Here is a 109,241-nt window from a genome sequence, read left to right on the forward strand (position 1 = left end):
ATATAAGTATAGCAACACCTGCTTTCTTATGTTCATTATTAGCTTGGAGTACCATCTTCCATCCCTTCACTCTGAGTCTGTGTTTGTCTTTGGGTCTGAGGTGTGTTTCCTGAAGGCAACATATTGTTGGGCCTTGTTCCTTAAATCCATGCTGCCACACTGTGTTTTTTGATTGGAGAATTCAATCTATTTACATCTAGAGTGATTATTGAAATGTGGGGGCCTAATATTGCCATTTTATCACTCATTTTCCAGTTCTCCTTCATTTCCTTTGTTTCTTGTCCTGTGATTTTTGGACTACCAATTCAAGTAGGTAGTTTTCTATATTGGCTTTCCTCTTATTTGTAATTTGTGTCTCTATTCTTGTTATTTGTTTAGTGGTTACCATGTTTTCTGTATAAAACATCTCATAGATGAGATAGGCCATTTTCTGATAGCCCATTTCCTTAGATTAAGCTGTTTCAACCCTCTCCTCTTCTCCTTCTAGATTATTATCATCAGATCTTTTTTTCTTCCTTCTTTGTTGTGAGTTTCTGGTTAAAATGACAAGAGTATATTTTTTCTTGGTGTTTCCCTTCCTTTTATCTTTAATGCTATACTTAACATTTGCTAACCTGTTCTGATCTAGACCTGCAATTTTCTGATTTTGTCTTTCTACTTATCTCCTTTGCTCTGGGCTTTGTAACCCATTTCCTTTTTTTTTTTTCAGGTATGAGGGTCTTCCTGAGCATTTTTTGTCGGGGGGGGGGGGACTTGTGGCGAAGAACTCTGTTAACTTTTGTTTATCTGGGAAAGTTTTTATTTCTCCATCATATTTAAAGGATATTTTCGCTGGTTAGAGTATTCTTGGCTGCCAGCTCTTGTCCTTCAGAGTTTTGAATATATCATTCCATTCTCTCCTAGCCTGTGAGGTATCTTCTGAGAAATATGCTGACAGCCTGATGGGGGTTCCTTTGTAGGTTATTTTCTTCTGCCTTACTCCCTTAATATTTTCTCTTTGTCATTGAGTTTTACAAGCTTCACTATGATACACCTCAGGATTGGTAGTTTAACATTGATAAAGTTTGGAGATCTATTAGTTTCTGTTACATGGATTTCCATCTCTCTCCCAGGATTGGGAAATTCTCAGCCATTATTTGTTTGAACAGGCTTTCTGCCCCTGTCTCCTTCTCTTCTCCTTGGATACCTATAATCTTTATGTTGCATTTCCTAATTGAGTCAGATATTTCTCGGAAAGTTTCTTCATTTCTTTTTAGTCTTAGTTCTCTCTCCTCCTCTATATGAAACATTTCTATATTCCTATCCTCCAAATTGCTAATTTTGTCCTCTATATTATCAAACCTACTGTTCAGAGAGTCCAGATTTTTCTTAATCTCCTCCATTGTGTTATTCATCTCCAACATTTCTGATTGGTTCTTCTTTATAGTATCAACTCTTTTGTGATGTAGCTCCTGACCTCATTGAGTTGTGTATCTGTATTCTCTTTTAACTCATTGAGTTTTTTAATGATAGCTATTTTGAATTAGTTGTCATTTAGGTTATAGATTTCAGTATCTTTGGGATTGTTTTCTGAGTACTTGTCATTTTCCTTCTATTCTGGAGATTTAATATATTTTTTTCACACTGCTTAATGGTGTGGATTTGTGCCTTCTCGTAGAGACAGAGTTTGGTTACTGCTTCCACTTGCTTCTACTGGTGGGGAGGGTGCAGCAGCTGTGTAATCTGCACTGACCAGGATCCCTGTAAGCTGTTCCTGACCAAGCCTGGGCCCATCCTCATGATCACCGTGGCCCTATGGGGTCTCCCACCAGCTGTGGGAACAATCACAAGGGGACCTCAGGTTGCTGGTGCCTGCTCTTGCAGACCACCTAGACATGTTCCTTCCTTAGGGTCTGCAGTGGTGTTATGGGCTTTCACAGCAGCTGGGAGCAGGTTCACCTAGACTCACAGCTTTGCCACCATCAGGTCTTGTAGGATCTCTCTTGTCCACTCTGGGCCACAGCAGAGCCATGGCTATCTAATGCAGCCTGCAGTTAGCTCGCTCAGCTGTGTCACTTTTGCCCTGGTGCCTCCCAGCCTTGTGATTGCTGGGAAGAGCCTCTCTGCTAAGGCTGAGTAGAGGCTTTCCCTGCAGCTGCTGTGGGACTGTGGATTTTCCTCTGGACCAAGGAGCAGTCACACTGGGGCTCCGAATTTTCACTGCCCCATCACATTGTCCCACGGGGTCTCCCTTGCCCCCTCAGGGTGGCATCAAGGCTGTGTATGCTAAATGTGGCTGGCAGGTTGCTCAGCCAGCCAAACCCTTTTTGTCCCAGAGCCTCCCAGCCTTGTGATTGCTGAGTGGGGCCTCTCTGCTAAGTCCGAGTAGAGGCTTTCTCTGCAGCTGCTATGGGACCATGGATTTTCCCACTGGACTAAGGTGCAGTCACAGGTGGCTTAGGGCTGTAGTCACCTGTTTCCACAGTCGTGTCACCTATGCACCCGCATGCCCACCCTCAGTACCATGGTGATGCTATGAGCATGTCAGCAGGGAGAGAGTCACTCACAGGTACTAGGTTGTCTGGGGGTTGGGGAGTTTTCAGTTATCTCCACCTCCTCCCAGGGGCAAGTCTGTCCACCTTCTTATGTATAGCAGCACGGGTCTGTCAGGCGTCCTGAAGTGCTGTGTGGATATCTTTTGTTGAACAATGAATGTCCAACTAGTTGTATTTTGAAGGGGGAGAGAGAAAGAAAACTGCTCACTATGCCATGTTTCTCTCCAGGTAGTTTTTGATTTCTCCTTTGATTTCTTCATTAACTCAATCATTGTTCAGTAGCATTTTGTTTACTCCCCACATATTTGTAGCTTTTCTGATTTTCTTCCTGTAGTTGATTTCTAGTTTCATACTATTATGGTTGTGAACGATCCTTGGTACTATTTCAATCTTTTTAAGTTAATTGAGAGTTGTTTTGCAGCCTAATATGTGATCTATCCTGGAGAATGTTCCATGTGCACTTGAAAAGAATGTGTATTCTGTGGTTTGGGGATGGAATGATCCTGTGTATATCTACTAAGTTGAACTAGTTTATTGTGTCATTTAAGGCCAATGTTTCCTAATTGATCTTCTGTTTGGGTGATCTATCCATTGGTGTAAGTAGAATGTTAAAGTCCCCTATTATTATTGTGTTACTGTATATTTTTCCTTTTATGTCTGTTAACAATTGCTTTATATATTTAGGTGCTCCTATGTTGGATGCATAGATATTTACAAGTGTTATTTTCTATTTTTTTATTATTCCCTTTATCATTATGTCGTGCTCTTCTTTGTCTCTTGTTATAGTTTTTGTTTTAAAGTCTATTTTGTCTGATATAAGTGTCACTTACCATAGCCTTCTTTACTTTGCCATTTTTATGTAGTATCTTTTTCCATCTCTGCACTGTCAGTTTGTGCATGTCTTTAGGTCTGAAATTTGTCTCTTTTATGTGGCATGTATATTGGTCTTTTTCAAATCCAATTGGCCACCCTCTGCCTTTTGCTTGGAGCATTTAGTCCATTGACATTTAAAGTAGCTATTGGTAAGGGGCTGGCCCCGTGGCCGAGTGGTTAAGTTCGCGCGCTCCGCTGCAGGTGGCCCAGTGTTTCGTTGGTTCGAATCCTGGGCGCGGACATGGCACTGCTCATCAAACCACGCTGAGGCAGCGTCCCACATGCCACAACTAGAAGGACCCACAACGAAGAATATACAACTATGTACCGGGGGGCTTTGGGGAGAAAAAGGAAAAAATAAATAAATAAAATAAAATCTTAAAAAAAAAAAAAAAGTAGCTATTGGTAAGACAGTATTTATTGTCATTTTGTTATTTTTTTCTGTGTTTTAGTAACTTTTCTCTATTCTTTTCTTCTCTTGCTCTCTTCCCTTGTAGCTTGATGGCTTTCTTTCGTATTATGAATGGATTCCTTTCTCTTAATTTTTTGTGTATTTATCATAGTTTTCTGGTTTGTGATTGCCATAAGGTTCATATATAACAGCCTACTATATAGCAATATATATTAAGTTGATGGTCTCTTTTGTTTTCCCTCTTGCTCAAACCTCTACTCTCCTTCTCTTCTCCCCCCACATTTTATATTTTTGACATCATATCTAACCCCTTTTTTTGTGCATGTGTATCCATTACCCTTTTATCATGAAAACAGATAATTTTAGTACTTTTGTCTTTTGACCTTCATATTAGCTTCATAGGGGGTTGATCTGCTACCTTTACTGTATATTTGCCTTTACCAGGGACTTCATCATTTTTTGTTGTTGTTGTTTTATTGCTCTTATTTGTGTTCTTTTCTTTTCCACTTAAATATTTCCCTTTAGTGTTTCTTGCAAGGCTGGGTTTTGGTGATAAACTTCTTTAATTTTTGTTTGTCTGGGAAACTTTTTCTTTCTCCGTCCATTCTGAATGATAACCTTGCCAGGTAGAGTATTCTTGGCTGCAAGTTGTTTTTCTTTCAGCACTTTAAATATATTGTGCCACTAACTTCTAGCCTGTAAGGTTTTTACTGAGATGTTCTTCATTTCTGATTGCTTCTTTTTTTATATTTTCCAGTTCTTTGTTGAAATTCTCACCGAGTTCATCCATCTGTCTCCCAAGATCAGTGAGCCTCCTTATGACTATTATTTTGTACTCTTTGCCAGGTAGATTGTTTATCTCTGTTTCATCTATTTCTTTTTCTGAGGTTTTGCCCTATTCCCTTACTTGGATTGTATTCATTTGTCTCCTCATTCTGCCTCTTTCTCTGTGTTTACAGCTATGCAGTAGGTAGGTCAGCTACATCTCTCAATCTTGAAGAGGTAGCCTTATGTAAGAGATGTCTTATGATGTCCAGCAGTGTCCTTCCCTCTTGTCATCAGTTACAGATGTTCCAGTAGTGTCCCCTGTGTGGGCTACATGCGTTCTTCAGTTGTAGCAGGGTTACTCTTGCTGCAGATGCCTGGGGGGCCTAGGCTGTCCCTCTGGCTGGCTGGTTGTAATGCTCAGTTGTGTGTGGTTGCTATAGACTCTCAGACACTTTATCATCTGTGAGAAACCCTAGCACAGTTGCCTACAAGTTCCAGTAGCACACTGCTGTTGCAGTTTTTCTGTTAAGTAAGTAGGTCCCCAGCATAGCCAGGCTGGTTGCTAGGCTCACAAACTTACAATTTCTGTAGGCCTCTGGCCTGCAAGTCTGTTGTCTCATCTCTCAGGATTGGCCAGCCTCAGGCATGGGAGCACCCAGTTGTTTTAGGCTTTGTAAGGTGGGGCTAATCCCCTATGTGGCTGTTTGAGAATCAAAAGTCTGCTGCAGCTGACAAGCCCCACCACCCAAAGGGCCACACATCCTCTCAAAAAAGTCCTTCCTGTGCATACATCCTGAGCCACTGAAGTAGACCCAGTTGCCCCACTACAGAGGCCCCACACACTCCACCAATGCAGCCCCACCACTTGCACCTGCCCTTCCCTACAGATGTGGACCCACTTTCCTGGCTGCAGAATTTCCAGGCATGCTGCTGATGTGGGTCAACAAGTTTCCCGAGAGCTTGTTGTTGGGTATGGCCTGTCCCTAGGGTGGGTTGCTTGGCCTGGCTGAACTGTATTAAATTGATGCTTTTCTGGGTGGGGTAGGCCCCTGCACTAACAGGGCAGAGGAAGAGCTCCAATGGTGTCTCATAGCAACTGTGTCAGCACACCTGTACTAGGTCATAATAATGACTGCCACCAATGTCTCAGTCCCTGGGGAGGGGGTTCCAGCCTGAGTAGGTCTCGCCTCTCACTGAGATGTGCTCCAAGACTATCAAGTGAGTCTCCTTTTGCCAAAAGACTGTGCACCTTTATTTCTGGTGATTTTAGGTTGCTTTTCATAAGGAGTGAATTTGTGCATGGGCCCTTTAAGAGCAGGCTTTTTATTCCCTTATGTCCATTAGTTCTTCTGCGGGTATTTGCCATTGTTGTTGATAGCCAGCAAATCCAGATATTATAGCACTTATCTTGGTTGTGCTGAGTCAAAACCTGCTTATTGTGATTACAGTCTACCACTCAGATCCCCCACTCCTTCAGTGAAGGCTTCATACCTTAAGGTTGCTCCTGGCTGGCTGTGAAGTGCTGTAGCTAGAAAGCAGCTTTTCTCTCTCCAGAAAGATATTTCTGTCTCCTCCACCTCAGTCAGCACTGTCCCTTGTTGTGGGGGTTGTTTTTATCCAGTTTTCAGTTCTCTCTCAGGGGTAACTGTTCCAAGAGGTGTTGTAAACTTGTTGTGTAGATGGGAGGAAGTGAGTTCAGAGTCTGCCTTTACCATCATCTTCACATCATCCTCAGGAAATTCTTTAAGGCCCTTAGTTGGCCTTTGACCAAGGAGTAAAACTTGCCTGAAGAGGATTCCCTGTAGTCTCGAGTGGTCATTTTTTAAAAGGCAACTGTTTAATGATCTCTTTAGAGTGGAAAGTCAATTGAGATAAAAGCATTACTGAATGAGTACTGGAATAAAGGAAGATAGAGAGGAGCAGTAGGATTTATATTTGTCTTATAGTCTTTTATTTTAGGTACCACTTGTGTTTTCAATTTTCATTAGCCTTTTACAACAAATATTTCGACAAAAGCATTTTGGAATTTTGAAGCTTTTTGGAGGCTTCTGCCTAATTAAAATGGGTACCACAAACTTTTAAGTGCACTTCCTAATAGATGCTGTTTGACTGGAATATTCCTCATAATGGCCATTTTAATTTCCCTGAGGACTGGCAGCAGTTTAATAGGGCACTTAGCCACAAAGTTCAGCTCACATTTCTGTTCAGTCTTATCTGGCTGCAAATGGGGTTGTACCATATTTTAGGGCTCAACCTGACAGTTACCAAGCCAAGCTCTCAAGACACAAAATTTTAGATTATCTTTAGTAAGATTCTGACTATTTTTATAGATATTTTAGCTACCAGGACCATAGCTCTTAAGCAGGTGTGCCAGAAGGTGGTGTGTTTAACTCTTTTGTTTTTAAGGATTCAATATTTATTACTATTTATTTTTAGTTATCTCCGGGGTCCTGACATTTTAAAGACATGTAAGGTTTATATTTTCAAGGGATAAAGAAAGAATGCAAGTATTCTAGGAGTTTGGTGGTATATTCATCTATTATCATAACTCTAGGCTAATTACAATTTAAATTTTTCCTTTTCCTTCTGAAGTGTAGGACAATTGTACTTCCAATGTCCTGACTTTTTAAATAATATCTATAAAGATCTGAAGGCCAATAGGAGAAGGTCTGAGTGAATTTTGAGTTGCTTTCAGAGTTGATTTTTTTGCTTCTCTAAAGAGTCAAGTTGCCAATCAAGAATTATTTATTTTAATTATTTTTCTCTTTTTGCATTACTACAAGCTATCTTCAAAGACTTGGTTAGCCATATCCATTATGATACTTAGGCAATACTAGTCCACTCAAGCCCACTAATTGAATTTGCCTTTTTATTTATTTATTTATTTATTTATTTGAGGAAGATTAGCTCTGAGTTAACATCTGCTGCCAATCCTCCTCTTTTTCCTGAGGAAGACTGGCCCTGAGCTAGCATTCATGCCCATCTTCCTCTATTTTATAGGTGGGATGCCTGCCACAGCATGGCTTGACAAGCAGTGCATAGGTCTGCACCTGGGTTCCAAACCGGCAAACCCCAGGCTGCCAAAGCGGAACGTGTTAACTTAACCACTGCACCACCAGGCTGGCCCCTATTTTGCCTTTTTATATTGAGGGAAATTTTTCCTGTTAAGGCAGAAATTGAAAGATTTCTATATTCTGGAATTTTAAGGTTTAGTGCAGTATGCTTTTGAAAAGTCTGCATAAAGCAATGAATAAAGGCCTTTGAATGTTCTCCTTCTTTCTGGGTATACAATAGAACCTTGGGCCAATTCACCTTAGGTGGGGACACCATTACTATTGCTTCTATTAGCCACTGAGCACTAGCCTCCAGCTGATCCATTTCCTGATTATTTGTAGGAGAGCTTGGGAGTTTGCTGAGGAGACAGGGCCCTTTTTAAGAAGGGGGATTAATGTTGGATGTGGACTTTAATTTTTGTTCCAAGTCTAATTTCTACTCTTTTATCTTTTTAAACGAGTCACTAAGGCTAGCTGTCACACTCCTTTGTATCCACTTTTAATTTTCTAATTTTTAGCTACTAAGATGACAGTTCTTTAGGATGAGAGGTCTCTAAGATGTTTTTCAATCTATTAGTTTTTCTAATTGAAAGGATTCACTGTCAGCCCATTGATGAGTATGATCTATTAATGTTAATAGTGACTCAAACCAGTAAGTCTTTTTATGGCTTAACCATGGATGCAAGAGGTATCACAAAGGAGACTGCAAAAAATGTAGCCCTCACAAAATCCAGCCAAAGAAGACAAGGACCTTTGTTATCATAATGAGAAAATGAAGATTGAGACAACAAAGTCCCCTGATAGACTGGGACCCATTATGACAAGAGTCCCCCGAGAGCTGGAATGAAGTCATCCAGTCAAATGAAGAGCCCTCACACTGGACCCAGTCCAACCCAAGTTAAAGCCAGTCTGGCTTCAGCTTGGATTCACAGCCTGCTCGGCTGTTTGCCAGATGCATATCAGTACGCACAGCCTGTGGTCAGTGGTGGCCAGAGTAAATATTCTCACTCGTGAAAAAGCCAAGCCGTCAAGACATAGAACAAGAGACAAATGAAAACAGAGGAAAAGGACTAATAGAAAACAAGAGGACTTATACCAAATCTTTACCAGAGTCACTGTACTCAAGAAAGAAGTTACATAAATATTTTCTTCTGGTAATCTATATTTAGAAAAAGAAAAAAGGACTCTCACCACTCTTGCTTCCACCAGACCCTGCAGATAGAGATCTAGGAGACTGATGTAGTGAGAATTCTTACCTTCCGCCAGACCTTGTCAGAAGTTCCAGGATCTCTCAGCTGCAGCAGCCCCAGAGTGAGCAGCATCCTGACAGTGAAGGTCCTATCTGGGTTGCCAAAACTGTAGGGGCAGAAAAATTTTCCCTTCTACCGTTCTAGTTTCTTTGGCTGGTCTAATAATTAAATTGACATAAGACAGATGGACAGGAGAAAAACAAATTTAATTTTGTAATTATGGGAATTCCATTAAAAATATGGGACCTAGGGGCAAGTCAGGCAGTTGATACTTAGATGCTGTCCTGAGCTAAGGAATGAAACAGGGCCCTGGGGCCTCAAAGGAGAGGAGAGTAACTCACAGGACAATACGAAGTGCAGATTTACGGTAATCTGATTTTGCCCTGACATACAGATGGTTCATTCAGATAAAGTTATTACTGGTAATAGCTCTGTCTCTGAGCCAGGCCCCTTATCTAAATTCTTTTAGGTAGTTAAGGGAGAGGTAAATATTTTCTTGAGTCTTCTGCATCTCAATTCCCTTCAGCTCAAAATAATGTCAAAGTGGCATATCTTCCCTCTCTGATGGATTCAAGAAAAGTTGTGATTTTGATTATCCAGTTTTTTTTAAATGGTAAGTATGACAGTGACGCTCTTTCCAGGTTTCTATTACAATCTTAACTTTCCAAAAAATTATTTTCTTCCTTAAATTAGCCTGAGATAATTTATCTTTACTTGTAAACCAAGAAATAACAAAATAAATAGCCCAAACACAATTATCCTGGTGGCACAAAGTACAAACAAATATTTAAGAGCCTTTAAACAGTTATAAACATCATGAAATAGGGAGGTCAGCTTGTCCAGCAGAGACCAGCTTATATAAGACAGGTATGGGACATTTAATCAGGACCAATAAGAAGGGAATTTTGGATAAATGGTTCCAGAATACTCTATTAACTTCCCACAAGTTCTCATTGGTTTCTTATTATAAGTAATAGGATTTACAACAGGATTCTGTGTGTAAACTTCATGTTTATTAGCACGTGCTTTCTTCCTAAATAAAACCCTGTAATGTTCTCATTTCACCAAGGACGGTTACAAGAAATGCTTTCTGATGTCTTAAAAATATTTTATATTCAAGTTCTCCATAATTTTCAATAATAATTACATGCCTGAGACAAATTATTCCATCATTTAAAAATATTCATTGAGCACCTACCTCTTACCAGGCACTCTGTTAGATGTTGGGGATCCAGCACAATAGGAGTATTGGTCCAACACCCCAAGCCAACCACTGAAGTCAAGATTCTGAGTGCATAAACATCAGTTAAGGATCACAACTTTAGAAAATGTTGTTTTAAGCATGCTTTTTTTTTGTTTAGAGAGCCTAAACATTATAAGAAAACTCAGCACACCAAAACTTATTATTCTTGGTTTAATTGTTTTTCTTCCAGAGTAGACTAAAACCTCCTTGAATAAAGTCATCTCATTTTCAACCACTGTATATTCATGGGTGTAGTAAGATGCTTGTATGCAGCAGGTGCTAAGTGACTGTTTGGTGAGTGAACATTTACCAATGAGAGTCAAACAGGGGGTTTTTCTTTATGTGTTTCAATGTTCCTGTGGTCTCTTTGAAGGCAACTGGTTCTTCCCTAAGAATAGCAGAGAATTGGTGGTAACTTACATTGTTACACAGGGCAATCATAGAGATTCTAATGAAGCAACAAATGAGAAGTCAGAGAAGTGAATGAGGTGGGGTGGGGGTGAGATGGGGAAGAGAATATTTGGGGAACATTCAAAAAAGGAAGAGAAGGACAGAGTGACAGAAAAGAGCAGGGGCATGAGAATATTAGATAGGGTGTTGGGAAGCCATTAAGTTTCATGCTTCAGTTGTATGAATGAGAAAAAAAGTCCCCAAGAGGTAAAGTGACTTTTCAATGCCACACAAGACTTGTTCCGTAGCAATTGAGTGAGGGGAAGGTGAAAAGGATGGAAGCTCAAGAGGAGAGTCAGCACTGGAGGGGCAATGAGTCTGAGTAGGCAGTCCAGAGAACTGAAGGGAAATGAGATTCTGAGTCAGTGGCCCAGAGAACTAAAGGGGAGTGAGAGTTGAATAGGTAATTCAGGGTTTAGGGAAAGAGCAGGTTTTTTTCTTTTTGAAGACAATGATTAACAGAAATGTTTTTCTGATAGAAGTAGAAGCAAGTCATAATAGAAATATTGTGAGGTAGGTTTGTTTAGAACAGAAATCAAAGACCAACTTTTCTGAGAGAAAGAAAGAACATCTGCAAATGAAATGCTGTTCCTGCAGCTTCTATTGCTAGCAGTTCTCCTCCCAGGTGGCGACAATAAAGATGGTAAGAACTCTGACAACCGGCCAGTTGGATGCAAGAGGGTCTGTGTGTGTGTGTGTGTGTGTGTGTGTGTGTGTGTGTGTAGGTAGTGGGTTTTCCCCAGCATATATGTACAGAGTGAAAGTGTCAGCCTTGTTCCATTCTGGGTATCTCTGACCAGGTCCTTGTGTTCTTGTGCAGGCTGGATACAAAGCATGGGGCCCTGAAACAGGAAAGTGTCTCTTGATATAACACTATGGCTCTTATTTCCTTCAGATTCTAAGTTTCCCCTCTATTTCACCTTTATTTATCCATTCTCTGTCCTTCCCAATGTCTGTTTTTGTCCTTATTTTATCTGCTCTTTCGCTACAGACTTCCATCAGCCAGTCTCCTTCCAAGTCATCCAGATCTCATCCTTTTACAACCATTCTTGGTTCCAAACTTTGGGCTCAGTCTGGTTGGATGAGTTCCAGATTCATGAGTGGGAGAGCAACTGTGGCAGTATCATTTTCCTGAGGCCCTGGTCCAAGGGCAACTTCAGAAATGAGGATTGGATGGAACTAGGGAAGTTATTCCATATGTTCTCCAGTGGAAATCTTCAGGCATTTCCCAACCATGCCAGTCAATGGCAGCATGAATGTGAATTCTATTCCTTCCACAGGGAGTGGGGATATTGGTGGAAGTGTGTCTATGTCTCAATGAGTTTCTTTTTCTTCTACGAAACAGTCTTCATTCACTTCTGAACCTTACCTCCTCTCATCATAAATCTGCAATTACACACTTTTGGGCAGACTGTAAAATTGAAATCCTGATTCTACAAAAGCTTCGAGTCATCTGTTACTTACAAACTCCTCTCTCATTGACATCAGGCTTGTGCCTTATTATCTTCCATCAGTGGTTTCCAGTGACCACTCCTTTCCCTGGCATCCAACAAGATACTCTCAGCTTCCTCACTCTTTGATTGACTCCTTAAAGAAGGATTTTCTTCCCCATTCCATCTCTTCAGCAATCTGTCAACACATTCACTGTAATCTATTGCATTCCATTCACTCTACATTATTATAATGGCAACTCTCTCACATTCAGTCCTACCTTATTCTCTTGTCCAAAGCATTCATTTTGTGTTATTTCAACAATTTGGCCCCTTCCTCATTTCATCCATCTCTTCCTCCAACTACCACTAATTTCTCTTTTTCAGAACCTCTGTTGAAACCAAACTTTGCCCCATTCCCTCAAATCTCCTAGATTTTCCCTTCTGTTTGTATTGTCTTTTGCTTCCATTCATTTCATTTTATATTTTTTACTCCCTCCTAATTCCCAACCCCTCTTCCCCAGATCCCTTTGAGTTTCAGACAGCAGGAGACTGTGAGCTGCACTTTGGGGCAGCCTCAGTAGGCTTCATGGGGGTTTCTTATCAAGGATCAGATTTCTTGAGCTTCCAAAACAATTCATGTTTGCCATCTCCAGAGGGTGGAATTAGGGCTCAGTATGTTTGCAGACTATACAGTTTGGACCAAGTCACCCTGGAAATAATACACAGGCTCCTTAGTGACACCTGCCTCACTTTCACTTGAACCTTCTTGATGCAGGAAAGGCAGATGTCCAGCGACAAGGTCAGTGCTGCAACCTTACTCAAAGAATTCTCTATTTTAAAATCATACCTTCCCATTAGCTCCTTCCCACCTTTTTAAGAACGAGCCAAGAGGAAAAGATAATCATAGGTGACAGATTCCTAGAGATTGTAAAGATGTGTCTCTCTAAACTGATGTGTAGGTTTGAACCTCTAAGTCTGTGTTAGAGTCCTCATCTGTTTATCTTTCCTATCCTCTGCAGAAAGGCCAGAGGCCTGGCTATCTGTTAGCCACAGTCCTGGTCCTGGCCATCTGATTATGATTTGTTACCTTTCTGGCTTCCACCCAAAGCCTATTTGGGTGATGTGGATGTAGAGTGAGCAGGAGCATCTGAGTACTCAGCAAAGTGACACTCCCAATGTAGATGGGGCATGGTATCTTTGGAAGTTCTTAGATGTGGAAGCCATTGAAGCAACTGACCTGTCTTGCCAAGTGAGACACAGCAGTCTAAGAGGCCAGGACATCATCCCCTACTAGAGTAAGAAAGAACTGGGGCCCAAGCTGGGAATAGGAGTAGGTGATCCTCAAGCAGACCAGGAGATGAAAAATTTGGGATTCTACGGACTACAGACTCAAAAGAAATAAAAGTAAGTTATCAAAGAAATAGAAAACTGGAAAATGAGGGATCTGCAGATGTAGGAGGATGTTGAGGGTTAGATGAAGTCTTCATCTCTAAAAAGGGATGAAAGAAGAAATAGAAAGAAAGGACATATTGGTGGGGCAGACACTCAAATGAATAAAAGAAGACCCGGGAAATGCAGTAAAACAGAGAGTGGATTTGAAATGACACCCTCGTTTGCTCCAAAATCCACAGAACATCACATCTCCATGGGTTTGATCTTGACAGTGATAATGTCCGTGGTGCTTCTGAAAGGTCTTGAATTTTGGCTTAGGAAGTGGTGGTGAGTTCTTTGTATCCATCCTTCCCAATCTTTCCCCACTCCCCACTTTTCTTCCCATCTTTTTTGTTTTCTCTCTCCTCAGTTCTCCTCCCAGTCCCCTTCCTTCTTACTCTTCACTTCTCACCTTCACCTCATGCAGAGTAACTTCCATCTTTGTTCTTGACAGGACGCATTGTGAAATTCCAAGGATTCTTCTCCCTTTGGAATGAGATCCCAGCAGCTAAGAGGCTCAAGACATATCTAAACTTATCCCTGTGTTGATATTCTTTCAACTTTCCTTGTACAACTTTGTGTGTTGTTGTTGATTTTTGCTTAATTGTCAGTTGTCAATACAAGCTAAATATAATTTTGGAGGATTTGTTGTTCTGACCTGGGTTCTGGAACTTAAATCTCAAATTATAACTCTGAATGGATGAGGTCCTAGTAAGCTTCACATATTCAAATATTAATGGGTCATCATGTCCATTTCAGATGTCACTTCCTCCAGAGGGCCTTCCCTAATGCACAAGTGGAAGCAGTCTCTGCCTTGTCTGAGTTCCCAGCACATTTGAATTGTACTTTGCCAAATCTAATCCTCACTTCCTTCCCTTTATTGCAGCTATTTAGATTGCTTTTCCCTTATAATTTTTATGCCATTTGAGAGCAAAATCCATGTCTTTTTATTATTGATATCCTTGGCAAAGTGTCTCACCTGCACGTAATATGATCTCAATAAAAACCTGTGTTGAATTTATGCCATATTTATAATCTATTCTTATTCTTTTTCTTCCTGACACCTTTGTAATACTTGACACATTTCATGATTTCCTTGTTAAGAGTCTTCTCACTTTTCCAAGAGACTCAGACTTTCCTAACTCCTTACTGGCTTCACTAAACCCCTAAGGAAAAACAATGCTGCCTCTGACCATTCTTATATGTAACTAGAGAGACCTACTGGAGTGAACCTAATGCTCCCAGTATTCTAAACAAAAAGAATAAGGCAGGATGTAGGCCCTTGCTACTCAGTGTGGTTCAGGGACACACAGCAGTTATCACCTTGGAGCTTGTTAGAAATGTAGAATCTTGGGCCTCACCTTAGAACTTCTGAATCATAATTTTCATTTATCAAAATCAATAGGGGATTGAAAGGTGCGGAAAAATTTGAGAAGCACTGATACAGGTGATGGATGAGAGTTAGTGCAAGTGTGTCACTGAAGAAAAAGAAGATGGTCAAAGACAGAGAAGAGGAGTGTTGATCCTGGATTGAAGTGAGATCAAGGCAAAGAGAGAACATACAGTACATTCTCACTGTTCATGGCTGTTGTGTTAAAGTCACTGTGAACACTGAGTTTGTGAATATTGAACCATCGCTCCTTTGGGAAATACAGGGTTAGGTTCCTGGGAGCTTCTGGTCACAACATTTGTGTCACCTGATGAATACTTAGCCTTGTTCTATGTGTGTTTCTATTTAAAGACACCTTATTTAATATATATTTATTTCCAAATGATTTATTTATTATATGCAGTATTCTTTTATAGTAAACCAGCCAACAAGTGTTTAACATATTCCCAACCCGGGTGATGTGTTGGTAAGTTTCTCGGGCTTTCATCTACATAGCTGTGCTATCCACTATGTTTTTAAAAACAAAGAAATAAAGAAGCAAACAAACAAAAAGCAGTAATCATCTCAAGATTCCACGAATCTGGCTCCTTTTCCATCTTTCCATAACTTCATCATAGCATTATAGATATTACTTTAGCACTCTCTGGAGTGGCTCCACTTACAGATCAGCAAATTTCCTTTTCCTTTTTCTGGAAGTACTGGATTCTTGATTCATTAACACTGAACTCTTGGCCCACAACCCTATAACTCTTGCCTGAACAAAGCTTATCTACATATGCATCTTCTCCATAAGGCATATCACAGCCTTCTTGTGCTTAGGAACACTGACAGCTCTTCAGGACTATGTTTCAAGGCCATTTTAAATAGCAAGATTGCCAACCAAAATCACAAAAATGCAGAAAATGTGGCACTCAATAGGCTGTGGAAAGGACACATTTACAGTTATGAGAACCAAAATAAGAAGGCAAAGTGTCACCTTGTTCAACCTCAGCTAGAAACATGTGAGGTGAGGTCTCAAATTTTGTGCTACTCTGCACATATCTATGAATGACTGTGACAGTATTGTGAATAATTAGTTGGGGATAACAAACTTTAGGAGCAGCTGAATTAGCCAATACAGGATTCATGAACAATGGAGATCCACTCTTTCTAACTAATGACCATGAATGGCAGTGTGAGTCAACATACCCATGGCTAGACTTCAATTACTTTAGGATTTATTAATTAATTCAATAAATACTTCTTAAGCATTTACTTTGCAGCAGGAACTTATTGAGTATACAGTCACCGGGGAGAGAAAGAATTGCTATCTTCTGAGCTTGAAAATATTGCTGCCTTCATTTGATTCTAGAGTTTACTGTTTTCATTGCTTGTTGTTTCTTTCTTAGTTCCTTAGTACAGCAACCTATTTGGGTTAAACTAGGGGAAAGGGACTTCACTCTAATTTGTTTAGGGGGCTGAGAGAGGAAGCCCAGGGCAAGGAGAACATCCGGAGGGACCCAGTGCAGCTGGTGGCAGCTGCACATGTGGAAATTTGGAGAAAATAAAATTGAGATTTGATAGCGGAGAAAGATGAAAACTATGGGATGTGGAAGAGCAAACATTGGGACCGCTGCAATCTTTCCACCTGGATTAGACTGGTTGCTTCTCTAGGCTCCAATCTACCTTGTCACCCTCACGTGGCAACCATGTGATTTTGGTTGATTGACTCCAGCCTCATTTGTAGTCTTGGACTCTGAGCAGACGAAGGCGATCATGAGAAAATATCCTTGATGATGTGATAGGTTAAAGCATGGACAGGGAACCTATAATTTAAGCTGAATCATGATACAGATCCCACTTATCCTTGCTCAGAGTGATGGCTCAGCAGTAGGCACCTGCTCTAAGGTGACACAGTTTATATGAAGCTTGATTCTTGTGTTTGATGGTAGGGAAAAGAGATGCTGTGTCTTGTCCTGGATGTTATGGTCTGGGGATAAGACTCGAAACAACTAAAGCCATGTTTTTAGCATCAGAAAAGCAAGCTGAAGATAAAATCACAGATGCATGTAGACAGAGAAATTTTGCACTTAAAACTTGCTAAAAGGGTAGATCTTAAATGTCTTTATCACAAAAAAGAAGAAAAACAAAAGAAAATAGTGACCATGTGAGATGATGGATATGTTAATTAGCTTGTTTGTAGGGATTACTTTATAACATATATGTATATCAAAACATCAGATGTATGCAACTTTTATTTGTCAATTATAACTCAGTAATCCAGAAAACAACAGGAACAACAACAATAAAACATTAAAAAAAGACAGACGGCAGACCCATGGAAAAGTCCAGATTAAACTGTAGCTAAAGCCTGAATGACTCTTGATTCTCAGTTATGGCAGTTAATAAATTCCCTTTATTGTTTCAGCCCAAGAAGTTGGCTATTCTCTCGTTTGTGACTGAAAGCATCCTCTGTGGTGTATGTGAACCTCAGGGAAATCTTGGCTAATTTTTAATCTTACTTGCAACATTTCTCTAACTTCCCTCTTCCTTTTCCTCTATTCTTTAAAATTGATTTCTTGACCTTCTGCTTTTTTTCTAATACACATCCTCATCTTGTTAAACTCTTATCTGGTCCTGCTTTTTAAACTATTATTTCATCTCAGGCAGGAGTAAGAGATTAAGAGGAATTTTAACAAAAATAAAGGAAAAAGCAATCTGTATCATGTATCATGAAAATTAGTATTAACAATTTTTGCTTTGAAATTCATTTTCTGTGTGATGTTAGCCTGAGGGCTAGAAACATTAATTGATAAATTTGATAACATGTTAATGGTGTATTAAAGACGTGTAGTACATTGTCTTTTCATCTTTATGCAAACCCTGAGAGTATATATTTTTGCCTCCACCTAACTAAAGAAAATAATGAAGACCAGGGAGCCTTTCCAAAGTCACTCACCTGCCCGGCGCAGAAGCAGCACTTTGATTCCTTGTCAGGGTTTGTTAGAAACTTATGAAGAGTCCAGGAGAGAGACTGGTCCAGATGCCATAGCTAAAAACGACATGGTGAATTTGATAATTGTGTGGTCTATAAGTTTCAGAAATGATTTCTTTATGCCTTGTTCAATTTTCTGCGGTAATTTGTAAATTCAGGAACTCAGCATTTAAAACGGGAAGCAGACATGGACTGTGAACAAAGCACCTTATCTGCACGCATATATTTCTGCTTTCTGCTTTTGTTTAATTTTAATTATTATGAGATTTTTTTAAACACTGGTCACTAGGGATTAGTTTTTGCAATCTTATTACCATGCATTGTTTTTACATAGGTGAGCACATCTTTTCTCTTTCGGGTTCATAAATGATTCTAAAGTGCCATATAGGGGAATTTATAGGTCTAAAAGCATTTATTTGTAAAGAAGACAGAATGAAAACATAGGAGTTAAGATTTTAATCGAAGAATCTAGAAAAAGAACAAAAAATGAATAGGAATTTAGAAGGTAGAAAATTAATTTAAAAGCACTAAAATTTAAAATAAAAAGCAAACCAAAAATTTATAAAAGTGGCATAAAACTAAAGGCTAGTTTTTTTCAGAAAATTAATAAAAACATAAAAACCTCCATCAGAATTGATCAAAAGAGTAATAAATTTTAGAAAAGTAGACATATTACAAATAAGTAACATACAGCTTCAAATTAAAAGATATATAAATAATTTATAACAACACACTTCTTATAGATAAAATTTTATTTAAAAAATCCTAGAAGAGGGAGGAAACCTGAATATATAAGTAATTGTTAAGAAAATGAACAAGTAGCCAAAGTTCTTACTAGTCGCATAAAGTCCTAGGTCCTCACTACATGGAGCAGCAGATAATTATATTGCATATACATTGTTCCAGGTAGAGGAAAATATGGAAAACAATCCTAACCAATTTTATGAAGCAAAATTTTCATGACAGTACAGCCAGCAAGAATTCCTCCAGAAAAAAAAAAAACAAATGTTAAAATAATAACTATTAGGTAATATGATTGATATATATTTACTAAGAAATTATGTATATAGATCCCAATAAAATATATGCAAGCAAAAACCAGCATCAAATGAAGTGGGATTTATCCACAGAATGCAAAGATTGTTTACCATTAAAAATCTCTTAATAGAATCACATCCTTCAAGAGATTAAGGATTAAAACCATGTAATTATCTCCAGAGTTACATAAAAGAATTTGGCGTATTTAAATGTCCACTCTGATAAAAGATTACAACTCAGAATAGAAGGAAATTTCCACCATGTGGTCAAATGTAGCTACAAACAACCTACATGTGATATATCTAATTTTGAAGCTTTAAAGCATCCAGTGAAAATCAAGAACAAGATGTCTGCCTACTATAGTCATTACTTTTCAGTAGAATACTAAAAGTCCTAGATAATCCAGTAAGACTAGAAAAATAAAGAGATATGAAAATACAAATAAATAAAAAAATCATTATTTGCAGATCATATGCTTGCATACAAGAAAATAAAAAAATAGCAAAATATTGGGAATAACAAGAAAGCTTATGTTATAAATTTAACATATAAATAAAACTGGAAGTATTTCAAGGGAATAAGTTTTTTTTTCAGATGATGTGACTTCTATCTAGAAAACTAAGAGAATAAAAAAGTGAACCATTAATGCTATCATGAAAATCTAGACACAAACTTTTAAAAAATCAACAACCCTTTTTTATATAAGCAAGAAACAAAAGAAAATAAGATACTGCATGAGTCTATAACATAACTAAAATTTAGCTAAAGAAAGAATATATAAGAACTCTACAGAGAAATTCTAAAAACTATTAAAGATCATAAGAGTATTTCTGATAATTGGAATTTTATGGAAGAAATTATTATAAAAAATTATAATTCTTTTAAAATTATTGTATAACATTAGTAGATTTCTGACTAACATTCCAACTGGATTTTGGAGGTACTTAATAAACCTATTTTTTATATTATATAGAAGAATAAATGATTACAAATATCTAAATCATTTTGAAGGAGTTAAGCAAAGGTTTGTTCACAATAGAATAAAGTCCTAAACGCAAAAGATAATACTACAAAGTTAGTAGCGTCTGATATAGAGAATATCTTTATGAGGTATTAGTGGGGAATTATTTCTTAAACTAAATTCCGGATTTGCAAACTATAGAGCCTTGGGGAAAAATGGGCCATGGCCAGTCATTCCCCCCACCCACCATACACAGTTTCAGTTAAACAAGGGCCCCTGAGGGTGCTGGTGCCTGTTGCTCCAGACCTTGGCCTCCAAGGACTTGGCTCTTCCTAAGGGCCTCTAACTAAGTCAGTTCCTGCTGGGCGGGGGTCCTGGGTTCTCCATCCCCTGGCGGATAGGAGTGGGCATGTCCAGGTGGGGGTGGGGGGTGGCAGCACAGACTGTTCTACTGTTTTGCATGTTGTTTCTTCTGAACCACAAACTGTATACAATTGACGGGGCTTTTTTCAAAAAAATAATAATTAAATTGAATTAAATTAAAAGTAAAAATTGTTGAATTTACTTTATAAAATTATGACTTTCTCTTCAATAAAATATACACGGAACAAAATTAAAGGGTGAAAAATTGACAGAAGTATTTGGAATTCTAAAAATTAAAATTATATATATTTTATACATATATACACAGAGTAATAACGGAAAGTGTTCAAAAGAGTGCTGAATGAATACATTAATGAATGAAGCACACATATAATATCTTTTGTTGAAATTAAATTCTACTCAAACTCGTTAGTAAGCAGAGAAATGCAAATTAAGACAGGATCGCATTTTACCTCGCCAACTTGGCAAAATCAGAAAGTTGCAGAAGCCCAGTGTTTGCAGGGATGTGGGAGTGGTGGCCATCCTCATGCATTGTTGGCGGTGAAGTAATTCTGGAGAGTTTGCAGCAGTATCTTGTCTAATATGTACATTTTGACCTTGCAGTCTCACTTCTGAATATTCACAATAGAAAATATTTACCCGCCTCCAGAGGGATCATATATAAACATGTTTATCACAGCATTTTTAAAGCGCTGAGGTCTTGGAAGCATGCTAGATGTTCATCCATATGGGAATACGTGGAATAAGTAAAACGTGGTAGATACACACTATGGGATTCTACGCAGCAGGTAGAAGCAGCAGACTAGACATAGAGTAATGGAGGGTCTTAAAAAAGTGCTGAATTAAATACATTAATAAATGAAGCATATAGTACAGTACTTTTTGTGGAAATTAAAATTGTACACATCAAACAACACCATATTTTATAAAACACTCAGAAACAGAAGGGTAACACATTAATATATTAGAATGTGGTGAAGAGAAGCAAATGGGGATAAATAAATAAACCAAACAGTTTATAGATGAGCTCTGCTCAGACCAAATGATATCCATGAGCTTTTAAATGGAGGAGAATGATTCGCTCAACAATCTGCACTTAACATTACAAAGGCAAAACAAAACACAACGAGGCCAAAATTGGAAAATGTTTGATGAAGCTCTACGGAATAGAGACCGAATTGGGATAATGGGGTGTACCAAAGGAGGTATCTTCTCAGGGAAAAAACATGAAAATATACAATATTGTATAAAATACTTATATTTCTGGGCACAGAATCAAAATATCTGCAACACCAAAAACCTCTGCTTGAAAATGTCAAGCTTTTTGTAATCATCAAAAGCTACATATTAGGATAAAGGATATCACTCGGTGATAGTAGAGCTTAAAGCAGAGTTTCAGCATTCCATTTATTACTAAAATATTAGAAGTCCCCGGAATCATCAAGCAGCTTACAAATCCATGCTGAAATTCACAACTTTTTAGGTCTAAAAATAATTGAAAATTACCTACAAAAACAAGCGCATAATATTAAAAATATAGTAATTATAATATAGAATAGAATCCAAGGGAATATACGGCTGGTAAAAAATGATGAAGCCAAGAGTGGAGTAAATTTAAAAAAGTGTCATGATACCCTATACACTGGCTATATGTGGGTTGCAAATTATTAGAGGAATATAAGATGATTAAGACAGGATTAGTTACATATTCACAGTGTCTAGAAGATAAAGACAAATAAGCGGTTCAGGAAAAGTATATCTATTCCTGATCTTGAGGCCACAGAGAAATTTGTCCCATCAGTTCTTATAAAGAAGAAACTATTTGGTTCAGTGAACAATGTTCTTAAGAAAGTTCATTTGGTAAATTTTGCCAGGTTCACAGGCCTGTTTTGTTTTAAGTCACTTAAAGTAAGATGATTATATCAGCCTAAAATAAAACATGGGGAAAATAATTCTGCACAACACAACATGATCTAGTCCAGGTGGGCAGCTCTCTGATGTTCAGACAAACTCAGGCGTAGGCTTTACATTATCTATAGGAATGAGTAGACTGTAAGTCTCTTATACATATTGTTTATGTTGCACTAATATAATTATTTTTGATGAGCAGTGACTTTTAGATTATGTACCGTAACGTATGCCTTATGTACAACAATTTTATATTATTTGTTAAATACAGAGCAGGAACTTTAATAATCAATTGAGCTATGGGTGGAACAGGCAATTGGAAATTTCGAGTGGCTTTTGGAGATGTACTCAAGAACTGCTGCTTGAATCTCAGGTTTGCTCTTGGGAGGCTGATAACACCCATAGAGAGTAACAACATTCTTCTTGAAATATAATTCTGGTTCTGTTCTTAGATATAGGCACTTGTTGGCCCAACTACAAGTCTTTCCGTCCCCAATGCACAATCAATTCTACCTCAGAGAGAACATGACGTTAGACAAGAAAATATTTAAAACAATTGTGAGCCTTAATTTGCATGTAAAGTGTCCTGAGAAAAGCACCTATGGTCTTTAAGCTTTGAACAATTTTATTTCCAGGTTACCTATTTAAGTGAAACTGGTTACGAACTATACACCGACAAACCTAAATGGATAGTGAACTTCCAAATAGTGTTTTACCCCTAGTTGTCTCCCAGAATCTATTTCCCAATTCCTCCAGAATAAATTAACACCCCAATTGTTAGTTGGAAAGAATAAAAGCTGCATCTCTTAGCCACCCTTTTAGTTTGTTGTGGTTATGTGACTGCAGTTGACCGATGAAGTGTACAGTTTCTGGGAAGTGAATCTGAAGCAGTGGAAACCTTCCTCCTTTCTCCTATCTGCCAGCTAAAAGGTGGATTTGAGGGAAGGACATCTGGCAGCCATCTCAGAGTATGGGATGACCTTTGGAATGAGGATCAAGCATGGAAAAACCAAAACAAAAGAAACAAAGCAAAACAAAAAATCCAAAAAACCCCCAAACAAAAGAGGAAACTAAGAACCATGTATGTGACCAGTGTAAAGCCAGAACAACCCTGAATTGCCTACTTCTAGCATTTTCTCAAAACAGAAATATAACCACATCTTTTTAAAGATATTGTTCATCTGAATTTTCTATCATTTGCAGCCAAACTTGATGCTAACGAATCCAGGATGTTGGCTGAAAATCAATTAAAAGTTGACAACTTTCATTCATGAAATGTTTATATGTAGCTCTTTACGAGCTCATTTTACTGAGATAAATCCAAAGTAGAATATGTAACTTCACCTGTATTTAATCTAGGGAAGAGCTGTAACTTAAGACAATAACCAAGGAAGTTATAATCAAAGTTGGAATAGTTTTTAGCATATATTTTCATTAATTTTGATAACATGAAAAATTAATGGATGTAGTTTAGGAGAATAAATTCAGTTAAGCAGACAATTTACAAAGGCACTGCTGGGGCCTTTGTTAGAAGAGAACTGTGGAGAAAAAATATTGTGGAAATGGAGGATAAAGTAATTTGTGAGAATCTTTTGTTGGAGCCAAATAAAATGGTCTTTGGCTTTAGAAATTAGGGCATGACCACACGAGTTTTTATCTTGTTGGTATTCAGTGGCCTATAGGGTTCAATATAACTGGCTTTTAGATGCTGTTCAGCAGCCTCTTTAACTTTGTGGCCTGGACAGATAGTTGTAGGTCTTGGCATCTAGTGTCCTTTTGAGGTTTTTCTGTGGCACATTGTTGCTTCTTAGGATGGCTTTGTCATGTCAAGTGGCTGTTTTTATATAGAGGAGTGTTTTGGGTCTGTTTCTGATGAAACAGACTCAGATGGACCTCAGCAAGTAAAACATTTATTAGGAAGTGCTCTCAGGAACAACACCTGTAAAAGAGAAAAGGAAGCAGGACTAAGCAGGGTGAGAGGTTGAACTGTGATGCAGTTGCAACAGAGGATTTAATCAAACTTACAGAGAGTCTTACAGCTAGGATGGCCCTTCAGAGACTTCCTAGAACTAATGGAGCTGTACCTTTTTATTCCAACATTTGATGTGTGCTTTCCGCAGGGAAGGGACAAGCCTTTGGACAAAGAAACTCTTTCACTGAAGGCAATTCCTAGATAGGGACATATTTGTGAGTAGTCAGTAGCTAATACCTCCCTAAGCTGAATGAAGGAGCATATTTGTCCTGAAGGGAGTATATTGGTGGCTGACCACAGCATCTGCTCGTGCAAGAGTATGTTGCTGTGGAAGTAGGGATTTACTTGGTGGACCTTAAATAAATGCATAAGCCTCACCAACAAAGTCAGTATTGAAAACACACACCACAGTCCAAAATAAACTTAGACAATGTGCATGAGATTCTATAAGCACTGACCTTCAACCAGCCTGCCCCAGCCAGAATGGCTAAGGCAAAGATTTTGTTAAAGGAATCAGAGAGCGCTTAGATATGGATTAGTTTAAAACATTAGACAGAAAAATATAATTTTTCCCTTGGCTTTCAGTCTAGGTGTGCAGCCTAGATGAGATGCCCCAAATGTGCTTCCTCTCCCATGCTATTTTGAATTGGCTTCATGGTCAAAAAGGAGACCTGTGAAGAAGCTAACCCTGAATTCATGAGACTTGTAGCCGGGCTCAGGAGTCACTTCCTGCTATATAGTCTCAATTTGTCTATACTAGCTTTGTTATTGCCTAGATTTCTGACAAAAAAAAATGTAGCTTTACACATGAGGGGATGGTAAGTTTTATAAATAAACAATTAATAAAGAAACGAGAGGTCTTCTGCTTCTGGAAAGGGTAGACTACCTAATTTGGACCAACTCTCCTGTCAAGGACAACCAGAAACAGTAGGACAAATATCAAATAAAATCTGCCCCAAGGCAATGAAGAACCAACAAAGGAGAGATGAATTCCTGGGTCATTATCTGGTAGAAGACAGAAACTCACAGAGGTGCGCTTTGTATTTGGGCTGCTTTTCCCCTAGGGGCATCTGCTGACTCCACAGAGAGGCAGCTAAAGAGACTGAGAAGCTAAGCAAAGCTTTCAGCGGAGTCATAAATCTTCAAAGATATCACTGTGGCCTGAATTTTGAATTGTAACTTTAAAGCGCTGCATCCTAGGGGTAAGTGTGGAGCAGGAGAGTGATCTTTGCAGAGACTGTAACTAAGATCCAAAGTTTCTTAATCTCTGAAATTAATAAGGTGATTTTGTATTGCCAGTGCCCCTAAATGATTCTGGAGGAAGATAACATTATCCTAAGCCTCAAATTATTTCTATATTTTTTAAATCTAAATGATCAACACTCAAAGATGAAAACAAAACAAAGCAAAACACCACACAGAAATATAGAGTGACAGGATAAAATGAATAAAAATTTAAAATAAAGGACAACAGAGAACAGACACAGACTTACCAGGGTCCTGGACAATGGAGTTATATACATAGGCTTAACATGTTAGAGGAGATAAAAACAAGATTGAGAATTTTTGCAGAGAAGTGGAAGCTCTAAAGAAAGAACAAAACAAAATTCTAATATGGAATAATAAATGATAGTAGCAAAATAAACCAACAATGAATGGATAGTTGTAATAGTGGATAAGACCCCACTGAAGAACGAATTTGTGAACTGGAAGATAGATTAGAAGAATGAATCCAGATTGAATTTTGGATGGGCAAAAGTTTGGAAAGTACAAAAAAGACGAAGTATGCAATTGAGGGAATACTATGAAAAGGTCAAACATATGTGTAGCTGGCATCACAAAATGACAAAAGAGAGAATGGAGTAGGTAATGATTGAGATGAAATAATGACTCACCAAAAGAGAAAGTGGGGTTCAAATATTCTAATGAGCCAGAGCAAAGTGAACAAAAAGTAAGTCATTCCATGTACATCATAGTAAAACTACTGAAAACCAGAGACAATGAGAATGTCTTAAAAATAGCCAGAGACTACAGACTAATTTCCTAGAGTTGAGTGGTAATTTGATTATCATCTGGATTCTTAAGTTCTTAAATACAGAAATTAATGTAATGTTTTCAGCAGGCTAAGGCAATATAACTAAAGATCTAGAATTCTATATTTAATGAATATATAATCAAAACTGAAGATAAATACTGTTTTTTAGACAAAGAAAAACCAAAATAATTTGTCATCATGCAAGAAAAAACTGTATTCTTTAGGGAGAAAGCAAAGTATTACAAAGGTGTAGAAAAACTAATTATGATGTTGGAAGTCAGGATAGAGGTTATGTTTAGGGATGAGAGATGGAGTAATTTGGGGAGTGGCATAAGGAGTCTACTGAGGTGCTGGTGATATCCTACTTTTTGACCAGAATTGCAGAACACAGGGGTGTTCTCTTTGTGATAATTCAATGATCTTTATAATTATCTACTGTGTACTTTTTGAATGCTGATTATACTTCAGTAAAAAGTTGAAGAAAAGATAGAAGGTTTTGAAACATTTATTGTACACAAAATTTTTCAAGTGGTGAATAAAACAACTAGGTTCTGGTTGCTTTTTTGAAAACCTCATATGTATTATTATCATTATTATTATTTAATTTATGTTGAAAGTTTTCTAGAGATGAAAAAATCATCTGATGAATGAGAATGAGTAAAAGATGAGCAGAGTTATCATATGTTAATAGTGAAATCTCCTTAATAATACTTGCATACAAAAGAAAAGTATTCAAAAATGAAATGATTAAATTATATAACTACGAATGCTATAGGATTATCTGTGCATGAAAATATTGGCATGCTGTGAATGAACACACAATATAGATGATCAGAGAAAGAAAGAACTATGTAAATATAAATCAATGTGAACACAGACTACGCCAAAGAAGGTTAAAGTTGAAGCAGAGTTAGAGAATATCAAGTTGTTTCAATCCAGTCATTTCACAGTGAAGGAAACTGAGATCTGGAGTGTTAATCAATGCATTCTAGTAAGCGGTCCCTCTAAGAGTGTATTCTTACCCTGAGGATGGGACCCTTTCCGCTGTTGTACATATGAGAGGGAGGAGGACACAGAATAGAGTCAAGGACTGCTGCTGGAAGCCACAAAGGGGACAGAATAACTGGAAGAAGTGCTGAGTGGGAAATAAAAGGTCTAGCAAAAGACACATGGTTGTGGGAAGGAGTGTGGCTTCTCAAATAGGGAAGTGACCGGGGTAAGGTTTCCACTGGCAGAGAGGAGGTTGATGGAATGTGAAATTGTGTGGGGTAGGGACATGACACCAGAGTTCTGAGGAGAGCTCTCTTTCTAGGGGAACAAAAATCATCCACTGAGATGAACTTGGGTGAAAGCCAGTTAAGAACTCAGGAAAAGATGAACATGAGGATGCCCTTGGCCTGAGCACAAATGAGGTGAACAGAGGGAGCCTGTGGAAGGCTGGTGAGAGAGAAAAAGCACTGGGCTCCCCCAAGATATCCAGGACTCTCTACTCAGGCTGGAGTCTAACCATAGAATATCCCACACATCTGATTGTGTGTATCTAGACAGCCTGTATAACCACCTCTTTCTCTCTTCATTGCCTTTTATATAAATTTCAGATTCTTGGATCTATGTTCATAAGTATTCACCAGTCCAAATAGTCTGTCAGTTTCCCTTCTCATGGAACCCACTCCCCTCTACCTCCCCCACCCTTTTTGTTGGAGCTTGAGCTGGATGAGTCTTTGTCTGTTGAACTAACATCCTTAGGAGTTTGGTTTATTTTTTATGAAAGTAATTGAAATATTTTAATCATGAGCTTGACACAGTCAGGTTTACATTTTACGGAGCAACTCTGGAGCAGAGTGCTGAAGAGATCTGGAGAGGGTTTGGATTGTGACGTACAGCTCAGTTATTGTGGTTGTAATCTGGGTCACACATGATGAAAGTAGAACTAAACGTCAGTGGAGTTAGAGAGGAAGAGGCAGATTTTACGAATTATGGAGAGAAATGATATAGTGATGTGGTGACTGTGGGGAGTCAAGGAGAAGTAAGTTTCCAAAGAATGCAGGTTTCTAGGTTTCTGTTTGGATGATTGGATGGCTATTACCATGTCATGGGATGGGGCTATCTGCTCTTCTCATTCCCTCAAAGGAGAATTTTCCCTAAATATTTTTTGTTTCTTTCCTCACTCCTTATTCTTTCCCATGAAAATAGAGTGAATTATCTCATTGGTGAGTCTAGGAGAGAGACTGTGTATGTAATATGTCAACACCTTCTTCCCCCTCTTTACCTCTGAAGCCAAGTTCCCCTCAGAACTGTCAATTCTCGTGTCCTCCTCCATGCCCTGTCTCACACAGGAAGAGACCCTCAGGTGGGGAAGCTTAGGGGTTTTCCAGCTTTGCCTTGACTAAGTGAGAGAATTCGTCTGCTCAGGCTGGCATAACAAGATACCACAGGCTGGGTGGCTTAAACCACAGTTTATTTTCTTACAGTTCTTGAGACTAGAAATCCAAAACAATTTGGTGTCTTGTGAAGGCTCTCTTCACAGCTTACAGATGGCTGCCTTCTTGATATGCCCTCACCTGACCTTTCCTCTGAATGTGGGGAGAGAGAGAGTGAGCAAGAGAGAGAGGAGAGGGCTCACTCTCCAGTCTCTCTTCTTATGAGGCCCCACTCTTAGGATCTCATTTAACGTTAATTACTTTCTTAGAGGCACTACCTCCAACTACAACCATGCTGGGAGTTAGGGCTTCAACATTTGAGTTTGCGGAGGACACAAAGAATGAGTTTGTAACAGTGAGTAAGGCCACGTCATTTAAAGTTCAATACTAGCAAGATTACTTGGATTGCACACTTAAGGGAAATTTTTTAGCAGCTTTATCAGAAGTAAAGTTGACAGGTTGATTCATCTATCTTATGTTCTATATCTTTATCTCATTTGATTCTGAATTCAGGAGGAGGGAAAGGATCCCAATTAACAGTTTCTATAATATTAACCAGTATCATTAGGTTGTGCTGCAGTTATAAATAAACTTGAGAATCTTAGAGGCTAAACACAAGGGAGTTTATTTCTCATGCAGGCAAACTCCGTGTAGATCAGGCAGCCCTTCTCTGTCTTGCAGCTCTGCTGTGTAGAACAGGTGTCCTCCAAGCTGGCACTGTAGGGCAAGATGATCAGCACACTTTGCTGCCCAGAACTCGGTCACATGACCCTAACCCAATGACAGGGGAATAGGAAGATTGGGTTTTTCCTCTAAGCCCATGGGGAAAAATGTAATAAACATAAAGCATTATATCTGCTGATCGTGTCCTAAAACCACAAACTAAGAGTTTGCCATTGACAAGAAGATTTGGGCAAAGATGAGATCTGGTTCTTATGAGTGATTTGGATGGGGCTTAAACTGTTTATTGTTCATAGAGGAGTTTGTACCTCATAGAAATTGCAAAATATCTTTGACTATAATAGAAAGAGCTCACTGAGTGTAACTTCCAGCCTCATTATTAATGTTGATAAATCTGAAAGAAAAATAATGCTACAAATGGGATTTTAAGGGACCCTTCCCCTGCATTCAGAGAATTAATCAAGGTCATTAAAGTGATATTATAGTAATAAACATATGACCTGAGTCTTAAAAAGACTTTGCATTCGCATATTCACACACATTAACCAGTCAGGACCATTGACAAATCACCAACTACTTCTCAAATGGACTACTTAAATAAATTCAAATATGAACAAATGTTACCCTTTTTGACAAATATTTTTTATCACATCACAAAATTTAACTTCAACACAGATTTTTAATGTCTTCCATTGTCTGCACCCTCTTGAAAAGCTGCATTTTCTGACAATTATAATCCAACACTGTTTTACACTGCTGAGAAGTTTAGCCCTCAGGTTGAAAACCATGCTGCTCTTCCAAGACTTCAAATTATGGATGCCCCGGGGTTAAGCAATCAAAATACCTCTCTGGAGGATATTGTTCTGTACAAGATTGTATCTGGGATTCTAGAAACTGAAATGGTAATTATCACAATGCATTTTAATTCTTCGTTTAAATATACTTCTTCTAGTTTAAAGCTCTTCGATAGGAATGAATACATTGTCAATCTCTGTATGTTCCCACACCTACTAAGATACTTGGTACCAAGCATGTGTTGAGTGACTTTTTGGTGAGTGAATATATGAATTAAACTCAATAGGAGGGATTATTCTTTATATTTTTCAGGATCCTATGCACTCTGGGATGGCTGCAACTTTATTTCTAAGGATAATGGAATGCTGGCTATAGTTTATACTGTTGCGTGGGGAAACCATAAGAGATTTGAGAAAGCAAATTCTCCAATTTATAAGTGGGCCAGTGAGAATCAAAAAAATGAGAAAGGTGGAGAAATAAGAGGGGAAATGGAAAAGAGAATGCTTTTAGGATATTAAAGAGGGGAAGAGTACAATGGAATGTCCCGAAGAAGAGACATGATGGAACGTGGAGGCAGAGTTTAGTGAAGAAACTGAAAGACTTATGATCTGTTAAAACAGGCAGAACCCAGGGAAACAATGTAGTTTCTTTTTTTTTATTTTAGAGATGAGCTGCAAGTCCTAGGTAGGTGAAGTGACTTTTCAATGTCACGCACAACTTTGTCCATGGCAGTTGAGGAGAGGAAGTAGACAGGATGAAAGCTAGTATAAGGAAAGCAGCTGGAATCCAGATAGGAAAGAATAATGTTAAGTCAGAGCTGGAGGAGAAGTGAGAGAATCAGGTAGGAGGCCCAAGGTTGAGGGAAGCAGCAGATTCTCTTTGTTACAGTGAGTGGTTGGTGTGAGGATTGTCTGTTGGTGGAAGAAGGAAGTCAGAATACAGATACCGAGGGGTAGATTTGCTGAGAACAGAGAGAAAGAAAAGAACATCTGCAAATGACTTGCTGTTTCTGCAACTTGCATTGCTACCTGTTCTCTCAGGAGATGACAATGCAGATGGTAAGAACATCTGTCAGCTGCCCAGTTGAACAGATCTGGGTAGAGTGTAGTGGACTTTCCCATGATGGAGTTGGACTTTAAGGATACCGGAATGCTTACAATCTGAGCATTCCTGTCTCCATGTCTAGTTTACTCTTTTTAAGGATGATGGTAGAGCATGGGGCCCAGTGTTAGGAAAACATCATCCTTAAGGTAGACATACCATATCTATCTGTCCGGTAACTGGTTCATTTTCTATCTTCTCTCCATCCTGCCTGCTTTTTTTTTTCCCTTAAACTACCTGACTTTCTACCCCTCATAGTGGTCCAAGAAGACATCTTGTTCCGTGTCATCCAGATCTCATCCTTTGCCAACCACTCCTGGGCACAAAATCAGGGCTCGGGTTGGCTGGATGAGTTGCAGACTCATGGCTGGGACAGTGAATCAGACACAATAATTTTCCTGCACACCTGGTCCAAGGGTAACTTCAGCAGTAAGGAGTTGGTAGAGCTGGAGCTGCTGTTCCGTCTCTACTTCATTGGATTAACTCAGAGGATTCAAGACTACGGCAGTCAATTGCAGTTTGAATGTAAGTTCAATCTATTCAATTAAGGGAATCCTTAAGAAACTTCTTCTATATCTGGGAAATATTCTCACACCTTTCTGTACTGTTTAATATTCCCGTAACACCATAAAAATCTTATTGCATAAACATTTGGGGGGTTTTTCCAGACATTGACTTCTCAAGATTTCCTAGACTCTTGCTTCTTCTGGACACTTTTTTTCTTGTGCTCTTTTATCTTTCCTCAGTGGTCTCTCTTCTATGGCTTAAAACCCAGATTCATGCAATTGTCCCACTCTGTGCTTGACTACCTTAAAATATGATCTCTTCCTCCATTCAATTTCTTCAAAGGTTTATGCCCATAGTCCAACAACTATTATGACCCATTTCATGCACCCTGGAATGCTGCAGTCCCACCTCCCTTGCATGGGTTCCTCCCTCACTTCCTTTAACCTATATCATGTGCCTCGTCTATCCTTTCTCCCCAACTTCTCCAAATTAAACTCTTAATTCTTGGCATTTATCCCTCATGCTCCCTTCCCCATCCCAACACTTCTTATCTTCCTTGTTCCTGAACAAACGCATCTTTGACTCATTCTCACACCCATATAAAACCTTCTTGCTCACTTTTCTAAAAGGCCCTAGGGTCTTATATCATTCCTCTCATTTTTTACTGAATCTCTCTTTCTCCTTCCTCCCTTTTCCCAGATCCCTTTGAATTACAGGTGACAGCCAGTTGTGAGCTGCATTCTGGAAAGACCACAAAAAGCTTCCTCCAGGTCGCTTATCAAGGAACAGATTTTCTGAGTTTCCAAAACATGTCATGGGTACCATCTCCAGAGGGTGAGAGTAGGGCCCAGAGGGTCTGTGATGTAATCAATCAGTATGAAGTCATCAAGGAAACAGTATTTAAGCTCATCAGAAACATCTGCCCCCGATTTGTCTTGGGTCTGCTCGATGCAGGGAAGATGGATCTCCAGAGGCAAGGTTAGTCCAGCCCCTTCCTCTAAGATTTTTCCAAGTCTCGACCCTTCTAAACATCCTCTTCAAAGCTAGGACAAGGAAAAGTTCAAGAGGGAGAGGGGTTGTGGGTGAAACATTCCTAGAGGAGGATAATACATGCATAGTAATTTGGATTATGTGTCCCTAAGCTGTGTTACAGTCCTCGTCTGAATAACTTTCATGTCCTCTGCAGTGAAGCCAGAGGCCTGGCTGTCTAGTAGCCCCTTCCATGGGTCTAGCCAGCTGTTGCTGGTTTGTCATGTCTCCGGATTCTACCCAAAGCCTATTTGGGTGATGTGGATGCGGGGTGAACAGGAGCATCCGGGCAGTCAGCAAGGTGATGTGATGCCCAGTGTTGATGGGGCATGGTATCTTCGGGTGATCCTGAATGTAGATGCTCAGGAGGCAGCTGGCCTGTCTTGCCATGTGAGGCACAGCAGTCTAGGAGACCAAGACATCATTCTCTACTGGGGTAAGTAAGATTAAATCTGTAAGTATGAGAAGGTGATTGTTGAGCTTAGAGGGTAGGGCAGAGGAAAGTTTCATGATGCCAGATCTAAATGAGAGAGATATTGAGAAGGAATGAATACAGCTGATTCCAGGAATAGGTTTGGAACATGAGAGACATTCAGATGTAAGAGATTTGGGGGGAGAAGAGAACCCCTTCCCTGAGCAGAGAAGGGAATAGGATGATTGATGGGACTCATACCTAACACACATGTTAAGGCAGGGAAATTAATGGATGAAGCAGCACTGGCAGTGGGTTTAAAGTGCCATGCATGTGTCTCTCCAATATTCAAGGACATAAGCTTTCCATGAACTTGATCCCCTTGGCTGTGATAGTGCCCCTAATACTTCTAGTGGTCCTTGCATTATGGTTGAAGAAGTGCTGGTAAGGTCTTTGTATTTCCTCCTCTCTTCCTAATTTATTATTTCACATTCCATTTTTACCTCCCTTAGCTTTTATCTCTTGACCATCCCCGCTTATTGTCAATCTCTACCTCTAACTTATGCAGAGTTTCTCCCTATTTCTCTTCTTCCACAGCTCATACCAAAACATCCAACAAGATTCCTCACCATGCTTCACTCACTGCAATGAGAACTGTACAGCCCAGGAACATAGGACAACAGAATAAAGTCATCCTTTCTACTCTTCCTTTAAATCTTTGTTTCTCTGTCTGATTTATAACCACATTAATATAAACTAACTTAAATTCTGGAAGTCAGTATGGAATGCCTTCCCCGTAATGTCCATTTGCCCAATAGTACTCAACCTTCAAAGCATATTTCTGATGTCACATCCTCTAAAAATTTTCCCTGATCCGTAAGTGGGAAGCAGTTTCTCCCTTATCTGAGCCCAGATAGCACTTCAAATGTACTCTGCTACATATACAAATCATTTCTTACCCAATGCAGGGTAAGAAAGACTCTTTTCTTTCCTTTTTTCCTTCTTCCTTCCCTCTCTCCCTGTTTCCCCCTCTTCCTCTTTCCTTCTGCTTCCCTCTCTCCTTCTGTATCTCTCTTTCTCTTTTCCTCCCTTCCCCCTTCTTTCTTTCTCTTTCCTGGCTTTCTAGGAGTCACATCTAAATCAGCATAACTTAGTGGTAACCAGTGATTAGTCAGAAGTTGTGCCTTTACACCTTAAACCAGTAAGGCTTCCAGCTTTTCCTGAGAGGATCTGTGAGGTTTTGAGCACAGGTTTACCTTTCAGTTTACAAATATCCCCCGGCTTCTACTTTTTCTTTGTGCAAAGCTTCATGTTTCAACAGAGGTAAAAAGATAACTGTGGCCCTCTTTGGTCTCTCCTTAGTATATGTGCAGCTTTCCAAACCTCTGAGAGTAAGTGGGAGCTTGTCAAAGTCCTTTATGACTGTCTCATTTCCTAGAAGTCTTTGTTAAGTTTTGGCTGGTCTCTTCTTTGCCTCAACTGGCATTGCAACCTCAGGCAGCTATAAAATTGGCCTTTTATTTTGGCCACCAATTGCTATTGTTTTCTACAACCTCCCTGGGCATGTGGCCTCTCTATGGAGTTCCAAATCTAGCATACCCTTCTGGTGACAGCAAGATTGCTAGTCCTCAGCCTATGGCATCACCAAGCCAGAAGAATGGGGAGAGCAACCCCAAGTTAAATTGCCCTCAGTGTTTTTGCTAAGGTGCAGATAGTTCTTCTAGCACTTTTCAATCTGTTGTATGCATTTGGTCATTTTCCAGAATTCTGAAATGGTTTATTTTGAAAATTTTATCCTGTATTATATTTGGAGAAAATATTTGCTGAGCTCCTTAGTCTGCCATTCCGGATGTCCTACTCTATGTAGACATTTTATGACATTATCAATCAAACAAACAAACAAGAGTTTCACTTCTTGAAAATTGAAAGCAAAATGCAACAATGAGGATAAGCACTTACCAAGTTGGTGACACACCACAAGTCAGGGACTATTTCAATCGACTTTAAAGCATAACAATTTGTTTATCCTCAGGGGATATACCTTAGGGTAAGAAAACATATCTTAAATTGTTTTCAATAGCGATATTGGTGATAACAGTGTTTGTCTAGTTATGCTAAGACTCATGTGTGTGCAGTCTAGTGGGATATAGTCTATAGTGGGATGGGTGAATAGTATACGGTGTAGTGTACAGTGGGATTAGGTTAAAACATAACTGTCTTGATTAATTGGGAACCAGGATTTTCTGTGTGGGAGAAGAGAAGTTGATATGAGATAGATGAGTTGAACTCTGTAGTTTTAAACTTGAATTGAAAGTATAAATATGAACTCATCACAATATTTATCCTTTAAAAAAAATCATTTCAACCACTTAAAAAGCCCAGAAACCAAGACTAACTTAGAACTCAGACCATGGTTTTCACATAATATTTTCCCACTAAATGGAACCAGAAGGCCTCAGAGAAATGGCTAATTTCTAGTTTGGGACAGGAAGTTTATATAAGTCTGCAACATCTTTGCCACACCAGAAAGTAATGGAGAGCTCTGTAATGAAGACATGTTGAAAGCATTCAGAAGCTAGAGACTTGAAAAGAATCCCATGTAACAGATGGAAAAAAATTAGCCTTGGTGAAAACAATGGCTAGGATAGATTCAAGTATTTCAAATATGTTGAAATTCATGGGTATGCAATTATGGGGAAAAAAACCCCTCATTGGTCATCTAAGGAACAAATCATTCTCTTTAAAACTGATGAATGGAGAGAATCAAGTACTTATTCTGTCTTTGGTTATCTCAGAGTAATGAGATAGTAATTTAAAAGAATATATCTATTTAGAAATGGTCTAATTAATAAAAAAAAAAAAAGGTGTCATATCTTTATGTATCCTCTAAAGAAATACCACATCTAGGCCAATTGTTCTCAAGGTGTGTTCAGGGGTACCTGGGAGTTCCTGACACATGCTCAGAGGGTCCATGGGTACAAAACTGTTCTTATAACAACGCTAAGATATTACTTTAGTGTACGTTATTTTCAATAGACTATATGGCATGTAATATTGCATCAGATTGTATTCAGAAGCAGATGTGAAAATATAGCTGTCTTCTATTAAACCAAATGTTAAAAAGAATTGCAAAAATATTTTTTAAAATTAAAAAGCTATAAAGCCACTATTGTCATTATATTTTTTGGAAAAAAAATTACTAAAGATATTACTCTTTAAATACACATTCCTTTATTTTTATTTTAAGTTAGTTAATAAATACATATGCAAAAAACTTATTAGGTTTTACGTCTAATATAGTATCTATCTATTTATCTCTATCTAAAATTCCAGCCCTCATACATTGCTTGTGGTGATGCAAAACAGTACAGCTCCTGTGGAAAACAGTTTGACAGTTTCTCAAAATTTAAACATAAAGTTAACCATTTGACCCAGCAATTTCACCTCTAGGTATATCCTCATAACAATTGAAAGTAGATGCACAAACAAATATTTATATACAGAGGTTCATAGAAGCATTATTCACAATTGTGAACAGTGAATAATGAATAGTGACTAGGAAACAACCCAAATGTCCATCAATGAATGAATGAATGGATAAACAAAATGTGGTATTTACATATGATGGAATATTATACAGCCGTAAGGAGAAATGAAAGAAAGTTATATGATATAATGTATGATGCACCTCAAAAACATTATACCAAGTCAAAGGAATCAGAAAAGTATACCTATTGTATGATTCCATTTATAGGACATATCCAGAGTAAGTAAATCCATAGAGACAGAAAGAGAAGATTATTGGTTAACAGCAGCCTGAGGAGAAGGAGGAATGGGGGTGACTGCTCAATGGGTATGGGGTATTCTTTTAGGGTGATAAAAATGTTTTGGTTAGAACTGATGGTTGCACAACATTGTAATGTATTAAATGCCACCAAATTGTACACTTTAAATTTTATGTTATGTTTCACCTCAATAAAAAAATGAGTAAGCAATTATAAGACATTCACACTATAACATGAAACTCCATATGAAACAGTATAATATGAAACAACTCTAAGATGTTCCATTAGAAAAGAATGGAAGAAAAGATGGGAAATCTTTGGAGAGAAAAAGTTCCCTACAAAGTAACAGAATGACAGAAATTTTGTTATCAATAGCAGATGCAAGAAAACAACAAAATAGAATTTGACACTAGAATTTGAAATGAAGGTATAGTCTGCTATTCAGATATAAGAATCATATGGACCTCACTGTATGTACTCTTTAAAGAGACACAACAGCTTGGGGTCAGCCCAGTGGCACAGAGGTTAAGTTCGCACCTTCTGCTTACACAGCCAAGGGTTCGCCAGTTTGGATCCTGGGTGTGAACCTACACATCGCTTGTCACGCCATGCTGTGGCAGGTGTCCCACAAATAAAGTAGAGGAAGATAGGCATGGATGTTAGATCGGGGCAGTCTTCCTCTGTAAAAAGAGGAAGATTGGCAGCAGATGTTAGCTCAGGGCTAGTCTAACTCAAAAAAAAAAAAAAGATACAAAACAGCAAAAAGAAAAGTGAAACTACAGGAACAGTCATGTAAAAAAAAAACCCAAACCCAAAAACATGCAGTTTGAATTGAAGGGGCAATAGGGCAAAAATGCAGTGGCTTTGCCAATCAGTATTTTTTATTTTGGGTAATATGAAAAGTTCAGAGATGGCTATTAAAAGCAAGAAAAATACAAAAATGTTTCCTTGAAAAAGAACTAAAACAGTTTAAAAACTGATTTTCCCCCAAAATCCAATAATTGTGATCTAGGTACCATCAGAGTAAAGGCTTCATATATTCGTTCCTTTGATAAGCATGAATTCATGCAGAACTATATAGCCAAGTGTGTATGCAAGAGAAACATGTATCACACACACAAGAACACACACTCATAGGGCAGACACACAGCTGAGTTTTTGTTGTTCTAGGCACTTCATATCCATGTTCTTAAGTGTGCCACCCTCCTGTCACATTTGACAAACTACTCTCAGATGTTTAAATCCCTCTGTGTCCAAGTAACTGTGGAGGCAGGCAAATTTTCACTGGAAAGATGTCCCTTATAGATAAACTTTGAGGCTCTTAGCAACTCTTAAGAACCTATGGATCCTGAACAAAATTAAGCCAATCAAGGTCCCTGAGCTAAAAAGGAGTTTGTGGACTCACTTCCAAGTGTGGGGTAAGGTGGAATGGGTGATGAGAATTTGAAAAGTGAAGAGGTAGGGCAGAGCTGCTACAGTCACAAACAAGAGGCACTCAATAAATAGCTGTCAAATAAATTAATGAGGGCTTTTGAACTGTCTGACTCTCTGAAATGGGGGCTGGAGTTCTCAGAATCTCTCTCTCACTAGTGCTTTTGATTTTCAGAGCATGTCTCTGGTGAGTGTACACTGAGACACTGTGGGCACTCACCGAGATTGATTTAGCATCCTCTCTGAGGCTAACTATATCTACCTCCCTGTGTGGGAGAATTAATCTACTCATTATGCTTGCACATCTCCAAGTTCTTAATATTTATTCATGCAGGTGAATCTACAGTGCATTGAAAAAACTGAATCTTGGGTGGCCTACCCTAAAGACATACAAAGAAAAAAAAGAGGATGTAATGTCAATGGGGGGTAATGTTAAGTCTCTGCTGTTGTCTCTGGCTATTACCCAAAAAGTAGGTGAGATTATTGTCATGTGTTGGATTCTGGGAATATTGTTCAGATTTATATACTTGGGGATTTGGAGAGTTATTGTAGACTTTCCAATTAGGCAGTGATAATCTTGGATGAAGGCTACTCTTATTAATATGGTGAACCATTTATTTCTAGGAACAGAGAATGTTACTTTACTCATTTTGTAGTTTCTTTTTTTTTTTTTTAAGTTTGGCACTTGCACTAACAACTGTTGCCAATCTTTTCTTTTTCTTCTTTTTCTCCCCAAATCCTCCCAGTAAATAGTTGTATACTTTAGTTGTGGGTCCTTCTAGTTTTGGCATATGGGACGCTACCTCAATGTGACCTGACAAGCTCTTCACTCATCTAGTAATGCTTTATTTGGTGATAGGAAAGGTCAAAATGTAGATCAAGATTGTGAGATATTGTAAAAGGAGGAGGTTCTAATGTTTATAGAATCTTCTACAAAAAGTTATCTTTGACTAGGCTGAAGCTACACACAGCATAACTCCCAAAATTCTGCTTTTCTCAAGAACATACAGTGCTCAAATCACCAAAGGTCAAGAGCTACTAGAAAGAAGGTCGTATACCAGTAGCAGATGCCATTTTTCCGCTCAAAAATTGTTATGGAGAGAGTGACATCAGCATCCCAGCAGAATGAGTTGTTCCTTTTGTCTCTCCCCTCTAAGTCACAATTAAATGGACATCCATCAGCCAATAGAGGATTCCTTACACAACACAGCAGGACACTTGAGAGATATACACAGTTATACATCTGAAGGTTGGTAGACTAGATCTCTGGGAACTGGAGGAACTAAGTGAGCAGACACACCTCCTCTTCAACAGCAGCAATCCAGGTTGCAGATCCTCGTATAACATCCAGCATGACTATGGGTGGAGGCAGGGGCAGTCTGGCCCACAGGTGAACACTTTTAGAGTGCTAGTCTGGCCCAGGAGAGCACCTACCTACTTAGGTGGCCCCATCCATGTGAACGCTCCCCATTGAGCTACAGTAGCTCAATCCACATGAAGGCACCCTTTCCCTGAGCACAGCAGCTTGGCTGGACACTCCTGCCACATAAAACACTCAACCTGTGTGAAGGCATTCCACCTGCCCAGCACAGCAGCTCAGCCAAACCCATCCATTGAATATAACAGCCTGGCCTGCATGAAGGCACCCCACTCATGCAAGCATAACCTGTTTACTGAGCACAGCATCCTACCAAACATGGAGGATCCTCCTACATGAGCAAGACCTAATGAGTGGCTGCAGCCATCCAATGTAAATGCAGAGCTGCTAGACTGGCATGACTACAAGCAGATAGGGTGCAATTAGAAAACATAACCCCTGCCCTACCTCAGCAGTGGCAGGTGGAATCTGTGACCTGAAACTACCACAAGTGTGCTGGCAGAGGATCAATTCATCAAACACTGTGAAGAACTAAATTCACACTGTAGAACAGAAGGAATATGACAGCTCTCCAGAAACCAAACTTGAATTCACAGAAGATTATAACCTAAATGATAAAGAATTCAAAATAGCTGTCATAAAGAAACTTGACAAATTACAAGAAAACACAGAAAGACAGTTCAATGAGCTCAGCAATAAAATGAATGAACAGAAGGAATACTTCACCAAAGATATTGAAGTCCTTAAAAAAAAACTATACAGAGGGCCAGCCCAATGGCACAGTGGTTAAGTTCGCATGTTCCACTTCAGTGGCCTGGGGTTGGCTGGTTTGGATCCCAGGTGAGGACATGTCTTGTCTTGGCAAGCCATGCTGTGGCAGCCATCCCACATACAAAGTAGAGGAAGATGGGCATGGATGATAGCTCAGGGCCAGTCTTTCTCAGCAAAAAGAGGAGGTTTGGCAGCAGATGTTAGCTCAGGGCTAATCTTCCTCAAAAAAAAAAAAAAAACTATATAGAAATTCTGGATATGAAGAACACACTTAATAAGATTAAAAACAGTGTAAAAACCATAACAAATAGAGTAGACATGGTGGAGGACAGAGTCAGTCTCTTAGAAGATAGAAATCTAGAAATGCTGCAGGTGGAGGAGGAGAGAGAACTAAGATTTTCAAAAATGAAGAAATTCTTTGAGAAATATCCAACTCAATTAGGAAAAATAGCATAAGGATAGGTATTCCAGAGGGAGAAACAAGCAGAGAGGTTGTTCAAAGAAATAATAGCTGAGAACTTCCAAAACCTGGGGAAAGAACTGGACTTACAAGTATATGATACCAATAGAACTTGGGATTATATCAAAAAGACCTTCTCCAAGGCATATAACATTAAAACTGTCAAAAGAAAATGCCAAAGAAAAAACATTGAGGGAAGTTAGGCCCTGACCCTAACTCTCCAAAAAGCAAAAGTCTAGTACCAGATGGCTTCTCTGGATAATTCTACCAAAGATTCAAAGAAGACTTAGTGCCTACCCTTCTCAAACTATTACAAAAAATATAAAGAAGATGGAATGCTTCCTAACACATCCTCTGAGGCCAATGTTACCCAGATATCAAAGCAAGACAAGGACAACACACAGAAGGAAAATTACATGCCAACATGACTGATGAACATAGATGCAAAACTCCTCAACAAAATATTAGCAAGTCAAATACAATGATACATTAAAAGAATCATACACCATGACCAAATGGGATTTACACCAGGGACACAGGGATGGTTTAACATCTGCAAATCAACCAATGTGATATACTACATTTAAAAAATGAGGAATAAGAATCACATGATCATCTCAATAGATGTGGAGAAAACATTTCACAAGATCCAACATCTATTTATGATAAAAACTCTCAATAAACTGGGTATAGAAGGAAAGTACCTCAACATAATAAAGGCATATATGACAAACCCAAAGCCAACATCATACTTAACAGCAAAAAGCTGAAAGCCATCCCTCTGAGAACAGGAATAAGACAAGGATGCCCACCTTAACCACTCTTATTCAACATAGTCCTAGAGGTTTTGGCCACAGCAATTAGGCAAGAAAAAGAAATTAAATGTATCTAAATTGGCAAGGAAGAATTAAAACTCTCACTGTTCATGGGTGACATGATTCTATATATGGAAAACCCTAAAGAATCCACTAGAAAACTATTAGAAATAATCAACAACTACAGTAAAGTTTCAGGGTACAAAATTAACATACAAAAATCAGTTGTATTTTACACACCAATAGTGAGCTATCAGAAAGAAACTCAAGAATACAATCCCATTTACAATTACAACAAAAAGAATAAAATATCTAAGAATACATTTACCCATGGAGGTGAAAGACCTATATACTGAAAACTATAAGACATTCCTGCAAGAAATCGAAGAAGACATAAAGAAATGGAAAGATATTCCATGCATGTGGATTGGAAGAATAAACATAGTTAAATGTCGACCTTACTTAAAGCAATCTACAGATTCAATGCAATCTCAATCAGAATCCCAATGACATTCTTCACAGAAATAGAACAAGGAATTCTAAAATTTATATGGGACAACAAAAGATCCCAAATAGCCAAAGCAATTCTGAGAAAAAATAATAAAGCTGGAGATATCACAACCTCTGACTTCAAAATATACTAGAAATTCGTAGCAATCAAAACAGCATGGTACTGGCACAAAAACAAATACACAGATCAATGGAACAGAATTGAGAACCCAGAAATAAAACCACACATCCACGGATAGCTAATCTTTGACAAAGAAGCCAAGAACATACAATGGAGAAAGGAAAGTCTCTTTGATAAATGGTGTTGGGAAAACTGGACAGCCATATGCCAAAAAAAATGAAAGTCGACCATTATCCTACACTGTACACAAAAATTAACCCAAAATGGATTAAGGACCTGAATGTAAGACATGAAACCATAAAAATCCTAGAAGAAAATATAAGCAGTACATCTGGCATCAGTCTTAGCAGTATCTTTTGAAATACTATCTCTACTCAGGCAAGGGAAACAAAAGAAAAATAAATGGGACTATGTGAGACTAAAAGGCTTCTGCAAGGCAAAGGAAACCATGAAAAAAAAGAAAAGACAACCCACCAACTGGTAGAAAATGTTTGTGAATCATATATCCGACAAGGGATTAATTTCCAATATATAAAAAACTCATACGACTGACAACATAAAAGCAAATAACTTTATCCAAAAACGGGCAGAAGATATGAACAGACAGTTTTGCAAAGAAGATATACAGATGTACAACAGGCACATGAAGAGATGTTCAACATCACTAATTGTTAGGGAAATGCAAATCAAAACTACAATGAGATATCTCCTTATGCCTGTCAGAATGGCTGTAATTAACAAGACAAAAAGTAACAAATGATGGAGAGTATGTGAAGAAAAAGGAACCCTCATACACTGCTGGTAGGAATGAAAACTGGTGCAGCCACTATGGAAAACAGTATGGAGATTTCTCAAAATTTAAAAATAAAAATACAATATGGTCCAGCTATCCCACTACTGGGTATTTATCCAAAGAACATGAAATCAACAATACAAAGAGATTTGTGCATCCCTATGTTTCTCTCAGTATTATTCACAATAGCCAAGATGTGGAAGCAACCCAAGTGCCCATCAATGCATCAATGGATGAATGGATAAATAAGATTTATACACACACACACACACACACACAATGGAATACTACTCAGTCATAAAAAAAGACAAAATCGTGTCATTTGCTACAACATGGATAGACTTTGAGGGTATTTGTTAAGAAAAATAAGCCAGACAGAGAAAGACAAACACTGTATGAGTTCAGTCATATGTGGAAGATAAACAAACACATGGATAAAGAGAAAAGATTAGTAGTTACCAGAGGGGGAGGTGGTGGTGGGAGGCCAACAGGAGTAAAGGGGCACATATGTATGGTGATGGATAAAAGCTAGACTATTGCAGATGAGCACAATGCAGTCTATATAGAAATTAATATACAATCATGTACACCTGAAATTACACAATGTTTCAAACCAATATGACCTCAATAAGATAATTTTTAAAAATTGCCATGGTATAAGATAATTTTGCTTGGATTATAAATTGCAGTATTTATCATAGTTGATTCTGGAATTTGGGTCTGAAATATTATAGTCCAGGTGATGTTTTAATGCTTTTCCTTCATGTAAATGATTGTCACCACACACACAGAAACAAGAACGTGGGGTTGGAGAGACTAGACAAGAGGGATGAGACAAGAAAGAAGAGCCATTGAGAACGTTGGGAAGAGGTAATGACAGAGTGCCAGAGAAAAGAGGGCTGGGGGGGGGAAGGTTGAGTTGGGAGGATAAACCAAAAGAATCCTTCTAGATTAAAGCAGGCTGGAAGCTGGACGATTTTTTAACATTACTTTCTTATTTAACAGATATAGAAGTAAAGGATTAGGGGATGTAAAAAGATCTTTAAATATCACACGAAGGCTTTTCCAAGGTAGTAAGTATAAAGGAAGCTGAGGTCAGGGAGAGTAGCTGGAAGACTGGGAGATTAAAAAAAAAAAATTCTAGAAGTCAGGACTGGAAATGAGAGACAGAGTGGGAGGTCCAGAGCTGTGGGAGGCACGGCTTGTTAGGGATGTGCAATGCGAATGAGGAAGAGATTTGTCAGCTGGAAGAGAGAGAGATTGACTATAGAGTATTGAGAAAAAAGTTTGCTGAAATCAGAGATTAAACACCAGCTCTGAGAGTCAGAAGCTCTATCTCCTAGTGAAATGCTGCTTCTGCCACTTCTATTGTCAGCAGTTCTCTTCCCAGGTGGTGACAATGAGCATGGTAAGAGCACCTCCGGCAGCTCCCAGCACAGAAGCAGGGCATGTGGATAAAAGTATGCTGCGCTTACCACTAACAGTCTGGGCCCTCCTGTCTCTAGCACTCTTCTCCTATTCAGGAGGTTTGGGAGGGAGCCTGAGGCGCTGGGGAAGGCAAATGTCTCAGGCTCTATGGTTTCTTCATATTCTGGATTCTTTTTCTTTGGATCTTTTCAATTTTCATTGTTTTTTGTTCCTTTCTCCTTCTTCCTTTCTCCACACTTTTCTCATCCTTCCACTATCCACAGCCTTCCAGGGGCCAACTTCTTTCCATCTCATCCAGATCTCATCCTTCGCCAACAGTACCTGGGCACAAAATCAAGGCTCAGGCTGGTTGGATGATTTGCAGATCCATGGCTGGGACAGTGACTCGGGCACTGCCATTTTCCTGAAGCCCTGGTCCAAGGGAAACCTCAGTGATGAGGAGGTGACTGAGCTGGAGGAGCTATTCCGAGTCTACCTCATAGGATTCATTCGGGAAGTGCAGGACCGCGTCAGTGAATTCCAGATGGAATGTGAGTGTGGTCCTCTGATCTGGGGAGATGCTCAATGACTTTTTTCTCTCTCTTAATTCAGGCTACTGCTCCCTCTGAACTTTCTCCTTTCCATCCCACTTTACCCAACTGCATCTCTAGAGTGGTCTCCTACTCTGACTTCATACCTCCACAAAACATTCCAAAATCTTCCTGCTTCCTACACTTTTGTCTGTTAGATGAAGTTCCCCCTTTGTAACCATTTCCTAGTTTGTTTGTGTATAACTTACTTTTCTCAAACTCCAAGCAAGAGACTCTTCCTTCTCCTACCCTGTGCCTGGGTGGACTAAAGTGTGACTACCTCTTCTGCCAATCCATCTCCTTGAGCATTTTGTTCTTCTCAATGCGATCCTCTCATTCACCCTGGACTGCTATGCTCCTGAGCCCATCACCCTGCTCCTCACACTTTACCCCCCTCCTCCCCATCTCATGTTTCTTCAGTAGCCCTCCTCCACCATTTACGACATGCATATCTCTCCTCAATCCTTTTCTTTTTGAAACACCTCTGAGTACTGTAATTGGTTTTTGGCTCATCATTTCACATTTCAGACCTTTCTCCCCACCAAAACCCAAAACCTTATATCCTTTTCCCATCCCTTTATTTCTCATTTGCTTTTTAATAACGTTGTCTCTATTTTCCTTCTATCCAGACCCCTTTGAGATCCAGGGCATAGCAGGCTGTGAGCTGCATTCTGGGGGGACCACAGTAAGCTTCTTGAGGGGTGCTTTAGGAGGACTGGATTTCCTGAGCATCAAGAATGAATCATGTGCACCTGCCCCAGAGGGTGGCAGCAGGGCGCAGAAGTTTTGTACACTCATCTCTCAGTATCAAGGGATCGCTGATATCATAAGGAAGCTCCTCTTAGAAACCTGCCCTCGATATCTCTTGGGTGTCCTCGATGCAGGGAAGGCAGAATTGCAGAGGCAAGGTAAGTCTTATCCTCTCCCCAAGATTTTCTATTTTACTTCCCACTACCTTCTTTTTTTTTTTTTTTTTTTTGAGGAAGATTAGCGCTGAGCTACCTGCACCAATCCTCCTCTTTTTGCTGAGGAAAACTGGCCCTGAGCTAACATCTGTGCCCATCTTCCTCTACTTTATATGTGGGACGCCTACCACAGCATGGCTTGCCAAGTGGTGCCATGTCTGCACCCGGAATCCAAACCGGTGAACCCTGGGCCACCAAAGCAGAACGTGGGCATTTAACTGCTGCGCCAGCATGCCAGCACCCCCCCCCCAACTACGTTCTTTAAATTGAAGAGTAGGAGGTACTTAAGAAGAGAGGGTCTTAATCAATAAAGTAATTTGGTTCCCAAAGGAGTGGAAGCGGTCACTGTCAAACTTGTGGGCTTCTGAGTCCCTATACTCTAGATTATAGTCATAATCTAACACTCTCTCTGCCCTTTTCTGCCTCAGTGAAGCCCGAGGCCTGGCTGTCCAGTGGCCCCGCTCCTGGGCCTGGCCATCTCCTGCTGGTGCGTCACGTCTCAGGATTCTACCCAAAGCCTGTGTGGGTGATGTGGATGCGGGGTGAGCAGGAACAGCCAGGCACTCAGCAAGGTGATGTCCTGCCCAATGCTGATGGGACGTGGTATCTCCGAGTAACCCTGGATGTGGCAGCCGGGGAAGCAGCTGGCCTGGCTTGCCGAGTGAGGCACAGCAGTCTAGGAGGCCAGGACATCATCCTCTACTGGGGTGAGAAAGAACTGGGGCTCAGATGGAAATTGGAGGAGATGGTTCTCAAGCATAGAGGGAGGGACTGGGGAAGAGGTGGGACTTGACAGATGAGAAAGAGTAAGACACAGAGAGATTTCTGGGACTCCAGTCCCAGTAGGAATAAAAATAGATGATATGGATATGGATAAATTATGTCCAGGAACATGAGAGAAGGAGTTGGAGATGCCCATACGTTGGAAGCAGATGAATGGTAGTGCTGACACTCACGTGAGCAAAGGCAGGTCAAGAGAATTAGAGAATTTTGAGGAATTAGAGGGTTTTACAGTGATATCCTTGTGTTCTCTCCCAATTTCCAGGACGTTCCACCTCCATCGGCTTGATAGTTTTGGCAATAATAGTGCCCTCCTTGATCCTCTTGATATGTTTTGCATTATGGTTTTGGAGGCGCTGGTGAGTTATTATTTTTAATCTTTTCTGTCCACCCTCCTACTCTTGTCTACCATTTTGTCTATTTATATGACTATAGCCTCAATCTTACCACTGGATCCTTTCCTCTTTCTTCCCAACTCCCATCTTATTTATGTAAATATATTTTTTTTAAATTGTGGTAAGATACACATGACATAAAACTTACCATTTTGCCTTTTTAAAAGGTGCAGTTTAGTAATATTCAGTACACTCACATTCTTGTGCAACCAATCTCTAGAACTCTTTTCATCTTGAAAAAACAAAACTCCATACCCATTAAACATCTCCCTAGTCTCTGCTCCCCCAGACCCTGGCAACCACCATTCTATTTTCTGTCTATATAAGTTTGACTACACTAAGTACCTCATACAGATTAAATCATCAGTGTTTGTATTTTTGTGGTTAGCTTATTTCACTTAGCATAACATCCTCATTGTTCATCCATGTTGTAGCATATGTCAGAATTTCCTTCTTTTTTAAGGCTCCATAATATGGCATTATGTATATATAAAAAACACATTTTGCTTATTCATTCATCTGTCAATGGACACAAGTCCACCTTTTGGCTATTGTGAATAACACTACTATGCACATGAGTGTACAGATATCTTTCATGTAGAGCTATTTTTCTCTTGTGTTCTTAACAGGTCATATCTGAATGTCCCATGAGCTCTCATCTCTCCTTTTACGTTTGGAATAAGGACCTAGAAGCCCAGAAACTCAAATTGTCAGCCCAGGAATCAATCTCATCATATTTCCTCAAACAATCATCATATTTGATCAAATAAGAGTTCCCATAGTTTGTAAGGTAAATCATAATTTGTAGGCTAGCAGAAAAATAATTAAAAACTGCAAATTTATTATGAGATAGTATCAGTAGTAGGATCTACCTAGATTTTATACATGCGAAATGTGAGAAAGAATGCATCTGAGAATAAATGAAATATGATGTACAACTTAATGGTGACCTTCCTTTGGCTTCCTGTTTTAAAACTCTTTTTCTTGCTTCTGTTGAAATATCATTTGTCAAAGTAAGCTAACAATAATTATGCTAGGACAATTGTATTTGCAGAGATGATGAGCACTGTAAGGTAATTTTTCTGTCTCTGCCTGAATGACTGTTAACCTTCAAGGCCCAGCTGTGATGCTTCTTCCTCCAGGAAGCCTTCCCCAATGCTGCAATGGGAGTAACCTTCCCTTGTCTGGTGTCATGCAGAGATCCACTTTACTCGGTACCCACGGCATTGCAGTTATTTTTGGTTTTCTTCCCCTTCTACTTGTAAGTTCCTTGAGAGAAGGACTTGCTCTAGGTGAATCTCTGGCAAGATCTCTTGCTTGCATATGTATTTACTGAGTAAAAATGATCTGAGTTGATATAACTGCCCCGTTAATGGTCTTTTTTCAAAGTCATCTCCTTCCTTCATTTTTCCTCTTTAGTTGATATTCTAGATTTCCCTCTTGCTAAAATATTTCCAACATAAGAAAAAATACCATCCTCTCCTTGCTTCTGCCCTGAACTCCTCTGGAGAAAACCACTTGTTTTCATGCTGTAACTATAGTCTACCTACAAAAATTCATCGGAATAAGATCCTGTTCCTCATTTTCTCAGTGTGAATGAGGGAGAGGCAGGATGGGTCAGGGTTAATACACAGCTGGGTTGTTAAATAGTCAAACAAAAGAATCGAGAGAACTTTTTTGTGGATATTTGTGCTGTATCAATTCAGTTATATGTTTGATTTACATTTAACTTCATTCATTTTTTTTGTTTATTCTATAGTATTTTAGAAACCCCATTTTTAAAACTGCAAACTCATTTTGGTTAAAATAGCAAGAGGGTGGAGGAGAATTTGAGTATATTTTTATAGGACTTGGTAAGGGAGGGCAGAGCAAGCAGAAATTTAGGGGAAGCCGGGGATATTGGAAGCAGCTCTCCCACCTGGAAATTTTAGGACAATACAGCCTTTAGGATTTGGGAAGGGTAGTCCTCATGGTCTAGTGGTTAAGATTCAGTACTCTCGCTGCCATACCCCAGGTTTTCTTCTCATTCTAAGCACTACACCAGCCATCTGTCTGTTGTCATACTGTCGCAGCTGCATATTGCTGTGATATTGAAAGCTATGCCATTGGGACTTCAAATACCCATAGGGTCACCCATGGCAAACAGGTTTCAGTGGAGCTTCCAGACCAAGACAGACTAGGAAGCAGGACCTAGCCACACACTTTCCAAAAAATTGGCCATGGAAACCCTATGATTCAACATAATAAAGGCCGTATATGACAAACCCACAGCTAACATCATACTCAACAGTGAAAAATTGAAAGCTATTCCTCTAAGAACAGGAACAAGACAAGGATGCCCACTCTTGCCACTCTTATTCAACATAATATTGGAAGTCCTTGCCAGAGCAACTAGGCAAAAAGAATAAATAAAAGGGATTCAACTGTAAAGGGAGAAGTAAAACTGTCACTATTTGCAGATAAGCTTTTATATAGAAAAAACCCTAAAAGTTCACAAAAAACTGTTAGAAAAAATAAATGAATACAGTAAACTTGCAGGATACAAAATCAACATACAAAAATCAGTTGCATTCTATTTACTAACAGTGAACTAGCATAAAGAGAAATCAGGAATACAATCTCATTTACAATCACAGCAAAAAGAATAAAATACCTAGGAATAAATGTAACCAAAGAGGTGAAAGACCTGTACATTGAAAACCACAAAACATTGTTGAAAGAAATCAAAGAAGACACAAAGAAATAGATATCCAGTGCTCATGGATTGAAAAAATTAATATAGTTAAAATGTCCATACTTCCTAAAGCAATCTACAGATTCAATGCAATCTCTATCAACGTCTCTATCTCATGGAAATAGAACAAATAATTATAAAATTTACATGGAACCAAAAGAGCCCTGAATAGCTAAAGGAATCCTGAGAAATAAGAAAGCTGGAGGTATCACACTCCCTGATTTCAAAAAATACCAAAAACTATAGTAATGAGAACAGCATGGTACTGGCACAGAAACAGACACACAGATCAATGGAACAGATTTGAGATCCCAGAAATAAAACCACACATCTATGGACAGCTAATTTCAACAAGGGAGGCAAGAACATACAATGGGGAAAGGAAAATCTCTTCAATAAAGGGTGTTGGGAAAACTGGACAGCCACATGCCAAAGAATGAAAGTATACCATTATCTTACACCATACACAAAAATTAACTCAAGCTAGATCAAAAACTTGAATGTAAGACCTGAAACCATAAAACTCCTAGAAGAAAACATAAGCAGTATGCTCTTTGACATCATTCTTAGCAGCATATTTTCAAATATCATGTCTGACCAGGCAAGATAAAGAAAAGAAAAAATAAACAGATTGGACTACATCAAACTAAAAAGCTTCTGCACAGCTAAGGAAACCATGAACAAAATGAAAAGACAATGTAACAACTGGGAAAAGATATTCGTAAATCATATATCTGATAAGGGGTAAATACCCAAAATATATAAAGAACTCATGCATCTCAACAACAAAAACAAACAATCCAATTAGAAAATGGGTAAAAGATCTGAACAGATATTTTTCCAAAGAAAATATACAGATGGTCAACAGGCACATGAAAAGATGTGAACATCACTAATTATTAGGGAAATGCAAATCAAAACTACAATGAGATATCACCTTATGCCTATCAGAATGGCTATAATTAACAAAACAAGGAACAGCAAGTGTTGGAGAGGATGTGGAGAAAAAGGAACTCTCATACACTACTGGTGAGAATGCAAACTGGTGTAACTACTGTGGAAAACAGTATGGAGATTTCTCAAAAAATTAAGAATAAATCTACCATACAATCCAGCTATTCCACTACTGTGTAATTATCCAAAGAACCCAAAAACACTAATTTAAAAAGATATATGCACCTCTATGTTCACTGCAGCAATATTCACAACAGCCAAGACTTGGAAACAACATACATGCCCATCAACGGATGAAGGGATAAAGAAGAAGTGGTATATGGAATACTACTCAGCCATAAAAAGATGAAATCTTGCCATTTGCAACAACATGGATGGATCTTGAGGGCATTATGCTATGTGAAATAAGTCAGAAGGAGAAAGTCAAATGTCATATGATCTCACTCATAAATAGAAGATAAAAACAACAACAACAAACAAATACACACATAGCTACATAGATTAGGTTGGTGGTTACCCAAGAAGAAGTGGGGAGGGAGGGGGGCTATAAGGGTTACTGGGAACATGTGTATGGTGATGGATGGTAATCACACTTTTGGTGATGAACATGATGTAGGTTATACAGCAGTCAAAATATGACGACGTACAACTGAAATTTATATAATATTATAAACTAATGTCACCTCAAAAAAAAAAAACCTGTAGGTGGCAACAAAGCATTGTCTGATATAGTGCTAGGAGATGAGAGGATAGCACAAAAAGACTAGGCAGGGTTCCACTCTGCTGTACACAGGATCACTAGGAATTGGAATAGACTCAACGGCACTAACAAAAGAAATGGCCGAAAATATAGCTTTCTCTCCTCTCCATTGGTATAGCTGGTTACTTCTCCAGAATTCATCAAACTTCACCTTATGTTATAGAGGAGGCATGCTGTGGTTTGCTTCACTGTGCCTTCAGCTACAGTCCAAATGCTTGACTGCACCCTCAGCTATAGTCCAGGACCTTGATTACTCTTGTGTTTCTTGGAGTGTGGACCATGAACCAGCAGCTGCAGCAGTACCTGTGAGCTTCTTGGAAAAATAAATTTTCAGGCCCCACTCTAGACCTATTGAAACAGAAAATCTGGGAATGTGAACCAGAAATATGTTTTAACAAGCCTTTTTACTAGACCTTGGAAATTTGTTCTCTTCCTCTTGTATGTCCTTTCTCTCTCTCATCTTGACAAGGGTTTATCAATTCTATAAATTTTTCAAAAACTAACTTTAGTCTTGGTTGGTTCTTTCTTTGGTCGTATTTTCTTTATTATTTCCTTCCTTCTACTTTCTTTGCATTTAATTTGTTGTTATATAAGGATTCTGATCACCCAATTCCAGTGTGTGGGGAGGGAGTTCCCCCATACATCCAACAAGGAATTCTCTGCACACTAAATGGCTGACTTACAATTCAACTCAATTCTGTCACTATCTACCTGGAGATAACATCAGATTCCACAGGTTAAGGATTCAGTCCTACAAGACTGCCCCTCTCCTTCAGATGCCAATCACAAGTTCAGGTTACTAGCTGTGTTCTGACCAACTGGCTATAGGTCAGAGGTTCCCACAACCTCCTCCTTGGGTTCAATTAATTTGGTAGAGTGGCTTACAAAACTCAGAGGAACATTTTACTTATTAGATCATTGGTTTATTATAAAAGGATGTAATTCAGGAACAGCCAGAAGGAAGAGATGCATAAGGAAAGGTACGGGAAAAGGGTGCAGAGCTTCCATGCCTTCTCCAAGCTAACACTCTCCTGAATTTTGACATGTTCACCAACCTGGAAGCTCTCTGAACCCCATCCTTTTGAGTATTTATTGAGGCTTCATTATGTAGGTATGTTTGATTAAATCGTTGGTCATTGGCTATTGATTCAACCTCCAGTCCCTCACCTTTCCTGGGAGGTTAGGGTGGGCAGGGCTGAAAGTACTAACCCTCTAATCAGGTGATTTGCTTCCCTTAACAATCAGCCTCCATCCTTAGGTTATCTAGGGGCTTTCCAAAGGTCACCTCATTAACATAACAAAACACACATTGATTGCTTAGAAAATTTCAAAGATTTTAGGAGCTCTGTGCCAGAAATGAGAACAAAGACCAAATGTATATTTCTTATTACAAACCATATTATCACATTATGTTTCTATTTTTTTGATATAGATGCTTAAACAATTTATATTTAGCCATTATTTTCTCATACGTGCTTTTAATGCTAAAACTTTCCTTTGAGCCTGGCTTTAACTGCATATCAGAAACTTTTATATGCTGCATTGCCTTTGTCAGTTCAAAATATTTTCTAATGATCATTATGACACATTAGTTATTTAGAATTTGCATTTCTGAATGTTAAGACACAGGAGAATTTCTGATTATGTTTTTATCATTGACTTTTAGCTTAACTCTACTTGTTAGAAAAACTTTATGTATGCTTTTAAACTTTTGAAATTTATTCATATTGCTTCATGGAAAAATGTTATTTTTGTTTAGGTTTGTTGAGATATAATTGATTTTGCTTACATTTAAAGTTTACCTCTTGATGAGTTTGGACATATGCCTACATCCATGATACCATTACCACAACCAAGGTACTAAACATAGCCATACATCATCTCCCAAAATTTCCTTGTGTTCTTGTGTGTGTGCATGTGTGTTTGGTAAGAACATGTAATATGAGATCTATCCTCTTAGCATATTTTAAAGTGCACAATACCATATTGTTAATTATAGATAATATGTACAGTAGATCTCTATGTTATTCATCTTGCATAACAGAAACTTTATATCCATTAAAAAATAATTTCCCATTTCCTGTTCTCCCAGCTTCTGGCAACCACCATCCTATTCTCTGCTTCTATGACTTTGACCGTTTTAGAGACTCCATATAAGTTGAATCACGCAGTGTTTGTCCTTCTGTGACTAGCTTATTTCATTTAGCATAATGTCTTCTAGGTTCATCCATGTTGTCACAAATTGCAGGAATTCCTTCTTTTTATAAAGCTGAATAATATTCTGTTGGATGCATCTACCGCATTTTCTTTATCCATTCATTAGAATAAATGTTTCATGTGTAATTGAAAAGATTATATATTTTTCTGTTGGTAAATTTTTAAATTCTAAACTTATAATGGAAGTCTTGCTTATTAATCATGTTGTTCAAATCTTTTACATACTTGCTGATTTGCTTTTCCTATCACTCAGAGATATATACCAAAAAAACTCTACCATTATACATTTTTTAAATATTTCCTTTTTTCATCAGGTTTTGCTTTATAATTCTCAGAATATATTTCTACATGCATAAATGTTTAGAAATGTTATATCTTCTTTGTGATGCATTTCCTTCTTTGCGTCTATCAATGCTTCCTAGCCTATAAGGCTACTTTGCAATAACTTGGTATTGCTATACCAACTTCCTTTTGGCTAGTGTTTTCATAATGTAGCTTTTCATTGTTTTATTTTTAAATTTTCTGTTTACTTACATGTATAGTATTTCTCTTGTGAGCATAATATAGTTGTTTTCTATTCAATTTTATAATTTTTGTCTTTTAATTATATACTCTACTTATCTTCAGCATAATTACTGATATTTTGGCTTTAAATCTACTATCTTACTATAGCTTCCCTCTTTCCTGTCTCTTCAATATTCCTTCCCCTCCCTGACTTTCTGCCTGCTTTCTGGATTAAGTATTTCGAATTATCCCATTTTCCCATTTACTAGCTTATTAGTTTAATCCTCTTTTAGTATTCTTTTATTGGTTATCCTAGAAACTTTTACATTCATCCTAAGCTTATTGAATTCTACTATAAATTAATATTTTACCACTTCATGCTAGTGCAATGATCCTAGAACAATTTAATTCCTCCTATCCTTCTCCTAACTTACATGCTACAGTTGCCATATATTTTAATTATTTTATATAGACAATTTAACATTTTAAATAAACTTCAATTTATTTAACCCAGTAAATATTTATTTTGATGTATTTACCCTTTTCATTGCTCAACTTGGCAGTTAGGGTTGGGGGCTAGCAATGTCAGTTTCCCTTAATCAAATCAAGAATTGCAATTATTCAGATAAGGGTTTCAATCCCTGTGAAGGCTGCTCTATTTTTTTCTATTTCTATTTGACTTTTGCTCTTACAGTATAGGGCTTTAGAATGTAAAGATTTTAGGGTTTCAACCTAAAGCCTGTGGTGTTTACCAGGGCTTCTCTTCTTATGTAGGCCCCAAATTCCAATTTTCGTCTCCTTAGCCCATGCCTCTGTGGGAGGTTCTGCTCAGTCTTTTGGCCTCTAAGGCACCACTTTAACAGATACCTGTAGGTGAAGGAAATGTGGTCCCAAATGCTGGGTTTTACCTCTCAGGACTTCCTTCCTTTCCTGGATCACAGCCATCCAATTGCTCCCTGCCTTGGCAGTTCTCAGATATTTTTGAATAGATGATGTTTTTTAAAATCATTCTTTACTAACAGTTCTCAGCAGGATATTTTTTCTTAAACAATCAAATCCATCATTGCCAAAAGAGAAATTCCTGTGTTACTGTAAATAAAATTGGTTAGGATTACAACTTTAAAAGTTTAAAGATTTAGCAATCAGAGAGGCAGATGGAAACTGATTAATCTATGACATTAGCACATTCAGGCACCATTACAGGGGAGACATTATTGTTTTCTCAAGCTACAGAGATCATCTGGGAAAATGATTGATGATGATGATGGTTGTGGTGGTGGTGGTTCTAATGATATGAGGCGCTTCTAATTTTTAAATGCTTTTTGAGTCCTTTTTTTGCATTCCTCATTTAATCCTCACAATAACCCAGGAGGAAGATAATGTAATTGTTCTCATTTCACAGATGTGGATACCACCACTCAGAGTTGTGCAGTTTGTTCAAGTTATATCCACATAGAGCAAAATGGCTTCAATTCATTTTTTTAAGTGACTCTCAGGGAAAATAAGAACTTCAACCATTTTTCCTATACTATTGGAACAGAGATGGAGATGACCTGAGAACTTGAAGGTGGGACTCAACTTGGAGTGCTGATGTATAAGGAAAAGTTGGGGAAATGGATAGCAGAGACAGAAATGGTCACTGACATGGTTGGGAGAAGAGAGACTAGCAGGTCTTAAAAGACTTAGTAAAACCCAAAATATAAAATAAATATACATGAACCCACATAAATATAATAAATGATGAACACATTTATAAAACTTAGGAAAAGAGATAAATCTTCTCAGAAGAGTTCCTATTATCTATGTAGATACTCCTCTTCCAGGAGGTGGAGCTTGATCCCCTGCCCTTGAATGTGGGCTGGACTTAGTGTCTGACATCCAATGAATAGCGTGTGAAGTGGTAGAATAGTAACTTTACAGTGAAACAACCTGACAGGCACAACTGTGACCAAGGGATCAAGATTCATATCACCAGTCATGAGTCATGTGGGTATCATGTACCCCTAATATGATGTGATGAGAAGGGCATGCCGCTCTGTGGTACTCATCCCTCAAATCCACAACCCCAAATTAAGTGTGAGAAAAACATCAGAAAAACCCAAAGGTTTTTTTCCAAAGGGAAATTCTACAAAATATCTGACCAGTACTCTTCAAAATCATCAAGGTCATGAAAACAGAGAATGACTGAGAAGCTGTCACGGATCAGAGAAGACTAAGGAGACATAACTAAATGCAGTGCGATATGATGGATTGAAACTTTGAAGAGAAAACAGAAATTAGTGGAAAAATTGGTGAAATCTGAATAAATCTGTACTTTTGTTAATGATAATGTGCCGACGTTAGTTTCTCAGTTTTGCCAAGTTTACCACAGTTATGTAAGATGATAATTTTAGGAGAAACTAGGTCAAAGTTATATGGGAACATTCTATACCATCTTTGTACCTTTTAGTTAAACCTACAATTATTCTGAAATAAAACATTTGTCTTTTGAGCCAGCTCTGATGGCCTAGTGGTTAAAGTTCAGTGCTCTCACTGCTTTGGTGGCCTGGGTTAGGTTCCTGGGCACAGAACCACACCACTCATCTGTCAGTAGCCATGCTGTGGCAGCAGCTCACATAGAAGAAATAGAAGGACTCACAACTAGAATATAGAACTATGCACTGGCCCTTTGGGACAAAGAAAAAAAAGAGGAAGATTGGCAACAGATGTTAGCCCAGAGTGGATCTTTTCCAGCAAAAAAACAATTTGTTTTAAAAAAAAGTCCTAGTAAAGTCTAAAAACAAACAAACAAATGACCTACACAAGTATAGGCTACATGAAATAGCACTTTCTCTGAGGGCAATGATACAACTAAATGAGGGCTAAGAACAACTAAAAAAAAATCCTAGAGTGTGAGCTACAGAAAGAAAAAAACAATTAGAAATAGATGGATAACATATTGAATTAACTGGAATGAAAATTATAAAGGCTGAAATTTAGTATTAAATCTGTTATTCAAACATTTGTCACTGGAAGTCTTCATGAACCTATTGAGAAGTTTCAACTCTCCTGGCTGGAGACCATCAGAGAAGCTACACTTAGGGCGATGAGAAACCAGCCTTACACAATGGCCACTCCATCTTTTACTATACTTCACTAACAGTGTAAGGATTAAAGAAACAGTAATCTTTAGCCACAGAACGTAAGGTATCACAGACTAGGTATTGCGGATGGAGAGGGTAGGGTGTTGTGATGATGGATCCTCCAGACTCCCTAAAGGAAGCACTGCAGTCTCTGTGCAAGTGTGTCAGGGGTTCCAGGTTGGGCTGAACAATGTTTGTCTTCAGAATCAGATACAAGGGGAAGGTCTGGCTGATCCATGGACTGGACACATTTGACTCATAGAAAGCCATAAGAATGTGGATAAAAACTAAAAGTCTATCTTCAGTTTAAAGACTAAGTCTATATGTTCCAAATTAAAATTAAATTAAATTAAATATTGTACCAGACAGAACAGAATAGAGCATTTCCATCATGCAGATAGTTCTGTTAGCCAGCACTACTCTAAGATGTGGTTAACATAACTTAAAACTCCTTAAGCTACATAACAAAAATGTAACTAAAGGTGGGGAGAGAAACAGGGATTTCCATTTGAATTTAGCACTGTGAGGGCCTCAGAGCTTACTGTACTGTTTGGAGCACCTGGGCCTAGTTCATGTCAATAGCATGACTATAATGTGCATGACAGGCAGTGACTGAGGGCAGAAGAGACAGGGACATGGAACTTGCACACAGCTTTTCAAAAGGTGGGAGCTAAATGGAGTCACTGGTGAGTTCACAAAAAAATCACAAAGGTGCTCTTAGAAATAACAATTTAAGACTCAGGGGGATCTGAAGATAACCCAATAAGAGCTAAGAGCAATGATCAGAGCACTGTGGATTAATACTGCCAAAGAGACCTGTTTGTATCCTTTTACTAGAGTTATGTGGGAAAACACTGGCTTCATAAATTCACATGAATGAAATTGTTATCTAAAGGGAAATGTCTCTGAAAAAGGAGACTTCAGATAAAAAATGTCACTGAGCTTTAGAATTAGAAGAAGGAAAAGAGCTGGAATATATAAACTTCCTGGAAATTAACCATTGGAGGAGTTGGCTGTGTAGGCAGAGTTGGAAGATTAAACAGTTGCTGAGTAGGTGAATGAGGCTTAGAAAAGGCCCAGCTGTGTGATCATATAGGACAGCCTGAGCACTTACCTTTCCATCTTTTCCTGCTCCTGTGAAGAAAGAGCAACACGTTCAAATGAAAAAATGAGATTTTATTATACAAAACTTTGGTTGGCTATTGAATGGTGGTAGATGTAAGAGAAGTTGATGTTATTTTATAACTTCTGTTAATATTTTATTAAGTTGGCATTGTTCATTCTAATATCATAAAAGTTGTAAATTAGACTTCTTTGAAAGAAACACAGGAAGTCCCCAGATGATTACAGTCCTCAGTAGTAGCAGATGGAACATTTTCTTACGTTTATACAAACGTATTAAAAAATGCTTCTTAAAATCAATTCCTGGTGATCTCCCCACCACCAGTTTTCTTAACTTAAGATTATGTTGTCTAAAGCCACATCTTGTAATACGTTTCCAGTGAATTTTTCAGTTTTGGCAAGAAGGTTAACAAAAAGGGATCTGTGAGTGTGACTATGAGACAGCCCCAGAGAAAAGCATAGGAGGGGGAATTTCTTCTTAAAAGAGACCTGGCCATGGACAGTAAGTATTTTTAGTCAAAAATGGTGGTTAGATACTAATGAAATTGTCTCAGGCAAGGAGGAAACTATTATACCTTATTAGATATCAAAAATTAAAATTAGTGTGATATATATTTTCCTTTGAAACTTATCTTCTGCATGATTTTAATTTAGAAGGAAATCTCATTAAAGATTTGTTAATTATCATTGGGTTGTTGCCAGAAATTTATTTCTGTTTTGCTCAGTTCATTGTAGTGACTTGTAAATTTGGTAAACTCAAAATTGAAAACTGGTGCGTGGTTGTTTTCACCTGTATAATAGTGCGATTTCTTGTGGAACAATGAAATTATTTTCTTCTCTAACTTATTTTTGCTTTATTTTATTTTGTAAAAGATTCTAAAATTCTTCAAATTAGTGAAGTTACTTGTAGCATTAATATTTGGCATACATCATCCCAATCTTTTGACACTATGTTATTTTTTTGTAGGTCAGTATAAATTCTCTTTAATATCTATCATTGTCTACAGTTCATAATGATATTATGAAACCAAGGTAGATTTACAGAGCAATTTATGGCTTTAAGTGTATTTGTAGAAAAGAAGAAATATTGAAAATAAATAATCTAGACATTCATTCAGGAAGCAAGTAAAAGAACAATAAAGTGAATCCTAAAGTGTAGAAGAAAGAAAATCAATAGAAAATCTAATATTAAAACAGAAATTAAAACAAATCATATAATGGAAATTATAAAATGAGCCACAAACTGTTTTTTTAAACATTAGTAAAATATAAAAGTAAACACTAGAAGGATTGATAAAGAAAGATAATTTTCAAATAACAGGATTTAAACAGTAGGCGTTAATAGGTACAGTAAAGAGTAAAAATTAATAAAAGAAGACTATATACAATTTTATTCCAGGTCATTTGAAGTCAAAATGAGATGGAAAATTTTATTGAAAATTATAAGTAACTAAAATAATCCCTAAAGGAAGAAGAAACCCCAAGTGTACCAATTACCATAAAAATTGAAGCTGATGGCAAATTTACAACAAATCCAAAAGGTCCTAGGCTCTTACATGGTGGTCAGTTTCAGGGTTTATAAAGAGATGGAAAACGAGTGAAGTCATTTGATGAGGCTAGAATTTCGCAACACAAAAACTGAGCAACCTGGCAAGAATACTGAAACAAAGCAAACAAATAAAAACAAAGCAAATAGGCAAACCAAACACCCAATAGCCATTATCCAATTTCACTTACAAACTGAAGTAAATTTAAACATACCACTTACCGGGAGTGTAAGAATAATTAGACATTAGAAAATCCATTAAGGTAGTTGTCTATATTATCAGATTAAAGAGGAAAAAATGAACCATCTGATCATCTCACTACATGCTTAATAAAACCCTCAATAAAATTAAATACACATTGATGAAAAAAACATCTTACCAATTTTAGAACAAAAGGGAGCTTTCTTAGTATGGTTTAGTTTAGCTATAACCAGCATATATAAATATACTTAATAACAAAAATTTAGATGGTTTAACCTTAAAATTAAGAACTGGATGGGGGGGCCTGCTATTGTCATTACTTTTCAAAGTAGTACTAAAGTGATACTTTCTAGCCCAGTGAGTGATTAAAAATAAAGAGTGTAAAGAAAGATGAAATTGTCATTATTTACATATGATGAGTTGCTTTTTTTTTTTTTTTTTCCCAGGTACAACAGCAGGTTCTTTTCTGGTTCCTCAAAGCGCAACACAGGGTGGGGGCAGAGACAGAAGAGAATGTAAACATTGGGTTCCACCCCCTGGAGCTCGGGCGCCTTACCCAGAGAAGAGGCTGGAGGGTTGGAAGGGAATAGGTGAAAGGTGAGGACCCTGGTGAGACAAAGCAGGGGAGGCCTGAGAATACAGAGAAAGGTGGGCGAAGAGGAAGGAGAGCAAGGAGGGTGGTGGGTGGGAAGTGAGGGACATTTCCTGTTCCAGTGCATGTCCCGCCTTAAATAAACCAGAGTGCAAGAACACTGCAGGAGAACCAAAGGACAGAAGATAAAATGAGCACCCTGACCCTGGGCCAACCACGTCCTCTGTATATCATTACAACACAGAGATGTCAAGAAATAGAGCGAGGAGAGCCTTAGGCCCCAGCCAGGAAGTGGGGGAGACAGGCGGGGCTGAAGAAGGGAAAAAGGAACCCAGCTCCACTTCATGGGTAAGGGGAGCAAACTGGAGTGTGAGAATCTGAAAACTGCTGACACCCATAGCCAAGAGTCACCCTGTAGTGACAAAAGGCCAGTCAGGACCCCAGAGGGAATTGGGGCAGGAGTGACAGACACCCAAGCTGGGCCTAACTGGAGGTGAGGGGCTCTAGACTTGTTCACGGCTGCCCGGGGGAAATGCAGCTGCCCCATGCACTCCACCTGTCCTGCCTGCGCATATGAGGAGTTTTTTTATAGAACAGATTAAACAAAAGAGAAATTAACATAAAAAGAAAAGAATTCAGCAATTTAGCTGGACAAAAATATCAACATGCTAAATAAGTATAATAATGCTAAAGTAAAAAAATTCCTATTGACCCCAACGTATCCAATATGATATCCAGCAAAAACGAAATAAAATAAACAGAAAAACACTTTATTGGCAGAAACACAAGATGAGTTGTTTATGACATATGTAGGTAGAAAATGAATGTGTGTTACATTTTTGTTAATTTATACTTTTTATTTATTTATTTGTTTTTCAATGCTATTGTGGCTGCATGAAATGTTTCTCCATTGATTTAGGTCTTTAATTTCTCTCGGCAATCTTTGTAGCTTTCAATGTACATGCCTTCTATTTCTTTTATTAAATTTGTTCCTATGTATTTTATTCTCTTTGAGGATTTCGTGAATGAAAGCGCTTTTTTAATTTCATTTTTGGATTATTTATTGTTAATATATACAAATATAATTGATTTTGGTATATTTATCTTGCATTCTGCTAGAAATTTATTATATTTCTCAATTCCAGAGTTTTCATTTAGTTGTTCCCCCCAAAATTTTTCTATTTCTTTACTGATATGCTACATTTGATGTGTCATTGTTGTCATACTTTCCTTAAATTCTTAATCATGATCTTTATTCTTTGAACATAGTTAATATTCATTGTTTTCCAGCTTTGAAGTTTTGCTATGTCTAGCACTTCAGCAACATCAAAGGCAGTTTCTATTGATTTCTTTTTTCTCTGTGTATAGCCATGCTTCCCTCTTTCATTTTAGACTTTCTTTTTGGTTATTGAAAAATAGATATTATAGATGGTATAGTGATTCCTATCTTCCCAAGTTTATTGCTGGTTCTCTTTGTTTCTTTGTATGTTTGTTTACTGACCTATCTGGACTAATTCTATACAGTCTGACTCTCCCACAGCGTGCAGCCGCAGATATCTCTGCTAATTATTTTCTTTAATTCTTATTTTTCTTTTTAAGCTGGTTTCTTAGGGATCACTCTCTGTCAGCATAGCTTAGTAAGTTTGTGCTCAAACACCTTGAGCTGGCAAGTCTTCTACCCTTTGTCAATGGATCTTTGTGTTCGGGAATGCATCCAAAATTCAAGAAGTTTGCAAGTCAGCCCTCACTTTTATTTTCCCCTCCACTTTCTGTGCCTCCTCATAGCATATGCACAAGGCTCATATTCATCCAGGGACCTGCAGAAAGCTGGAGTTGGTTGTTTCTGGTCTCTTATGAGCATGCATGCAGCCTTGCACATGTGTGCATCCTTCCAGACTGCCAGGGATATGTGGGGATTATCAACACCCACTACAGCCGTCTTATTCACAGGATCTCCCTCCAAATTTTCTGGCTAGTCTGCAGGTATGTTGCTTGCTCCATCCAGTGGTACATCCTCGGGCTACCTGGGAAGCTGACCTTTCCCATTTGTTTTCCTTTGAGTTTGCAGTTGTTTTCAACCATGCCCATAGTTTTGGTTTTTTTCCCTACTCCTCTCTAAATCAAGTTAGCTGCCTTAAGCTTCTAATTTTCACTGTTTCCCCTGCCCTGGTAGAACTGCACTGTATGTACTGCAGATATGGAGGACGTGGGAGCAGCCCGGGTTAGAATCATAGCTGTGCTTACCCCAGGTTTAGAAGTTTTTCTAGAATATGCAAGTAAATTTTATTTGTTGTATGCTTTTGATCCATTTCCAGAGGCTCAATGTGGTTGTTTTGAAAATATTGTCCAGTTCTGTCATTGTTTTAAAGGGAGAGGATTAGCCAAGATCCTCACACCACTATTGTGGAAGTTTCCCATGATAGAAAAATTAGACCGTCAGAATTGTTGCAGCACCTCTTTTTCTGCATGGTCTTGTGATACATTGTGAATATTCTCACTTACCTAAGGGATTAGTGTCATGCACAGAACCACAAAACTTCAACAGACATCTAGTTGGATGTTCAAAAGGCCCTGGGTGATATTGGAGCATGAGTGAAGGGCTCAAACTTTAGCTCACATCTGCCTAACATGGTGGAGGGGTAGAGGAGGGAGACCTCTCAGTAGTCCCACAAGACATGGTGGTGGGTTGGTCTAAGTCAGTAGTGGTGGAGCCCGCATGTTACCCAGAGGTTACCTAAAAGGCCGTCGTTCTGAAAGCCTTGGCTGACCAGCAACAGGAACCTCGTACCTCAATGAATTGATAGATCAATGAGCTCTGACACATCTATTTCTGAGCTTGAGATTTTCAGATGCTGCAGGCTACTTTGAGTAGACCTACGTCATTATCAGATGATAGGCCTCCTGACTATGTTACCTGGAATGTAAACATTATACAACTTTTACTAAAGTGCATTATAGAATTCAGGGCACAATACTATCCAAAAATATGTTTTTTTTTTTTCAAAGAAAAGATATACTTAAAACAGAAAAGCAAATTTTAAGGATGTTTGAGAAGTATTGTGTTATGACATACACGTGAATTGTGTCCTTTTTTCAGTTCCTCAAATGAGATTTACTCCCTCTATTTAGTGGGTCTTTGCATGTAGTGTGTTCTCTTTTCCAGGTTAACTCCTAATCTTCCTTCAGAATGCAGGTCTGTCATCATTTTCCGGGAATCCTTGCTTGGCCTTTCTGACTCAGTCCATTCCTCTTATCATTTGTTACCATAGCATTGCGTACTTCTAAGTTCAGCTTGCATGACAGTATTTACCCGTTCGTTTGTATAAATCTTTTCATTCACACTAAACTCCATGAGGACAAGGACTATACACCTCCTTCCCAACTCTTAATTTGCTCTACCATTATATTCTCAGCTCTTAGTAAATGTTTGGCATATGCTAAGTGCTCAATAAATACTTATTTAATGAATGAATAAATGAGAAAACTTTAAGAGACTTGAACATTTTCTAGAACACAGATAATATTTATTAAATTTAACTTAAAAATAAAATTTGAAAGAGAGGGACAGATTTGTAGACGTCTACACTTCTTTCTGTGCCACCACGTGCTTGATAGGTTCTGTGTAGTCCATAACACCCACTTGCAACAAACAATATTCCATGAACCACCGAAAACATGACCCAAATGGAACTGTGTATCTCAATGCCATCCATCCCAAACCTGTGTTGTCTCCCTTTGTGAGTGGTTCCACTTTATCTCCTCCTGGTCACATTTCTTTGTTTGATTAATCCTGATTACTTCCACGCTATCTTTGTTATTTTCACTCCTCCCCTTTCTCACTGCTACTGCCTTTGTTCAGGTCACTAAAGTCATCTGCTGTCTTGGTCTCATCACTCTCTGATACATTCTCCAGTGAATCTCATTGGAATTTAGGAAATTTTTCTAAATGCCATTTTAACCACATTGCTCTCATGTTTAAACTCCTTCACTTGCTTGAAAAACAAACCAAATTCTTCAGTATGGCACACATCATCAGGGCTTAGCAACTTCTCCTGCCTTGTCTCTTTTCTTTTCTTTGGTTCCTAAGCTTCAATACGCATTTGTCTCATACGATAAGTTTCTATACATCTTCCACCTGTTTTAACACTAACTTTCTAATATGTTTTAGTCTGTAGTAAGGCAAATATTTTCTTCATTACTATTTAGCAAAGATATGTAGAATCTTATGCTTTTGTTTTTTCATATAAAATTTTAAATAAATATGTCAAAATCTACCTTAACTTCCTTAGAACTAGGAGGCTGTTACTCATGATACACTCTGACCCCCTCTGCCTTTCTGTGCATGTGATGCAACTGATCCTTCAGTTTCTAGCAAGAACAAAGGAGGTGATGTTGAGGGTATAGTTGCCTTAGTCTCTGATCTGCTTCCCTTGCAAGTACAGTGTCGTTTTCAGGCTGAAATAGCTCCCCAGGCAAACATATCACTCTACTAAGAGAGAAGTTCTTGGGTTATGGTCATGTGGCCAAATGCTCTTGCAGCCTGAAACTCAATAAAACCAGTGTTAATAAATGATTCTCTAATTGATTATCAAGTTTTGTATGTTTTCACTTATATTTATAGTATTTTCAGACATCCTCTTATATTTGTATTATTTTTCTTCTGCTTATGAAATTCCTTCCTAGTCCGACACCACCAAGGGGACATCAGTGCTCCCAGGCCATGTACTGTGAAGGGAAGGTTGCCTGACTGCCCTTCATACCCAGAGAGAAACTTGCTCACTGACAAGTAGACACACTCAATGCATTTCGGGTAGGAGTTGGGATCCAAGGCCCCTGTGTTCCTTCTAGATCCACTCATACAACCTGAGTGAAAATCTGCCTGCCTCCCAGCTCACAAGTTCCAGGTCAAGCTCACTCATAGACCCCTTCAACTGTGACAATTTGTCTAATGGGGAAACTGAGGAAAAGTGTATTTTCTTTAGAATATCTGATAACCTATATGGCCACTGCTGATCTTTTTCCAGTATGGGTATGGAGATTTGCATGTGAATTATACAGCCACACTCAGGATGCCTTGTATTTTCTGATAATGATTTTGAGAAGAGCAGAATGAAGAGACAGAGAGGAGCCTGAGGGGACAGGGAGAGCAGAAGGATTAGTGAGAAGAGTTAAAATACACTCCAGAGGAAAAAATAATGGATAAGTAGAGAAAGACGAGGAAGACCAAGAAGAGGGAGAAAGAGAGACCAGGAAGCAGATGAGAGGAGAAGACCACAGAGAGATAAGGAGTGGGGAGACTGCTGGAAAGGCCACTGGACATCACTGATGACATTCCATCACTTTTTTTCACAAAAGAGGACGTTAATAACCCAAATGTAGACGTGATTTCTCAAGGCCAAAAAGTACTAAATTTTCCAGCCATACCAAAGACCACAGACTTTCTCATAAACCAGGACTCATTTTTATAGAATTGGTGCAATAGGGGAGGTCAGGAGAACACAGACAAGAGCAGGAAGAAAATCTGGAGGCCAGATAGTGGGAGAGGTGGATGGGGAAATGAGAGACCCTGTGGGAAGCCTGTGGCTGAGGGAGGCAGTGGGGTTTCTCTGACAGGAAGTGGGCAGAGGGAGAGGTTTGTCTGTTTGTGTGGCAAGGGAAGTCAGATGAAAATGCGAAAGATTTTGGAGGAGAGCCGACATCTGAGTTCTGAGGGCAACTTGTCCTGCTGAGGCATCTTCACCAAACAGAGCTTCAATGCTGCTCCTGCTGCTCCTGCTCTTCAAGGGACTTCCCTGCCATGGAGCAAGCACAGTGGGTAAGAAGGTCCCAGATGGAAAGATACTGAGGTTGGGCACAGCAGGGTGGAGAAGTTCTGGGGAGGACCTGGGGGAAGAGAAAAATGCTCCTCCAGGATGCCCTTGGAGTCTGCATGCCAGACTACTCCCAGGCAAAGTGTCCTTGTCCCCAGTCTCAGTTTCTTTCTCTGATTTTGGAGAGAGCAAGCTGGTCCGGGGGAAGGGGATATGGGTATACGTATAACCTATGTAACTATCTCCATCCTTCCGCTCCTATGTGGGCTTCTCTTCTCTCATCTTTTCACAATCTCTCTGCTGCTCATTCCTCTCTCTTAGCTCCCCTGCTCCTAGGATTCCGACATCCAGCATCAGAAGAGCCCCTCTCCTTCCGCTTTGTCCAGATCTCCTCCTTTGCCAACCACAGCTGTGCGCACATCCAGGCATCAGGCTGGCTGGGGGATGTGCAGACTCATGTCTTGGACAGTGTCTCAGGCACCATCCGCTTTCTGAGGCCCTGGTCCCAGGGTACCTTCAGTAAGCAAGAATTGAAGAACCTTGAGGCGCTATTGCTGTTGTACCTGCACAGCTTCAATAAGGAAGTGCAGGCCTTCGCGAGCCAGTTTCAGTTTGAATGTGAGTTTCTTGTCCCAAGCTGGGACAGCTGGGAAATGATAATCTTCCAATAGTCCTAGGGTTAAGGGGTGGGGAGCTTGGGAAATGGGTAGGAAAGCTGTGCATGAGAGGATAAAAGTGGGAGACTCCAAGTAAATAAGGGTGCAGAATGATAGCAGTTAAATTTCAAGTATTTACCTGAGGGCTCTGACCATCTGCCAAAGGGGAAGATGATGTATGGGCTCTGACCGTCATCCACCCTTCCTGACCTTATTTCCTGTCCCCTTTGGCTCACACTCTTACCCATCACCACCATTCCCACTCTTCGCCTGACCCTACCACATAAACAGAAAGGCTTACGTGTACCTATTTCTTCATACCCCTGACTGTACCCTCATTTTCTGGTTCCTTGGAATAGTTGTCTCCTTTTGATCTTCTGCTCACCATCCTTGGCTTCAGACACAGACTTTTCAAACCACAACTCTGACCTCCTTTCTACCTGGCCTGAGTGTTCCCATGCCCAGGCCTGGATCTCACCACTCCCTAGTGGGCTTTTCCAGACCCATTTCCTAGCTCCCTAGCATCCTTCCCAACTAGCCCTGTTAATTATTTCAAAATACCTTTATTACCTTCACATTTTCTTCCCCCAAATTTCCTCCCCCTTTCCCACCCTAACTCTAGTCTCCCATGTGATTTCCCAGCAAATTTTCCTTTCCTTGAACCTCTTTACTTTCTAGATTGTTTGCTTTCCCTCCCTGGAAATCTTTGAATATTGATTCTTTCTTCTTTTTCCCCCCCTCAGATCCCTTTGAGCTCCAGGTATTAGCTGGCTGTCAAATGCATGCTGGGAAGGCCTCAGAAAGTTTCTTAAATGGGGCATATCAAGGATCAGATTTCCTCAGTTTCCAAGGAAATTCCTGGAAGCCATCACCAGGAGCAGGGAGTAGGGCTCAGAATGTCTGTAAGGTGCTCAATCACTACCGGATTATTAAAGAAATCGTGCAGAGCCTTCTCAGCGACATTTGCCCTCGATTTCTGGCTGGCCTCCTTGAAGCAGGGAAGTCAGAGCTGGAACAACAAGGTGAGCCCAACCCTCTCTCCTGTCCTATCCCTAGTGCTTTAACTCTTATCTTTGAGTTTTCCACTTTATGATTAGAGGCCAGAGCATAAGATGTGTGTATTTAGGATTGTTTCTTAGACAAGAGAAAGAAGTGATTATTCAATCTGCTAAGGCACCCTGAATCATTGAACTCTGGCCTAGGGTGCCCTCATAAATTCCATTTCTCCTCATCTTCTCATCGCTAGTGAAGCCAGAGGCTTGGGTGTCTAAAGGCCCCAGTCCTGGGCCTGGTCGTCTGCTGCTGGTGTGTCATGTCTCTGGCTTTCATCCAAAACCTGTGTGGGTGATGTGGATGCGAGGTGAGCGGAAGCAGCCAGGCACTCGGCGAGGTGACATTCTACCCAATGCTGATGGGACATGGTATCTCCGAGTTACCCTGGAAGTGGCGTCTGGGGAGGCGGCCGGCCTGACTTGTCGAGTGAAGCACAGTAGTCTAGGAGGCCATGATATAATCATCCACTGGGGTGAGAAGGAACTGGGGTCCAGCTGGGAAATGATAATCTTCCAATAGTCCTAGGGCTAAGGGGTGGGGAGCTTGGGAAATGGGTAGGAAAGCTGTGCATGAGAGGATAAAAGTGGGAGACTCCAAGTAAATAAGGGTGCAGAATGATAGCAGTTAAATTTCAAGACAATGGAAGTAGAGGATTAGAAGTACTAAAGGGAAGATAATGAAGGACCTAGTGATTTGGTGAAAGACAGGGAGGGGGGAGGCCAAGGACATAGACTCAGGAGGAATTGAAATGAGGGCTCTGGAAAATACACAATAACACTCTGGGAAGGCCCCACCCCTGTGAAATGAGAAGGAATAAACTTAGAAAGAGAGTACTGTATAGACTAACATCCTTATTTTATTCCCAACTAGATGGAAACTCCATCTTCCTGATGTTGATCTGTTTGACTATAATAGTTACTCTGGTCTTGTTGGTTGTAGTTGACTCATGGTTTAGAAAGCAGAGGTAAGTAGTCTTTTCTAGTTCTATTTCTTCAACTTATCAACTCATTCTTTCCTCTATCTCCTTTTTTTCCTTCCCCCTTTCTCCTGATTTGCCTTGTTTGAGTTCAAGATTCTCTTCTTCTCCCACAGCTCAAATCAGAACATCCTTTCTCTCCATGTACCCAACCCTGCCTTTTCCACAAGGGTCAACATTCAAGACCCCAGGAATTCAGGACATCAGCTCTGCTTGGCACAAGAATTTTGGATCAAAAACAGATTCTTGAAGAATTGGAAAACAAGCCTAAAGCAACTCTGGTGACATTAGTTTTACCTTAAACATAAAATTCTCTTCTGCTTTTTCTTAAACGTGATTCATATCTATAAACAAAGCATGATTTTGTTAAAACAGCTTATTCTGGCAGAGGTCGTGAACCCTTTGGAAATAGTTTTTTCATCTTCCAGCAATACGTTTCTGCTTTGTCACATGTTCATCACTATTGATCCTTCAAACTCCAATGCAGGCGCCTCTTTCTCATGGATATTTCCCTGAATTGCCCAATTGAAAGCTCTTATGTACTCCCCAAATTGGACTGATCTTCCTAAATACACACATCTTTTCCTACTTGGAACAGTAGTTACTTAGGTTTTTACTCTTGTCTCAACTTGAAAGCAGGATTTAGGGGTTTCTATTGTATCTGTTACCAAAAGCCTTACCTGGATTCAGGGCCAGCTTCATGGGCATGTGACCTGTGCAGTTGTTGCTATATTGAAATTCTTCATGATTTTTGAAGAAGAGATACTGCATTTTCATTTTGTACTGGCCTCACAAATTATCTAGCAGATTTGGCTGAATGATATATTTCTCAATAAATATTGACCAAAATAAACTTATTGTCAAATTAAACAATGTTGTCTCAATCTATTACCTCTTTGACATCTTTGCATCATTTTGGCTATGCTCTTATTAAAATACTTTCTCACTTTCTTTGTCTTTCACCCCAGGTGAAGGAGGTGAGTAAGTGTTCAAACTTCACAGGGATCGAAGTGCTTGTGCATCTTCAGAAATATACAAAGAAAATAATATTGCAAGAGATGTTTCCTGTCAAATTGAGGATGGGGTTGGACTGGCATTCCTACTTCTCTGTGATTGTGTGTGACTATGCATGCATTTATGAATGCACATATTCAGGGGAGAAATTCATACTTGAGTAGATGAGAAGAGGACATGGAGGTCAAGGATAATTTTGATGGGCAGAGCCAAGGCAATGAAGGAAAAGAGTGATTGGGTACCAGCTAAACTATACGTTTAATTTTCTTTATTATTATGGTTTGTTATTGTAATAATAACTATTTATATTTTGATTTCACCTTACTTTTTAAATATGGATTTTAAAATTATCTAATTGTTTTAATTAAGATATATTTGATTAAGCCTCTTGGAGAGCAGGAAGTCGTCAAGGTGCAGAGTTCATACTAATGTCCAACCAACATCTTCCCTTCAATGGGATAATTGAGCAGATTATATAGATTTCTTAGCAGAAATTTATAACTTCATATAGGGCATTTTTAAGTTAACAGATTGGGTTACATGATCACTTATCAAGCTGTACTGTTACCTGTGAACAATGAATTGAGGCCAGCCCTTTCACTGTTGAGAGTCCATTGCCTTCTGTATGACATGTTCAGACAGCCTATCTGGAGGCAGGACACCAGAGTCCAGAGAGGAAGGTAGAATTTTAAGGGGCTATTTGGAGCAATAAATGATGAAAGTCAAGGTTCCGTTACAGGGTAGAAGCCCACAAGGGATGACTTCTATCAAAATGAAGAGATTCAAGTAGCAATCTTTTAGTTTCTAGAATAGATGTGCAGTCCAAATATATTTCTGATATTTCCCATTTGAATGAACTTTTCCCCACTACACCAATTTTTTTTATTACAATAATTCTTGAACTCCTAATCTGGCTCAAGTTAACCTCTCTGGCCCCACGTCTAATCTTTCTCTGCTGTATATATTATGCTTCTCTGACACTAGACTTTTTGTCCCTCAATTATACAAAGCTTCTTCTCAGCTCAAGGCCATTATGTGTACTTTTCCCTCAGCCTGGAGCATCCTTCACCCAGATCTTCCATGGGTTATTTTGGGGTAACTTATAGTTCTCAGATCAAGTGTGACCCTCATACAGAGGACTTTCTTTATCAATCTAGCTAAAGTAGCATATTCTACCTCAGGCATATTCTATTCCAACATTCTTTAATTATTTATGTTGAATAATAGTTTAGTTGAAATGATCTTATTTATTTTATTGTCCTTTTAATCTAAAATATAAGCATCATGACATCATGGATTTTATCTGTCTTGATCACATTCATATTCCAGTGCCTGGATTATAGCCTGACACATAGTAGATGATAAAAAGTATTTTTGTTGAATGAACAAGTGATATAAACTTTGACTTGCCAGAAGAGGTCTTAGAGACACCATACCTACCATCTGATAGGCCACAGATTTTTAGGTACTAATATCTTTCCAAAGTGCTAGTGTCACTGAAAGACGTAGGTGGACCATTGATATTGTACTAAGATGGTAAACTGATCACAATCAGCTCTCTCTTTCCTTCAAGTTGTTGTCTTTGTGAATGTGGCAAGATTTCAATATATGAATATGAACTTATGAAGGAGGGAGGGAATCTCAGAAAATCTTATCAGAGTCCTTTATACAGCAAGTGACAAGCCCAGTTCAACATAAAGTATTACTCTGGGTTTCTCTGCTGTTGCATTTTAGTGGTGTCCAGGGAATCTCTTAGGGAAAGATGACTGCTGGATACAATGATTTTCAGGAAACTCTGGGTTCCTGAACGCAATAATCTAATGTTTTCTAATTCCATTCCTAACAAGGTACTGTAGTTGAGAAGTGGGCATACATTTGGGTGAGGCACGAAATATAGCCCCAGGAGAAGAGGGATCTGGGCTGCCTGCACATATGCATCTCCCCTCTCCATAAAATGGCATAGTTGGGTTCAAAAAGAGCACTCAGGGCATATGATCATGTTGCCAGAAATATCAGTTCAACGAGATTTGAGGCCATTTTAAATATTGGTTCATGAGATTGTCAGAAAAGCTCTGTGTCATGATTCTAGTGTAGACTTTTGGGTTGCGTAATTTAACCAGAGTTCCTGAGTGAGGACCTAGTATGTAAGAACAAAATGTGTCACTAAAACATCCCAGAAGAGAGATATCACCTAATACTGTTAATCACATCATTCTGGCTGGAACCCTGAAACATGGGGCTTATTGCTTAAGAGGGCCAGGGTGTGTTTTTTCAATAGTTAGGGATGATACTTTCCATTCCTGCCAGCTGCAAAACCAGAAGGTAGCCTGCTTTGCTGACAGTACAAACTTGGAGCTTGCTGTATTCTGTTATGCACACAAATACAGTAGAAATTATAGGAGAAGGATTTGGAAAAAGAGATGGAGAGGATATTCTTGGTTGTTGGTAAATTTCTCTAGGAATGGCATTAATTGTTGGAGGGGACTGCAGTAGGACTGATGGAATCAGAATATGCTGGAGCCAAAACTCAGAGAAGCACCGTAGCCATATGCCCTTGACAAACCATGGATTTCGAAAATGTCTATCTGATTTTTTCTGCCTAATAATGAAGTAAGCTGAGGCTGTGAAAGACTTGATTAAGTGGAGTGACATAAACTGAAACAAAGTTCCAGGCCTCCAAGTATATCACCTCAGATGAAGAAAGATATTTCTGCAGCACCCGCTCTGGAGCCTGTGTTCATGGAGAGAGGAGAGGTATTGTTAAAGGTTTCTTCAGGTTACCCACAGAAGGTTCTTATGGGTCCTTGGGACTTGGACTTTACCCTTAAGCAATTAAAACTAGTTTGTAAGTTTTCTTCATTGACCATTTTCCCATTTTTACTTTCTTCTGTAAATAATCCCATAATTTTACTAGTCTCTCAAGATCAAAGCCTTCTTCTCTTTGCTTCATCATTCTCCCTGAATAGCCAGTCATCAAAGCCTCCTTTATAAGGTCTTTTACAGTCCATTCCCTTTCTAATCAGCTTGATTCAAGTGTGAACACCCTGCCCAAAATTGTAATCCAAATTAGTGATCTCATTATCAATAACATAATAATGACCACATATTGAGCATCAGCTCAATTATTACAGCAAATAAGAGAAGTACCTATTTCATGGTTAAAACTGATTGAATAGTAATAAAAAAAAAAAAAAAAACATTTAAATGGAGCCTGCTTTAGGCCAGACACTCTTCTACATACTTTATACATGTTAACTCAGGTAATCCTCACAACAATCCTGAGGCAGATAGCATTATTCTCATTTTATAGATGAGGAGACAAAGGTCACATAACTAGTAAGTATTCTAGGCAGTTTTGCTCAAAAATCTATGCTGTAACTACTATGTTACACACTCAACAAGTAATTATTGGAAGACCACCATGTGACAGATGCTATGACACCTAATGAAATACAGCAGAGACACAGGATAAAATATTCTTACATACAGAACTTACCTGGTAATGCATGGCAGAGAAGACAGACAATAAGTAAATAAAAATATTATGTGTAAGGTGATGGCATATGCTACAATTAAGAAATGAATCAGGGGAAGAGGACCAGAGAGACAAATGGGCTGTTATTTCAAAGATGGTGGACAGAATGGGCCACTCTGAGAAGGTGGCTTTTGAGAAGAGACCTAAAGCAAGAAAAAGAAATAAGCCATGCAGTAACTGGGGGAAGAGCACTGCAAGCAAAGGAACTGCAAATAAAAGCAGCATAATACTAGGTGTGTTCTCCAAATTTAAAGACCCACAGTGTAGCTGGATTGGAGTAAGTGAGGAGGAACATAGTAGGAGATAAGACCAGTGAGTTGGAGTCAGATAAAAAAGGGGTTTTATAGGCCATTGCACAGAGATTGAAAGTCATTGGAGGTATTTGAATAAATGTATAGCAGTTGTTAGGGAAAAGGAAATTGGTTCTTAAAGACAAATATTACCTGGCCTCATCATTTGATCGCTACAAAATGGAGCACAGTTGTATCTATACTCAAATTGCAGTGACCCCGATCTGCTTATCTGCACTGGTACAAACTTAGCCCTACTAAAAGTATTCATCTATGCTCACAAACCAGTCATTCAGCATGGGTTTCCAAGTGGCATCTGACTTGTTTTTTCCTCTCCAGTTCATGCTTCCATTTGCCAACTGGCTGCTGCCCACGAGGTTGCTTGGAGCAGCCTCAAGCTTCCATGGTTGCTAGTACCCAAGATAAGATGATGATATCTTCTCATCTGTTTCTCTCAAAGCTTCTGACCAATCCTCAGGTGCTTTTATGGAAGGATGCTCCATACACAGGCATAGGGTATGGCTTACTCCACAGTTGTTTGTTTCATTTGATATCTAGTTCCGGAAGCTGCTTTATTTGTGTGTAATTGCATGAAGCCTCTTGTGTACCATAACATCAGCTCTCGCTGTTCCCTATCTCTTGGAATTCAGTAAAGAATCCCTTACCTTTTCCTTCAGTTTCAATTGGCTGGCCAAATTAGCTAGAAAAGTCATAGTAGCAAATGAAATCATATAGGTTGCAAGGGATTGACATAAACTCAATTTGAACCCAATACATTAAAAGACCTAGAAAGTATTCTCAATCTCTGTCACCATTAAAAGTATCCCCAAGTAGCAGCACATTTGCTTACCACTAAAATATCATATGTGCCCCAGAATCCAGATTCTACATTTAAAGAAAAACGGGAAATTCCTTTAGGGGAGATGGTTGCTTCCATTTTCTATGTGAAAAATAATCTAACCTATCAATATTTTTCAAATGAAGAACGACAATGATCTTTGAAATATGAAATAAGAGTATCTAGTTATAAAGCAAAAGAGGTTTGAACATTATAGCACATGTTTAATTTTTATTGATTTTAACAAGTATGAGTGTAACATATATATATATATACCTTCTATTAATTATAATTTCATTCATATGCATGACTATTCGTGTAAGCAGGCAAGACTAAACAGAGAAAATAATAAGCCAAGTAATCATAGAAATAGTATATATTGAATCAAATACAGGAAAGATTTTTTACCAGAGATAATCATCTATATAACAACCAGATGGAAAAGGGATCCTACAGTTAATCATCACAGATGGCCACACGCAATAGTAAAACACAAAGAAAGTTCGAAAGTGTGTTCCAACATGATGAATTAGTCAAATATTCTAAGAGGGATAATTAACTATGCAAAGTAAATCTTTATATCCTAAGAGATGTATATTTTAGTTGTCTCTACTAATTATATTAAATACTAGGGACTTTTGTGTAATAACTGTGATGAATACTATGGTAAACAAATTTTACTAATGCTAACAGACTAAGTGAATACATGGCCACAATTGTATAATAGATCAGGGAATTCCACCTCCTCACAAGCTAAAAAATGATAGTTTTGGGGAAAGACATGATGTTTAAAAAATTAAAATCAATATAGAAGATATAGACTTAAAAATTCCATGGTGAAATATTTAGAATTTTATTCTCAAATACACTCAGCTGAATCTTCATTACTTTAGTCTTTATCCTTGCTCATATTTTTATTCTTAGTCACTTCCCACCTCTATTTTCCTTATAGGAGAAAATATAAACAAAAATTAAAATGCTACTAACTTTTTAAAAAGAGAAATACACAAACACACACACATACAATTTATATAAACTCCTAGTTAATTTTCCTCTAGGATTTGCCTTCCTAGTGTTTCACTAATTTTACTAATTTCATATATTTTAGGCTTTCTAATTAGTTGTGTGTTTAATGCACAAGTACATGGAAGGATCCTGATTGTTTAATGTTTGAAGGAATACTGTTTGATATACTCAAGTTATTACTAAACTGGCTTTAAGTTAGTCCAAATTTTAGTGAGTTTTTCCTCACACACACAAAAGCTTTGTTGGACAAAAGAAATATATATCAATAGGTTCAAATTCAAATTCAGTCCAAGGGACTAGGCAAGGAGCAGATGTGCGGCTATCCTCTCCATTGTCATCTTTCCCCTTGCAAATCTCTATTCAAGAAGAGTGGTCAGAAGTGAAATCCTAGAAGAGTGAGCCTCCAGAAAACTTACTGTCTTGGGGGTCACTCTGAACCTTATTCCTTTTCTCTCAAGATGATGGGAACCATTGGGAGGTTTTGATCTGAGAAGAGACATGGTCTGACTTGTTTTTCAAATAGTTATTCAGACCGCTTGATTGAGAATAGACTTGAGGACAGGGTGGAAGTAGCCAAACCAATTTGAAGACAACTGTAGTAATTCAAGAAAATGGTGATAGGAGTAAACCGTAGCACTAGAGGTGGAGGTGGTGAAAAGAGACTTGCAACTGTGTGTTTTCAAAATAGAAGGAATAGGACTTAATGATAGATTCTATCTGTTGTGTTAGAAAAAAAAGGAGTCTGGAATGACTCCAGGTTTTTGTTTGGAGAAGCTAGAATTCCATTAGGAATTACAACCAAGATAGATGAGATTATGGAAAGAAAAGATTGGGAGGCCAAACTGAGTATTTGGTTTTGGATGTTTAGTTTGAAATGCCTGTTATGATTCAGAGTGAAAAAATCAAACCGGCCATTAGGTTTAGGTCTAAAATTGAGAAGTATCCATGATAAAGACACTTATTTGAGAGAAATAATGAAAAGTTTAAGAGCTACTCTACAATGGTGGAGATAGCCATATGAACAAATATTTGGAATACAATGCTATGATTGCTGGTCAGAAGCCAGTATTCTGTGTTAGGGGTTATGTTGAAGGCATTAGAGAAGGAATGGCCAGTACTTCCTGCGGGATTACAGGACAGACCTCAGAAATTCCACTTAAACTGAAAGTCAAAGGATGATCAGTACACCAGGTCCACTCGTGGGGGAACTCCAAACTTAGGAAGTGGAGGCACGGAGATAGACAATGTTTCAGTTTTGAATGTTGTGGGGATTCTGAGTATTTGGAAATACCCGAAGCATAGAATGCCATTCTAAATGTGGTCCAAAGATGAGAATGAGCCTAGGAAATATTTGTTACTCGTTTGTGACAAGTATAGAAACTGAAAGTAAATGTTTAGGAAATTTTATAACAATTCAGCAGAGTAATTTTTTGTCTGTTAATCTAATAGTAAAACAAGAAAAGCTTGAATATATCTTTTTTGTTTTGTTTTTGAAATAATTCATTTTCCTTGTATTTTACAGAGTTGTTGGCACAAAGTAAACTTGGGGGAAAATTGGTCTTTCACCTCAAATTGAGAAGCACAGACATAGAATATGAGGAGGGGAGTAAGGCCATATATGAGACTGGAAATAAGGAGTAAGACATACAGACCTTTGCACATCGTGTTGCATTATTTGGATGTGGGCTCATAGAAACAAAAGGCCATTTGTTTAAAAAATATTTTAAAAATCTTCTTAGAAAAATTTATCTCAAGAATATGTCAAAATTTACTAACGTACTAGCAAGTAAACCAGCAAGGTGATGAAACCATAAAAAAGTGCAAGTTTCAGGTATGTTATGGAATCGGAGGAGTAATAAATTGGGGAAACAGAACACTTATGAAGTAAGAGGGATTATAATATAATTTTACCGTTGTATAAGCCATCATTAAATGCAGAAGCAGTAATGCAAAGAATCAGGAATGCAAATTCTAAGACATTTCCTTTCTTATCTAATTCTTCCCTTTACTTGTCTGTTAAATATCCACCTGGTGAATCATCAGCAGTAGAATACAAATGTCAGAATCTCCACCTACATCTGACATATTCTGAATATGTATGTGTAGGGGCTGAGAGTATGGTACCCTCACCAATCTCTGAAGTTGTCCCCAAATACACTTGCATCAAATTTAATTTGGGCATATGTATCCACTGGTGTAAGAAAAATACACCCTTTCCAAAGTCAAAGAGAAGGTGTAATTTGGAGGAAATGTAGTGACAACAAACTATAATGAATAGAGAGACGAGCCATCTAAAATAGTTTCTACCTTGTGTATTTTATCAGGGCTCTAAAGCCGATTCAATGTTACACTTATCTTCTCCCAGGACAGTCTTCACATTGTTGGGAGCATGCTTTGTTCTCTGCTCAAAAGAGACATATGAAAATCACTGGGCTCAAAGTCTAGATTCTTAACTTTACCACTGCTAGTTTAGTGACATTGGGAAAATCCCTGCACCTTTTGTGTCTAAGTTTCCCCGGCAGGAAAGTGAGGAAAATGTCCTGATGTGGTACATGCTTCAGCTTTCTCTGACAAAGGATCAGCAAAGGGGAAGCCCCACGGGGACTTAATACAAAGACTGATAGCCTATGGCAGTGAAGATTCTAATGTGCCTACACCTGAAGTGTCATCAGAGTTTGGATCCTAGCTCAGTCCCCACCTCACAAAAGCCAGCTAGGACTTGTCTGCCCATAGCAGCATTGCCAACAAAGCCAAAAAGGTAACCCATCCTCCACCTCCCACCAAGATAAGCAGTATCCTAGACCACAAGACAAACTTCAAAGAATTTAAAAGGATGAAAATCATACAGAGGATGTTAAGATTTTCCAACGATAATGGAATCAAGTTAGCAATAAGTAACAGAAAGACAATGGAAAATCTACAAATACATGGAATTTAAATGACTCATGGGTCATAGAGGAGGTCACAAAGGAAATAAAAATAATATATATAGCTGAACAAAAATGAAGTTACAATGTTTCAAAAGTTGTGGGATGCAGGTAAAGCAGTATAAAAAGGGAAATTCATAGCACTAAATGTTTACATTAGAGAAGAGAAAAAGTTTCTAATAAATAATCTACACCTTATTTCAAAAAACTAGAAAAAGAAGAAGAAAATTAGTGCCCAACTTGATCTATAGTTTAATGCAGTTCCTTTTAAAATCTCAGTGTTTTTTTAATAGAAAAGAGAAACTTATTCTATAATTTATATGGAAAATCACAAGCCTTTACATAAGTGTCACAGCCTGAAAAAGAAGAAAAAAATGGAAATAAGTACTTCTTCAACTATTAAGACCTACTGTATAGCTACACTACTCCACATAGTGAGATACTGACAGGTATGAACAAAGAGTCTGACTCCATTTTATAAAATGTGTAAAGTCCTTCCTCTTTTCCTTTTTCCACACATCGGGGAAATCTGATAAGAAAGCCTGGTGCCCCTTCTTTTGTCATCTGTGGGAGGTTGAAACCATGCAAACCTCTGCACCAGAAATCTCACCCTGCCTCCACTCACTAGTCACTGAAAAACCCCCAACCCAGTCTCCTTTTTCAACCAAGTCAAGTCATTTTGGATGGAACTTTTTCATAAATAAAACACAAATTTCCATTTGTGATTATTAAAAGATCTAAACACACTCTAATGTTTAAGGTATAATATTGTTTGTGAAGTCTGAAAGTTGATTGTTGCAGAAAAATTGAATTCTGATTTTCTTTTCTATTTTATTATGTATTTTTAAGGTGTACAACCTGATGACTCGATATATATATATATATATATATATATATATATACATTGTGAAATAGTCACTACAATCAAGCTAATTAACATATCAATTACCTTACATAGTTACCATTTCTTGTGTGTATATGGTGAGAAAAATTAAGATATGATCTGTGAGCAAATTTCAAGTATGAAGTTCAGGATTGTTACCTATAGTCACTATTCTATACATCTGGTCTCCAGAATTTATGCATGTCATAGAACTGAAAACTGTATTCTTGGCTGACCTCTACTAATTTCTCCCTCCCTACAGCTTCTGGTAACCACCATTATATTCTCTGTTTCTATGAGTTCGACGATATTAAATTCCACATGTAGGTGAGATCATATAGTATTTATCTTTCTACATCTGGTTTATTACAGCTTATTTCACTCAGCTTAATGTCCACTATGTCCATCCATGTTATCACAAATGGCAAGATCTCCTTATTTTCTATGGATGAAAAATTTTCCATTGTATGCATATACCATCATTTCTTTGTCCATTCTTCCATTGACGGACATTTAGATTGTTTCCATATCTTGGTTATTGTGAATAGTGCTACAATATAAGTATAATTCTAAAGGTTTTATTTTTTGGTGTTACTGATATTGATGTTTAAAAATATCATTTTTTTGTTTTTTGTAACTAATATGAAGAAAAACAGTTGATTTGAGACCTTGCTAAATATACTTATTAGGTTTATAGCTTCTGATGTAGATTTAGTAATATTTTCTAGGTATTCAGTCATGTCATTTGCAAATGAAGAGTTTTATTGTTCCTTTCAAATCAATATAAATTTTAAACCTTTTTTTACATTATTGCACTGCATTAGACCTCCAGTATAATATTGTATAGAGACAGTAAGAGTGGTCATCTTAGGAAAAATAGTTCAATATTTCACAGTGACGTAGGGTATTAGTTTTAGTTTTTCATAGAAATAGAATTTTTATCAATAATGAGTATTGATTTTTACAAATGATTTTTCTATAAATATTGAGATGAGCAGCTTATTTTTTAACCTTTGTTTTGCTGATGTAGGGAATTCTTTTAACAGATTTTCAAATAATAAACCAGGCTTTCATGCTTGGAAAACATTCCTTTTCTCATGAAATATTCTTTTTATATATTGCTGGGATATATTTTCTAATAATTTGTTAGGAATATTTTTGAAACTACAGTGATATGTTATTGTGGCCTGCAATTTTGTTTTCTTATGCCATGCTTGTCAGGTTTCAGTCCCATTGTTATTCTGGTAACATAATTTAAGGTATAAATTGTTCTCAACATTATATTTCCTGAAAGAAATTGTGTAATTTTGTTTTTCTTTTTTCCTTAACTGTTTGAAAGAATTAACCAATGAAACCATGTGAATCTGGAGTTTTCTTTGGGGAAGTTTTATATTTGTTTAACAAGTATTGGACTATTCAGATTTTCTATTTATTTTTGTCACTTTTGATAGGTTGTCTTTCTAAGGGATTGTTTTTACCTAAGTTTGTTGATCGACTTTAACTTCTTCATGATGTGTCTTCACACTCTAATTATCTGTAGGATCTGAACTAATACTCCTTTGTTCATTTATGCTTTTTCTAACAATTTTCTCTTTATCCCTGACCAATATTGTTAGGGATTTATCCATTTAACTAAGAATTTAAAGGACTCAAATTCTACTACTGCTGACAAATTTTTTCTATTATATACTTTTATTATTTATATCTTTATTATGTTTTTTCTTCTCCTTACTTTTTATTAATTTGACTAGTTCCCCCAAAAAATTAGATTCTTATTTTTTTAGCATAGATCATATTCTTGATAAATTTCTTTTTTAATATAAGAACTTGAATATAAAAATTTTCCTTTAAGCATTTTTTAGCTGTATTTTACCAATGTAAGCATTTTTTTAATTATTATTGTTAGGCTAGAAATATTTTCTTATTGCACTTTTCTTCTTTGACCATGGGTTATGTAAAAGAAAAAGAAACATCCATTTCTCTGGCTTTATTTGCCTGCACACTGCTTGTACCAATTACTCCAGCCAGAGGTTAATATACTTTGATTGGTCCAGATAATATCAGGTAGACCTCTTGGACTGAGGCATGGGTTGAGTGGGTAGGATATTTAACCATAAATAGAGTGAATGGAGATGAAACGAAGGAGTTAATAAGGACTTGAAGAGATTCAGTGATTCCTTTCATAGATAAAAATTATTAAACATGGACAAAAACATTAAGAAGAAAATTCTAAGTGACTAGAAAGTGACCAAAGTCAATGAGAAGTTTGAGAAAAAGGAGTGACATCATATCATGGTGGAGTGAGATTTTCCCCTGGGCCCTAGCCCCTAAGACATAATGAAAAGGACATTCATAATCAACAGAGGACATCCACACAACACAATAGAAGTTTGACACATCCACATAGCAATACATCTAACAGTGGGGTTATGGACCCCCCCAGAAGGTATAGGAAGGAGGTGAGCAGATCACCTCCCCCTCCCCAGTGGCAGTGATCTAGGTTGCAGGACTTCATGTGGTTGATAGTGTGCAACTCTGAGAGGAGAATGGGGAAAATGCAGCCCTCTGCAGGAACACTTTTGTTCTCAGAGTTGCTTCCCAACCTATGGGGACACCCCATAGGAGGCGGCAAAGCCATCATAGGGGGAGTACCCCCAACAAGCTGAGCAGAGCAGGTAAGCAGGCAGTGAGTGGAAAGCAGGAGCATGGGTAAGAAAGAAGCCCCTCCCTCCCTCCCTATGCATCAATTTGGCTGCTCAGCCAGAGCAGGGGATCCTCACCAGACTGTCTGCACCTGTGTGTGTGAAGTAGCAGTGGCCAGATGCAAAGTCCTATTGTTACAACTTCCCCTTGATGGGCACAATTACCAGGGGTCACAATGGGCTTGGAAAACACAGGTCCTGTCCCCCTCATTGGTGGCAGGGGGAATCTGTGACAAGATCCTATCACTATTCAATGGCAAAGGTCCACCCCATCAATCAACATGAAGAAATAGATTAACACTCCAGACCAGGATAAAAAGGCCAGTATGTAGAAAAAAATCCTGAAGTCACAGAAATTTATGATCTAAAGGAGAGAATTCAGAATAGTTAACATAAAGAAACTCAATGAGTTAGAAGACAACTCAGAAAGACAGTTCAATGAACTCAGGAATAAAATTAATGAACTGAGGGAATTCTTCACAAAAGAGATTAAAACTATAAAAAAAAAAAAGCCAAACAGAAATGTTGGAGATGAAGAACACAATGAATGAGATAATAAAAAAAAAAGAAAGAAAAAGAAAATCTGGGGATTGGTCCTGTGGCCAAGTGGTTAAAGTTGAATGTGCTCCATTTTGTTGGCTCAGGTTCACAGATTTGGATCACAGATGTGGACTTACTCCACTCAACAGCAATGCCGTGGAGGTCTCCCACATAGAAAAATGTAGAGGAGGATTGGCACGGGTGCTAGCTCAGGCCAACTCTTCTTCAGGAAAAAAAAAAAAACCCTGGAATCATTAAAAAAAGCAGAGCTGTCATTATGGAGGACAGAAATAGTAATTTAGAGGATAGAAATATAGAAGTGCTTCAGGTGAAGGAGAGAGAATAATGACTAAAAATAAATGAAGAAATTCTCCAAGAAATATCCAGCTCAATTAGAAACTGCAGTATGAAGATTATACATATTCCAGAGGGAGAAAAGAGGGAGAACAGAACAGAGAGATTGTTCAAAGAAATAACAGCTGAGAACTTCCCAAACCTGGAGAATAAACTAGTATAGATGTAAATGAAGGTAAGAGAACTCCTAATTACATCAATGGAAAAAGACTTTCTCCAAGCATATTAGTAAAACCGGCAATAGTCAATGACAAAGAAAAAATATTAAGGGTGACAAGGCAGAAGAAAATAATCTACAAAGGACTGCCTATCAGTCTCTCAGTGGATTTCTCAGCAGAAACTTTATAGGCCTGGATAGAGTGGTATGATAGATTCAAAATACTGAAAGACAAAAACTTTCAGCCAAGAATAATCCATTGAGTGAAGCTATCCTTCAGATATGATGGAGAAAAGAAAAACTTTCCAGAGAAACAAAAGATGAGATAGTTCATTGACACAAGACCCCCTCTACGAGAATGATAAAGAAGGCCCTCATATCAAAAAAAAAAAAAAAAAAGAGAGAGAGAGAAAGGGTTTACAAAGCCTTGAATAAGGAGATAACTATAAAGACAAAATCAGAAATTTGCAGATCTATATCATCACAGGTTAACAAACACTTAATTATAAATTAAAGATAAAGGGAAAGAAAGCATTGAAAATAACTATAATCACTTCATTTTAATCAGAAACTCACAACACAAAATGGAATAACAATAACACAAACTCACAACACAAAATGGAGTAACAACAATAACTTAGATGGGGAAGAGGAAAGATGTAGAACCTGCTTAGGCTAAGGACATAAGATGCTATCAGAAAATGGACTATTTTGTCTGAGATCTTTTTATATAAATATCATGGTAGCCTCTAAAGAAAAAATCAGAACAGAGACACAAATGATAAATAAAGAGTAAACTGAGAAAACCATCATAGAGAATCGTCAAACTGAATTGGCAGGTGGAAATACTTTGGACAAGAAACAAGGGAAATACAGAACTTTCAGAAAACAAAAGATAAATGGCAGTACTAAGTCCTTATATATCAACAATCAAGAAGAAGAATTAGACAACTTCCTTAACAGGCTGAGTAGATGATTGTGATAACTTAGGTAGGTCCCAGACTCAGTCACTTGATATCTATCTGCCAATCTCCAGAAAAAGATTAATGGTACAGGCTCCTCCAGATGTCATAGTGTAGATGCTTCACTGACTTCTAAGGACATTCAATCATGCAGCAATAATCCAAAACTATTTTTTAAAGGATCTTGTCTTTGCAAATACCTTTCTAAAAGCAGTCTTCATGTCCTTATTCCTGAGGCTGAAAATGAGGGGGTTTAGGAATGGGGTAATGACAGTGTAAGGAACTTCTATCAGTGTCTCATCTCCCCCTGAGCCTTCAGGCTTCAGATAAACAATAGAGGCAAAACCAAAGTGGATGATGACCACTGTGATGTGGGAGGCACACGTAGAAAATGCCTTCTGTTTACCCTCAGCTGAAGGGGTCTTGAGGACAGTGGAAAGAATGAAAACATAAGTGAGGATGTTGAGCAGGAAGGTGACCAGCAAACCTGACATTGAGATCACAGTTATAATCAATTCTATGAGGTCAGTGTCTAGACAGTTCAGCCTCACAACTGCCCGCATATGACAGAAGAAGTGTTTGACAAGTTTGGGGCTGCAGAAAGAACCCTTGAATATCAGTGCAGTCTCTATCAGAGAGATAAAGAATCCTCCAGCCCAAGCAGAGGCCACAAGTTGTCCACATTCCATGTTGGTCATAAGCAGTGGATATCTGAGACGGTTGCAGATGTCCAGGAAGCGATCATAGCCCATCAACGTAATGATGACACAATTAGTGCCACCAAGTCCCAAGAAGAAACACATCTGCAAGCCACAACCTATGACTGAAATGCTTCTACTTTTGGCCAGAAGATCTGCCAGCATCTTGGGGATGATGGTCAGTGTGTAGCAGGTCTCAGAGAAGGAGAGTGCACTGAGGAAGAGGTACATGGGGTTGTGGAGAGCTCTGTCCAAGCAAGTAAGACCTATGATGGCCAGGTTACCTGTGAGAGTGAGAAGGTAGAGGCAAAAGAAGACCACAGAGGAATGTCTGTACATGTGGGTAAACAGAAAAGCCAATGAGAATGAATTCCTGCAGGATTGTCTGGTTGATCTTCATTGTTTGAATGTTTAGTATCTGAAAGAAACAGCAAGTAAATATTTACCCCTCAGTATGCTTTGAAAATTGTGATGTGGGTAAGAAAAATGATCAGTTACCAAGTGCTTTTTTAATTTAGTTTAGCAAAACACCATATATATGTAGGTGACGTGTTTCCTAATTTTTAATTCATTCACTTCCTGTTTATTCAGTAACCAATTACTGATTGGTTATGTCACAAGAAGACTTTTTCTGGACTATTTTTTTAAGAATTTTATTGGCTTTTAATATAATAGGGGAAATATTCTAATTGATATCCAGATGAAGGAGATGCGGGTGTATTAAGAAGCCAGATTTGAATCAGATTCTGAATGCTGAAAAAATTACCACATAGCTAATAGACAAACAGGGTCAAGGTTCAACATGGCAACTTTCATGTAATGTATGATCTGTAAATATCTACTGAGTGAAGTTTGATAGTTGACATAATAATTAGGGAACAAAAGATAAACAATGGCTTACAATTATTAGAGAAGTCTAAAGTCATTATTTCTTCTGAGAGAGGATATTTAGATCTGGTAATATTAAAGGAAAGAAAGAACATGCTCCCCTTCCTCCACTCTGAGGATAAAGAAAGAAGATAACACATCCCAGGACCCCTAGGATAAGTAGTGATTAAATAGAATATGTTCCTGTATTGATAAACAGAACGTTTATCCAAGCATAGTGCAGCTGGCAATTGAGATTGTTCCCATTTCTTCAACACCAAGCTTGGCATCTGAAAATGATAAAGGCTAGTCGTTCTATGAATTCTTTGATAATTCCACATCTGATTTAATCTCATCCTCCTCTGATTTCTACACCATGTTGTTTTTCTCTTATATTTAATGCAATACTTCAGCTTTGTATTATATCATGCTATTGTTTCTCCTGTCCCACATGCCAACATGTTTAATAACTAGCATTTATAGAGTCTACATTTTGCCAGATTCTTTCAAAGGTGAACTGATTTTACTCTTCACAGCATAAATGTGAAGTGTATAGCACAGCTGTGAAATGTATAGGGCAGCTGTGATTATTTTACTTATGTTAGAAATAAGATAATTGTACCTATGAAATGACATATTTGTAACTAGAATCAAGCTGTCTTGATTTTAAATGTATATTCTTTTCATTTATCAATGTTTTCTTCCTCAGGAAGGAGACTCTGAGTAATATATTTCTGTGTTTCTTAGGGTGATGATATAGAGCATTTTAAGAAGGTAATAATTCCCTACACATGTTGGATGGATAAGTTAATCATAAAAAAATGTCCTGAATCTATAAGCAATTTCTGTTTCACTCAGTTATTCAGCATTACTCAGTATTTGATTTTGAGCATGGAGATGAACATATTTTCTACTCCTAATGTAATTTAGTTCAGGCTAAAAATAAACTTTCTCATAGCAATGTCTAGCTGGTCACTGACAGAAGAGGAAGTAGGAAAATAGTCTAAACTGTAAATGGTTCCAGAAATAATCCACAACCCTATAGACTTTACTTTATAGATCCCTTTGATTCTTTTGCCTTAGAGCTGACAAGACCCTTATTCTTTCAGTCATACAGGAATCACATGACAATCTTTTCTTATCTCCTATCTTGCTCTTTTCCTGTTACTTCTTCTTCTTTTATTGTTTCCCCCTTCTCTGTATCCACACCTTCTTATCTGTGAGTAGTTATCTCCCAATGAGAAGACTAAAGTGTATTTTTGTCTTCTTGCGTTAAGTATAAACTATGAGGAACAGTGTCTAAATGATTCTTGAGCTCCCTCATGAGGCCTTTCAGTATAAGCCTCCTTAGTGTCCAAGTTTAGTGTGAATTTCCTTGGTATCCAAATCCATACTTGTAAATTATTGTTTCACTCTTCCCTATAAACAAACTTCTGAGGAATTCTGTACTGTTTCAGAAGACTTTCTCTCCATCTCAAAAATACTTGGTCCCAATACATCCTTCTACTTATCCTTAAGCCATTTTGGAAAATTCCTTCTATCACTAGAGCACTTTATATACTAAGGTTCTTAAATTCTCTTAACTCTTCACAGTAAGTCTATAAGAAATGCAATTATATGGATTGTGGAACTAAAAGATTAACTAAGTAAATAAAAAAGAAGAATATATAGGCAAAACAGGAAGTTGTTTTAGTACCTGGTGCGATGGTGCAAAACCTAAGCTCTTTCTAACATAACTACCTGCAGAACAGCCTGATTTCACATAATATGCCATATGTCCTCCAAGACAGCCAAGAGGGTTGTTTTGAAATCCATCATGAAATTTAGAAGAATTTTGAAAATGTGAAGAATCAGCAAGACAAATTCCAAGAAAGGCACTTTCTTATCTAATTCTTAACTTTGATTGTGTGCTAAATACCTACTTGGTGGACCATAAGAAGTAGAGTATGAACATCAGGATCTTCACGTACTTCTGGCATATTCCTAATGTTTGTGTAGGAGGTGAGACTGCTATATCCCACCGCACTCTCACCTAAGTCTGAAGTTGTCCCCAAATCCACTTGCATCAAATTTAATTGGAAATAAAGATCCACGAACAAAAGAAACACACACTCTTTCCAAAGTCAAAGAGAAATAACAATTTGGAGAAAATTTAGCGACAGTAAATTATAATGAATAGAGAGTCAAACCATGTAGAATATTTTCCCACCTTGTGTATTTTATCAGAGCTCCAAATCCTATTCAGTATTGAGTTATTTTCTTCCGTGACAGTCTTCACATTGGTGGAAGCATGCTTTGTTCTCCACTCAAAGCAGATAGTTTGACTTTGTATGAAAATCACTGGTCTAAGATTCTGGATGCTTAACTTTATCACTGCTAATTTAGTGACATTGGAAATTCCCTGCGCCTTCTGGGTCTAAGTTTCCCCAGCTGGAAAGTGAGGAAAAGTCCTGATTTGGTAAAAGCTTCAGCTTTCTATGACTGCAGAGTTTTTTAACATGAGTTGTGAGGGTAAGCCATATGTGCTGTGATCCATTCTCACCACTCACTAAGTCGCAATGGTTTAGACTCATTCTTTCTACTAGTTTAGAGAGATTGTCTGATTATCGTGAGGTCCCAAGGTTTCTCAGCATTAGAGGTTTAGTTCTCATTAGGAGACTCAAGGAAATTCCTGTCTTCTTTCATCAGAGGGAACAAGAGAATTTTTCCACTCAACTTTGTAGTTTGTTCTCATTAGTTACAGGGCTTTGTGTAACATATGACTTGGGGAATATGACTCCAGGAATCTCTGGGGATTTAAAACGTGCAGAGTCCATATCCTGCCCATAAACAAGGCTTCCTGCTACTTCATAAGTTTTATTTTGGCAGGGAGGAGAGTGCATGAGAAGTTGCATCCTAATGCCCATTGAATTCGCTCTCTCACTTGCCACAAACACACTTTTTCTCTCTCATCATCCCTTCCTGGATAGTAAGAGGCATTTACACTGTTTAAAGACTGTATTATGGGAGAACTCAGAAAAGTATAAGGAATAGTATCTTCTTAAAAGAAGATTTATACTTCAGTGGTGGAAAAAAGATAGTGCCTATGAAAAAAGAATTATACTAGTTTGCCTTTACTCACAGGGAACACGTTCCAAGATCCCCAGGGGATGCCTGAAATTGCAGATAGTACCAAACTTCATATATACTATGTCTTTTCCTATACATACATAACAATAATGAAGCTTAATTTATAAATTTAGAACAGTAAGAGATTAACAATAATAACTTATAATAAAATAAAAGAATTATAACAATATACCATAATGGAAGTTATGTGAATGTGGTCTTTTGCTCTCAAAATTTATGGTACTGTATTCACCCTATTTTTTGTGATTCTGTGAGATGATACACTGCCTACCTGATGAGCTGAAGTGAGGTGAATGTCAAAGGCATTGTGATGTAGTGTTAGGTTACTATGGGCCTTCTGACAATATGTTTGAAGGGGGATCATTGATCCATAATCATGTCAGTGGTTAGGTATCAGGAACAGATGATGTCAATGGTTAGTTGAACAGAATCATTGTGATACTTCAACTGTCAATATGATAACTGAGATGACTAAGTGCCTAACAGGTGGGTAGCATGGGTAGCCTATATAGCATAGATATGCTGGACAAAGGGATGATTCACGTCTTGGGTAGGATGAAGCAGGATGACTTGAGATGAATCATGCTACTCAGCATGAGCTGAATTTAAAACTTATGAATTGTTTATTACTGGAATTTTTCATTTAATGTTTTTGGACCATGGTTGACAGCAGGGTGACTGAAATCATGGAAATTGAAACCATGGATAAAGGTGGACTACTGTGTGTTGTAGTGTGCTGAAGACTAAAACAATGAACAGACAAGATAAGACAAACTGGACCAGGGTGGTCAGAGAAGGTTCCATGGAGGAGGAGTGTAGGGAAAGGCTTTTAAAAATAAGGGTTGGAATTCCCATTCCTCGTAGAATATAATATCTTCTTGTAGTCCACTACTTCCAATTATGTAATGACTACATAAAATTGATTAAACAAACATATTTCAAAAGTATATAATATAATGACAATGAGATTTTAAAAGCACTCAAAGAATATACATACTTGGGGTATAAGCACTTGAAGAGATGCCCAACATGATCAGTCACTAGGCAATAAAAATTTAAAACCAATGTGATTCTATTAAATGCTATTAGAATTTCGAGAAATAAAAAAATATTGACTATACTAGTGTTATTTAGGATTTTTAAGCATTGTAACTCATACACTGCTATTAGGGATGTAAAAATTATAAAAAAGCTTGGAATTTTGGAAAATAGAGTGCCAATTTCTTAAAAACTTTAATCTATTCAGATTCCAGAAAAACATGGTATATATTCACTTTTCTCTACTCTCCCCTTTAAATGCAACCAAATAACTTGGAAACAATTCAACAGACAATCATAAAATGACTGCATGGTGAATAGGAGAACATTATTGAGTATAATTAATAATACTGTATTGCATATTTGAAAGTTGCTAAGAGAGTAGATCTTAAAAATTCTCATCACAAGAATAAAAACAATTGTAACTGTGCATGGTACTGATGTTAACTAAACTTATTCTGGTGATCATTTCACAATAGATACAAATATTGAATCACTACATTGAACACCTGAAACTAATATAATGTTATATATGAATTATGCTTCAATTAAAAACATATAAGTAATTTTTTCTAAAAGGAGAAGATGGGTTGGTTAGTGACCTCAGTACTTGAAGAATGATACCACAGTGAATTCCAAAGGAATTTTTTTATCCCCCATATATCCTACACTGGGGTGTGGAGGACGCTGACACTTGCATCCTGAAACTATCAACAGTCCTAGGCAAAAAAAAAGAAAAGAAAAGAAAAGTAAAGTAAAGTAAAAAGTAAGGTCCATTCTCTTTGGCAAAGACCTGGAAAAGGGAATCACAATAGGACTTAATAGGGAGACTCATAGCCATTGGCAGTCAGGAGGCTAATCTGCCTGCACCTGAAGTGTCAGCAGGGCTGATTTCCTAACTCAGCTCCCACCTCAAAAAAGCCAGCCAGGCCTTGTCTGCCCATAGTAGCAGTGCCATAAGAGCCAAGGGAGTAATCCATCCTCAACCTCACACCAAGATAAACCATATCCTAGACCACAAGATAAACTTCAAAGAATTTAAAAGGATGAAAGTCATTCTGAAGATACTATGTTTTCCAGCAATAATGGAATCAAGTTAAAAATAAATAAGAAAGACAATCATAAAATCTACAAACATATGGAATTTGAACAATCCATGGGTCATAGAGGAGGTCTCAAAGGAAATGAAACATACAACTGAATCAAAATGAACTTACAATGTATCAAAATTTTAGGGATGCAGCTAAAGCAATATTAAACACAAAATTCGTAGCACTAAATGTTTATGTTAGTGAAGAGGAAAAGTCTCTAGTAAGTAATCTACATCTTATCTCAAGAAACTAGAAAAAAAGAACAAAATTAGTTCCCAATTTGATCTATAGGCTCATGCAATTCCTTTCAAGGTCCCAGCAAGTTTTTTTGTAGAAAAGAAAAGCATTCTATAATTTATATGGAAAGTCATGAACCTTTGAATAACTACAACAATCTGAAAAAGAAGAAGAAAATGTAAATAAGTACTCCTTCCAATATTAAGATCTACTATATAGATACATTAATCAACACAGTGTGATACTGGCAGCATTGAAGAAAGAATCTGACTCTTGTTTGTTTTCTGATGTCTTTTAAACCTTTAAATGCCTTCCTCTTCTCCTTCTGCCACACATCTTGGCACACCAATAAGAAAACCTAATGCACCTTCCTTTCTCACCTGCAGGAGGTTCAAACCGTGTGAGCCTCTGCATAGAAAATCTCAACCTGCTTCCACTCCCTAGTCACTGTAAAACCCCCAAGCCAGTCTCCTTTCCCTGCCATCTCAAGTTATTTCAGATTTGCTTGGGAAGTGCCTTATAAATTGTGAGACACCTATATTTTTCTGTATATGGGCATAGAAAGAGAAGAGGAAAGAAAGAAAGAGAAAGAAAGAAAGAAAAAGAATGAAATAAAGGATATATAATGGAGATATAAACAAATGAACAAATAAGGATATGTGCATATATAATATACATATTTAAAATTATCCCATATATAATATTCCCAGATACTGTATATATTGATATTTAACATATTGCTATCAGCTCATTTTTTTCTTTTTCTTTTCTTTTTTTTTTTTGAGGAAGATTAGCCCTGAGCTAACATGTGCCATCAATCCTTCTCTTTTTGCTGAGGAAGACTGGCCCTGAGCTAAGGTCCATGCCCATCTCCCTCTACTTTATATGTGGAATGCCTGCTATAACATGGCTTGACAATTGGTGTGTAGGCTTGCAACCAAGATACAAAACAGCAAACTCTAGACATTGAAAATGGTATTAAAAGATTAAAAAAACATTCTGTTGACCAAGTATTTTATATCCAGCAAAACCATATTTCACAAATAAAGACAAAATGAAGACATTTTCAGATAAATAAAAATGGAGATAATTTGTTGCTAGCAAACATGCGCTATAACTGAAGGAAGGCTGAAGGAAAATAAAACCCATGGTAACTTAGATATGCAGGAAAGAATGAAAAGCACTCAAAGTGGTAAATGTACAGTCAAATGTAAAGATCATATATACAGATATAACTTTTAATCTCTTTAAAAAGCCATATGCCTGTTTAAAAATTAAAACAAAGTGTTGGTAGATTTATATAAAGGGAGCTATGTCATTGCAAATTTTCTGTATTTTACTAGAAGTAATAAAATATTGTTTAAAAACATTAAGTTAAAAATATAAGCTTTAATCTCTAGACCAACAAATAAGACAATAGTGCAAGGAAAATATCTCTAAAGCAAACAGTTATACTAATGTTATACTAGTTTTCACATCTTACTCAATTTTGGATCCTTCTAACTAATACAGGTTACAAGGAATGGTCCGATAGTTAAGAGAATGGGCTCTTTTATTTTTAAGTTTTTCTTGTTGTTTTTATTATTGTTTTAAATTTTACATACAGTAGAATTCTTTTTGTTATGGTGTACAGTTCTGAGTTTTAACACATGTATCATTTCATGGAACTACCACCACAAACATACAAAAAAATTCTATCACCTCCCTCAAAAGATACTTTAAAAAATTTTTAATTTAATTCAACTTAATTTCATGATATCATCCATCTATTCCACTTCTGGGTATTTATCCAAAGAACATGAAAACACTAATTCACAAAGATATATGCATCCCTCTGCTCATTGTTGCATATTCACAATAGCCAAGACTTGGAAGCAAAGTATGTTCCCATCAATGGATGAATGATATATATATATCATATATATAATTCATATTATATATATGATATATATATCACTAATATATATCATTCATATTATATATATAATGGCATACTACTCAGCAATTGAAAGACAAAATCTTGCCATTTGTGACAGCATGGATGGACCTTGAGTGTATTATGCTAAGCAAAATAAGTCAGAGATAGAAAGACAATTACCATTTAACTTCACTCTTGTGGAAGATAAACAAACGAACAAATACATACATACAGAGAACAGATTGGTGGTTACCAGAGGGGAAGGGGGTGGGGGAAGTGCAAAAGGGATAAAGGGGTGTGTATGCACAGTACCATACGACAATTAGACTTTTGGTGGAGAAGACGACACAGTCTACAGAAGTCAAAATATAGTGGCATATCCCTTAAATTTATATAACGTTATAGACCAATGTGACTTCAATTAAAAAAAAGAGAGAATGAGGGAGTGACATCAGCATCATGGTGGAGAGAGGTCTCTTAGAAATCTTCCCTCTCCAATATACAATGAAAATCATCCATACTCCAACAGAGGACATCCAAACTCAACAGAAAAATCATCAGAGAGATCCACACAGCCATGCAATGAAGTGTGGAGAGGCTGGAAACCTGCCTGGAGGTGGAATGGAGTAGGAGAAATCTTCACTCCTTCCCCTAAAGACTGTGATCCATGACTGCAGGAGGCCTTCTAGAGGGAAGGAATGGGGGAGGGGATGTTCATGGGAACACCAAAGACTCCTGAGGGCCCTTGCCACCTAGAGGGAAGCCCACTACAGGGGTGAAAGCTTTCATTGAGGGTAACGTCATAAAGCCAACACCCAAGGAGAGCAGAGGGAGAAAACCCTGAGAGCACACAGGAGAAAGTGCCCCTCCTCTCATCCACTTAGAGTGGCTCCAGCCCCTGGGACTTCAGCTGAAGTCAGAGGGCTCAGAATGCATGGCTCTTGACCTCCACCCAGTGGTGACAGCTGGTAACTAGGACCTAATAATGCCAGGATGTGACAAAACAGAGCCTCTAGCAATATCAAACACAATATTAGATCTTCAGGTCAGAGAGAAAATGACAAGTATCCAGAAATCAGTCCTGAGGACACAGAAATGTGTAATTGAAATGACAAAGAATTCAAAACAGTTATCATCAAAAAACTCAACAAGGTAAAAGACAATGTAGAGAAACAATTCAACAAATTCAGGAGCTACTTTGCAAAAGAGATTGAAACTGTGAAGAAGAATCAATCAGAAATATCAGAGATGAAAGACACAATGGAAGAAATAAAACAAAATATAGATTCCCTGAACACTCAAGCAGACACCGTAGAGGAGTGTGTCAGCATAATCTAAGATAGATATGTTGAAGTGATCCAGATAGAGGAGGTGAGAGAACTAAGACTAAAAAAAAAAAATGAAGAAAGTCTCTGAGAAATATCTGACTCAATTATGAAATGCAGCATAAGAATTGTAGGTATTCAAGAAGGAGAAGATAAGGAGAATGGAGCAGAAAGCTTGTTCAAAGAAATAATAGGAGAGAACTTCCTAAACCTAGGGAAGGAAATCCATGTGGAAGAGGCTGACAGATCTCCTAAATATGTCAGTGTAAAAAGACCTACTGCAAGACATATAGTAATGAAACTGGCAAAATTGAATGACAAAGAATGAATACTAAGGGCAGCAAGGGAGAAGAAAATAACCTACAAAGGAACCTCCATCAGGCTTTCAGTGGATTTCTCTTCAGAAACCTTACAGGCTAGGAGAGACTGTAATGACATATTCAAATCATTGAAGCACAAAAACTTTCAGCCAAGAATAATCTATCCAGAGAAAATATCCTTAAGATGATGGAGAAATAAAAACTTTCCCAGACAAACATAAGCTAAGGGAGTTCATAGCCATGAGACCAGCCCCCCCCCCCCCCCACAAGAAATACTCAAGAAGGACCTCATACGTGAAAAAGAAAAGGTGAAAAGTGTTACAAAGCACAGAGTAAGGAGTTAAATAGGAAGACAAAATCAGAGCAGGATAGCAAATACTCAAATATAGCATTAAAGACAAAGAGAAGGAAAACACCAAAAACAAAGATAATCTTGTCATTTTAACCACAATCTCATAACACAACATGGAATAAGATGTGAGAAAACCACTTAGGAGGGGAAAAGAAAAGGGACTAAATCAGTTTAGTCTATGGAAATTAGAGGCCATCAGAAAAGGGATTATCTTATCCACGAGATCTTGCATAGAAACCTCAGAGTAACCACTAAACAAAAAAGCAGAACAGAGACAAAAAAAAATAAGGAGAAAACAAGGAATCACAACATAAAAAAAATACATAACTCGATTGGTAGACCAAAATACATAGGAGAGAAACAAAGAAAATGCAGGAGAACTGGAAAACGAGTGACAAAATGGCAGCATTAAGCCCTCATATACTGATAATCACCCTAAACATAAATGGATTGAATTCTCCAATAAAAAGACAGAGTGGTGAGATGGATTAAAGAACAAGACCCAACAATATGCTCCCTCCAGGAAGCACATCTCAGTTCCAATGACAAACGCAGGCTCAGAGTGAAAGGATGGAAGACGAGACTCCAAGCTAATGGCAAACAAAAGAAAGCAGGTGTCGCAATACTTATATCAGACAAGGTAGACTTCAAGATAAGACAGGCAAAGAGGGGCAATATATAATGATCATAGGGACCCTCCATCAAGAAGAAATAACACATAAATATCTATGCATCCAACACAGGAGAACCAAAGTACATAAAGCATCTATTAAAAAACCTAAAAGAAGGCATTAATAATAACAATAATAGTAGGGGACCTCAACACTCCACTCACATCAATGGAAAGATCATCTCAAAATAAAATCAACAAACAGTGGGATTAAATGAAAAGCTAGACCAGATGAACTTAATAGATATATGTAGAACACTTCATCCAAAGACAGCAGAATACACATTCTTCTCACGTGCACACAGAACATTCTCAAGGATAGACCATATGTTGGTAAATAAGGCAAGCCTCAATAAATTTAAGAAGATTGAAATAATAACAAGCATCTTTTCCAATCACAATGCTATAAAGCTAGAAATTAATTACAAGAAAAGAGCTGAGAAAAGGACAAAGATGTGGAGACAGAACAACATTCTATTGAATGAGCAATGGATCAATGAAGAAATTAAAGGGAATATCAAAAAAAATCTGGAGACAGGTGAAAATAAAAATATACCACACCAACTCATATGGGATGCCACAAAAGCTGTATTAAGAGAGAAATTCATTTCAATACAGGCTCACCTTAACAAACAAGAGAAAACCCAAATAAGCAATCTCAGACTGCTCCTAATTGAATTAGAAAAAGAAGAATAAACAAAGCCCAACGTTAGTAGAAGGAGAGAAATAATAAAAATGAGAGCAGAAATTAATGCTATTGAAACAAAAAGGCATTAGAAAGGATCAATGAAACAAAGAACTGGTTCTTTGAGAAGATAAATAAAATTGGCAAACCCCCAGCCAGACTTAGAAAGAGAAAAGGAGAGAAAGCTCGGATAAATAAAATTAGAGATGAAAGAGGGGAAATAACAACGGATACCACAGAAATACAAGGGATTATACGAGAATACTACAAAAAATGTATATGCCAACAAAATGGATAATCTAGAGGAAATGGGTAAATTCTTAGACTCATACAACCTCCCAAAGCTGAATCAAGAGGAAATAGAGAATCTGAATAGAGCAATCACAAGGGAAGAGATTGAAACAGCTATCAAGAGCATCCCAAAGAATAAATGCCCTGGACCAGATGGCTTCCCTGTAGAATTCCGTGCTTCCCTACCAAACTTTCAGAGAGGATTTAATATCCATCCTTCCCAATCTATTCCAAAAATTTAGGGAAGATGGAACAATTCCTAACACATTCTATGAGATCAACATCACTCTAATATCAAAGCCTGACAAGAACAACACAAAAAAGGAAAACTACAGGCCAATATCGCTGATGAACATAGATGAAAAATTCCTCAACAAAATATTGGCAACCTGAATACAGCAGTGCATCAAAAAGATCATACATCATGGGGTTGACCCTGTGGCCAAGTGGTTAAGTTTGTGTGCTCTGCTGCAGGCGGCCCAGTGTTTCACTAGTTCGAATCCTGGGTGCGGACATGGCACTGATCATCAGGCCATGCTGAGGCAGCGTCCCACATGCCACAACTAGAAGGACTCACAACTAAGAATATACAACTATGTACCGGGGCGCTTTGGGGAGAAAAAGGAAAAAAAATTTAAAAATCTTTTAAAAAAAGATCATACATCATGATCAAGTGGGACTTATTCCAGGGATATAGGGATGGTTCAACATCCACAAATCAATCAATGTGATACACCACATTAACAAAATGAGGAATAAAAACCACATGATCATCTCAATAGATGCAGAGAAAGCATTTGACATGATCCAACAGCCATTTATGATGAAAACTCTTAACAAAATTGGTATAGAAGGAAATTGCCTCAAGATAATAAGGCCATATATGACAAACCCACAGCCAACACCATACTCAATGGGCAAAAACTGAACATCATCCCCCTGAGAACAAGAACAAGACAAGGATACCCACTATCACCACTCTTATTCAACATAGTACTGGAGGTTTTGGCCAGAGCAAATAGGCAAGAGAAAGGAATAAAAGGAATCCAAATAGGGAGTGAAGAAGTGAAACCCTCACTGTTTGCAGATGACATAATCTTATATATAAAATACCCTAAAGAATCTATTGGAAAACTATTAGAAAAAATTAACAACTACAGTAAAGTTGCAGGGTATAAAATCAACTTAGAAAAATCAATTGAATTTCTCTACTCTAAAAGCGAACTTACAGAAAGAGAACTCAAGAACACAATTCCATTTACAACTGCAAAAAAAGAATAAAGTACCTAGGGATAAATTAGACTAAGGAGGTGAGAGACTTATTCAATTAAACTATAAGATATTATTGAAAGAAATTGATAATGACAGAAAGAGATTCCACGCACATGGATTACAAGAATAAACATAGTTAAAATATCCATCTTACTTAAAGCAATATACAGATTCAATGCAATCCCAATCAGAATCTCGATGACGTTCTTCACAGAAATAGTGCAAAGAATCCTAAAATTCATATGGGGCAACCAAAGGCCCCAAATTGCTAAAGCAATCCTGAGAAAAAAGAACAAAGCTGGAAGCATCACAATCTCTGACTTCATAACATACTACAAAGCCATAGTGATCAAAACGGCATGGTACTGATACAAAACAGACACACAGATCAATGGAACAGAACTGAAAGCCCAGAAATAAAACCACACATATACGGAGAGCTAGTCTTCCACAAAAGTGCCAAGAACATACAATGGAGAAAAGATAGTCTCTTCAATAAATGATGTTGGGAAAACTGGAGAGCCACACACAAAAGAATGAAAGTAGACCATGATCTCACACCATAAACAAAAATAAACTCAAAATGGATCGAAGACTTGAACATAAATCCTGAAATCATAAAACTCCTGGAAGAAAATATAGGCAGTACACTCTTTGACATCGAACTTAAAAGGATCTTTTTGAATACCATGTCTTCTCAGACAAAGGAAACAAAAGAAAAAATAAACAAGTGGGAGTTCATCTGACTAATGAGCTTCTGCAAGGCATAAGAAACTAGGATCAAAACCAAGACGACCCACTAATTGGCAGAAAATATTTGCAAATCACACATCCAACAAGAGGTTAATCTCCGTAATATATAAGGAACTCACGCAACTGAACAACAACAAACAACCCCATCAAAAAATGGGCAGAGGATATGAATAGACATTTTTCCAAAAAAGATATACAGATGGCCAATAACACATGAAAAGATGTTTAATATCACTAATCATCAGAGAAATCCAAGTCAAAACTACACTAAGATACCACCTTACACCTGTTAAAATGGCTATCATCACTCAGACTAAAAATAATATGTGTGCGAGAGGGTGTGGAGAGAAGGAAATGCTTATACATTGAGGTGGGAATGCAAACTGGTGAAGCCACTGTGGAAAATAGAGTGGAGATTCCTCAAAAAACTTAAAATAGAACTACCATATGACTCAGCTATCCCACTACTGCGTATCTACCCAAACAACTTGAAATCAACAATCCAAAGTAACATATGTACTCCTATGTACATCGCAGCACTATTCACAGTAGCCAAGACATGGAAACCATCCAAGTGCCCCTCAACTGATGATTGGATAAAGGTTGTACATATACACAATGGGATACTACTCAACCAGAAAAAAAGACAAATTCATCCCATTTGCAACAAGGTGGAAAGACCTGGAGGAAATTATGCTTAGTGAAATAAGCCAGACTGAGAAAGACAAGCACCAGATTACTTTACTCATATGTGGAATACAAACAAGCACATGGACAAAGAAAACAGTTCAATGGTTACCAGGAGGGGGTAGGCCAAGTGGGTGAAGGGGAGCACCTATGTGGTGACAGACAAGAAATAATGTACAACTGAAATTTCACAGTGATGTTAACTATTATGAACTCAAATTAAAAAAAAAGAGAATGAGTTCTTGAGTCCACTTGCCACGGTGTCACCAACTGGCTGTGTTATCTTGAGTAACTTATTTAATTTTTCTATGCCTCAGTTTTTTCATCTTAAAAATGAGGGTGATGGTAATAATCTTTAAATATTGTGAGGGTTCATTTCATGTAACAACGTTAGCAAAATGTCTAGCATTGAAAATATGTTAACAACAAAGAACTAATACAGCTCAACAACAAAAAACCCAACAATCCAATTAGAAAATGGGAAAAAGATCTGAACAGAGATTTCTCCAAAGAAGACATACAGATGGCCAACAGGCATATGAAAAGATGCTCAACATCATTAGCTATCAGGGAAATGCAAATCAAAACTACAATGAGGTATCTCCTCACTCCAGTCAGAATGGTTATAATTAACAAAACAGGAAATAACAAATGTTGAAGAGGATGTGGAGAGACGGGATCCCTTGTTCACTTCTGGTGGGAGTGCAAACTGGTGCAGCCACTAAGGAAAGCAGTATGGAGTATCCTCAGAATATTAAGGATAGATCTACCATATGATCCAGCTATTCCACTGCTGGGTATTTATCTAAAGAACTTGAAAACACAAAGGCATAAAGATCCTTGCACCCGTATGTTCATTGTGGCATTATACACAATAGCCAAGACATGGAAGCAACCTAGGTGCCCGTTAAGGGAGGAATGGATAAAGAAGATGTGGTGTATATACACAATGGAATACTACTCAGCCATAGAAATGATGAAATCCGGCCATTTGTGACAACATGAATGGACCTTGAGGGTATTATGCTGAGTGAAGTAAGTCAGAGGGAGAAAGTCAAATACTATATGATCTCAGTCATAAGTAGAAGATAAAAACAACAACAAAAAGAAAAAAACATAACATTGGAGATTGGACTGGTGGTTACCATTGGGGAAGTGGGAGGGGGGAGAGCAAAAGGGGTGATTACGCTCACATGTGAGGGGATGCACTATAATTAGTGTTCGGATGGTGAACATGATGTAATGTACACAGAATTCGAAATATAATGTACATCCGAAAAAAAAAGAAGGATGCAAACAGTCATGTGAACGTAATAATGATTTTTTAAAATATAGTAGATTCATTTTCTAAAAGATTAGTGAATTTAATGAATACTAAATAGGTGTATTGAATAAATGTTAAAAAAAGAAAATATGTTAATAATTATCATTATTGTTTCTATTGAATCAGTGAGTGTGTGAAAACGTGTATTGGAAGTATAAATCTTCACATCATTAGTATATTAGAGAAAAATGCACATTGAGAGTAAAGAATTAGATAAAGTGATAAACCTAGATGGACGTTCTGGACATTTTCAGGTTTTAGGACAATTTGAGCGGTAGAAAGTAGATTGGAAAACTGGATGCAGATATTGCAGTATAGTAGAAAGAAAAAAAATAAAAAGAGGTTGAAAATAAGGTAAAGTTGCTTTCAAAAAAATGTGTCTGAGGGGCTGGCCCCATGGCCGAGTGGTTAAGTTCGCGCGCTCTGCTGCAGGCGGCCAGTGTTTCATCAGTTCGAATCCTGGGCGTGGACATGGCACCGCTGGTCAAGCCACACTGAGGTGGCGTCCCACGTGCCACAACTAGAAGGACCCACAACTAAGAATATACAACTATATACCCGGGGGCTTTGGGAAGAAAAAGGAAAAAAAAAAATCTTTAAAAAAAAAAAAGATGTCTCTGAAAGAAATGCAGTAGATAGATATTGATACAGGAAGAAATTGAACCTAAGAGAAATCAGGATATTCTTCAATGTGTGAATATGAATACGTATGAGACTTTGAAACTGCAAACACCTCAGAAATGGTCCTCTCAAGCTCTTGAGACAACAGTAGGGGGAGATGAATTTCTCTTTTCTTACTATACATATTACAGTGTGAATTTAAAAGCATAATTAGAGTGCTGTGATCTTGAACTGACCACTTAAACTCTATCAGACTCAGTTTCCTCTTCTATAAAATGGAACTATTAGCACTTTCTGCTAGTTGGTTGTAAGTTTTAAAAAAGATTTAACATGTGAAAATAATATAATATTTAGCACATAATAGATATATAAATTATTTTTAAATCATGCTCCTAGCATCTCTTTGTTCACATTTCCTTTCCTATTTTCTCCAAAAGAATATTTCCAGATAATTAAAAGCACAATTACATGTGCTTCCCAAAACAGCACCCATTGGGACTGGAGAGCCCTCAGAGAGAGAAGTTGTTTTGATAGAAGCAGATAGGATTCACCACCTGGGGCTAGGGTGTGGAAGGAGATTTCCTGGTATCGTTTGGGACATCACTCTTTGCTCAGAATGAGCTTCTGAGATGGATCTCAAGTCCTTTCTCCTGCAGGCAGGCCTTCGTTGGGGCAGTCTAGTGAGTGGCTGCTGAAAAGCAGGACTTGCCCTCGCTGTGAGCCTCTTCAGGTGAGTGGAGAATCCTCCCTTACCTAATCTCTCACATGCCTTGGTTCACAGCAGATTTTTCAGAGGCAGTAGAGCCTGATGGCTGATCTTCTGGATGAGCGATACACAACTTGCCCTGAGCCTTGATTCTTCCTTTGGTGCTCAGCGTGGACTCACATTTAAAAGGACTTGGGGAGGGATAACATAAACACAAGGGATTTTTTTTTTGAGATTGGTACCTAAGCTCACATCTGTTGCCAATCTTTTTTTTTTCTTCTTATACTCCCCAAACCACCGCCCCCCCCTCAAAATACATAGTTGTATATCCTAGTTGTAGGTCCTTCTAGTTCTGCGATGTGGGATGCCACCTCAGCATGGCTTGATGAGTGGTGCTAGGTCCACGCCCAGGATCTCAACCAGTGAAACCCTGGGCCGCTGGAAGTGGAATGCGCTAACTTAACCACTTGCCATGCCCCCAGCACAAGGGATTTTTGTTGAACAAGCTGTTTCTTATTCTGTATTCATGTTAGTGAGTGTCCGACAATGTCCGAGAAGATTCGTCATTATTGGGAGAAATAATGTTAGATTAGGATTCCAGACACTTTTCTAGTCTTGACTCTGTGTGACTTCAAGCAAGTCACTTGATCCTCTTGGTTCTGTTGCCTGATCTATAAAATAATATCCATCAAGCCACCCTACCTCAAGTTCTAACAGGCAATATGTATGTGTCCAGACGTGTATTTTTATGTGGCAGTGTATGTATTATGTTGGTATGAATATATGTGTGGTACACATATTTACATATGCATGTGCTATATAAACTTATATGCATTTATAATGTATGTGCATGCCTGATATATATGTGGATATGATCACTAATGTTAAATGTGCAGTGCATAGTTTTGAATGTGTGAAATGTGCATAATTATGTGTGAGTGCTTTGTATGTGGTATGCATGTTTATATGTGCCTGCATATGTGTAGTCATGTATGTGTTTTCATGCATGTGTGTGTGTGTATCTTTGTATGTCTGCGTGTGCATAAGTGCATTTGAGAATGGACCCATACATCTGGGTATCTAATGTAACAAATACCTTCTGAAGTTTGATGGTTAGCTAAGTCAAAACTTCATTTTTCAGTTACAACAGGAACAAAGAAATGAGGATCCACCTCATGTTGTCTTCTAAAGAAGCTAGGCATCTATTGACAAAGTGGAAGGAGTCAACAGATCTATCAAACATGTCACTTAGAATGGAGCACACCAATGCAACCTCCTGGAGGGGCTTTGTCTTCCTGGGCTTCTCTAGCTTTGGGGAGCTGCAACTCCTCCTTTTTGTGTTGTTCCTCTTCCTGTATCTTATCACCCTGACGAGCAATGTCTTCATTATTGTAGTTATCAGGCTAGACAGTCATCTTCACACCCCAATGTACCTCTTCCTTTCCTTCCTATCTTTCTCTGAGACTTGCTACACCTTGGGCATCATCCCTAGGATGCTCTCTAGCCTGGTCATGGGGATTAAGGCCATCTCTTACGTGGGCTGTGCTGCCCAGATGTTCTTCTCTGCCTCATGGGCTTGTACCAATTGCTTCCTTCTGGCTGTCATGGGCTTTGACAGATATGTGGCCATCTGTGCCCCACTGCACTATGCCAGCCACATGAATCCTACCCTCTGTGTCCAGCTTCTTGGCACCTCCTTCCTGAGTGGATACATATTTGGGCTGGGAATGACACTGGTCATTTTCCACCTTCCATTCTGCAGTTCCCATGAGATCCAGCACTTTTTTTGTGACACTCCACCAGTGCTGAGCCTGGCCTGTGGGGATACAGGTCTCAGTGAGCTAGGGATCCTCATCCTCAGCCTGCTAGTCCTCCTTGTCTCTTTCTCCTTTATCACTGTCTCTTACACTTACATCGTGGCAGCAATCCTGAGGATCCCCTCTGCTGAGGGGCGGAAGAAGGCTTTCTCCACCTGTGCCTCACACCTCACAGTGGTCATTGTTCACTATGGCTGTGCCTCCTTCATGTATTTGAGGCCCAAAGCCACCTACTCTCTTGAGCGGGATCAACTTATTGCTGTTACCTATACTGTGGTGACCCCTCTCCTCAACCCTGTTGTTTATAGTCTAAGGAATCGAGCTGTGCAGAAGGCCCTGAGAAATGCTTTCCAAGGGAGATTGCTGGGTAAAAGATGAGACCTACCTTAATGGCACAGTCTTCTCTCTACAGGATCAACATAGACCAGCAACTCTGGCCAAGGGGCCAGGTATTCAGGGCCTCAGGCCAAAGTTTTTCCACCCCCAAGCCCTGGGAGAGCCCCATCCTGCCTCCTGCACTTCCTTTATGGCTGCTGGGGAATGCAGAGGCAAGACTTCCTGCTCTGTTCACTGTGCTACCTCATGCTAAGCTCAGAATCTGAATTTTCAGATCCAGCCTCATAGATGCCACCCCTAGTTACTGAAACCCAACTCATTAAGAATTTTCTGAGTTGAACGAGATGAGGGAAGTTTGGAGTGCTCAAGTTCAAGACAGGGCTGGCTGGGGCCCTATCAAGGATACTGTAGAGATGTCTAAAATCATTAAATAATTATATTATCCAATCTATACTATTATTTGAAGATCTGAAACTCATTGAATACCAGTTTGACAAATCAATTTGAATGTGTTGTTAAATGAAAGTTATTTTCTCTCTCTCTCAAGGGGTAACCGAGTGTCTTTCATCTTTTTAGCTAGTTGTCCTCTACCTCTGGCTCATTATTGCTTTGCCCTCTTCCTTTTAATTGGCTATTCTAGTTGGGTAGCATCTATTTCAGAAAATATATTTATTGCCTATTTTCCTTGATAATTGCTGTTGTTCTCTGATGGCCTCATATTCTTGGGTATCAGGTACCCTCCTCACTTGGGTCACTTCCCAGCATGGATCCTGTTCTTTAGAATTTTTGGTGGAGCCCTTTACCCTGCCTATTTCACTTCCCACCTACAATACATCATGCATGGTTCCAGATATTCTTAGGGATAAGTAAAGGTATAATGAATTTACACAGCTCTCAGGTAGGAGTTTGAAGACAGGTTCTGAAATTTACTGTGTGACCCTGGGTAAATTACTTAATGTTTCTCAGCTTCAATGTCCTCATTTATAAAATGGTTGTAATTTCATGGTTTGCAGTGTTGACTAACTAGGATCATGCATGTAAAGAATTTAGCACAATACCTGGATCATAACAATATTTAAATAAATATTGGCTGCTGCTATTGATAATGTGCTAAGCAAATTGATATTGGCTTTTGGTTTAGGAAGAGGTTATTCTCAGTGGAGGATGAGAGAAGTCTTCATGTCTGAAGCAGTACTTGAACTTTCTCCTAAAGGATGGGTGAGTTCTGAAAGTAGTAAGTCGTAAGAAAATATGTTAAGAAAAGAGAACAGAATAGCTACAGTCTCCATAGCAAGACAATATAGGCCTGTTTCAGAGTGTGGTGAGTTGTCCAGAGGGACAATGGAATGTTTGAAAATGTCTCCCAGGTGCTGAGATACTAAGTTAGCTTGGGTTAAGATTTCTTTGCAGACAGTGGTTTGAATACTTTGCTTCAGACCTGATCCTTTTGGCAGAGGGGGATAGGACACAGTAAACCTTTGAGCAGAGAGTAGAGCGGCATTGGGAAAGTGATTTGGAGAAATAATCTAGCAGTAGAGAGGGTGATAGATCTCAGCAGGGACAAAACAGAGGCAAGGAGATCAGTAAGAAATCCATTGTCATCATCCCAAAGCAAGGTAAAGAGACCTGAAGATGGATAGGGGTATTGGAAACTGAAGGAAATTACAAACATAGGAGATTTTGAAAATGTAGGATTCACATGATTCAGCAATGAGTTAGGAATGGGGCAAGACTTGAGAAAGAAGGAAGAACTTATGTTGAGGGAATATTCAGATAGGAATCCATATTTTTCCACTCTTCCAGGGAAGAAATACATCCTATAGTTAGGATTTGGTGGAAATCAAATTTGCAAGGAAGAAAGATAAATCCCAGAGAAGAGAATACGTTGTAGAGAAGTTGGAGAGTTAATTAGTCAGATGGTAGAAAGGGCCTAGATCAGGGGAGAAAGGCCGTGTACTCTGGGGTGCTTTTCACTACAGGCTAGAAGTAATCCCCCAATTGCACTGAGCCTGTTTGAGCAAATTCATTTCTAAAATCTATTCTGTCCATCTAGCATAATGTTCCCTAAATTCACATTGAGTAATGTTGAGTAAAGGTGTTCTAAGAATTGCAAAGTAATACTCAAATGTCCATCTAACTTCTAAATGTAGTAGTGTTAAGTATGGAAGGCTACAAAAATCACTTGGAGGGGTTTTTCAAAATACGTCTTCCTGGGAACCATCTCTATAGACTTTGACGCAATTTATCTGGGGTGGGGACAGGTTGAAATAGTTTACAAAATCTCCCTAGATGATTTGAATTCCCTTTTTTGATTAAGACTGTGACCATGTGCTCAAAAAAGAACCCTCCTTCCAGGTACACACACACACACACACACACACACACACACACACACACAGCAAAGTAGAGGTCCCTCTGATGTGAACATGACCACACATGCCCAACTCATGGTCCTTTAAAGAGCCAATTAAGGCCAGAGTCTCTGGAGTCAGACTTCCTGAGTTTAAAGCCTAGTCTTGCCACTTTTCAGATGTGTGACCTAGGACAAGTTTCTTAACATTTCTGTGCCTCCATTTTCTTAATTGTAAAATGGAATCATGATGGTATGTATTTTATATGGCTTTTTTGTGATGATTAATACAGAGTCTTTAGAACAGAGCCCGTATTACATGAAGCACTCAATATAACCATCTATTATTATTTGGAGTTTCCAGATGGTATCACTTTAGGCTGTCCTATTTGTTGCCTAGTTGATGCTGGCTGAAGCTAGAGTCAGCAGTGTCCACCATCTTATATTTCATGATATCACCAGTCAAAGAAAAGCAAAGTTCTGTTACCTGGCACAACGTGTGACTGGAGAAGGTAGGAGGATGGATCTAGACCCAGAGACTTGGGAAGATTAAGTACTGGGAGATGGCTCAAAATATAGGAAATAAAAATGGCTTCCAGGCCAATGTTTGGCATGAGAGAGTCCCATAAAAAGTAAAAAGGAGTGTTCAGTTAAGAGTGGAAGAGTTTTTGAGACCAAACCAAGCGCAGGAATCATGAAAGAAAAATCAGAATGTAACCATAGGGCTATGGCTCAGAGGCAGGCTCCAATCTATATGTTGTAAAGAAGAGAATTAGCAATAAGAAGTCAGAGATGCTGGTCTAAAGTAAGTGAACAGAAAGTCAAGAAAAGATAAGTATCAATTAGGGGAAACTTAACCCTGAGATTGAGAGACACATTTGATACAAGTTCTAATTGTCATATTATAAATTGAATATTTATAGTCCCCAATTAAATAATGTATGATAATTCCCATATTACAATTTTTTGCTTGAGTGCATAGGTAGTCAGAATTTAATTTCAGAAGGAGCTGTGTATAACTCTGACAGTTCCATATTCTTATGGCATTTTTGTTGATTCTTCAGAAAAACATTGTCATCACTAGCTTCTCTTTTATAAGATGGTATAAATGGTCCTTTGTCTTAAAGAGCATTTCTTGACCTATCACGTGTCTAATAATCTGATTTAGTCCTTGTAGGGCAGGGGTCAGGTAGAGAATGGAACCATACTCACCTTTGCCTTTGGTTATTTCAAGAACACATTTTTTAGATTTTCCACAGTTGGTAAATGTAATATTAAATTATACAGATTTTCTATGCCATATCGGGCTATACTTTTTTTCAACTGTAACCATTTTTGATAACTCATAATCAGATAATCAGACATTTAGACATTTATGAGCATTTTTTTCAAATACTTTTCTACTGTCATATTTCATAGTATCCAATTGTTTAAGCAAAAATCAGTAAAACCACTTACGAGCAGCAAAGATAGCTTTTTAGTTTTAACCAAAATTCTTTTAAATGGCCTCTCTGATAAGACTTGCCCCGGACTAAGGAATGACTAATTTATATGCAAAGGATAGTATTGAGATTTAAGATTGTAATCGAGTGGCTATACACCTGGGTTGAGAGGTGGAGACTGTTTGTGCAGGATATTAGCAATTTCACAACAGGCAAAGAAATGACCTAGGAATTCTCACAGCAAATGATACCATCAAATTTTACAAGTCTGGATGGAACATCACCATTTGAACCTGTTCAGACGAACATGACCTGAGAATTCTCTGAAGATAGTACCATCTCTTCCTGTTTTTTTCTTAATTCTTGATTTATAAATAATTATACTCACTCTTACACTAATAGGAGATGGAAGTAAATCAAAACAAATATTACTTTTTATCACATTAAAATTTAAGAGGAAATTTGGGGACATGAAGGATAAAAGGAAGTCCTGTTATGCTGGAATTTTGCTATTCTGAGAGTAATAGCATTCACTTTAATAGGGAAGCATGAAAAAAGACAGATTATGAAGAAAATAGGCG

At 38.1% G+C, this 109,241-nt stretch overlaps 4 protein-coding genes and 2 pseudogenes across 6 annotated transcripts; 5 read left to right on the forward strand and 1 right to left on the reverse strand.

The window, feature by feature from the left end:
• The first annotated feature begins 11,165 nt into the window (after positions 1 to 11,165).
• LOC106835780 (T-cell surface glycoprotein CD1a-like) lies at positions 11,166 to 13,944 on the forward strand (annotated as a pseudogene).
• Positions 13,945 to 31,000: 17,056 nt separating this feature from the next.
• Positions 31,001 to 33,742, forward strand: LOC106835717 (T-cell surface glycoprotein CD1c1-like). The gene is made up of 6 exons (XM_070497491.1): positions 31,001 to 31,049; positions 31,365 to 31,631; positions 32,313 to 32,591; positions 32,800 to 33,078; positions 33,408 to 33,498; positions 33,652 to 33,742. The coding sequence occupies exons 1-6, from the start codon at positions 31,001 to 31,003 to the stop codon at positions 33,740 to 33,742; spliced, it is 1,056 nt and encodes a 351-aa protein (XP_070353592.1).
• A 10,723-nt stretch (positions 33,743 to 44,465) lies between these two features.
• On the forward strand, positions 44,466 to 47,906 carry LOC106835719 (T-cell surface glycoprotein CD1b-like). Its single transcript, XM_014848292.3, has 6 exons — positions 44,466 to 44,526; positions 44,810 to 45,076; positions 45,745 to 46,023; positions 46,509 to 46,787; positions 47,126 to 47,219; positions 47,885 to 47,906. The coding sequence occupies exons 1-6, from the start codon at positions 44,466 to 44,468 to the stop codon at positions 47,904 to 47,906; spliced, it is 1,002 nt and encodes a 333-aa protein (XP_014703778.3).
• An 18,725-nt stretch (positions 47,907 to 66,631) lies between these two features.
• Positions 66,632 to 70,370, forward strand: LOC106835727 (T-cell surface glycoprotein CD1e, membrane-associated). 3 transcript variants are annotated; one of them, XM_014848299.3, is made up of 6 exons: positions 66,637 to 66,823; positions 67,140 to 67,436; positions 68,218 to 68,496; positions 68,721 to 68,999; positions 69,398 to 69,491; positions 69,620 to 70,370. In XM_014848299.3, exons 1-6 carry the CDS (start codon positions 66,763 to 66,765, stop codon positions 69,786 to 69,788), a joined length of 1,179 nt encoding a protein of 392 aa, XP_014703785.1. In that variant the 5' UTR covers positions 66,637 to 66,762; the 3' UTR covers positions 69,789 to 70,370. The 3 variants fall into 3 exon arrangements, with proteins under 3 accessions (XP_070353101.1, XP_014703785.1, XP_014703786.1); XM_014848300.3 differs by having other exon boundaries at positions 66,677 to 66,823; positions 67,205 to 67,436; XM_070497000.1 differs by lacking the exon at positions 67,140 to 67,436 and having other exon boundaries at positions 66,632 to 66,823; positions 69,620 to 70,364.
• A 14,528-nt stretch (positions 70,371 to 84,898) lies between these two features.
• LOC106835794 (olfactory receptor 10X1-like) lies at positions 84,899 to 85,856 on the reverse strand (annotated as a pseudogene).
• An 18,112-nt stretch (positions 85,857 to 103,968) lies between these two features.
• OR10Z1 (olfactory receptor family 10 subfamily Z member 1) lies at positions 103,969 to 104,910 on the forward strand. Its single transcript, XM_014848404.2, has one exon. The coding sequence runs from the start codon at positions 103,969 to 103,971 to the stop codon at positions 104,908 to 104,910; it is 942 nt and encodes a 313-aa protein (XP_014703890.2).
• The last annotated feature ends 4,331 nt before the right edge of the window (positions 104,911 to 109,241 follow it).

This window comes from Equus asinus, chromosome 25, assembly GCF_041296235.1.
Source record: "Equus asinus isolate D_3611 breed Donkey chromosome 25, EquAss-T2T_v2, whole genome shotgun sequence".
In the NCBI taxonomy this organism is placed as follows: domain Eukaryota; kingdom Metazoa; phylum Chordata; class Mammalia; order Perissodactyla; family Equidae; genus Equus; species Equus asinus.

Coding starts and splice junctions, on each gene's coding strand:
- LOC106835727 (XM_014848299.3), top strand. CDS start 66,763: ATGCTGCTCCTGCTGCTCCTGCTCTTCAAGGGACTTCCCTGCCATGGA. Junction 67,437..68,217: donor GAGCCAGTTTCAGTTTGAAT/GTGAGTTTCTTG, acceptor TCCCCCCCTCAG/ATCCCTTTGAGCTCCAGGTA. Junction 69,000..69,397: donor TGATATAATCATCCACTGGG/GTGAGAAGGAAC, acceptor ATTCCCAACTAG/ATGGAAACTCCATCTTCCTG.
- OR10Z1 (XM_014848404.2), top strand. CDS start 103,969: ATGGAGCACACCAATGCAACCTCCTGGAGGGGCTTTGTCTTCCTGGGC.
- LOC106835719 (XM_014848292.3), top strand. CDS start 44,466: ATGCTGCTTCTGCCACTTCTATTGTCAGCAGTTCTCTTCCCAGGTGGT. Junction 44,527..44,809: donor AGGTGGTGACAATGAGCATG/GTAAGAGCACCT, acceptor CACTATCCACAG/CCTTCCAGGGGCCAACTTCT. Junction 45,077..45,744: donor CAGTGAATTCCAGATGGAAT/GTGAGTGTGGTC, acceptor CCTTCTATCCAG/ACCCCTTTGAGATCCAGGGC.
- LOC106835717 (XM_070497491.1), top strand. CDS start 31,001: ATGACTTGCTGTTTCTGCAACTTGCATTGCTACCTGTTCTCTCAGGAG. Junction 31,632..32,312: donor CAGTCAATTGCAGTTTGAAT/GTAAGTTCAATC, acceptor CCCTTTTCCCAG/ATCCCTTTGAATTACAGGTG. Junction 32,592..32,799: donor GATGGATCTCCAGAGGCAAG/GTTAGTCCAGCC, acceptor TGTCCTCTGCAG/TGAAGCCAGAGGCCTGGCTG.